Source organism: Gossypium hirsutum, chromosome A03, assembly GCF_007990345.1.
Source record: "Gossypium hirsutum isolate 1008001.06 chromosome A03, Gossypium_hirsutum_v2.1, whole genome shotgun sequence".
NCBI classification, from domain to species: domain Eukaryota; kingdom Viridiplantae; phylum Streptophyta; class Magnoliopsida; order Malvales; family Malvaceae; genus Gossypium; species Gossypium hirsutum.
In genome coordinates this window covers 542257-686435 of record NC_053426.1, presented here as the reverse complement: position 1 = coordinate 686435, position 144179 = coordinate 542257, and the positions used below count along the sequence as shown (strand labels likewise).

At 31.9% G+C, this 144179-nt stretch overlaps 12 protein-coding genes, 1 long non-coding RNA gene and 1 other non-coding gene across 20 annotated transcripts; 8 read left to right on the top strand and 6 right to left on the bottom strand.

Annotated features, from left to right (window-relative positions):
• Positions 1-6976: 6976 nt before the first annotated feature.
• LOC107950117 (acetylornithine deacetylase) lies at positions 6977-11055 on the top strand. Its single transcript, XM_016884878.2, has 10 exons — positions 6977-7361; positions 8289-8533; positions 8633-8741; positions 8831-8969; positions 9421-9478; positions 9560-9577; positions 9690-9812; positions 9901-10054; positions 10140-10173; positions 10818-11055. Exons 1-10 carry the CDS (start codon positions 7035-7037, stop codon positions 10919-10921), a joined length of 1311 nt encoding a protein of 436 aa, XP_016740367.2. The 5' UTR covers positions 6977-7034; the 3' UTR covers positions 10922-11055.
• A 1466-nt stretch (positions 11056-12521) lies between these two features.
• On the top strand, positions 12522-15056 carry LOC107950122 (mitochondrial carnitine/acylcarnitine carrier-like protein). Of its 2 annotated transcripts, XM_041104614.1 has the most exons (4): positions 12569-12961; positions 13040-13126; positions 13205-13431; positions 14422-15056. In XM_041104614.1, the coding sequence occupies exons 2-4, from the start codon at positions 13040-13042 to the stop codon at positions 14924-14926; spliced, it is 819 nt and encodes a 272-aa protein (XP_040960548.1). In that variant the 5' UTR covers positions 12569-12961; the 3' UTR covers positions 14927-15056. The 2 variants fall into 2 exon arrangements, with proteins under 2 accessions (XP_016740382.1, XP_040960548.1); XM_016884893.2 differs by having other exon boundaries at positions 12522-12961; positions 13040-13431.
• Positions 15057-23565: 8509 nt separating this feature from the next.
• Positions 23566-24488, top strand: LOC107950128 (abscisic acid receptor PYR1). The gene has a single exon (XM_016884905.2). It carries the CDS (start codon positions 23632-23634, stop codon positions 24247-24249), a length of 618 nt encoding a protein of 205 aa, XP_016740394.1. The 5' UTR covers positions 23566-23631; the 3' UTR covers positions 24250-24488.
• Positions 24489-37194: 12706 nt separating this feature from the next.
• On the bottom strand, positions 37195-39399 carry LOC107950135 (protein HAIKU1). 3 transcript variants are annotated; one of them, XM_016884917.2, is made up of 2 exons: positions 39194-39399; positions 37195-38972 (listed from the first exon to the last, which is right to left on the bottom strand). In XM_016884917.2, exon 2 carries the CDS (start codon positions 38657-38659, stop codon positions 37637-37639), a length of 1023 nt encoding a protein of 340 aa, XP_016740406.1. In that variant the 5' UTR covers positions 38660-38972; positions 39194-39399; the 3' UTR covers positions 37195-37636. The 3 variants fall into 3 exon arrangements, with proteins under 3 accessions (XP_016740406.1, XP_040960542.1, XP_016740413.1); XM_041104608.1 differs by having other exon boundaries at positions 37195-38995; positions 39194-39398; XM_016884924.2 differs by having other exon boundaries at positions 37195-38733; positions 39194-39398.
• A 14416-nt stretch (positions 39400-53815) lies between these two features.
• Positions 53816-56119, top strand: LOC107950147 (uncharacterized). Its single transcript, XR_001697956.2, has 5 exons — positions 53816-54187; positions 54297-54343; positions 54451-54653; positions 55114-55190; positions 55604-56119. It is a non-coding gene; the product is annotated as an uncharacterized lncRNA (long non-coding RNA).
• Positions 56120-57324: 1205 nt separating this feature from the next.
• On the bottom strand, positions 57325-57414 carry TRNAM-CAU (transfer RNA methionine (anticodon CAU)). Its single transcript is given in 2 exon segments — positions 57325-57360; positions 57377-57414. It is a non-coding gene; the product is annotated as a tRNA-Met (tRNA).
• Positions 57338-59940, top strand: LOC107950157 (uncharacterized). The gene is made up of 2 exons (XM_016884942.2): positions 57338-57661; positions 58984-59940. The coding sequence occupies exon 2, from the start codon at positions 59158-59160 to the stop codon at positions 59626-59628; it is 471 nt and encodes a 156-aa protein (XP_016740431.2). The 5' UTR covers positions 57338-57661; positions 58984-59157; the 3' UTR covers positions 59629-59940.
• Positions 59941-62024: 2084 nt separating this feature from the next.
• On the top strand, positions 62025-62384 carry LOC107888110 (uncharacterized). The gene has a single exon (XM_016812281.1). The coding sequence runs from the start codon at positions 62025-62027 to the stop codon at positions 62382-62384; it is 360 nt and encodes a 119-aa protein (XP_016667770.1).
• Positions 62385-67034: 4650 nt separating this feature from the next.
• Positions 67035-69142, bottom strand: LOC107950166 (transcription factor MYC2). Its single transcript, XM_016884954.2, has one exon. The coding sequence runs from the start codon at positions 68915-68917 to the stop codon at positions 67268-67270; it is 1650 nt and encodes a 549-aa protein (XP_016740443.1). The 5' UTR covers positions 68918-69142; the 3' UTR covers positions 67035-67267.
• Positions 69143-86949: 17807 nt separating this feature from the next.
• Positions 86950-90565, top strand: LOC107950174 (probable ADP-ribosylation factor GTPase-activating protein AGD8). Its single transcript, XM_016884967.2, has 7 exons — positions 86950-87280; positions 87409-87527; positions 88292-88724; positions 88857-89117; positions 89670-89792; positions 89974-90072; positions 90163-90565. The coding sequence occupies exons 1-7, from the start codon at positions 87206-87208 to the stop codon at positions 90268-90270; spliced, it is 1218 nt and encodes a 405-aa protein (XP_016740456.1). The 5' UTR covers positions 86950-87205; the 3' UTR covers positions 90271-90565.
• Positions 90566-91442: 877 nt separating this feature from the next.
• Positions 91443-94280, bottom strand: LOC107950182 (DNA-directed RNA polymerase I subunit rpa49). Its single transcript, XM_016884977.2, has 4 exons — positions 93679-94280; positions 92766-92912; positions 92234-92548; positions 91443-92165 (listed from the first exon to the last, which is right to left on the bottom strand). Exons 1-4 carry the CDS (start codon positions 94123-94125, stop codon positions 91752-91754), a joined length of 1323 nt encoding a protein of 440 aa, XP_016740466.1. The 5' UTR covers positions 94126-94280; the 3' UTR covers positions 91443-91751.
• A 708-nt stretch (positions 94281-94988) lies between these two features.
• LOC107950189 (ubiquitin carboxyl-terminal hydrolase 20) lies at positions 94989-98946 on the top strand. Of its 3 annotated transcripts, none has more exons than XM_041104588.1 (8): positions 94989-95630; positions 95717-95840; positions 96467-96577; positions 96774-96946; positions 97043-97384; positions 97502-97624; positions 97878-98358; positions 98448-98946. In XM_041104588.1, the coding sequence occupies exons 1-8, from the start codon at positions 95271-95273 to the stop codon at positions 98639-98641; spliced, it is 1908 nt and encodes a 635-aa protein (XP_040960522.1). In that variant the 5' UTR covers positions 94989-95270; the 3' UTR covers positions 98642-98946. The 3 variants fall into 3 exon arrangements, with proteins under 3 accessions (XP_040960522.1, XP_016740487.1, XP_016740478.1); XM_016884998.2 differs by having other exon boundaries at positions 94991-95630; positions 97878-98334; positions 98413-98609; XM_016884989.2 differs by having other exon boundaries at positions 94992-95630; positions 97878-98334.
• A 6936-nt stretch (positions 98947-105882) lies between these two features.
• Positions 105883-107469, bottom strand: LOC107950202 (glycine-rich cell wall structural protein 1.8). 2 transcript variants are annotated; one of them, XM_041104586.1, is made up of 2 exons: positions 106857-107469; positions 105883-106739 (listed from the first exon to the last, which is right to left on the bottom strand). In XM_041104586.1, exons 1-2 carry the CDS (start codon positions 107422-107424, stop codon positions 106084-106086), a joined length of 1224 nt encoding a protein of 407 aa, XP_040960520.1. In that variant the 5' UTR covers positions 107425-107469; the 3' UTR covers positions 105883-106083. The 2 variants fall into 2 exon arrangements, with proteins under 2 accessions (XP_040960520.1, XP_016740500.2); XM_016885011.2 differs by having other exon boundaries at positions 105883-107469.
• Positions 107470-138887: 31418 nt separating this feature from the next.
• LOC107943695 (glycine-rich cell wall structural protein 1.8) lies at positions 138888-140426 on the bottom strand. Its single transcript, XM_016877478.2, has one exon. It carries the CDS (start codon positions 140384-140386, stop codon positions 139085-139087), a length of 1302 nt encoding a protein of 433 aa, XP_016732967.1. The 5' UTR covers positions 140387-140426; the 3' UTR covers positions 138888-139084.
• Positions 140427-144179: the final 3753 nt, after the last annotated feature.

Genomic DNA, 144179 nt, shown 5'->3' with positions numbered 1-144179 from the left:
CACGATCGGGTAGGAATTGAGCCTATGTTGTAATGTATTTAATTTATATAAAAAATTATATTGCAAAGTTTGTTCCAATTAGATTAATGTTGTAATGTAATTAATTTATATTACAATGCTAAGTTTGTTAAGTTTTAGTGTTTTAATATTCAAAATGTCTGAATTAATCTAATTTACGTTATGGTCAAATTTTGTTACAATTTTCAAAGTTCCAATTAATCTAATTAAATATATAGAAAGAAATACTAACTTTTTTAATATCAAAACCCAATAAACCCTAAAGTTGATGGTTAAATGGTGTGGTCCTAGGGGTATACCTATTCGGAGGTCGACGTTCACGTTGTGGGTGATCACGACAACCAACATCCTCTTCAGTCGCAGGTGAGGGTGTCTGATACATGGAAGAAAAATCATGTGGCTCGAATGGCATCGATGAACTTGAGCCGGGAGGAGTGCCATGCTGCAGCGGATACATCCCAAGAGGAGTGGAGTACTGCGGTGGATATGGGCCGAGGCTGGTGCTGTACTGAGGGGGATACAAGCTGAGAGAAGTGTTGTGCTGCGATGGAGACGACCCAAAGATATCAAACCCGTAATGGTATCCACCCCCTGACGAGCCCGGGAAATAGTCGTTGTCTGGAAAATCCAGATGATAAGAAGTATCAGCCAAATGTGAATGCGATTGCTCAGACTCTGCCTCAGGCTGTGCCTCGGGCTCCACCTCTCGCTCGGGCTCGAGATTTGGCTGTGGATCAGGCTCTATATCAGCCACTGGCTCGTATGCCCCAGGTCACTGCACGTGCGGGGGGACTACAGTCGACTGGGCACCAAGTAAATATGGCTTTCCCATACTAAAGTACCATTGCATGTACTCTGGCGATGGTTGCAAATCGGAAGACATATCCATCCGAGGTCTTCGACCCATCCGATTATCCCACACCGCAATATATCTCCGGTGCACAACCCCCCAATGCATTCCATGTTTCCCTCTCTTGTTGATGCCGTGAACCTTCCCCACCTCCTTTGGCGGATCTGGGATATACTGGATGCAACCAAACTACCGTAGTACTCAATCCCCATGGTACCACTCGACTACATTGAAATTGATAATTGGTGCGTTAGTGCACTACAATTGAGAATGAACATAGGCAGAATATGGTATAACGGCCACAATTTCTGGTCTACGATATGCCATCCAAATAAACTGCACGATTAATACCATGGTTAAAATTTCACACGGTTTGAGTAAGATATATAAAGTAATTACATGTCGCGAATATTGGAATAGCTTACCCCTTCTCCGGCATGTTGCTCAATCAACAAACGATATATCGGGACAGTATACGACCTCCCGATACTCGGATAAATACTCCATCTACGAAAACAAATTTCAAATAAATATAGTATTGTTAGAATAGTTTCATTATAAATAAACTATTAATTAATAACAAGTTAAATTTTATCACCTGTTAACTAGTGGATATACGTATGGCTGGTGACTAACAGATGCCAAGAATGGCATCCGATAAAGAGCCCATGACTGCAACAATATAAGGCATCCGCCTATGTCTGCGGCATGAGGCTTTGTCGTCCGACAAAGCTCACGATACAACATAGCCAGAACTGCGGAGCCCCAGCTATACGAGCGAACATTATGCAAATCAGTTAATAGAGGTAAATACATGATATGAACCCTGTTGTTGTTCGCATCGGGCATCAATACACCCCCTATAATATGCATAATGTACGCTCGAGCTGCGCACATCAACTCTTCTTCAGTGGCATTATCTGGTAAATGCTGAAAATTTGCTTTCAACCATGTAAATTTCAAACCCGATAAATTGGACTCATTATCGCCGGGCGAGGCTCCTAGGAGGCTATAACAAAGTGCAGCCGGCTCAGCTATCGCACTTACGCCCATTACCGGACTCCCGTCGATTGGGAGCCCAAGTTGCAGTGCAACATCCTCTAGAGTGACAGTGCACTCCCCACACGGCAAATGAAAAGTGTGGGTCTCCGGGCGCCAACGCTCAACCAATGCGGATATTAAATCGTACCACAAATCAAACGTCCGGATCAATGCTGCTGACCCAAATCCAGCTAGCTCTAAGTACGGTATCAGTCGTGCATCCGGGAAATATCCTAAACCATTCACCCGGCCCCTTAATACGCGGTACGATTCCTGACAATGTTAAATTGCAGAAAAAAGTTATAATAACATAATTTATTTCCGTAAATTACATAAATCTTTTTTAATGGAACCTGTGAGTAACAAATAACAATATATTACCGTTTTATTAACTGTGTCAGCTATGTGAGGATCTTCCTTAATCAATGAAGCCGTTGCCATACCTGTAATTTCAAATAAATTTCTGTTATTAATTTCAATGTTTGATGAATTTTAAATATTTGTCAAAATAACTAAATTTTATATATTACTTTTAATTACAAAAAATACCAAACCGTTTTTCTGACAACATATTTTTTGTCATACTACATTAAAAAAAATTAATATACCCAATTCAAATACAAATATTTTATTATTATTTTAAAATGATAATAAGTAAAATATTTTGGTTTAAATTATGATATATATAATATACCCGGCATGTAGTTTAATATATTTTGGTATTTATTTTATTTTCAGATTTTAAAATTTTAAAATATACTATTTTCGTATTTTATTCTTTTATATTACTTTAGTATATAATGTTTCAAATGTATTATTTTAGTTTTTTATATTAATTTAGAAAAAAAAAACTCTAATTTTGGCCTTTTTATTTTTATTTCGGATTTTATTTTTTAAAATTTATTATTTTCATATTTTATTTTTTTATATTATTTTAGTACATAATGTTTCATGTATTATTTTAGTTTTTTATATTAATTTAGAAAAAAACCCTGATTTTGGCCCTTTTTATTTTTATTTTTGGATTTTATTTTTTAAGATATATTATTTTCGTATTTTGTTTTTTTATATTATTTTAGTACATAATGTTCCATGTATTATTTTTGTTTTTTTATATTAATTTAGTAAAAATCTGTGATTTTGGCCTTTTTTTATTTTGTTTTCGGATTTTTTTAAAAATATACTATTTTCGTATTTTATTTTTTATATTATTTTAGTACATAATGTTTCAAATGTATTATTTTGGTTTTTTTATATTAATTTAGTAAAAATTTCTGATTTTAGCCGTTTGTTTTTTATTTTATTTTCAGATTTTATTTTCCAAAATATACTATTTTCGTATTTTATTTTTTTATTTTTTTATTACATAATGTTTCATATATATTATTTTAGTATATTTATATTAATTTAGTAAAAAACCTCTGATTTTGGCCTTTTTTATTTTATTTTCGGATTTTTAAAATATATTTTTTTAAATATACTATTAAGCTATTTTTATACTATTTTTGTAAAAAAACTCATCACATAAAAAATAAAAAAAATCAAAATATAACATGCCAAAATAAATTAATAAAAAATATATTTAATTAACCTAAAACACACTTACCAAATAAATTAAATAAAATAATAATAAAATATTTTTTGTACATAACATAGATAAGATTTTTTACTTCAATAAAATTAAAAATAAATTATGAATATATATAAAAAATAAAATAAATACAAACATACCTTAATATCTCTTTTTATCCAAAATATACCTTGCAAAAAATTAAATTTAAAAATTAAATCAAAATCAATCAACAATAATAACATTAACAATTAATATAAATCATTTATTCCCTTAAATTAACAATTAATAATTATTTCCTTAAAAAAAATATTACCTTTTTTTTCCTTCTCTTTCTCTTCTTCTTCTTCTCCTTCTCTTTTTTTTTTTCTTCCCTCACCAATGCCACCTCCTCCTCCTCCTTCTTCTTCTTCTTCTCTTCTCTTCTCTTTCTCTTCTCCTTCCCCCTTTCTTCTTCTTCACTCACGCACACAAAGAAATTGGGGACCATTTTAAGGTCTCCAACACATAAAAAAAAAAAGCAATGGCAGTGAGGAGTCCCGTCCGTGGCAATGCGAAGTCCCGTCGGTGCAGAGGAGAGACCGGTGCCGCCTGTGGGGTACCCTCCACTGGTGCCGCCTGTGGGGTACCCTCCACCCCTATATTATTATTTTTTTTTCATCCTATTCTTTTTTTTTACCTGCAAAACTGTCAGTTATGTTTGGATTTGAGGGTGGTGCCGCCTATGCACCACCCTCCATCAGTTGCAATGACCCATTTTCGTGTATAATGTTAAGGACATCCCATTTTAGTTTTTTTTTCATATTATTTTAGTAAAAATCTCATATTTCTCATTTGTTAAAATTAGTTCATAAGCTCACCTTACTCGAAAAAATTAAATTGTTCAAAAAAATAAAAGTATAGGGACTAGTTTTAACAAATGAAAAACATAGAAAAACTACATTAAAAGAAATGAAGGAGGGAGGAAAACAGAGGGAGAAGTAGAAGAGAATGAAAAATAAAGAAAAAAAGAAAGTTAAAAAAACATGAAAGAAATTGAAAAAATATGGGGACCGATTGTATAAATTAACCTAAAATTTTTGTTTGAAATGATGATTTAACTTGCCATCAGCTTACCGTTACACCTTTAACGGAAATTAACGGCTCAATAACTAAAATATTACAATGCGATAACGTAAGTGACTAAAATGTAACATGAGATAAACAAAAGTGACTAATTTAATAGTTTACTCTAATATATTTGTTGGGGTCAAAATAAATTACTCATTTATTTGAATTTTTTATAATAAAAAATAAAAACGTTATTAATATTAAAAGAAATTTTTGTTGGAGTGAACAAGCAAAATAATCAATTGTCCCATAAATTCGACTCTAAATTCTTTAATGTGATTGGTTACATTAATTGAGCCGTTGGAGATCTATTACATACAAAATGGTCCTCCTATGACAGAATAAATCACCTCATTAATATCTCTAGGTACAAATATTAAAACTGAGACTCGAGATGCAGCATTTCCACAATTTTAAATCTATTTTCGAATCGAATTTAAAATTCTAAATCAACTTAACTTAAATTTAACCCGACTCATAATAAAGCTAATAAATTTATCATCCAAGTTAATGAATCATCAAATTAAAACATGATTTTTTTCTTAAATCGAATTATAATTCAGTCCAACTTATAAACAGTTCTAATATCGAGAAATGGTGATGGTGAGTGCATGGGGCTCATATTCCTATGTCCAACAAAGTCAGTAATCATTGCCTTTCTCTTCTTATCTTCAACTGCATGGGAAGCCACTTCTGTCTGGTCTGGTCTGGTCCTCCCTTTTAACAATCCCTGTCATGTTTATTATAGTACGGTCACTATTCTATATATAAACACTATCTCAGTTTACTTAGATTTCTTATACGTTAAATTCAGAATCCGAAATGGTTGAAATTTATAATAATTCGATGAATCAAAACAATTTGAAACGAAATAATTCAAACAATAAATAATTATATCATAAATCTAAGGTTTCGTATTAACTTTCATTTAAGCTTATTAAATAAGTAGGTTGAATTGATATTTCAATTTAGATCAGTTCGGAATTTAATTCATTCGAGTTTTAGGATTAAGTTTTTTGAACGAGTTATTGCATATTTAAATTATTTCAAGTTTGAATCTATTTGAATTTAAATAGGACAAATTCAAATTATTTAATTTTCATTATCAAATTAAGTTGCAATAAGATTCATCGAATAGTTTACTAGTATAGCCATATTTATTAGGCCCATGTCTTTCAACTGGGTAAAAGCATTAATAGGCTCATGAAGGCTTCATTTAGGCCCATTGCTTGCTTGAGTTTAACCCTACTTGCATGTTAATATGATGAATCGAAAATGGTGTTTCTAGGAGAAGGTCGTGACATGTTAATTAGATTAGTTACGGGCATTACTTGTTTCGAACATTATAAAAAGTTGTTGAAATTAGTTTGGATAAGTTGGATTATGAATCGATGGGTATATAGGTACAAAACAATGTAAACAACCAATTAACTCATAAATTAGTGCGAATTCGAGTTAAAAAATAATAATTGAATTTGTATGTATAACTCTATAAACCCTTGAAGTGGAGAATAATACACTCTTAAGCACATTTGAACTCATTTTCTCTTACATGTTTCAATACCAACAATGTCAACTGAGTTAAAAATATAAGATAAATTTGACAAAAGTATCATGGAGGCCCCTGTATTAAAAGTTAAATTGCATTTTGCTCATTTACTCAAAAAAGGTAAATTAGTCATTATACATTAGATCAAAAAGCAAATTGGTCTTTTTTATTAAAATTTTCATCCATTTATACGGCTAAAAGTTGAGTGGCAACATATAACCAGGTAGTTACATTTGGCATGCCACGTGTACCTCATGCTAGTAATTATTAACAGAAGACTAGTTTGCTCTTTGATCTAATATATAGGGATTAATTTGTCAACTTTGAGTAGAGTGGGCAAAATGCAATCTAACTCAGTGATAAATGTATTATGGAGGCTCGTGCACTAGGAGTCAGATTACATTTTGCCCACTATACTTAGAAAATGAGTAATTTAGTTCCTATACGTTAAATCAAAAAGCAAATTGGTCATTTCTATTAAAAATTTTATCAATTTCTATTGCGTACCTCATGCTAACAGAATAACCTGACAATTATGTATGGCATGTCACATGTATCTCATGTTAACATATAGAATCAACTTTTAACGATAAAAATAGATGAAAATTTTAATAGAATGATTAATCTACTATTTGATCTAACGTGTAGTGACTAATTTGCCCATTTTTTTAGCATAGGAGACGAAATGCAAACTAATTCCTAATACAAGTGCCTCAATATACTTTTACCACATAAATTTATACCAAACTATAGAACTAAATTTCAAATTCGAATATAGTAAACGGACCAAAATCAAAATTTAACCTTTTATTCTAGTCCTTTTTATGCCAAACGTGGGACGATTACCTTGCAAAACGCAAAACTCTCCCCTGTTTCGTCCTAAGAATCTTTCTCCAATGGCAACTTCGAACTTGAAGCAAACACTAGGCGATCTAAACAAGGAATCCTTCATCTCACTGCTAACCAAAATTATAGGTGAATCCAAGTTCTTACAAAACAACCCACCAGAACTAATCCCGGAAGAAGACAGGGTAATCAAACATGTACTAGATTGTCTGCTTCCTTACAGCACCACAACCGGTGGTCCTTTGATCGTTAACCATGTCACTTATTTCCCTGGTAGAGGCAATCTCATTGTGGAATATCCTGGGACTCAACCTGGAAAGATCTTGTCTTTTGTTGGTATGCATATGGATGTTGTCACCGCTAACCCAAATGATTGGGTACTCCTCTTTTATCCTTTCAATATTTTTATAGATTTTGATTTTGGGTTTCATTTTTCTTCATCATTCAAAACTTGGGTTTTTGTTTAAATGTTTGAATGTTTGAGTTTTAGGGTCATGTTTAATTTCTGGGTTTGGTTTGTAATGTTATGTAATTGTAATCGTGTTGTTTAAGGATTTGGGTGTGTTTTGATTTTGATTAATTCTATGGATTGTGGCTTGAATTAGCTTTTTGCAGCACTTATTTGTGTATATATGTGCTCGGGATGAAGCTAATCCAGCACTTTATAATATATATATGCTTGGGGTGAAGTTAATTTTGTTTAATTTCTAGTGATTTACAGTTTTCATACAATAGGAGCTATGGATTTTGGCTTGAATTAGCGTTTTGCAGCACTTATATAGGTAAGAGTACCATGGTGGCTTTCGAGTCGGATTACATTTTGCCCCTTCTACTAAAAAAATAGTCAAATTAGTCCTTATACACTTTAGATCAAAAGAGCAAAGGGGTCTTTCTATTAAAAATTTCATCCATTTCTGTTGTTAAAAACTAGTCATGTACGTCAATATAGTCAATATAAGGTACAGATGGCACAGTACATGTTAGTTGTTAGTTATATTGTCAGCGTATAAATGGATGAAATTTCTAACTGGACCAATTTGCTCTTCAGCCTTATGTATAAGGATTAATTTGCCCATTGTTTAAGTAGATGGAGCAAAATGCAATCTGGCTCCTAGTATAGGTGCTTTTATGGTACTTTTACCCACTTATATATTTATGTGTATATATATTGTTTGGATGAAGTTAATTTTGTTTAATTTCTAGTGATTTATAGTTTTCATACAATAGGAACTATGATATTGTGTCTTGGATCATTTTTGCTGAATTTTTCTTAGAATGGAAAGTTGATAATGGGGTTTTTATAGGATTTTGATCCTTTCTCGTTGAGCATTGATGGCGATAAGCTTCGTGGCCGTGGAACTACTGATTGTTTGGGACATGTTGCACTTGTGACTGAACTAATGAAGAGACTTGCTGAGACAAAACCGAAGCTAGAATCGACTGTTGTTGCAGTTTTTATAGCTAATGAAGAGAACTCGGCTATATCTGGAGTTGGTGTTGATGCTTTAGTGAAGGATGGTCTGCTTGATAAACTGAAGGGAGGCCCACTGTGCGTAGTTTTCATATTAGTAGATTGAAACATATTCCGGATGGATAATGCTTATTGTTTCTTGTCATTTTTCATATACTAAATCTTTTGATTTTGCAGTTTCTGGATTGATACGGCTGATAAACAACCTTGCATTGGTACCGGTGGTATGATACCGTGGAAACTTCAAGTGACGGGGAAGCTTTTTCACAGTGGTTTACCACACAAGGTATACAATATAAACAAATAGAAATCCTAACTATTCTTGTTTTTCGATTCTCTATGTACTTGTACTTCAAAGATTTTCTTTATCTATAGGCTATAAATGCATTGGAGCTCGGCATGGAAGCACTTAAAGAAATTCAGCTACGGTTTTATAAAGACTTCCCACCCCATCCGGATGAGCAAGTATATGGATTTGCTACACCATCAACCATGAAACCAACGCAATGGAATTGTAAGTTTTAAACTTTAGATGACCTAGTTATAGTAAAAGTATTATGGAGGCTCTTGTACTACGAGTCAGATTGCATTTTGTGTCTTTTACACAAAAAATGAGCAAATTAGTCCCTCTACATTTAGATCAAAGAGCAAATTGGTCATTTCTGTTAAAAAATTCATCTATTTGTATTTTTAAAAACTGACCTGACTGATACAACAACCAGGTAGTTACACGTACCTCATTCTGACAAACATGGACTAGTTTTTATTAGTAAAAACAATGGAACTTTAAACAAAAAGACCAATTTGCTCTTTGATCTAATATAAAGTGGCTAATGTTCCCATTTTTTGAGTAGAATGGTCAAAATGCAATTAGACTCCTAGTAAAAGGGCCTCTTTGATACTTATACCCCTAGTTATTCTCGAGAGTAGAGGTTGTTCATCAATGAAATTCTTCTTACCTGCAGATCCAGGTGGTGGAATCAATCAAATTCCAGGAGAGTGTACAATATCAGGAGATGTCAGGTTTATCCTATTTCCAGAATGTTTATCAAGTCTCTTGACAAAACATGTATTCTTACTAAGACTCTTTTTCTCGGTTTGTAGGTTAACTCCTTTCTACAAGTAAGTAACCCTCGAATTCGATCACATCTTTTACACCTTTCAAGTTATTTACCGGTGGAAGATTATCATTCCGTTTCCGAACAAATTTGCTAGTCCCGATTTTCTATCTCAGTGTAAAAGATGTAATGAATAAGCTTCAAGAATACGTAGATTACATAAACGAAAATCTAAACAAGCTAGACACACGGGGTCCGGTTTCAAAATATATCCTCCATGACGAAAACCTTAGAGGAAGGTATGCCCTCTTTCTGGTTTTTGTGCTAATCTTTCTCATATATAGTTCTATAGGTTTTTTTGAGTTTTACGGCATATTCTCTTTACAGCCTTACTTTGACTTTCGACGAGGCAATGTCCGGTGTTGCTTGTGATCTCAATTCTCGTGGATTCCATGTATTGTGCAAGGCAACTGAAGAGGCTGTTGGACATGTGAAGCCTTACTCAATTACCGGAAGTTTGCCACTCATTCGGGAGCTACAAGTATGATATATCCATAAACATATTAGTAGTTCCTGGCCTTAAATTAAACCGTCATTAGCTAATCTTTTTTTGCTCATTTTGTCAGGATGAAGGTTTTGATGTTCAAACTGCTGGCTACGGTATGAGAACATATTGTGTATTTCATAACCACATTGTGTATTTTCGGTTTAAGTTACTAAAATCTACGGTAGATAGAGAGAGCATTTACGGTATATTGAGGGTTATAAACTAGTTGGCTGATCGTGTACTATATGCTAGATATCAAATTAGTCCTTTTACCATAAAAGTGAACAAAATTTTGAACATTAGCAGGGACGAAGGCAGGCATTGACCTTGGCCCTCCCCTTAATTTTTTATGAAATTATATGTTAGTATAATGGTACATTTGCACTTTGGCCCCCAATAATTTATGATTCGTCCCTGAACATTAGCAGGGATGAACGCAAGTGTGCTTTCCCCCTCCCCCCAACCCTAATAAAAAATGGTAGATTTTCCATTTAGCCTCCTAAATTTTATGAAATTATATGTTAGTATAATGGTACAAATACACTTTGGCCCTCCAATAATTCATGATTCATCGCTGACCCTCCTAAAGCAATTTTCTAGTTTCGTTCCTGAGCTAGTATATGTTCTTGCATTGTTCCATTTCTGACTTTTTGCCAGATTCAACGAAATAAAACCGTTAGAATCTTGCTTCATACTTGTTTATGGTGTTTTACCATGAGAACATTGTTAATGATGTTTCATGCTCGGGTATATGCAGGTTTAATGGCCACGTACCACGCCAAGAACGAGTACTGCCTTCTTTCCGATATGTGCCAAGGTTATCACGTATTTACCGGCATCATCGCTCAGCTAGAGGATTGAAAGATGACAATAGATTAGATATGAACTTTCATAATAGTTTTCTCATCAATAATAATGACATTTGAACTGTTTTTATGAATATGACTATATCATTCAGGTCCCTACTGCACAAAATTTATTGTTAGTTTGTTAAATGTGGTTTTATTTATTTAGTGCTGTTTGTTGATGCAAATTGTAGGTAGGAAAATGGGTAAATTATGGTTTCGGTCCTTCTATTACGTTCAATATTAAGATTTAGTCTGAGTGTTTTAATTTGATACAATTAAGTTAGTTAATCTTAGCATGTAGCACCATGGATTGTTTCATAAATAATTCATCATGTTCTTTCCGGTTCTGAGTGTTTTTATTAATGGATTTTCGTTAAATTTGAATATGTGGAGTTGTGATTTAAAAATTTAAAGGTCAATTGATACTATATTATTATTAAACATTGTATCGGAGTTTTTAGAGATAAGAGATAAAATTTTTGAAATTAAAATTAAGGGACTAAATTTTAGAAGTTCCAAGAATACAAATGCTGAGAGCATAATAAACCTCATAAGTATTAATTATAAATTATTGTATTGTTTACAAACTTAAACACATATCCTCCTTCACCATTACTTATATATATATATAAAGTCAAATTTTGATTAGGTTGTATCATGCTTAAATTGTGATTTAGATTTTACACCTTGGATAATTTTAGGTTAAATAATTTTGATTTCGGGTTTAGATTATTTTAGGTTCATATCATTTGGGTTTGATGTTAAGATTTTTTTAAGTTTGAATCATTTTAAGTTAGTGTTTCGAGTTAGGATCAATTTAAATTCAGATTAAATGTGTATTTAATTGTTAACTTTATATAATCAAATCAATTCGACTTGATTTTTAAATTCCAATTAGAATTAACAGATATAGTTATCAGAAAGTAGAGAAAGTAGGCAGTAGGAAGTAATGTTTCAGAACCCGAATTGAGATTAGTTTAGATTCAAATTGAACAAGTTTTTAATTATCAAATCAACTTATCCAGCTTTAAATTCCAATTATAATTAACAAATTTATCCAAAAGTAGGCAACATGAAGCAATGTTTTTGAAACTCAATTTGGGATCAATTTAAATTCAAATTGAAACTTTATATAATCAAATTAATTCAATGAATTTTAAAATTTTAATTAGAATTAACAAATATAGTTATTAAAAAGTAAGCAGCAAGAAGCAATGCTTTCGAAATCCAAGTTGGGGTCAGTTTGAATTTAAATTAAACAAGCTTTTAATTGTTAACTTTACATAGTCAAATCAACTTAAATCAATTTTTAAATTTCAATTAAAATTAACAAATATAATTATCACGAAGTAATATTTTCGAAATTGAATCAATAATTTAATTCAACTGATTTTTTAATCCGATTCAATTGATTCGTATCATTTCTAGAATCAATTAATTTTTTATTTTGTTGTAGATATACTAACCGATTTTGTATGCAACCTGTTTGGGTTTTGAAAACACTAGCACGAAAAGACAAATGCGAATCCCATGGGCTTACAAGGCTCATAACATTGCAACGTCAGCCATCATTTCCTCCTATAATATGGGAGAGAACCAACCTCTCTTTTATGTTATCATCACCTATATACGTGTGTCCTACTGTATAGTGGGTACCTAGTCACCATTTACCAACCACTCACTGTGTTACTATCAGCCAAAAACAACCCAAATAGAACAACACTGGGGAAGTTCTTAGCCTCTGCTTGCAATCCTTAACTCTGTCCACATCTCCCAAAAAACAAACAATCCCATCTCAACCACAAAAATCTCCTGTTTCTTTGTGTGAAATCCACTCTCTCTCCTTCAAATTCCCCCTTTAACCCAACCACTCTCTTGTGGCTCTCAATCCTTAATAGCCTAAAAAAAAAAAAAAGGTACTTTGAGTGAATTTTACAGTTCTTTTCTGGGATCTGATTAATGGGTTTTCTTTTTTAATCAGATTTCGGCACTTGGATTGGTACTAAACACTCTACTGGATTTGATTCAGCTTCATTTTATTGCATTGTTCAAGGTAAGAAGGTTTCACAGTTATCTGGTTTTCATTTTGAAGCACTGTAATTGAGTTTCAATTCCCATTTTACTTGTGTAGATGGGTGATGTAGCTAAGGATTTAACATCTGGAACTGTTGGAGGAGCAGCACAATTGATTGTTGGGCATCCATTTGATACTATTAAGGTTAAGCTTCAGAGTCAACCTGTTCCGCTTCCTGGTCAACCACCTAAATATGCTGGTGCTGTGGATGCTGTTAAGCAGACTTTAGCTGCTGAAGGACCAAGGGGTTTGTATAAAGGTATGGGAGCTCCATTGGCTACCGTGGCTGCTTTCAATGCTCTCTTGTTTACAGTGAGAGGACAAATGGAGTCATTTTTGAGATCAGAACCTGGTGTACCGCTCACTGTTAACCAACAAGTCATTGCCGGTGCTGGCGCTGGTGTTGCTGTTTCATTCTTAGCTTGTCCCACTGAGTTGATCAAATGCAGGTTAGGTTTATGACTTTTCATATCTATTTTCGGGTTAATTGCATTAGACGTCTTTAAATTATGATTGAACTCTAAATTGGTTCATAAACTTTGAAAGTTTTGGTTGAGTCCTCTTAGTACTAGAATTGTATCAATTAGCTTTGGAGATTAAATGCTAGGTCAATCCAACCTAGAAAGCGGCAAAGTTAGGAAATTTTTTAGAGCCGAAATTAAATTAATTTTTTTTGTGAGAGATAAAATGTAAAATTTTCATTGTAAGCTTAAAACTTAATAAAATTTAAAAAGACTAAATCACAATTTTATCATTTTATGGGGTTAAAATATAATTTTACGATATATTAATTTATAAAATTTTGAATATTAGTGGAATTAAAGTGCAAATTATTCATTTTAAGGGGGCTACGCCCCTGCCTACTCTTCTAGTGCCCTTGAACATAAAGTATATTTAAAACATTATAAATATTTATATACATATCGCATAAATTATTTATATATAAGGTAATAAAGAAAATAACCTTTCTAAATTGTAATAACACTGTTCAGTTTTTTAAACACATCAAACATACTGTTGGTACAAAAGTGTTTTAAACATGCTCCATGTTAGGGGCAAAGGCCTAAATGGGATAATTCCGCTTTAGACCCCTTCCCAAAATATATAAACTTACAAGTTCATACATGGTAAATTATAGTTTGGCCTCTAAAAAATAATAAAATTTTGATTTAGTCCTAAAAAGATGCTAATCAATACTGTGTTGAAATTGCATTTTAACTATAATAAAAATATATAACTCAATCTCGACTCAAAAAAAAGTTTTGACTTCACTCCTACTCCATATCATATCCAAACTAGAATTCAACACCTAAACTGGATCTAACTAATACAATATTGATATATTGACGACTCAATTAGAAGGTTTTCAACATGCATGAGATAACTATTTACTCATAAAGCCCTCATATTAACTTTGGGGTCTTATATGTTGTAACCAGATTACAAGCCCAGAGTGCATTAGCGATTGATGCTGGCTCAGCTGGTGTAGCAGTGAAATATGGTGGACCAATGGATGTAGCCAAGCATGTGCTTAGGTCCGAAGGTGGTGCAAGGGGTCTCTTCAAAGGCTTGGTTCCCACCTTAGCTCGTGAGGTTCCTGGCAATGCTGCTATGTTCGGTGTCTACGAAGCATTGAAACAATATATGGCCGGAGGGACCGACACTTCGAAATTAGGACGAGGGTCATTGATTGTGGCAGGAGGCTTAGCCGGAGCTTCATTTTGGTCATCGGTTTACCCAACCGATGTTGTCAAGAGTGTGCTCCAAGTAGATGATTATAAAAATCCTAAGTACAAGGGGTCTATGCATGCATTTAGGTCTATATTAGCTTCAGAAGGGGTGAAAGGGCTTTATAAAGGGTTTGGACCTGCCATGGCAAGAAGTATCCCTGCTAATGCAGCTTGTTTCTTGGCATATGAAGTGACAAGGTCTAGTTTGGGCTAATTTAATCAGTAGTTGTTGTTGTTTCTTTGATTTGGTCACCAACATTTTTTGCTTTTGTCAAAAGCCTTTTTCTTATGTTAATGAATTTGATGATGCTTGAAATGGAAAGGTGGTCATAGGTTCTTTGTAAGTTATTTGAGTTCGGCTCAAAAAAACTTTGAATTCGATTTAGTAATTATCAAGTAGATTTTAAGATTGAGCAACTCAAGCTACCAATTGAGATGAATTCAAGTACCATAATACTTGATTCAAACGGCTCACAAATTTAATTGAACTTTTCATTTTAATATATTTTTATATTATGAAATTATCTTTTTACCTTTATTATATAAAAAGAGCTCAAGTATGAATTAATTTAATCGAGATTGAATTTGAACTAGAGTATAAAAATTTATAAAAAAAACTTAATTGAGCTCAAACTCAAATAGCTTAATTATGTCTTGAATTAAGCTCAAACTACCACTATTTAAATTTAATTTTTTACTCGATTATACTCCTAATTGTATACATTTAATTTTTCAAATTAAATGTTTATAATTGAATTGATTTGAATTTTAAACTTTTGATTTTTACTTTTTCACCTAATTTTCCATATATAGATGATTGGATGTATAATTAAGTTAATAAAATCGTCCATTTTTTATTTAACTAATTCAATCAAATCAACACATTGATTAATTTTCAATCTAATTAAACGGATGAATTAATGGAGTCAAATTTAGAAACATTTGAGATTCTCTTGAAGGGCTGGAAAAGGAATGCATGTTAAATCAACTATATAAAAGTATTTGATGTCATTTCAAGCATGGATTTCGTCACAAAGCCATTGGTATAATTGCGGCTTATTCTCATATTTATTTGGGGATTTTGACAAAAGTGGCAGTGGGGATGAATAGAAATTTTGGATACTTTGATTCCCCTTTTTATATATTGTTGGCATAAGATTAAATTTTGCAACTTGATATATACTTTATTCACTCATGTGTGGCTCTTGGAAGCAACTTTTTAAGGTAAATTTAATTAAAGCAATTGATTCAAGGCAATTTAGGTCTTAATTGCTTACAAACTATTTAAGATTGGGTCTTAATTGCTTATGTAACACCTTTAACCCTTATCTATCACTGAAATAGGGTTATGGAGCATTACCAGACATTTTAAAATAAATACGAACAATCATATAATAATAAAACATACACACCATAATTTAACCATAATGTCCCTTTATTGAGCCCTCGAGGCTCAAATCACATGTTAGAAACAAATCGGGACTTAATCGGAAGTTTAGAAAATTTTTCGTTAAATTTCAATATTTTCTGAAGTATAGGGTTCACACGCCCGTGTGGTATAGGGACACGCCTGTGTGACCCTATGACATGCCCGTCCTTCAGGCCGTGTCCTACCCCATGTAACTCTCTGACTTACTCACACGACTAAGTCACAGGCCAGTGTGCTAGGCCATGTTCCTCATACGGCTGAGACACACGTCTGTATCTCTGCCCATGTGGTAATACCTGAGCATTCTATTTTGAAAATTAAAAGTTGTAAGGGATACACGGACAAACCACACGCCCGTGTGCCAGGTCGTGTGGGCTCAAAATGAGCCTTACACATCAAGTATACCAACTCTGCAAACCTTGAGCACCAAGCAATTCAATTACCAATAACCAAACCAAAATATATTCAAATACACCTAAAACATACAAAAACTATCAATCTATTGATCTATCTAATGTATTTTCATAAGTATTTCACATATATTATCCAAACCAATTCAATTTACTTCATTTAAGCCAAATCAAATTTCATACCAAAATATATTAATTTATTACCTTAACATAACACGTAAACTTATATATAAGTAACCAATAACATCTTATAACATATTTTACATTCACTTTTCAAAATGACAACTTAAACATTCCTAGGTACATGACATTACCAAAAAGAAATTTACTTCACCACTTTGAGTTCGGGATCTGCTTTGGATGTTGATTTAACGATCTGACTTTAACCTAACTTGCGCATGAAAAACAAACCGTATGCTAAATATAAACTCAGTGGTATTTCTATAATCCGAATACTTTTAAAAAAAATAACATTATAAATTATACACTTTTAACCATATATATAAACATTAATCAAACAATAATTCAATTCATCCATTTAACCTTCATTTCTCAACAATAGCTAATTCAAGTCGCTTTTCTCACTTTAATTCACATATCATTTAGCATTAACAATACTCTTTTCATGAACCCTTGGTTCATGCATTTCATTTGTACAATTCAATTCAATGTCCAATGTTCAATTTCACATACAATATCATTCAATATTTATCTTATTGCCAATTCATTTATTTACTCCTATTAAGACAACTCGGACTTTGGCGAATATACGGATTCAACCAAAACACACTAGTATGGCACCTAGTACCTCATCGGATAATTCGAAGTAATAGACTGACACCCAATGTCTCATCGGCCTTGCCGAAGTAAATTGGTACCGAGTACCTCATCGAATTTATTCGAAATAATAGTTTGACACCCAGTGTCTCATTGACTCATGGTCGAAGTATCCCAGAACACTTCCAATCTGACTCAGCCCGATACAGTTAATAGGGTTTTCAAATAACTTTTCAATTTCCAATCAATACACATTTCAAATAACAATCAATATTTTCATCAATCACAAATTCATATAATCTCAATTCAATATAAAAATAATAACAAACAACACTAACCTTAATTACCTACCATAAACATTAATTTAAAATACAACGATTTAAAATTAATAATTTCGGATTATAGAAATACAAACTATAATTTTCGAATCACTCCTCGTCGACTTTCTCTTTTCCTTTCTTAGTCGAGGTCTCCGGCACAACATTAGCTACGAAAAGTAAAACAATTTAAAATCATCAATACGCACAACTTCACCTTGAATATTTCAATTTCTACTAAACTTTTGCCTAAATTCCAATTTAATCCTTAATCAAATCTAATTTTATTTTCTTCACAATTTATTCTTTATTTTCATTCAATTTCTACTTAAACTAATTTCACCATAAAACTCTAAATTTTGAAATTTTACAATTTAGTCCCTATTACTTCAAAACTTATAATTTGTTTTACAATTCAATCCATTTTTCACTTCTAACTTGAAATTCTATCAATTTAACCCCTAATTCTTTAATTTATTCAACATGAACAACATCTAAAAATTCACTAACTTCTAAAATTTCCACAGAGATCAAGTAGTATTTAGTTCTAGAATTCTAAAAACATAAAATTCTCAAGAAAAGGGATTAAATTAACTTATCAATTTGAGTTTGAACCCTTGAAACCCTAATTTTTCCCTACCTTTTTCTTTATTTATTTTTCTTCTTTCTTTCCCCAGTTTCGTTTCCAATTTTGTTCTTTCTTTTTCTTTTTCTTTTATGTTTTGTTTTTATTATTATTATTTTAATAAAATAATAATATAATATAATAATAGTTACTTATAAAATAAGCAAATTTATTATTATTTAATATATGTATATTATTTACACACATGGAGTTATATTTTCCATTCACTTGTAACTTATGGTTTAATTCTTATTTTAGTCCCTTCACTTTTCTTTAATTTATAATTAAGCTTTCACACTTTATTCAATTTAATCCTTATACTTAATTAACCTTAATTCAAGCTAATTCTCCTAACTAAAACCTAATTAACCACACAACTACTTTCGTAAATATTTTAAAAATATTTACGAATTCGTTTTACTAAAACGGAAACACAAAAATATACTTTCCGATAACCGTAAATTTTAGGTTGTTATAGCTTATTTTATAATAATTAAAATACAATTTTATTCATGTATTGACTTATATCATTATAATTTTTAAAATGACTAAATTGAAATTCTAATTTTTTTTCATTTACCCAATTTCTCTTTCACTTTCTTCCCCTCTCATCTCTTGTGACCCCTGCTTAGGGTTGAGTAAGAAAAATCAGTCTAAATTAAGATGTTTGAACGGTTTATAGAATATGAGTTTAAAAATTATAATTATTCGAAATTAAACTAAATTTTATTTTTTTATTTATCATATAATTAATTTTAATTTTTATGATATATATATATATAATATTATTTTAGCATCATGTTCCAATCTTCTAAAGTCAGGCCCTTTCTCTACATGTGATATGTTTACATATTAATAGAAATTTATATTTATTCATATTATTCTTTTTTTTAAGACTATATATTGTTTCTGTTTGAAAACAAATATTAGATAGCTAATTAAGTAAGTTACCTTTTAGTTTAGCTTTCTTTTTGAGTAATTTTATTATAAATTTTGGTCATAATTATTTTTTTAATATAATGTCTAGAAATACCCATCACTCCTTCTGATCTATAAATAGGAAGATAATGCACTCCAGCGCACTCGAATCCACGTCCTTCTACATTAAGAACAATACCCATGACAATCGAGATAAAACTCAATTGGAATTCTAACTTATAATTTAAACTTACTTTTTTCGCCCATCACCTATTTGGATATGCTAATTTTAAATTAATTTGGAACTAATTTTGTCCCTTGGTTGCTAATGACATATGTAGGTGTATTTCTCTTTCCCCATCCCTAATAAACAAAAGAAAGAGACCTAACTTCTCTCATGGGAAGTTGAACCAAGTCAAAATATTCACACAAACCACAAGCAAACATATATATATATATACACATTCAAGATTCAATGAATCCAAGTTTCAGATCAATAAATTGAAAATAATTGAAATACCTTGATTCAAAGTTTCATGGTATTAATATAATATATAATTATTTTGATTTGATTTGTTATATGAATTTCAAATTTTATCTAAATCTATTAATAATTATAAGTTTTTAATTTGACTTCGTATAAATATATTCATAATTTTTTTTATTTTTAAAAAATATAACTATTTTTATATAATATTCAATACGACTACATAAGACCTTTAAATAATTTAATAAATAAAGACAATAACATTAAAACCAAAATTAAATAAATCAAAAGATAAATAAATTTTAAAAAATAAATAATAACAATATATTTTTTTGAAATATCAAAACTATACCTATTAATAAAAAAACTGAAAATATAATGTAATAAATATAAATCAGACTAATGCAACATTTTTCTTTAACAAACAATAACAAAAATAAATTTAAATATAATTTTTGGTTCAACATAAGCTTAAAATATTAAGTAAACATCAGTCTTAATGAAAATTATCAGTAGCCACCAGCAACAGTCTAATATCTTCTTCAAGCCAGCATCTCACATATTGCGAAGAATCGTCCAGAATAACCAGCTGCTCAATTATGTCTCCATCTGCCTTAGTTATGCAGTTAACAAGTTTATTGGCATTCCGCTAAATATGTCGAAATTTGACTTCCCAATTTTTGGAACACCAATCTTGAATTTGTCTGACTTCAGCAACACTACTTACTGTAGCCAACTCGTTATGAATAGTTTTAATCAACATTGTGTTGTCACTTTCCAACTCAACACGCCTGAATCCTATAGCCCAAGCCAATTTCAGTCATTCAAGAATCGCTCTGACTTCAATCTGGAAGATATCATTCATCCCTAATATCATCTTGAATCCTACCAACCATAATATTTTAATTGAGAGCATCAATTAGATTCTTTTTCAGATATAATTGGAGTGAAATGAGATCATGCCAAAACATTATTAAAGTTCAAATATAATATTATATTATTTGTGGATGTATACAAACTATGAAGGGAATTGGTTTTCTTAGCTGGATTAGGGTGGAATGATATGTCTGGTGGGAGAATATAAAACCCCTTTTTTAATTTCAATTTTAATCAGTAATTATATTTTTAAAAATAATTATTCGAAATTAAGTTATTTTGAGAATAGTTGAATATTTAATTAATAGATCATAATTTGAATTTATATTTAAGTAATTATTCAATCTGGTCAAATAAATTTAGGGATTCGAATTCAGATAAATTATGTAGATGAATAAACTTTAGTCAACAAGAGTTGATAATTTAATTTTAGAATATAATATAAACTTTATTTTAAAAATAATTTTTAATTATTTTATTACTTTTTTTTGAGAAAGGAACTGCCCCCACCTTATTGAGATTGTGGTCTAGAAAAAGCAAAAATTGTTTATGTCATTAAAGATGTAACTCTCTTTGATAATGTTGATACGTAGAAGCCAACAAAGAAAAATCAACTAAAGACCATGAAAATATTATATATTTATTTAATTTAAAATAGGAAATTAATACGAATAAGCCTGGAACTGGAAATTTGGCTTTTTGGCTTTTGATTAAATTAATCAAATATGGAAAGAAAAAAACATACATTACGAAGGGTTGATATCTGTCCATGTTGATGTCTCTCTGGCTGTTTGCCTTTCCCATTGTATATCTTTGAAGTTCGGGCAACGTGGTTGTCGTGTTCCTCTGTAATCTTCTTTTTAGACTCACTCCATTGAGGATTTGGATATGGTCGATTCATAGTGTTCAAATGCATAAGAATTTAAGTTATGAATATGATATATTTCAGTCTTTGATCATTTGTAAATATCCATGAGGGGGTAAAGTTGAAATTTTTTTAGACGAAACTAAGTTATAAATTTATAATAGAATTTCATTCTTATATTAATTAATATATTTATAATTTTTAAAAGGTTAAATTAAAATATTATTATTTATGGGGTTAAAGTGTGCAATCTTCCAATTGTTAGGAGGGTCATGCCCCTAGCTACCCCTCCCAATAATTATTATTATTGTTTGTAATTTCTGCCAAACTTAATCATATATAATATTATATAAGAACAATTTAATGAATATTAAGTTGTCAAATTTTGACAGGAAATATAACAATGTTAATGATTGGACTGAGATTACACCTTGAACCGCTAACATTACATGATGCACCGCCAAAGGCGGTTGTGAGAAAAAATAAAAACATGTTTGGTAACACCTTACCGCCTTATCTATAGCATCAGCAGCCATATTCGTTGTTCGTGGTACTTGTTGAATCTCCACTTACTAATCCCTTGTCATCTAGTTACGAACGTCCAATGCTAATCTCGACGATCCCACCACTTTGACTCCAAGTATTAGGTCTATTGTTGTTTTATTATCACTCTCAATTAGTAGCCAACGCAACCCCTTCTCTCAAGCCGTTTCCAGCCCATCAACAATTGTTTGAAATTCTACTTCTAAGATCAAGCTAACACCTATGTTGTGGCCATACCCAAATACCTAGTTGCCTTGGTCACATTTTACTATTCCACCCATCGTCACATTTTCATATCGTATGTCAACTTCTCCATCTATATTGAATTTATATCACTCTGAAGAGCTTCCCAACAACTAAGATGCAATCTACTGTAACTTAGAGAACTTAAAGGCGACCCGCATCACTACTTTAGACCAAAACAAACTAGACATGACCACTTCATCTTTACTAAAATTTTGAACAATGAAAATAGCCGGATTCCTCCTTTTCCAAAGTCTCCACAAAGTATTTACAAACACTATTTCCATATACTAAAATAGTGAAAAAGAATTAATTACTATATCTCAATATACTAAAATAGTTAGCTTGGAATTATGATGGGAAATAATTCTTGCGTAAAGAAGTATTATTATGACATATTAAAGTTCATATTTCAATTTTTTTCAAAAACAATGTCCATTTTTTAAAGCCTTCAATCTCACATATTATATTTATATATTGAAAATAATCAATCCCAAACTTTCATAACCCATGTGTAATAAATCATCCATTTCATCTTGATCTATATATATAGGAGAGCCTTTGATTTTTTTTGTTGAATTTCATATTTTAATCTAATCTAATCAATTTTGTCGATTAAATCAAACTGATTTCTACTTGATTTTATTATGAAATTCAATCAAAACTAAACAATTTCATTGTTTTTATAGATATAATACTTACTTTTAATCGTAATTTATTGAATTCTTAAATTAGAAGAAAAAACACACTCAAGTGTGTTAAAACTTAAATATTTTAAATTTGTCATTTGAACTAAAGGATAATCGGCTAAAGCATAGGTAAAATTACTATGTCGGTTTTTTGGAGTTGAATTGTATTTTTTTCTTTTACTAAAAAAATAATTAAATTTATTATTATACGTTAAATTAAATAATAAATTTATAATTTCAATTAAAATCTTTAACTATTTTTACAGTCAAAAATAGACATACGTAAAAAAATAACCAAACATATCACATATATCTTACCATGTATAAAGAATTCAATCAAAATGAATGCCAACTTCTATCCATAATATACAAGAAAACGTGACTTAAAAGCTTAATTGACCAAACAAAATTATTGTTTCAGTCTATTTTTAAGAAAAAAAATAATTAAAAATGATTTTTGTTATATAGAAATATATAAAATGGACCGATTAGAAATATGTTGATCTGTCAAGCAACCAACATCAAATACTCTGAGCCCAAACCCACCTGTCCCGTTCATCTGTTGGCCACCTCATTCATTTTTTCCTTTTTCAAAAATTAAATTAAATTAATAATTTAATTTTAATTTTCCAATTTTACCCTCATCTTTTTTCATAATCCCTTTCCCTTATAAGCCCCCAATAAACCCCCTCTTCTTCCTCTTATCTTCCCTCCTCCTCCTTCCCTTCTGCTTCCCTCCCATGGCTGAACCAGAATCCGAACCCACCACCACCCACCACCTCACAATCCCACCCGGTTTAACCCAAGACGAGTTCCATGAGTTAACCCCGAGTATAACTCAGTACCACACCTACACTTTAGGTCAAGGCAAATGCTCTTCTTTATTGGCTCAACGTATCAACTCACCAAGCGACCTCGTTTGGTCGATCGTCCGCCGTTTCGATAAACCACAAACGTATAAGCACTTCATAAAAAGCTGTGCCGTCAAAGACAATTTCCAAATGGTCGTGGGTTGCACGCGTGACGTCAACGTGATCTCCGGTTTACCGGCAGCCACAAGCACCGAACGTCTCGATATCTTAAACGATAACGAAAAGGTAACCGGGTTTAGCATCATCGGTGGTGAACATAGGTTGACAAATTACCGGTCGGTGACGACGGTACATGGGTTTGAACGTGATGGGAAGATCTGGACCGTTGTTCTGGAATCATATGTGGTTGATGTACCTGAAGGGAATACGGAAGAAGATACACGGTTGTTTGCTGATACGGTTGTGAGACTTAATTTGCAGAAATTGGCTAGCGTCGCTGAAGGGTTGGCGCGTGATGGCGATTGTAATAAATCACAGGTGATGTGAAAATAAATTATATATATATGTGTGTGGGGAAGAAATAAATATTGTCTCTTTTTCTTCTCTCTCTTTTTTTTTTTTAACTTTTATCTTAATTTGTTTTTGTGATTTAGGGTTTAATTACTTCAGTCCCTGTACTTTTCAGACTTTTGGAATTAAGTGCTTCTGCTTTTCTTTTAGTTACAAGAGTTTAATCATTAATGAAGATCCAACAGGCTTATGTTAAGCCTACGAATCATTAATCATATTCAGATTGTATTTTACTTCATTTACTTGTATTTTACTTCATTTATATTTGCTTCATTTACTAAAAATGTAACGTTCCAAAAATTGTTTCAAAAATCGGGTAAGAAGAAATCTAGCTTTAAAACTAAGCTCTATGAGTTTAGATTTTAAAAATTTTTGAAAACTAAATTGATTTGATTTAGTGGTTAAATGTTCTGATTATGTGGTTAGATTTGAAATTTTTTGACAAAGTGAATTGATCTAATTTAGTAGTTAAATGTTCTGGTTAAATGTCCTGATTATGTGTCTGAATTTTTGGGTTCGAATCTTACCTCTGGAAATTTTGTTATTTTTATTAAATCTTTATTTTGAACATGTGGATTATAAGTTAAATTCAGTCAATTGATGACAAGAAATTAGCTTCAATGTAATTGTCTAAATTTGGTTTAAATTTTTAGGTCGGGTTTAATGTGTTAGAAAAAATGAATAAATTAGTCTTTTTACGCTATATAAACACAAACTGAAATTTTTAACTATTATTAAAAATTGGAGTGTGACTAACAGGATTAAATTTTAAAGGTATAAAGAGTAGAGGTCCGAGGGCAAAATTAGACTGTTATATTTTCTTTTAATTACGAGAAAACCCTTATACGAAACTGTGGGTTACTTACTATTCTTATTAAGCTAATAAGAATGTTTGAACCAATGAATTTGTACGTAGATGTTTTTCATTAAGACATAAGGTGTCTTAATGTCATATATGACTCAGCTCCCTCGAATCCGGTATCGTTTTATCGAATATGTTCTTTTGACTCTTTTTTCCCATTAAAAGGGCTCAAAGAATCTAATTTTGTTGATCATATCTTTCAAATAACTATTATATATATATATGCATGTAACATGTAACATATTCTATATATGTTCATAGCTACATATGATATCAACAAGTCATTATGGTTTAAATTTTGATAATATATTTTTTTATTTTTGATTTTGTTTAAATGTGATAATATGATACTTAAAGATCACATCACGTCGATATATTTTAACAAGGTTTTACTGTCAATTATGAAGTAATACATATCCTTGATATGAGTTAATACAAACATAAACCTAGTAATTCAACTGAAATACACAAAATTTATGATCAAAATGGTCGATATCAAGGGTAACAATTGGGAATAAGCAATGATGGGTGAGAGAAAAAAGGCCCCTAGTCCCTCCAATTCTAAAAACAAAAGGTACAAAAGCAATCTGGTAGTCTAGTTGAACCAAAAGAAATGGCTACAAAGGTGGGGGGTGGAGCTAAAAAGCTAGTGATTGGTTCAATAGTGGTCCCCCACTCCTATATATATAGAGATAGGAAGAAGAGACCACTAAAACCACCAGTTGGATCAGGTGTGTGGGTCTTCAGTTTTCTGCATCAAGAATCTATATGAGAAAAAAAATTAGTACAACAACAGTTAGGTTAGGTGAATTATGTTGGAATTTCTTGGGAGACCTTCCAAGTACCAACAAATATATAAATATAGAAAAAAAGGGAGTAGTTTTGGTAAATCCATATAGCCCCCATTTTCTATTTTAAGCAATAAATGTTAAAAAAAGTGTGTTCTTTTTTTTAAATCAGTATTTGATTAATTAGTGTTGAATTTAAACTTTAAAAATAACATTATCATAATCACAATGCTTAAAATATAGAGGCCCTGAACCTCTCCTACATTTTTGTAAAATTTCAATTCAACCTTTTTGAGTTTTTAAAATTTTCATTGCAAACTTATAATTAATTCTAATAAATAGAATAAATTTGCGTTTTGCCTCTAAAAGTTTTTTTTTAATTTGATTTCTTTTATAGAATTTATAATTTTTTATGATAAATTTATTAACATTTTTAGTTTTGTATGGTAAACTAATATAAAGTAGTATCTAAATATTAATTTGGTAAAAAAGTATAATAATTATAATATCTAAGTATAAATTAGCATCTAAATATTAATTAGGTAAAAATAAACTTAAATAATTACAATTGGTCGGGGCCTACTCTATTTTATATAAATATCTTGATCCCCTTTATCAATATTTCTAGCTTCACCCCTATTGAAATGGTTAGTCTTCATAGACCATACAACATACATAAAAAAATGCCTTTATTATACAAAAAAGTCAGTATTCGATCAATTAATGTTGGGTGTAATAGTAAGACAAATTACACTCTTAAGAAGAAAAATTAAGTTCAAACCTTGAAGATGACATTTTTGGGAGGGACAACCATAAACCTCAAAAAATTTAACATTCATAAATAATAAAATAAAAATACTTAATCATACAAAAATAAAATGTAACATTCCAAAACTAGAAAGATTTTCATTAAATTTGAAGCGGAGTAGCATTAAATTATTTCATTTTAAGAGGTAAGCTCTTTCCGCTTACTTTAGTTTCTGTTGAAATTTGAGATCTTACTCATCATTTATTTTATAATTGGAGGAGGGGAATGAATCGAATTGTTTGGGATCGAACTAAATTCTCATACCTATAACATAATACACAAACTATTGGGTCAAGAAATTATTGACTATTCCTCATATTTTTAATCACTCGATTTAACAGGTGTTGGTGTAAAAGGTTTCTTCTTTATATAGACATTGATCCTACAATATTATTGACAACAAATGATATGGATCGACGGATCACAATCATGCACAGTTTATAATTATTACAACAGCTATTATCAGTGCCCCAATTTTTTGATGTCTTATTGGTGGGTTTTTTGATGTCTTATTGGTGGGGTTATCATAGTTTAATTTTTAAGTCGGCTCTTATATTATTGGATTTCAACTCAATAGATCATACATTCATTATGTTTTACTATTATTATTATTATTACATGTTGTTGCTCATGGTTTAGTATGTGTAATAAATAAATAAAAACATGTTAGGTACAATATGGTGGGATTTTCGTCAATAATGTAAATGTTTTAACGATCTACGAGGTTCGGGCACGTTTCGTTTTTGTTTAAAGAATGAAATTTTAGGATGGAAAGGAGAGTCCTAAGTGGTGATTGCCATAAAATCCAATTATATGAGTTCGATTTTACTCAATTTGATAGGATAAAGTCTTTTTTTTTAAACTGAGTTTTGAAATAAGTTTAATTTTTTTCTTAGTTGTACCGAATTTACTTCTTCAATCAGTTTGATTGGGTCAAAATCGAAATTAAGATTCACTCTGAGATAATTATTATATATAACTTCAGTTTAAAAATATATGATAAAAAATTTATATTAATACTTACTTTAGTATAATTATATTTAAAAATCTCATGTTGTAGCTTATTGATTAAGTGTTATCTTCTCTAAGAATAGCTTATATTCGAATTATTATTGTACCAAAAAAGATTATACTTAGAAAATAAATAATAGTATTATTAAAAATATTTTTTTATTTTGATATAAAACATAAAAATTATGACATATTGGGTCGTGTCAAAGATAGGTATATCTCTTATTTTTCCAATCGAGTTTGAGGTAGATAAATTAATATTTGATTTTGAATTGAGTTGATATTAGATTATGTTAGGGAGTACCGGGTCAAGGTCAGGGTTGGCAGAAGAATCGCTTTCCCTCTGTTGCGATCTCTAATTGTAAGTTTTGATATAATACTTAAATTTCAATTAAATTTAGAATCGAATAAGATCATATTTTTAAATTAAACTATGATTTTTGTTTGTGATTTTGAGAAGAATCAGAAATAAATGTAGTTAGTTTTATTTTTCTTCAAAAATACATATGATAATGATATAGAAATAAATTTAAGGTTTTAAGATTTGAAATTTTTAGAAACTATTAAATTAATTTTCAAAATTATATTAATAATAAAAATACAAATTATAAGTAAAAAGAATATCGATATTATATCCTAATACGTAATTCAAGTTTAACTATGTCATATATTTCCAGTAGTGGCACCAATAATTCACCTAATATTGTACGAGAACCAACCAATATTATATATATGCCATATTTTTTCTCCTTACATGTATTATAGTTATTTGTTTAATTTTTTCTTACTTAAATCATAATTTATGTCTTAAGTTGAATGGAACGGTAATTAAAATTCTGATCAACCACTTATTGAATACGGACTCAAACCATATTACTCTATCCCCTACCTTTAATATTGTACAATAGGCATGTTATTTCATGTATTTAGAAAGTAGTTCTATTTTTATCTCTCAATAGATGATTCTTGAAATCTAAGATTAAATTATTTAGCAAAAAATGTTATGGAATTTTGGGTTTAAATCTCATCGTGTCGTATATATTTTTTAGGATTTTATATGAAAAAGAGAAAAATATCCTCAAAATAATATTTATTGATTTGTTAAAATAATAGTCTTTTAGTAATTTAAGAACTGAGTTGGGACTTAATTAAAAAACGACACAAACCCAATCAAACTCTTTATATATAGTAAGTATAGATTTATTATGTATATTATTTTTTTATATACTTCCTTTTATACAAGTGTAAGATCATGATTTTTAATCTTTATTTTTTGATACAATACTTAAAACTACCCGTAACCTCTCTCAACTCTTAAATAAGAAGATAATACGTTTCAGTACAGTCGAACTCACGTTCTCTTAATACTGACAATAATTGAGTCACTTAGTTGGTGATATAAAATTTAATTACACATTTTATAATAAAATAGATGCATATTCTTAATGTAGATATGATTTAGATGCAAAATATCTATATCCATATATAGATTTGGGGATATGTTTGTGGCAAAAATATAGATAGATCAGCGAGTAGTATGCTGCTTAAAAATCTTATCCCCAAACTCCAACATTCTTTAATTAATTGTCTGGTTAGGTCTATGCCCTATAAAGTATTCAACTGAAAATAATTATTATATAATTAAAGCTTGCATTGAATGAAGTTTTTTCTTCATTTAGGTATTTTATTTTCCTTTCTCTGATAAGGTTTAGTGTTTGATGGAGATGAGCATGTCAAAAACGGTGGTTATCAAGTTTCTGGTTGAAATATTGACTTTAATGCTTTACTGATCAAAACGTTTGCTCTATGGAAATGATCTCAAATGTCCCCATTAATGAACTTTGAGAATGACTATTATATGGTAAAATTTAGTTTATGGAGGATTATACGAAGGTTTTGGCTAAGGGTCCTTGGGTTGTGTATGGGAAGTATCTCATGATTTAGTTATGGGCACTGTCGTTCTCCACCTCAAAACTTTATTTGAACGAAGTCGTGGGATGGATTCAGTAGTTTATGGAGTGCAATGTATAAGAATAGCTTACCAAGAGCTATTAGGGAGGTGGGTGATATTGATTATAATAGGGATAATGGAGTTAGGGGGAGATTTGCTAGAATGGGGCTATGTGCAAATTTCCTCAACCTCTCATCTCCAAAATTAGAATTGATGATCACTTATAGAGGGTTGACCACAAATCGTTACCTAATATTTGTTTTCAATGTGGTTGTTATGGACATATGCAAGAATGTTGTCTAATAGTGGAAACTATGGAAAAACAAAGAGATTTATCTTTGAATGAAGTACATTTTATTGCCAGCAATTTATCTCTTCAAAAATACTTGTAGCAAGGGGATTTGCACCAAAACTTGTTGGTTATAATGGTATTATTTCTTAATTTATCTCATATTTTACATAATTTTCCATATCGATTCAATATGTATATTCACGGTATCATTTTTTGTCTTTGAAGTATTATAAATTTAAATAAATTTTGACATGTTAATTATTCATTTTATATGAAGTTTAACACGTACATATAATCTTGATGACACTAGGTATGCCTTAAATTATTTCATATGTTTACATCAAAAAATATTTAATTTATCTTCTTTCATAATAATTTAATTTTACAACATGTTCGGAAAGAACGAGGGAAAGTTAAATAAAGTGAGAGAAAAAAGATTCCTTTTCTTTATTTGAACAAGCGAATTTTATAAAGAGAGAGAAAGGAAAATAATTGAGAATCCCTCGCTTTATTTAGCTTTACTCCACTTTTTAATATCCCAATTAAGGGAAAATGAGAGGAAAGAAAATGCAAATAACTCTACAATATTAAAATAAAGTGAGAGAAAAGAGATTCCTTTTCTTTATTTGGACAAGTGAATTTTAGAAAGAGAGAGAAAGGAAAGGAATTGAGAATCCCTAACTTTTTTAGTTTTACTCCATTGTTTAATATCCCAATTGTGGGAAAATGAGAGGAAAGAAAATGCAAATAACTCTACAATATTAAAATATTATTTTTATCCTTCTAATATTTTAAAATTAACTCTAAATTCTAAATTTTAAATTCTACATTTACCGTATATTAATATAAATATTATGCTCAAGAATTAATTTATTTTCTTAAAGCAAACAAGAGCATATTTGCAAGTGGCCCTTAAAATGGAAAGTTATCTATTTAAACTTTTTAAAAAATTTAAAATTTAAAATTTTAATTTAATAAAAATAAATATAAACTATTAAAAATTACAATTTAATTTTAAAAAGCTAATCATATATATCACCCACCTCCAAGACCGAAGCAGTCTTTAACCTCCAAATTAACATCCCATCATCATAAATCATATGCATTTTCTCTTTTTGAATATTTCCATCTCATTTTGTCTGTATCTCTCATAATTATCATCTTCTTTATTCATAGTTTTCTTTTCCCTTTTTAACAAACTCAACCCATGAGTAAGAATATGTAAGATTATGATTTCTCATCTATAATGCACTCTAATCTATTTTAAAACTTCCATTTTAGTGTTGTACCAAATGACAACAAAAAAAAAATCAAAATTCAATTATTGTAAACTTACCAAATAAGTATAAAAATGTCATTTACCATTAAAAGGTTACCTACTAACTAAGATTTATTTGTTAAATTGATAACTATAAGTAGTATTGAAATTATATTAGAAATTGTTAAATATCAAATATAATTATATTCTAAATATTGATTTTAAAATATTTTTTATTTTTTTTATTTTTTTAATCTTATTGATACACTATTTTATATTATTTTGAATAATTTTGAGTCGAAGTTAATTATGATCATAAATAGAAAGTTTTTAATTCTTTCAAAATTCTTGAGTGCCTAATACTTTTTCTATCTAATCAATCCAACCACTGGTTTAACTTTTATTAGGAAAAATATTTGGTATATTATCTGTGGTATTTTTAGACTTCACAAACAAGATCAAAGGATTGATAAGTGTCTTATACATGTATTTAATGCACATCAAATTTTTTAAGACAACTTGTACAGTGGCAGAGCCAAGGGGGACTGGTAGGGGCCTCGGCTCCCCCTAAAATAGAAAATTTCTCATTTAGGACCTTTATAGTCTATATAATTTAAATTTTAAATTTTAAATTTATCTCCTTGTTCATATTAATATTAGGATTATTATCTTATATATCGAGTGAAGTAAAAATATTCCACATAAAATGAAATTATTAGGTTTTAGAGTATAATAAAACAATAATTAAAAAATACTTGACATTATATTAGTCCACATCATCTGATTAACAAAATTTTAAAGGGACGAAATTTTCAAATTTAGCATAATACAAGGATAAAACCTAAAATTATACCAATTTAATAAATACTGTAAACCATGAATAATGAAGGTCGTATGGATTTAGATAATGATTACTAATGTAGTGAATGGTGCAGACAATTTTTTTTTATTAAAAAGTATTAATCTAAGCCACGTGAAGAAGCACTATAATAATATCCCAAATATGAAAACAAAGTTTAGGGTTATGGAAAAGGACTTTGCTCTTTTTAGATGGCGAAAGGCCAATTTTCATTGATGTTTGCAATGCAAGTGGCCAACTTGTCTATTAAAAAAATCAAAGATTTTGTGTACTTTTTACCTATAATTACAATATTATTTTATTATATAGGTTAAATTCTACTATTAATTTCTATATTTTACGAAAATTGTGAATTTAATCTTTTTATTTTTCAATTTTTAAGATTTTGATCCTTACCAAATAGTAAAATATTAAATTCTATTATTTTTCAAAATTTAATGTGACAAACATATTTAACTATTATTGTTTGGTCAAGACTAAATTTTAAATTTTGAAAAGTATAAAGACTAAAATTGACCGATTCGAAAAGTACAAAGATTGAAATTGATCAAAATAAAGTAGGACTAAATCCATAACTTTTACAAAGTACAAAGATTAGTAGCAGAATTTAACCTTACATATAAAATTATTTGGTATAATGATGGCAAAGGTTTTTTATTTTCACAAATAGCGGCATGTCGAGTATGATACATTATTACCATGTTCGGTTCATTTGACTAGAATGTAAGATTTTGGTGCTTGATTGAAGGAATATAAGATTACTTAAAAGCACATTTTATTAAATTGTCTTTGATATAGAATTTTTTTAAACAAATTTAACACGGGCGAAGCCAGAAAATATTTTTTAGCCCCCTGGCTTCGCCCCTGAAATTTAATCCCTTTATATTTTTTAGCCTCAATTTTCATAAAACTATGATAAATTATGACAATTCTTGTTTTCATTACAATGTATATATTAATAAGTATATATATGATGTTGAAATAATTTTATAAATCATATATATTTTCGTAATTAACATACTAATAAATGAATCATTAGAATAAATATTATAATCTTAATTTTAAAGTATCACATATGTCACTTGGTAAGAAAAAAAGAGAATTTTCATTTTAATTAGACTTAAATTTTATACGAGAAAGAAAAACCAAATTTGTTAAAATAATAAAAACATACGATAAATTTATCCAAAGTTTCAATTTATGCTCATAATCTTAGATAACATGTGGTATTGAAATTACATTCTATATTACAACATTTTGACATTATTTGAAAATGTAAAATTAAGGGTATCCAAAATGTTTCGAATTTAAGCAAAGTAATTTTATTTTGGAATATGAGATTACAAGGTGTAATGTAAAACCAAACACGCCTTAAAATATATGTTTCAAGTGACCAATAATTAGTTTTTAACTTTTTTTTTTATATACAACACTTAAATTACTCATAACCTCTTAATCTTTAAAATAAGGAATGCTATTCGCTTAAAGCCTACATCTTTTATATTATTAGAATAATATGATAAAAGATAAATTAACAACTCGCAATATATATTAAATATTTTACTAAATTTAGTGTTATTGGATTAGTTGATTCGAAATCGATTAGGATATCAATTTAAAAAATTACATTAAATTAATTGAACTGAATTTTTAAATATTTTTTATTTAAAAAATAATAATTTTTCATCAAACCAATTCATCTATTGTTGGTTTGTATAGATTTAAGAGGCTAAAGGCATTGTATAGCATGTTAATGATCTTGAAAGGGTATTTGCTTTGGACCTGAATAAACTTGACATCGTAAACTATATTGTGAAAGTTATTTATGCTGGTGCTCATTGGATTACTGATTTTGTTTAGAATATGCGATAAGTTTTCTATATTAATTTTTAAGAATTTAATTTTTCTATTTTTCATATTTTAAAATTTAAATTCAATTGTTAATATTATTAAATTTATTTTTTGAAATTTAGATTTATTATAACATTATTTTTTTAATTACATTACTACCAAGTGAATTTTCTTTTAATTTCAAAGTGTCATACTAACTAGAGTTTTAATAGTGTTAACAACTGAACTTAAATTTTAAATATCAAAATTGTGATCCCACGCATTTGTCTGTCCCGAGTTATTACTATGTCTATATATGAAATGATATATTCCTTTGTAACTTTACAAATTGCAACATTATTCTTAAGAAATTACATGAAGAAGCCTTTTGCTTTCGGCCTCGTAAATTTTAAGCATCATCTTCAATCTCCCATTTTTAAGGCTAATTGGGCATTTTTCAGTTCAAGTTTACCGGGTTGTTGGCAATCTATGGAGCCTTGTCTCCTAGGCACCAATTAGAACTTTGAAGAAATTATATTCCAACATCAAATTTTTTAATTCCACAAATGAGATTAGGATAAAATTAAGAAATTATTATGTGTTATTAAGTGATATGAATATAATAAATTTCATCTTCAATGTACTAAATAATAACTTATACATTTTTATATAAATAATTAATTGTTTGATACATAAACGATGTAATTTTTTAATTCCATAAGTAGAACCGAAAAAATTAAAACCTTTTTGACTCAATCTAAATTGAGCCAACCTAAACTAATCCAATCTACCAACTTGACAAGTATATATACGTGTCACAAGCCACACAAAGAAGTCCACAACCAAGGCGCACTCTGATGTTTCCTCTTATTCACTGGGAGTCATTCGGCCTGACAGGACTGACCCATTACTGGGAAGAAACTAAAGGCTCATCTACTTCAGTACTAGTTAAATTGTAAACATTGCATTTTACTAGGATAATTATTGTAAATCCTAAATAATAAACATTTATAGAATTTAAATCCCTATGGGAACTAATATCAACTATTGTTATAATTCAATTTATATCATTGGATCTAGGGAGCTTAACTATAAATAAAGTCTTCCCCTTCATTTATAATGATTCCATTTTTAAGTTAAAAAATCACTTAAGGCCACGCGGTGTACGAGATTTTTAAGTTAAAAAATCACCTAAGGCCATGCGGTGTACGAGACTAAAATTCTAACCCCGTGACATACGTACGTACTATAATTACAGTCTCTAAGTCAATTTGGGGTTTGGGTCACTTAAGATTTAAGTCATTTGAGATTGATATCATTTAGATTTGAAATACAGGTTAAACAGACACCAATTTGAATTGAAAAATTAGGTTAAATTCTTATATTAGTTATTTTACTTTGTGGAAGTTATAGATTTAATCCCTATACTCATATTTGATTAATTTTAATCCCTATACTCCTCAAATTGTGCAATTATAGTCCTACATTTTTTCAAATTTTGAAAATTTATTCTTGACTCAAACACTAGCAATTACATCCATTTTGTTAAATTCAATTACTATTCCTATATTATGAAGCATAGACACAGCTCTTCTCCTCTTGTACCGGTGTCATACAAGTGTTCGACACGGACAAGCCGTGAATATACCCGAATACGTACAGGATATGTCGAAATATATCAAAGAAAAAAAGTAACACGCGGTCAAGACACTAGTGTTCGACAATGGATACGGTCGGACACGATCAACTGGCGGCTGGCGAGCAGAAGAAGCAGTCTGCTGATGAAGAAAAAAGAGGAAGAAGACTTGTGGCAGTAGAAAGAAATAATCGTCTCTAGAGTTAATTTTTCTATTACGTTGTTTTTAGTTAATGGGCTATGCTTGCTTTTTATTTAACGCACGCTATATTTTGAGTCTTAGAAACTATTACAAATAACATTCAATTCTTAAAAAAATTAACTTATAATATTTAAATTAATTAAGATTAAATTAGATTAACAAATGGTACTATTATTTTAATATATGGTGGTAAACAAATAAAGTATTTTAACATTAAAATACATAAAAAAAATTATTGCTATGTCTTGCCGTACTCATATCCTTATTTTTTTGAAAATCATCATGTCACCGTGTTGTACTTGTATTGCATGTCCGTGTCCATGCTTCATAGATCTTATACTATGTTTACAATTGTAGAGTTAGCCCATATCTTCCTATTAGATCATTCTCAATCTCTATACTTTTTAAATTTTGAAATATCAACATTAATACAAATGACAATCGTTAATTTATTAACTGAATCTTTAATGGGCAAATATGAAAATAACAAACTAACATGATAATATGTTTGTCGCATTAGATATTGAAAATACCAAAACTTAATAAATTTAATAGTTATTATTTGGACTGAAATTTTAAAATTTGAAAAGCATTACGCTAAAATTGACCAAATTAAACTGCAAGGAGTAATAGAAAATTTTAACCTAAAATTACCAAAAAAAACCTTCACAAAAAAAAATCAATCTAGTAAAGTCACTAAATACAAAAACTAACATTAAATTTTAATGAAAGATGGTCCATTTCCTTCCCCTCAAAGGAAAGCAGGCTAATGTCTCTAATGGATTCAAAGTCAAGCATATCGAAACACTTTCCCCTAAAGCTTTGTTTCTACCCATTCTCTCAACAAACCCTAAGCTTCAATCCAACTTCCAAAGCATATATATATAACATATATACACACATATTTTTAGATGAAAGTCCCTTAGAGATCACTATATTACAGGGACTGTACAAATTTAATCCATCAAATAAGACCAATCTGGAATAAATCTAACATTTACCGTTTAATAGAGTTAATCTTTTAAGATTGTTTATGACTCTGTACATGAAATCTTTTGTTTGGAATTGAATTGCAATTGAGAAATATAATTTTCAAGACATTTTTTATACAATAAATGTTAATTTTATTACAATTTAGACTTATTTGATTCTTTTTAATAGTTTAGGGACTATATTGGTCTATTTAATAATAGAGAGACTAATTTGATCCAGTCCCTAAAATATAGGGACCTCCCGGGTACTTTAACCTATATATATAATATGAAGCAACACAAAATATGACACCATTGGAACCCCTCATATGTACAACTATACCTATGGGCATCATCAAACAAAGTGAAACATTAGGCATCATAACACTTGCAAAAGGAGTCTCATTTTAACACCAAGGACCCTTTTATTTTAATTGACATGGAAAAAACAAATAATGAAGAGTGCTTGAATATTTTATTGCCACAAGCTCATTCAAATGAACAAGAATTCAACTAAAACTAACTAGGATTCGATACACAACAATACAATAACATAAGAACTTTTCAACTAAATTACCTACCTATGAATTTTCCTTTTTTCACCTGAGATCCTAAGAGTACGACCCTCCTTTCATGTTTACAGATCCTGTCAGGATGTTCAAACTCAAAAGTTATCCAATATCTTCACTATATTCCTATGTAAAACTTGTCCCGAGGATACAAAGAGCATTGCAGCAGTTATAAAAGCCGAAGTGCAAACTTGCGAAATCAATATGGACAACACAAAAGACAGAAAGAAAATAAAGAAAACACTTACATGAGCAGTATACATTGTACTTGAAAACGATCGAGCATGAAAAAGGTACCAATTTCCTCAACGAGTATGGAACTAGGATTATTGATCCCTCCATCTTGGACTTGGGAAAGGAAAAAAACCAGAAGGTGACAATGGGAAAAAACCAGGAGATGGTGGAGGTTGAGGCCCTGGACCTAAAACCCCTGGTTGACCCATGGAGGAGAAAGCAAAATTAGGACTAAGTGGAGGAAATTGAACCCCGGGAGAAAGTAAACCGTAAGGGGAGCGAGGGGACAACAAATTCATATAGCCAGTAGGTGACGGCAAAAGGAACTGAGAAGTTGGTGAAGGTAAAAGGCCAGGTCCATTCATTCGTGGTGATGGCAGATTGGACATTGGTGGAATGGGACCATTCATTCGTGGAGGAGGGAGATTAGGTGCCATTGGTACAGGACCATTTACTCCTCTTGGTGAAGGAAGAGCCGGCATTGGTGGATTAGGAAGCAAACCAGAAGACGGTGGTGGAACGTGAGGTTGCCCTGGAACCAGCGGATGTAGTTGAGGTTGAACTTGATTTCCAACTGGACTTGGATCTATAAGAGAAGTTTGAAGATATCGCATATAAGCAGATATAGGAGAGTCAGCTGTGTTTGCCCATGGAGCATCACCAGGAACCATAGGTTGCATCATTGTAGATGGTGGTTGTCCATATTGACCAGGTGGTCCAGGCCTAACTAAGCCAGGGTTATTATATGGACCAGGAGGTGGAACCGGAGCCGGTGCATGAGCAGGAACAGGGGCAGGGACAGGAGCCAGGGGAGGAATATGAGGCCGATTGATTGGTGTCAATGGTGGAGGCCTAATTCTCTGCAACCTCATACTTTGGGGTTTTGGTGGATTCTGTGGAGGCCTTGGCAAAGGATCATTATGTGACGGTGAACCAGTGAGTTGTTGAACAATGTTCCTGAAATCATTCTTGCTAATATTGTAAACTTGAGGCTGAGGCTGTTGCCTAGTCGCATTATTAGCGAAATTAGGTTGATGCAACGGGCTCTTCTTTATATTCTTCCCGATTTTGTTCACGCCAAGATGATCATTAAGCCGATTCTTCGAATTATCCATTTCACCACAAAACTGAACCACAACAAACTAACCCCAAAATTTCCAAACACCCACAAAATCAAACCATTCAAAACCTTCAACAAAATATCCAAAAAAAAAACCCTTAAAATTCAAGCTCAAGCACCAGCTAGAAATCTTTCACAGCAACAACCTAAAACTTCACATATGCTACAAAAGTGTAGTAACTAAAAAAGCATCAAACTTTATGATTCCAAGTTCAAATCTCCACCAAAAATCAACCAAACCCAAAAACCCTAAATATAAATCCTTCAAATTTCCCCCATAGAATGGCTCAAAACCCTAATTCAGTTTCCTGCATCGTAAACATAAAAATACCTAAACTCAAAAAAACAAATCTCAGATATGCTCAGATATGCAGACAACAATAAAGATCAAACATTCGAAAAACAATTAGTCCCAAAAACCAAAACCCATATCTTAAAATTCAATCAATTTCACAATAAGATTAAAACCGCAAGTAAAAATTAAAAATATATATAAATGAGAGAGAGAAAATGGGGAGAAAAAACATACCAGGTTTTGTAATTATGAATTCCCAGTGTAGATCTTCCTTCTTTTTGTAGAATGAGGGAAAAAAGGACTGAATTGAAAGAAAAATCAAAGGAAAAAGATAGCCAGAAAGGAAAGTAAACCCTAGGGCTAGCGAAGGAGCTGCTGGTAGAGACTAACGTGCGCTGTGGGTCGATGAGGAAATGAATATTGAGCTTCATTTTGACCATTTTTTTTCCTTTGATTATTTTTTTTTTCTTCTATTATGCGTTGTGTGGGTCCAATCATTAGTGACGAAAAATTGACGTGGAAGATAATGGAATAATGAGAAAATAAAAATTAGAGCTGGGCCAAAAAATATGTAAAGTTTAAGTTTTGATCACTGAATTTAAAAATATTACAAAATGATCATTAAATTATTTGAAATTTTTTATTTAAGTAATCAGGTTGTTAAATTTGTTGTTGCGTGGCTTTCCTTATTTACACCACTTGCATTAACCGAAATCTCTCATTTACTTTCTGTTCTACAATTTAGTTTTTTTCATAAAATAAATTAAATGTCAATAATTTTTTAAACTAAAATCTAAACATCTTTCTTTTTCGATATTTAACACTAACCATCAGATCAACTTAGATTTAAAGTAAGCTATTCTACTCGCCGATGGGACTGATCCATCGTATTGATACTTGGAGCTTGTAAGCCAAACTTTAAAAAAAAACTTAATAGTCCGTTTACTCAAATAGAAACTTCGAATAGTTCAATGGCCATTTTATAATTTTTTAAAATTTGGTAATCAAAACGTAAGCTTATTAATAGTTTAGTGACTTTGAATGTAACTTACTCAAAAAGAAGTTGAATTTGAGTATTATAACACAACTCGAAACTAGAATCTAGCCGATGCATAATAAATAAAAAGTCAGATAAAACTCACACAAGGAATACAAATATGACGATAGTAAAACTCATACATCATAATTGTAATTTACAAATGGTGAGAATCAAATCTGAACCTTTAGAGCTCATAGCCTCAACCTTTTATCAATAGTACTAAAGTTTTATTAGCAATATCTAATTAATTTTTTATTTTATAGAAATGTTTTTAATAATATTTTTATTAAAGTAAATAAATTTCAAAATAAAATTCTTTTAATATTTTTTTATATCTATTTCACTGTCCATATTGAGAATTTATACCTCTCAACCACAGGTGCGAAGCTAGAAAAATTTTTTAAGAGGGGCCGGATGAAATTTTAATTTTTTATAGTTTATATCTTTATCATTTATAAAAGATTAACTTAAATTTTTATAATTTTAAGAGATCCAAAATAAAATTTTATTTTTACTGATTTAATTTTTTTTAAAAAATTTAAGAATCTAAAATATAATGGAGGTCGAGGCCCATGTCAAATCCTCCTGCTACACCCCTGCTCAACAATTATCATTTTTAAATTTCGAAAAAAATTTAAACTCGAGTTTTTCGCTAATGGAGTAGTACTCCGCTTGGATTACGAAGAGATAGGGACGGAAGAGTCAAATGTTCAAATGTAAACGGAATTATCGGCGAGACCTTTGTACTACGTTTACTTTTTAGTCACGGTTTTTTGAGGGTTTTGTGAGGGCATGGGGCCCGCTAATCCACGTCATTTTGCCATCTACATACTTTGCCACCTCAGCATTTTGACTCTCCCTACTTATCAGCCTCCATGGTTAATGATGATTTCACATGATTATCATATTTTGGTTAAAATATGGCATAAGTCTCTATATGTTTCTTAAATTTGATATTTAGTCTTTCTATTTTTTAAATTTCAAAATTCAAGTTTATCTGTTAACATTGTTAAAATTATTTTGTTAAATTAAGGTTTATTATAATGTCAATTTTTAGTAATATTGCCACCAAGCGAGTTTTTTTTTTAATTTCAAAATGTCGTACCGACAAATTTAACCAAAATAAATCAATAGTATTAACAATTAGACCTGATTTTTGAAATTTAAAAAATAAAAAAGTAAAATTATTAAAAATAAAAGCATATGGACTAAATTGTAAATTTGTAAAAAATATAAAGACCTATAACATAATTTAACATAATATTTTTATTTTATTTTTGTCTCTAAACAGGTAATTAGTGGCTAAAACTATTAGTATTAATGAGCTTTGTGTGTTTGTCATTGATTTCAACCATTACAGTAAATATTTATGAATGATATTATTAAATACTATAAATAGTGTAAGTTTGGTACCTAATATAATAGTGGTAGTCCAATTTCCAATCTTTAAATATGAGGATAATACGTTTCAGCGCACTTAAAAGTTACATTCTTTTGTATGGGCAACAATATCCATGACAATCGAACTAAGATCAATTGATGTAATTTTTCAAATTTTAAATATAAAGTATTTAAAGTATAATGTTAAAAAGAGATAAAAAAAACAATAAAAAAATTTTAAAAAAAATACTCTAAATAGTTCCTTATTGCTTATCATCTTTCATATTTTTTTATTGAAAAATTTTATCATTTGCTTTCTATTATAGATTATCAAACGTGCTTAAAAATTAAATTAATTTAAAATTAATTTTTTTCAATAGAAAGGAATTTTTGTTAATTACGTTTAATAATTTATAAAATTTCATACTTAAATTTTTAATACTTAATTCTTTTAATTTATCAGATAACACTATAGTACTAAAGTTAATCACCCCTACTCGACAGGTGAGAAATAATAATGTTAATTGAAAATAATTTTTTGAAAGAAAATATTTCTTATCTTTTCATTGATGAGTTGGTGTAACGGCCTAATTTTCAGTGGTGTTGAAAATGGTGATTTGAGATCACTAAATCCGACAAATAAGATTGAACAAGATAGTAATTTAATATTTATGAGTCAAGTAAGAATTTAGAAGAATTTGTGAAATGGTGAAATTAGTGAATTAAAAGAATTTATTAGGTCAAACGGGTCAAAAACGAGGTATCGAGACCTCGAATTTGAAAATCAAGCTATAAATATTTTTATAAATATTTATGAAGTTTCATTTAGCTAGTATTAAAGTTTGGTTGAGAAATTTTAACGATTAGGTAGTCAATTAAATAAAAAAGACTAAATTGTAATAAAAATAAATTTTGCTAAAAGGATTAAATAACTCAAGTGTTAAAAGAATGAAGATTTAAATGGAAATTAAGCCTAAAAGTGAATAGGCTGGATGGCAAAGGCAAGAAAATCAGCAGAAAAATAAGGGAAATAAGGGCAAAATTGGAAATTTTACAACTTTAACATATAAAATAAGAATAAAATTGAAGAATCTAGAGATCTCTTCATATTTTATCAGCAAAAACGCCATAGAAGGTCTGGAGAAAGCTGTTTTTTCATATTTTACATCATGCAAGTTTAATTCTTGCTTTTTCTTGATAATTTTTATGTTTTTATGACTTTTACAATTAGGTCCACTTGTAGAATTCATTAGTTTTTGATTTTATGGGTGAAATTGGAAGTTACCCTGGATGGATAAGGGAATTTTATGATGAATTATTATGAAATTTAAGTTCTAATTTCATATTAAGGTGGTTTTATTAAGTGATTTTGATAGGAAATGATATTTAGGACCTAATTGTGAAAAGTTGTGAATTGAAGGTTTCTGTTGAAATTCAGAATATAAAAGGTTTTGAAATAGTTTATAATGATAAAATAAAGTGTTAATTGAGAAAAATTAGTTCAATTGATGGGTGAATTGAGCAGGGACTAAATTGTGAAAACTTTAAATTTTGGGGTAAAAGTGAAATTTCGAAATTTGAACAGCATAAATTGTGAAGTGAAATAGAATTGAAATGGATGCTAATGAAGGAATGATTTTATAATTATAGATCAAGAAAACGAACTGAATCGTGGAAAGGAGAAAATTCAAGAATAGTCCCTGAATTTCTACGACTTTTGCAAATTAGTCCAGGTAAGTTCATATGGCAAAGTTCAATGTTTTGATATGAAAATCTTATGATTGTTAAAGTATTTTATTGTTGATGAATACTATCAATTTGCATTAACTAATAAATAATGTGTAACTAAAAGTACAAATTAGTAGAAACAATGGATTTGAGTGCTTCTATTCTGTGAACCTGATGAATTGACGAAAAATATGTGATAAGTGCGCCCGTTTAAGACCATAGCTGGGCTATGGCATCGGTGCAATGTGATAATGTGACTCCGTATAAGACCATAGCTGGGCTATGGCATCGGTATAATGTGATAATGTGATTCCGTATAAGACCATGTCTGGGATATGGCTTCGGTATGATATGTGAACCGTGTAAGACCATGGCAAGGCTATGGCTTCGGTGTGTGATGCGTAACAATGTGAAAGTCCATAGTTTACTATGGCAATGTGATAATGAAGCACTCAATTCCCTTATTGTTCCCTAATTTGACAATAAAGTAAATGAGAAATGGGCCTAAGGGAGTTAAATTGTGAGTAGCCATATGGAAATTATTCCAATGAGTTATTAATGAAATTGTGATTTGGAGGATGAAATAGTTAAACTAATAGATATATGATTGTGTACAATATTTGATATGATTTGTGTTTTTATGCCTATGAGCTTACTAAGCTTCAATAAGCTTACTTGTGTGTGTTTAATATTTTTATGTAGATTGACTTGAAGTGAAGTGGGTAGGTCGGATCAACACAACAGGGCACACTATTCAGATCAATTCTGGTAATTTTTGTTTTATGTTTAAAGATTTATATGGCATGTATAGAGTTTGAATGAATTGAAGTAAAGATGTTATAAACTAGTTAACAATATTTGTGCTAAAACAGTTTTTGGTAAGTAGCAGTAGTTTGACTTTGAAAATTCACCATAAATTGTGGAAATTGAGTTAAGGGCTGGGAAAAAAATGAGATTAAATCCTAATGAGTCTAGTTTCATATAAAGGAAACGGTGCATGCAATTGGATTTTATGTTATGAGATATTTAAATTGTGGTGAGACAGAGTCTGAATGACTTCGAGTTCCCCTATTATGATTTTAGAAAATCATTAAAAATTGCACAAAAATAATTATGAGTCATACTGTATATGTATGGATTCCTCATTGGGTCTATTTTTAAGAGAAACAAACGGCATGGTTATTTGAATTTTGTACAAAGAGAAATTTAGTTCGTAGTGCACAGGGGTCAAAGTAGTCAAACCCTGAAACAGGGGAGGATTTAACTAATAAACTGTACTAATTGGACCAGCCAAAAATTATATAAAAAAAATTTAAGTAGATATATGAGTATAAATTCGGGGAAAATTTACGGATTTGGATTTTGAGTTTTATAACTCGAGATATGAATTATTTAGCAACTATGACGCAGTTGAACAGCTTGTCTGAAAAGTATGATATAAATTATCTGAATTTGGTTAAGTGCTCAAATAAGTTTAGTAGTGCCTTGTGCTCGACTCCGGCAACGGTCTCGGGTAAGGGGCGTTACATTTATTGGTATCAGAGCTTCGGTTTAGCTGATTCTCGGAATATGTATGATGTGAAAAGTGTCTAGAATTACATGCCATATAAATCTGTGATAGTGTGCTGTGTATGATCCGATCTAATCCTTGTTTTTATTATAGATTATCTTCGATTTGAAAAGATGTCAGATAGACCAGAACAAACTGAGCAAGAAGAAGTTAATAGCAGAGTACAAACCTCTGAACAAGGAACAAGTAGTGAAGCTCCGATTTCATTGATGCAAGAACAAGAACTCAAAAATATGATTTATGGATTCATGAATCAGTGGTATAATGAGAATGTGCGAGAAAGAAATCAGACTACGCAACCTCCTCCCCCTATCTCAACATCTGTAGTACCCCCGGTTGCTCCTCCACCTCCTCCAACAACTGAATCTGGCAAACGTTCTCCATTTGAAAAGCTCAGAAAACATGGGGCTGAAGAATTTCGGAGAAGAACAGATGATGACCCCGTTAAAGCTGAATATTGGTTACAAAGTATAATGAGGGTTTTTAAGCAAATGGCGTGCTCACCAGATGATTACTTAATATGTGCCGTGTCATTATTGAAAGAAGAAGCTTATAACTAGTGGGAAACAATAGAAGCTGTTGTACCGGCTGAGAAGATCACTTGGGAATTTTTTCAAAATGAATTTAAGAAGAAATATGTCGGTAGAAGATATCTTAATAAGAAGAAAAGAGAATTTCTCGACTTGCGACAGGGAAACAAGTCAGTGGCTGAATATTAAAAAGAGAATTTGTTTATCTGAGCAAATATGCTCGAGATATAGTACCCACTGAAGAAGAAATGTGTATCAGATTTGAAGAAGGGCTTAATGATGAGATTAAAATGATGATAGGGGGCATTGAGATACGAGAATTTGTTGTTCTATCAGATCGTGCTCAGAAGCTTGAAGAAGTATATAATAAAAAGATGCAACGAGATAGAAAAAGTAAAGAATCTTTCAAAAGAAGTGCATCTAAGTCATTTTCGGCTTTACCAGTGAAGAAATCTAAAGAGGAATTCAGTCGAGCCACTTCAGTATCGAAAAGATCAGGAAAAAGTAGGCCAAGACAATCTGATTACAAAGCATCTGACAGACCTGCTGTTAGTGTGAGTAGTGTACAAAATACCCAAAGGCCTAAGTGTCAACATTGTGGAAGAAGTCACCCTGGTGAATGTAGAAGTAAGTTAGGGGCTTGTTATAAATGTGGGGCCACTGATCACTTTATTCGTGATTGTCCCCAATTACAAGTAGAAGAAGTGGAACAGAGGGAGAAACAGAAAATTCTTCCTCAAAAAGGAAGACGCTCTGGTCAGAGCAGTGCTACAGGGGCTACTCGTTCGGGTATGAAAGATACTGCTAGCCGATCAGAAGTTAGGGCTCCTGCTCGTACTTATGCCATTCGAGCGAGAGAAGAAGCAACAGCTCCAGATGTAATTGCTGGTACTTTATATCTTTATGATGTTCCTGTGTATGCTTTAATAGACCCTGGGTCTACTCATTCATATATGTGTACTATGTTAGCATCTGAAAAGAATTTATTTGTTGAGCCTACTGATTATGATGTACAAGTTACAAATCCGTTAGGTCAAAGTGTGGTAGTTAATTTAATATGTCATAACTGTCCACTGAAAGTTAAGGGCTGTGATTTCCCCGCTGATTTGATGCTGCTACCCTTTCGTGAATTTGATATTATCTTGGGCATGGACTGGTTAATGAAACATGACGCGGTAGTGAATTGTCGAGAAAAACGAATTAGCTTGAAATGTCAAACAGGAGATATTATTTTGGTTGAGTCTGGAAATTTGGATGACATGGTTAGAGTGATTTCCTTTATGTCTACTCAAAAATTGTTGCGTAAAGGAAATGAGGCTTATTTAGCCTATATTCTTGATACTCGAAGTTCTAAATCAAAGTTAGAGCAACTATCTGTTGTAAATGAATTCATGGATGTATTTCCTGAAGAATTACCAGGTTTACCACCCGATAGAGAAGTTGAGTTCGTGATAGATGTGCTTCCGGGAACAGCTCCCATATTAGTGACACCGTATAGAATGGCTCCAACAGAATTAAGAGAGTTAAAAGTGCAGTTGCAAGAACTGTTAGACAAAGGGTTTATTAGACCGAGTATGTCACCGTGGGGTGCACCTGTCTTATTTGTGAAAAAGAATGATGGTTCATTGAGGCTGTGCATAGATTACAGGCAGCTGAATAAGGTAACGATTAAAAATAAATATCCTTTGCCTCGTATTGATGATTTATTCGATCAGCTTAAGGGTGCTACAGTGTTTTCAAAAATAGATCTCAGATCTGGGTATTATCAGTTAAAGGTAAAGGAATGTGATGTACCGAAAACAGCTTTTAGAACTCGGTATGGTCATTATGAGTTCTTAGTTATGCCATTCGGTTTGACAAATGCTCCTGCTACTTTTATGGATTTAATGAATCGAATTTTCCAGTCTTACCTGGATAGATTTGTGGTTGTGTTTATTGACGATATACTGATCTATTCAAAGACAGAATCCGAGCATGCTCAGCACTTGAGAATTGTACTACAGATATTAAGGGAAAAATAGTTATATGCAAAATTTAGTAAATGTGAATTTGGCTTCATGAAGTGGGATTCTTGGGTCACATTGTGTCAGTTGATGGTATACGGGTAGATCCGAGTAAGGTGTCAGCGGTGATTAATTGGAAAACTCCAAAGAATGTTACGGAAGTGCGAAGTTTCCTTGGATTAGCTGGTTACTATCATCGATTTGTGAAAGATTTTTCTCTGATTGCTTCACTGATAACTAAATTATTACAGAAGAATGTTGAGTTTGTATAGTCTGATGAGTGCCAACGAAGTTTTGATCAATTAAAGAAAATGTTGATAGAGGCTCCGGTGTTAACTCAGCCTGAATCAGGTGTGCCATATGTAGTATATAGTGATGCGTCTCTGAATGGTTTAGGTTGTGTATTGATGCAGTCAGGAAAAGTTGTAGCATATGCTTCTCGACAGTTGAAACCACATGAGAAGAACTACCCTACACATGATCTTGAATTAACTGCCACAGTATTTGCTTTAAAAATTTGGAGACACTACCTATATGGAGAGAAATGTTATGTGTATACAGACCATAAAAGTTTGAAATATTTAATGTCGCAGAAAGAGCTGAATTTGAGACAGAGGCGATGGTTAGAGCTATTGAAAGATTACGATCTTATCATTGATTATCATCCGGGTAAGGCAAATGTAGTGGCAGATGCACTTAGTCGGAAATCATCATTATTTGCTCTTCGGGCGTTAAATGCTCATTTTTCTGTTAATGAAAATGGTTCTATATTAGCTGAATTAAAGACAAAACCAGTATTCTTTCAACGAATTCGGGAATTGCAAGATGAAGATCCGAAGTTGGTGTTGAAACGACAAATGGTTCGGGATAATTTGAACTTAGATTACTCTATTGATAATAGTGGTATGTTATACCATCTAATAGAATTTGTGTCCCGAATAATCTAGAATTGAAGAAGGATATCTTATCAGAGGCTCATAGTAGTATGTACTCGATTCATCTGGGTAGTACAAAGATGTATTGTGATTTGAAAAAAATGTATTGGTGGCCTGGTATGAAACGGGAAATTTGTGAATTTGTGGCAAAATGTTTAATCTGTCAACAGGTAAAAGCTGAACATCAAGTGCCTACAGGTTTGTTACAACCCGTAATGATTCCAGAATGGAAGTGGGAACATGTGACGATGGATTTTGTATCTGGATTGCCAGTGACTCCGAAGAAAAAAGATTCGATTTGGGTGATAGTAGACAGATTCACTAAATCGGCGCATTTTATTCCGGTCAGAACAGATTTTTCACTTGATAAGTTAGCAGAATTATATGTGTCAGAAATTGTGAGATTACATGGGGTGCCGACATCAATTATTTCTGATCGAGATCCGAGGTTTACTTCGAGATTTTGGAATAAACTACAGGAAGCTTTAGGTACTAAGTTAAAATTTAGTACAGCTTTTCACCCTCAGACAGATGGACAATCAGAGCGAGTGATTCAGATTTTGGAAGATATGTTAAGGTGCTGTGTACTCGAGTTCAATGGCAGCTGGGAAAGGTACTTACCTTTAGCTGAATTTGCTTATAATAACAGTTATCAAGCTAGTATCAAAATGGCACCGTTTGAAGCTTTGTATGGAAGGAAGTGCAGAACCCCGTTGTATTGGTCAGAATTAAGTGAATCGAAATTAGTCGGAGTGGATTTAATTCGGGAAACTGAAGAGAAAGTTCAGATTATTCGAGAAAGATTGAAAGCTGCTTCCGATCGTCAAAAGTCGTATGCAAATTTGAAAAGAAGAGATATAGAGTTCAATGTGGGTGATCGTGTGTTCTTGAAAGTTTCTCCGTGGAAGAAAGTTTTACGGTTTGGTAGAAAAGGAAAGCTTAGTCCACGATTTATCGGACCATACGAAATCATTGAGAGGATCGGTCCGGTAGCTTATAGATTGGCCTTGCCTCCAGAACTTGAGAAGATCCATAATGTATTTCATGTATCTATGTTGAGACGATATAGATCAGACCCTTCACATGTGATTCCTCATACTGAGATAGAGCTACAATCAGATATGACTTATTCGGAGGAACCGGTGAAAATATTAGCTCGGGAAGTTAAAGAACTACGGAATAAACGAGTACCGTTAGTAAAAGTGTTATGGCATCGACATGGATTGGAGGAGACAACTTGGGAAACTGAAGAATCTATGAGATCATAATATCCGCATTTATTTTCAGGTACGAAATTTCGAGGACGAAATTTCCTAAGGGGGAGAGTTGTAACGGCCTAATTTTCAGTGGTGTTGGAAATGGTGATTTGAGATCACTAAATCCGACAAATAAGATTGAACAAGATAGTAATTTAATATTTATGAGTCAAGTAAGAATTTAGAAGAATTTGTGAACTGGTGAAATTAGTAAATTAAAAGAATTTATTAGGTCAAACGGGTCAAAAATGAGGTATCGAGACCTCGAATTTGAAAATCAAGCTATAAATATTTTTATAAATATTTATGAAGTTTCATTTAGCTAGTATTAAAGTTTGGTTGAGAAATTTTAATGATTAGGTAGTCAATTAAATAAAAAGGACTAAATTGTAATAAAAATAAATTTTGCTAAAAGGATTAAATAGCTCAAGTGTTAAAAGAAGGAAGATTTAAAGGGAAATTAAGCCTAAAAGTGAATAGGCTGGACGGCAAAGGCAAGAAAATCAGCAGAAAAATAAGGGAAATAAGGGCAAAATTGGAAATTTTACAACTTTAACATATAAAATAAGAATAAAATTGAAGAATCTAGAGATCTCTTCATATTTTATCAGCCAAAACGCCATAGAAGGTCTGGAGAAAGCTTGTTTTTCATATTTTACATCATGTAAGTTTAATTCTTGCTTTTTTTTTTATAATTTTTATGTTTTTATGACTTTTACAATTAGGTCCACTTGTAGAATTCATTAGTTTTTGATTTTATGGGTGAAATTGGAAGTTACCCTGGATGGATAAGGGAATTTTATGATGAATTATTATGAAATTTAAGTTCTAATTTCATATTAAGGTGGTTTTATTAAGTGATTTTGATAGAAAATGATATTTAGGACCTAATTGTAAAAAGTTGTGAATTGAAGGTTTCTGTTGAAATTCAGAATATAAAAGGTTTTTAAATAGTTTATAATGATAAAATAAAGTGTTAATTGAGAAAAATTAGTTCAATTGATGGGTGAATTAAGCAGGGACTAAATTGTGAAAACTTTAAATTTTGGGGTAAAAGTGTAATTTCAAAATTTGAACAGCATAAATTGTGAAGTGAAATAGAATTGAAATGGATGCTAATGAAGGAATGATTTTATAATTATAGATCAAGAAAACGAACTGAATCGTGGAAAGGAGAAAATTCAAGAATAGTCCCTGAATTTCTACGACTTTTGCAAATTAGTCCAGGTAAGTTCACATGGCAAAGTTCAATGTTTTGATATGAAAATCTTATGATTGTTAAAGTATTTTATTGTTGATGAATACTATCAATTTGCATTAACTAATAAATAATGTGTAACTAAAAGTACAAATTAGTAGGAACAATGGATTTGAGTGCTTCTATTCTGTGACCCTAATGAATTGACGAAAAATATGTGATAAGTGCGCCCGTTTAAGACCATAGCTGGGCTATGGCATCGGTGCAATGTGATGATGTGACTCCGTATAAGACCATAGCTGGGCTATGGCATCGGTATAATGTGATAATGTGATTCCGTATAAGACCATGTCTGGGATATGGCTTCGGTATGATATGTGAACCGTGTAAGACCATGACAAGGCTATGGCTTCGGTGTGTGATGCGTAACAATGTGAAAGTCCATAGTTTACTATGGCAATGTGATAATAAAGCACTCAATTCCCTTATTGTTCCCTAACTTGACAATGAAGTAAATGAGAAATGGGCCTAAGGGAGTTAAATTGTGAGTAGCCATATGGAAATTATTCCAATGAGTTATTAATGAAATTGTGATTTGGAGGATGAAATAGTTAAACTAATAGATATATGATTGTGTACAATATTTGATATGATTTGTGTTTTTATGCCTATGAGCTTACTAAGCTTCAATAAGCTTACTTGTGTGTGTTTAATATTTTTATGTAGATTGACTTGAAGTGAAGTGGGTAGATCGGATCAACACAACAGGGCACACTATTCAGATCAATTCTGGTAGTTTTTGTTTTATGTTTAAAGATTTATATGGCATGTATAGAGTTTGAATGAATTGAAGTAAAGATGTTATAAACTAGTTAACAATATTTGTGCTAAAACAGTTTTTGGTAAGTAGCAGTAGTTTGACTTTTAAAATTCACCATAAATTGTGGAAATTGAGTTAAGGGCTGGGAAAAAAATGAGATTAAAGCTTAATGAGTCTAGTTTCATATAGAGGAAACGGTGCATGCAATTGGATTTTATGTTATGAGATATTTAAATTGTGGTGAGACAGAGTCTGAATGACTTCGAGTTCCCCTGTTCTGATTTTATAAAATCATTAAAAATTGCACAAAAATAATTATGAGTCATACTATATATGTATGGATTCCTCATTGGGTCTATTTTTAAGAGAAACAAACGGTATTGTTAGTTGAATTTTGTACAAAGAGAAATTTGGTTCGTAGTGCATAGGGGTCAAAGTAGCCAAACCCTAAAATAGGGGAGGATTTAACTAATAAACTGTACTAATTGGACCAACCAAAAATTATATAAAAAAAATTTAAGTAGATATATGATTATAAATTCGGGTAAAATTTACGGATTTGGATTTCGAGTTTTATAACTCGAGATATGAATTATTTAGCAACTATGACGCAGTTGGACAGCTTGTCTGAAAAGTATGATATAAATTATCTGAATTTGGTTAAGTGCTCAAATAAGTTTAGTAGTGCCTTGTGCTCGACTCCGGCAACGGTCTCAGTAAGGGGCGTTACAGTTGGTAAATGAGTTAAGTGACACAAAACTTAGTAGAATTTTTATATAATATAGATACATCATGATTAAATTCTACTATTAGTTTTTATACTTTAATTTGGTTATTTTTAATCATTATATTTTTTGAATTTTAAAACTTTAGTGATGATTGGATGATAGCTATTAAATTAAGTTTTGTTTTGTTGTTTTTAAAATTTGATGCGATAAACATATTATCGCGTGTGTCGTGCAATGTCAGTTTATTATTTTCATGTATTATTAAAAAAAAGTAAATGGATTGAACTGTTATCATTTTCATCAAAACAATAAATGATCCAATCGGAAAACATTAATTAAATCTATAACTTTACGCATAGTGTAAGGCTAATAGAATATAACCAAACATGGATTTAATTGTTGTTGTTTAAGTGATGACTTGAATTTCAAAATTCAAAAAGTATATTGTTGGGGATCGATTCGTATAAACAATGAACAAGTGAAAGGAGAGAAGAATGAACACAAATATTTTATGTGAAAAACTCTCAAAGAGAGAAAAACTACGGACAAATGACGCTTTGGCTTTTTACTAAAAAGTAAACAAACGAGAGTATAATATGAAGAAAATAACTTAAATGTACAACATGTACATTACCCAAAACTCTGAATACAAAGCTCAAGATAACAAAGAGCAAACTAGTAAAACTCTCATAGAATTCTCTCACAAAATGAGTATTAAATACTCTCTATAATTACCATAAAACTCTCATCGAAACTCACATGCGACTAAATATTGCCGCCTCCAAGAAAACTTGTTGATTGGCATATCAACACAGGGATACAGTGGCCCCTTTAAATTGGCTTAGACTAGAGTTCCAATCATACTAAAATATCTCTGGCATAATTAGAGTCCAATGAAAAGATAGCAGAGTTTAACTGGGAGAAGAATGCGAAGCACACCCCACGTACATAAACTAAAATTGGCCAATTCGAAAAGTACACAAACTAAAATTAACCAAATTAAAGTATAACAACTAAATCCACGATTTACACAAAGTATAGCGACTAATAGCATAATTTGACATATTTTTAAAATTAATAAAATAAATGTGAAAGGCTGAAAGCTAAGGTTTTTCAGAACTAGATTAATGGGTGAACCAGTTAGACCATCGATTTGTTTAGTTCAATTGAATAAATTAATTTAAAATAAAATAAAATAATACAAATAAAAAATCTAGTTCAATTGATTCGATCGATCTGGTCTATCTAATCGAATTATGGGTTAATCGGTCTAACCTCTTATACCAAATTAATACCCTGCCTAATTTTCGGTTGATTTGGTATGATTTTTGAAAACAGTGGTGAAAACAAATAAACAATAACTACAAATCAAGGTTTTTAAAATTGGATTGATGAGTGAACCGATCAGACCATCGATATGGCAGTTCAAATTAAATAAATTATAAAAAGAAAGAAGAAAGAAAACTAAATCCACCAATCCAACCCGTTATTCTGTATTGATACCCTAATTGATTCTCGATGGTCCAATCTGGTTCTGAAAGCATTGGTGGAAACAAATAAAGATTACATAAAAACCTCTCATAATTGAATAGGTGAGCAAACTAGTCAAACCACCACTTTATTCGATTAAATTGAATAAATTATTAAAATGAAAAAAGAAAGTTACTTGAGGCTTCCTTTGGATGCAACTGCATCTCAGTACGTTGGTTTTTTAAGGCTAAAAAAAATTGTAACTGAAATGTTAGCAAACGCAAGGGTGTTTGGAAAGCTTTCTTCAGTGCGTTGAAAATGCATTTCATCTCACTGGAGTCTCAATTCCAGACTGGAGCCTTTTGTTCCAGTAAAAATTTAGCAACTTCAGTTGCTTTTTGTTTTCCTCTTTTACCCATATGTTCTTCAATTGCATTCTTCAGGCTTTTCTGATGTCTGTTACCTTCTTCTCCCCTTTCCCCTTCCCCTTCCCTTCCCCTTCCCTTTCCCCTTCCCCTTGGGTTGCAAATCAGTTTGGTCAAGGACTTCTTCCGGTTCCTCCTTCATCCAGGTAAGGCTCCTTCTCCTTCTTCCGTTCTTCATTCCTTTTTCTTCTTCCGTTCTTCATCTTCTCTTCTCAGCATATTCTATTTTGTTTCCTCTCTTTCTCTCTTTCTCAGGCAAATCTACCATGAATGCTTCCATTAGTACATCAAGAGATCACAAAGTCTTCTCAATTTCCCCCTTGAAATTAATTTTTCAAATTCAATTTTTATGAATTCTTAATTTGTGTAAAGAAGAAATAGGAAAAACTAATCGGAAATGTTTCCACAGTTCGGAGCGATGGCGGAGATGTTGAGCAAGGCGTCGACGATGGTGTTCCGGATTGAACCGATGCTCACCCCTACAATGATCCAAATGATGTCAGCATAGCTCCGCTTTTAGATAGTAAATTCGATTCGGAGAAGTGTGAGGCTCTCAAGCGACTCCTCGCTCTCATCGCTCAAAGCTTCGACGTCTCTAATTACTTCCCTCAGGTAATTTCGTTTTTCATTTTTGATTTCTTTTTATTGAATGAACTCTGAAAAATTTACTTAAAATTTAATATTGAAGTGATCTGGATTTTGTAATTTCATTCAAAGCACCGTTTGACTGCTAATAAGGTTTCTGGAAAGTGTAAATAAATTTAAGTGTCTAAAAGTTTAAATATCATTGTTTAATAGGTGTAGTGAACTTATCACAGGATAATTGAGAAAGAAAATTAAGCTATCGAGTGTTGTAGTTATAATTCATTGGATCTTTATTGATAGTTGTACTCTGATTAGTGAAGAAATGGTTGAATCGGGTCTAAGACTGTGGATAAAATACAGATAGTTGTTCATAATTGCATTCATGATATGAAATCAGGGTTTGGTAATGGATACTTTTAAATCTTATATTTGTTTGTTAATTGAGGTGTATATATGTTTTTCATCTCTCTGGTTGCTTGAATTACAGGTTGTTAAAAACATGGCATCTCAATCTTTGGAAGTAAAGAAACTTGTTTATTTGTATCTACTGCATTATGCTGAAAAGTATGTTTCGCAAACTTCTCTTACAATATTCTTTTTATTTTCCTATGGTTGCTTCCATATGTTAAGAAGCAATATTAGTAAATGAGGGAATTATTAGTATGAACAAAGAACATGCTTGCTTGAAATCTATCTCTAATTGCACCGGATAGAAACGGTATCAAGTTTAACTAGTTATTAGATAAGAGTAGTTATTAGATCATGGTTTTTAAGCACTTTTCAAGTTTAATTAATTACAATTCATTTTGAATAACTGTTCTTTTTCTTAATAAAAGCAGTGCTTGAGATGGTAGAAACTCATTAGTTTAAAATAATAGTGGTTCAAAGGAGAGGTGATGAGTGACCTGGATTGTATTTCTTGTATTTAAGCAGGTAGATTGAACTTATTGTTAATGTTTCTGTGTTTAATTTTGTAGGCGTCCCAACGAAGCATTGTTGTCAATTAATTGTTTCCAGAAGGATTTGGGGGACCCTAATCCCTTGGTGAGAGCATGGGCACTTCGCACCATGGCTGGAATTCGTCTTCATGTTATTGCACCTCTTGTTCTGGTGGCTATGGGCAAGTGTGCTAGAGATCCATCTGTTTATGTTAGAAAATGTGCAGCTGTGCTCTTCCAAAAGTACATGATTTGCGCCTAGAGGAACATACCTCGGCAATTGAAGAGGTTCACTTGATAGATTTTTTTCTTCATGGTTATTTTTGCTTTCGTGTTATCCACCATTTATTATGACCTTACTTTGCTACGACTCGATTTCCATTGTTAAGATCAGTTGAAAACTGCTTCCTTAAAAGGTTTGGTATTTTTGGACAGAAGGTTTTAGACTAGTTTGGCATGCAATATGCAAAGATAATATCTTTTCATCTTTTGTGCCTGCATTTTTCAGGAATTTTTTTGTACCTAAATAAACATTCATAGATTTTTGCTTCTTTACTTGGGCGTCCAATTTTAGATGTCTTTAGTAGCATGACACCTTAGACATCTATCTCTTGTTATAATACATTTCGATAGGGTTGGATTTATGTTTGATGTTATAGCTGGTATGTCAGCTACATTTTGTTTGTAATTCTATTTAGGCTTTAGTCATGTATTAGTGGGAGCAGCTATACATTAGTTAACTGCCATATTTCATTGTAACATAAATGCTTCTCAAGTCAATGAAAAAGATTTGAATTTTGGAAATCAAATTCAGTTTTCTTATTGTTCAAACTTCTTTGCATTCGTTTTTCTTTTTCTCCCTAGTTTTCTGCTAAAAAAACCAACACATGTAATCCGGGCTACTTATGTATATGGCATATTGCTTATTCAAGTAATGAAGTTAATCTTTACATCATCCGGGTTACTTGCTTCTGTTTTCTTCCTCTGCTGTCAAAACCCCAACAGATGTGATTTTTAATTCTTCCCTTTAGCATTGATGACCAGCTCAAGGCTCGACATTGCACGTTCTACATGGTGGCCATAGGCTATTTTAGTTACTAGCCAACGGTTGATTTTAGTTTTAAAGTTATTTGATGCTAGAAATGTTGAGTTACTAATAACAAACATTTGAAATAACATGCATTAAGACCCTTATTCTAGTGTTGCTTTATTATTTTATCTTTCAATAATGTTTTATTTTTCTAAAGGCTCAATAATTACAATAGTTTTTCAATAATGTACTGAGTCCCTACAATTAAATATATGATTAATTTTGAAATATTAAATAAAATAAATTTTTGAATTTTTCTTTAGTTTTAATTCATTTTTAATTATTTATTATTAAAAATAAATATAATTGTAATAATTTTTAATCATTTATTAATTTTGTAATTGTTAAATAATTTTTAAAACTTCTATTATATATCATTTTTAATCAAATGTCCTTAAAAGTCATTTTCTATTTTCACCTCACCGCTACAGCTGCGTTTGAATCCAAACACACACTCCACCGCTGTTTCTAATCTCACTGCTACAGTATCTAATCTCACCGCTACAGTAACTAATCTCACCGCCACCGCTGTTTTTAATCTCACCGGAGCTAAACACACCGCCCATCCAAACTAAGCCTGAGACTTATAGTTGAGTCAATTCACGATCTAGCCAATTCATATAGAGTAGTCTGGTTCAAAAAATAAATAAACATAAATAAAAGAAAGATTTGGGGCGAGAGAGGCTCGAACTCTCGACCTCAGGATTACTCAAACACCAAGCTATGAGACCTACGCGCTAGCCGACTGCGCCACCACCCCCTTTGACGCTCAATTACCTGTAAAATTTTTAAACCCAAATTAGGTTTTCAGAAAAAAAAAAACCATTCCTTTAATTTGTCTTATTATCAAAGGTATTGACTTTGATTCTCGTAAACATCCTAAAATAGCCCCCCTTTTCTTCCCTTGATTTTCTTCATCCTTTTTTCCCTAATCCGACAACCCTCGTTTTCTTAGTTCTTCTCTTTGTTTCAAATCAATTTCCCAATTAATATCTGCATTTCAGTTGGTACTTATCTAAAGCTTTTTCCTTTTTTTTAATCTTATTTATTTCTGTCAATCTTTTAATTCTGCATGTTGTTACAATAATGTCATTTTTTTATATTCTTTTTCTTGTTCTTCTGATGTTTGGATTTAAGGGTTTTTGTTTTATTTAGTTTTTTAGATTCTGGGTCATCCTTGAACACCAAAGATGTTTTTGTTAATGTGAAATTTGGGTTATGCTTGTTTTGATTAGTGGGGTTATTGTTTTAATTTTATGCCTATAGAATATAGATAGGTTTGATTGTGATTTTTTTTTTACTTCAGTTTCCTCTTTCTTGTACAATCAATATTGATTCTTCAATTAATGTTTTTTTTTTCTTACAAAGTGTTCATTTTACTTCCTAATTAATTTGTTACATGATATAGATAATTGTTAGGTGCACTGGTAAGCTACATTGCAGATGGGGTTGAAAAGAATCTAATTAAATGTATTATAGAGTTCATGTATGATGTTGAGGGCCTAGACTCTTTGATAAGCTTCCTTGTTGCTAGCTCGTGTTATAAGTTGAGTCGAGCTGTTTATTGTTCATAGCTTTCAGAACTAAGAACGAATATTGGATTATATTATCCATATCAAGTGCGAATTTGTAGTTGAAACAAGATACAAGCTTTGATCTTATGAGTGAAAAAGGAAAAAGATTCAAGCTTGGTAGTTGTAAGAGGCAGATGGGGTTGAAAGAATCTAATTAAATGTTGAGGGTCTAGATTCTTTGGTGACCTTCCTCGTTGCTATTTGTGTTATGAGTTGAATTGAGTTGTTTATTGTTCATGGATTAGGTTCTGTATTTCTTTGGTAGCAAGTTGTAAGGCAATGATTGTATGTAAGTTACAAAATAAGTTATGATACTAGGGGTACGGTTATAATCCCTTTGATTTAACAACTTAGTTAGCCATATGATCGGTTTTGTTATTCCTCAGTGAAGTTCCCATCTTTCTTATTAAGAAAAAGATAGTTCAATGTTTGTTTCCTTAGGTGAGCTCAAAAGTGATATGAATCATGCTAATGGTTACATGAAGAATCTAATTATGTATCATAGAGTTCATGTATTGTTACTTGCTCATGTTATAAGTCAAATCGAGTTTGTTTATTATTCATAGTTATCAGACCTTGAACAAATTTTGGATTACATTCTGCATTTCGTTAATTATGTAAAGCTTGCAAAATAAGTTATGATACTAGGAGTAATGTTATATAATCCCTTCGATTCGCAGCATATTTTGTGTATGAAGTTACGGCATATTTCGTATCGAAAACCCTCAAATGATGTGTTTTGTTTTTGCATACAGATTTTGTATACGATGGCTAGATTGACATAAGGGTAACTGGTACCTGACTTGATGTTGCATGGAGCTTAAAATCCTCGATGGTAAGTAGTGAGGCGTGTTTTCCAGCATAACCGAAGTTATAACCAGATCGTTTCCTTGTTCGACTGATTTTACTTGATGTAAGATTTGTTCAAAATGGAAGACGAGCTAAATATGAATCCTAGTGGAGCACAAGGTACTTTAGTAACAAACTCAAGCAACAAAAGTTATAATGACATTATGACTCGCCGTCTAAAGAATCGAGAGCGGCAGCGTAGATATAGGGCTAGAAAACGACTTGAAGCCGACATGCAGAAATCGCATGTCCTATACCAACCAACTATACCAAATGCGGAGTTGCAATTAAATGGGATCCTTAACAATGTGACGAAACATGTTCATTGTAAACGGGACTGGAAAAAAGATGCTAGGAGGGCTCATATATACAAGGCTCAAGAAGGTTCAATCTCTACTGTTGAAACCCAAGCATCATGCTTGCTCTCTGTGGATCCCGTAGGAAGAGAGTGTTCTTCGGAGGATTCACCTAACCTTCAGAACTACGAAACTAGGAAACCTAAGCTCGGCCGAAGAGATTGGAAAGCTGATGCAAGAAAGAAGAAGAGTTGAGTTGGTTGCACTGAGTTGGATAGCAAATGTGTGGTAAGCCGGTTTTGTTACTGCATTTAGGAACGTTTGTGAACTTTTGCAAGTTCTATTTTTGTTTTCGGGTTTTAGATGCATTGCATAGTATATATATGTATATCGATGATGCAGAACTATTCTGTGCAAAGTTTAATTTGGGTTAGAATGCTTTAGGAAAGATTGTTGCAGACTACAATGGCGACTCGAGTTTTATAATGGTGTTGAAATATTTGTAATATGTGACAATTAACATTTTGATCATTGCTATCTCATCCTATATGATTGATCATTGTGAAAGTGCATCTGTAAATGGTAAATTTCTCATTTAGGTCCTTGTACTATATTGTGAAGTGCACTATACTTTTAAAAGGTAGCAAAGAAACCTCTATATTGCAAAAATGAGCAAAATGCTTTTTTTTTGTTTATTTTTACCCCAAACGTGGTTTTCTTTGCCATTAGATTGATGATTTGGATTTCTAAAATGCCGATGTGGATTAAATGAGGTGGAAATTGAAGATGAATTGAATTAAAATGAGCAAAAATCCCAATAAAAATTCATAAAAAAATTGATTCAAATGATATTTTAATTTGGTTCTATCAGTTCGTATCGATCCATATAGATCAATTAATTTGATAGCTCTTTTTGGATTGATACTCCGATTAATTTAGTGGTACTATTCGAACAATCATGGGCAGCAAGCATGAGTCTATTACTCTCAAAACTCTCTAAAATTGGTAAAGTTTTATTTAATCTAATGGTAAAATTGTATTTCAACCCTCTTAGAATTTAAAATTCAATTATGACCTCTCAAAAAAATGAAAAAAAATTATAATTTAATCCCTTGAAATTTGTATTTTTTTTGTTAGTACACTGAAAAAATTACATTTTTAACTCTCTTAAAATTCATAATTCAAATTCAGCCCCTGAAAAATTTTCAGCTTCACCCCTGACCCCACAACTATGATACTTAGAAACGAGGAAACATCAAATTTGTTTAAATATAGCTAAAACTTTAAGGTGGCAATGATCTAACCCATATATTCGCAAGATCAATTGTTTAGTGGCCTAATTGACTAGATCATCAAGTTTTGGTTTAATAACAAATATATAAATAATTAAAATTTTATAAAAAAATATTTAAATTTTTATAAACCGGTTGAATTGTCATTTTTTGTTCTGATTTTCAGTTTTTATTGATTTTAAGCAATTAGCTTAGAAATCGATTCAATCCTTTCGTCTAAACTAGTATACCAATCAATTCTCGATCCAATTGATTTGACAAATCGAGTCAGTCCAATTCCAATAATACTACTCCAAGTAGGGGTGAGCATTCAATCGAGTTGAGTCAAATCGAGTAAAAAATTTTCAAGTTAGCCAAGTTGACAAATCCTATTTTAGCAACAGAACTCAATTTGAATTTTTTTCGAATCGAATCGAATCGAGTCAAAAAATTTCAAGTCAAATCGAGTCGAGTTAACGAATTCTATTATTTATACTTAATATTGCGTTTAGATGGACTAATTATTTAACTACTAGATGAAGTAAAAGATTATTTAACTACATGAACAATATAACGATTTTGCCTTTTAATTTAATGGATAAACATTTATCAAAATGACGTAGTTTTACCTTTTAACTTAATTATTTTGAATTTTAACTTTAAAAAAAGTAAACATTTATTAAAACGACGTAGTTTTGTCTTTTCTTATTCGGATTTTCAGATAACTCGAATTGTGTAATTCATATTCGAGTTAAACTGAAAAACTTAATTTTTTATTCAAGTTGATCCGAATAACTTGATTAACTCAAATAATTCAAACTATTTAATTCAAAGTTTGAATTTTTATCGATTTTTTTGAATTGAATCGGATTTTGCTTACCCCTAACTGCAGCTTTCATTAATTCTCAATCAACTCATCAATATCATATATGAGTGTTATTGAGGATCGACCAATTCCTTTGAAAGAAGTGTTCGAAATGTTGTTTGTTGGGCAACCGATCAGATCCCCTAACAACTGGAAATATTGTCCCCAAATCAAGATTTTATCCCCAACCTCAACAGAGATCCGTGTATGATTTACGAAAGATGCCTCAATTGGTGGTACTTGCAAAAATCGATAGATATGCTAGTCATCAGTATCAATTAGTTGTACCTAAAACCCATGAAAACCAAATTTAGAATTTGGCTAACCTGTCTTTGAGGGTCCAAATTAAAACACCCAAAGTTGTTTCAATACACAACGAAAGAACGTGTCTGCTAATTTCAATTAGTTATGTCCTTTTGCTTCTTCTTTTTTCAATATTAAAACCCTAAAACATAATCAATTTTTCAATTCCCAACCCCTTTTTTTATTACCTTGTACTTCAAGAAACAAAAGCCATGAGTCTCAATTGCTTGAATTGCCGTATGCTTAAAAGAACAATTGATTCAAACAATAGTAGGGATCATTGTAGCAAGGCAAAACATAGAAGGAAAATTGGTTTTAATGATAGAGCTAGGTCGGAAATAAGCCCGGTGGCTTATGAAAAACTCACAAGCGATGATGATTTGGTAATGCCGACAATCGGTCCAAAGAAGAGTCACCATTGTCGAGCAAATACAATCGATATGACGTATGGAGCAGTGACGTTCGAGGCTGATGGTAAGCCTAGGTTGGTGAGGAGCTCTGGGATGAGGAGGGATTGGAGCTTTGAGAATTTGAGAGATGAAAAGAAGAGAAATGAGATGAGAGTACATTGATGCATGGGGCTTATCTTTATCAATACGCTATTTTCATTATAAATTGTGGGCTAAAAAAATAGGGTTAATTTCACAAAATGTCTTCAAATTATGGACGGGATTTTATGTTGGTATCCAAATTTCAAAACGTTCTAGTTGAGTCCTCTAGTATCAGTATCATATCAATTATGCCCTTCCGCCAGTTTAACAATCACTTTAGGCGTTTAATGCTAGTTCAGATGACATATCTGAAGTGGAAACCCATTTTAACATATAGAGCATTTAGAATGTGAAAAAGAAAAGTGTTGAGGGGGACTGGCTCCTTCGAGAGAAATATTTTAAGTGTTATTCGCCAAGCAGACAACTAAGCTACCAACAATGGTAATATATTGTCCCCGTATAAGGGTTTTGTCTCTCTTCTCCACTAAGATCCCTAAAGGGTTCATGAAGGGAGAGCGCTTCAGTTGGTGAAGATACGGAAATATGACCTACAAGGCTCAAAGAATTGGTGTCATTATTGTGCATAGCAATAATTATGTAAGTCACCTATGTGCGAGGAGACTTGAACCACCAACCTAAGGCACTTAAGCTACATACTTGAATTATGGTACCACTTGAGCAAAAATCCCTATATGAGGACAATACCTTACTACTGTTAGAGTCTCGGCCAGCTGTTGGGCGAACGATACTTTAAATACTTCTCTCAAAGGAGTCAGCCCCCACTTTATATTTGAGTTAATATTTAACGTTCAACCTAACAGTTAGGTTAGCAAAAGGACTTGATTAATATGATACTAATATTTTGGAGACTAAATTAGAACAATTTGAAATTTGGGAGCAATTTAGAATTTGATCCAAAATTTGGGGATATCTAGTAGAATTAACCCAAAAAATTTTATTGTGGGTAAAATTATAACTAATATTGTTAAATTGAATTAAAATGAATATTTTCTATGTTTAGAACAATTGTATGTGATTGTAAAGAGAAATGTATACATATATATATAGTCCTTTTATGTCTTCTTATTTTCCCTCTTAACCTAATAAAACGATAAAAATAGTTTTTTTCTGTCCATTTTTTTCATTTATTCATCTTTTACACTTATCAAACACAATGTTAAAATTGCTTATTGGGATACCAAATTAAATTTGTTATTAGGGTAAATTATTTAGATAGTCACTCTAAAATTATCATAATTCTATTTTGATCACTCTAAATTGTTTTTTTTTGTCAATTTTTGCACTGTCGTTAAGAATTTTTTCTGTTTTAGTCACCCTTCCATTAAAAACCAAATGGAATGTTGACTCCGTTGCCACGTGTTTAATTTTTTTTTCAAAATTTAATTTAAATACATGTGTATATATATATGTGGCAGCACAATCAACATTTGATTTGATTTTTAACATTGGAGTGACTAAAATAGGACCGGTTCTTAACAACAATGCTAAAATTGACAAAAAAAAAAGAATATTAGAGTGTCCAAAATAAGAATGCAAAAATTTTAAAGTGACTATGTTCTTTACCTTTATTATTATTAAATGGATGGATGAATTTATTTTTCATGGGATATTTAATTTGGTTTAATTTCACAATTTTCATGCTCCAAATTATGTACCAACAGGATTAAATTGTTTATGCTTTATAAAACTAATATATATATAGAGATAGATAGATATGTTAGAAGTAAGATAATTTAATAAATAATATAAATATGATAAGAAATTTGATTAATGAATATGAAATAATTCATAATTTTTTAAGAAAATGTTGTTAAATTTTTATATGATTGAATAAATCAAGCCAAAGGTTTAATCGATTGGATCCCAATTTATGGTCCAACCATTTTGAAAAATTAAAAGAAGAATTAATAAGAAGCCGATAGCCTGATGGTTAAGGTGTTCACCACCTTAGGTGTGGTTTAGGTTCCAGTCACACTAGTCGCATGTATTGTTTAGATTTTATCTTATTATTAGAATCCGCCAAAAATAAAACGCTAATAATTATGAAAAATTCTTTAAAAATTTCCATGCCATGCTTAGGCCTAGACCCGAACTTGCACCGTCTAAATAATGTATTTTTACTATTTAAAAAATAATAAAATATGTTTTCATATTAATATTTATATATTTTTATAATTAAATTTAAATACAAATAATTTTAAAACGATTTTACTTAAATTCATAGTTAGATTGGTTCAAGAATAATAATAAAAATCTTTACCCAAGCTCTAACTGTGTAAATAGGTCTATTTTGCAAATTTTAACCTATTTTTTGGTTCTCATTTATTAATGTATTGATTCTCTAATTTTCAAATTCATGAACCAACTAATTTAATTGATTGAATCACCAATCCAATTCGATTTTTACAACTTAAAAAAGAAAAAAAAAATTCTCATGTCAAATTTGGAAAAGAAAAAAGTGATGTAAACAATTTTCTCCTTCATAATTTCCTTGTTTATCTTCAATGATTATTATGGCATAATAGAAAATGTAGAATTTCCACCTCTACTTTATGTCTCCATTCATTTAACACCTTATCTGTCATATGATCTAAATTGAGCATCTATATGGAAATTACCTATGGTTCCATTCATTTAATCTTCTATCTCTTAGATTGGATTTTTTTTTGGAATTTGCAGAAATGAAGTTAGAAATTTGTTTCTGGAAATTAAGAAAAAAATAAAAATATTTGGAAAGCCAAATCTAAAACTTTTTATGTTAAAATCGCTCAAATTTAATTATTAATTTTTATGAAAGGGCCAGACATGCAATTTTTTTATATAATTAAAAGGACTAAAAAGGATTAAATTGAATAGTTTAACATCTAATAGATGCTATAATTTTTCCTTGTAGGTTAAATATACATTTTGGTACCTGAATTTGACTTCATAATTCAAATAAGCTATTTATCATAAGCACTAATTTGGACAAAAAAGCCAAGTTCATAAATCAAATTGAATCAAGAAGTCAAGTTTAGGTATCTAATTGAACCAAAATAAACTTTTGGTGTCAAATTAAACCTTAAAACCAAAATCAAGTACCTAATTGAAATAAAAAAATTTAAATATCAATTTCAACCTCGAACCCAAGTACCAAAATGCATATTTAGGAATTACGTGTTGAAGCAAAGCTTGAAATAAACTTGTTTGTTTGTTATTTTAGTAAGAGGTTTTTTGGTTATCAATTTTTAAGTTTTTAATCCATTCTTTAATTTTTCCGTTCAATCTATATAAAAATTTATTATCAAATTACCATGTTCGGTTCAACTAATGTTTTTTGAATCAGACTAGATTAATAAATGGGAATATCAGTCGGGAGAAAACCATTAAAACAGTTAAATAGGGAAAATTTTATAATGTGATAATATAATATATTATAATATAATATAATATAATATAATTCTGAACAATTGAAAATAAACACTTGTCAATTGAGTTTTGGTTCAGTTGGTATCGGCATTATTGTTAGTGCAAGAGAACGTGGGTTTGAGTACACTGAAGTGCATTATCTTTTTAGATAGTTTTAAGCATTGTATAAAAAAATTAAAAATCGTGCTACTACACTCAAATGAAAGGAAGTAAATAAAAAAAAAATGACACCCCACTTAGCACAATACCAAAAATTCCCCCTCGTATCATAGAGACAACTACATATGTTTTTGGTTTTAAATAAAATCTAATTTATATTTAAAAAGATGTTTTTTTTTTGGCATTTTTATTAGTGTTTCACCATTTATGTTTAGGATTATTGGTTGTCCCTTTTAACAATGTCGTTTTCAATATTAAAATTTGCATTTTTTACTTAATAGTGCAATGTGCCTTATTAGTGTACCAAACACTTGTTGGTATTTATATATATATATATTTTTAAAATATGATTGTTTCTTCATCATTTCATATTAAAAGTTGAAATTGTAATTGTTCAAAATTTTGGATGGTTTATTCAAATTCAAGTCTAAACCAATTCTATTTGATTATAAGAAAGTAATGATTATAACCCATCCAATCTGAACTTAAAAATGATTAAAATAAAAAATAATCTAAACTCAAAATGATCTACACAACAAACATCTAAACTCAGAATGACCCAACTTGAAAACTAGAATAACAAATCGGATAAACTGAACTTGAAATTGTGTAAATAGAAACAAAGCAAGCATTAAATTGAGTAAACTCAAAATGATTTAAATTCAAAAGGGTTTAACATATTATTTACTACTTAAGTTTGGCTTCAATGTTCAATTTGATAGCTAAGTTTCTTTTTTCCAATTTGGCAGTTACGTTTTGCTTCAATGTCAACTTTGCTAGCTGATTTTTTTTTATTTGATACCCGAATTTCTTGGGGTTTCAATTAAGTACCAAATTCAAATACCAAATAATATATTAATCCAACCCTAAAAAAATTAATAAATTTAAAACCTAAATTAACCCGAACAAAAAATAATCCAAACTAAAATTAATTTTATCCAAACTCTTCATGTTATATAAAATTGGAAACATTCATACATGTGGGTATCAGGCTTGTAAAAATGGTCTACATCCTTCTTTAGCAAAGAAAAATTATTGCATGGTCAAAAACAGTGAACCCAAAATGGCCCAAACCAAAAATGGTACCCAAAACATCACACTACCATCGACAGCAAATGCATATGAAATGGTGACAAAACAAAATTGAAGTAAAATTTTCATGTTCAATGCTCACACAATCTCAAACACTAAGAATTAATGTCTGAAAGTGAACAACATGGTACCAAAACCCAGATCTTCATCTAGGTTCTAATCTATGTAACAACATATATATATACTGTATACATGGATGACATACACTACAACATTGAACACCAAAAATAAGGCCTATTTGAGCTTATTACACTACTAAGAGAAGAGACTAGTGGGATGATCGTCTATCTTGGATCTCCAACTTTGGATGTTAGAGCGATCCTAAGTTGTTCTTGGTTGTAAAATCGGTTCCCCATCTTCACATTAACCTGTTGTATCATCAAGTCGTTAACGACGGAAACGCTTGCGTGGTGTACGTCGAGGTCTAACTCTTGTAAGGCAGCCATTAACCGTGATGCTGGATGATTCTTTTTATTGGATTGGATTCGAATCATGGCGTCTAATCGGATAGTCTTAACGTCGATATCCAATTCTAGTAATTTGTGGGACGTGGTGAGGCCTCCTCGCTGACTTTCTTTCTTGGTTTCTTCTAATTGTTTATGCAACTCTTCTTTCATTGAATCCACCTTCTGTAGCTTTATCTTTAGCTCGTTAATATACGAAATAGCATCCCCCAGAAGCGATGCTTTATCCATCTTCGATACGTTTGGTACCACTGCACGTAAGGCGTAAAACCTTTGGTTAAGCTTTTCTCTTCTTTGACGCTCTGCTTCTACGTGATTCAGAGGCTCTTCTCTTCCGTTAGCCGGTTTTCTCCCCCGTTTTCGTGGTCTCTTTTCGGGTTCCGCGGAAATAGTAACTCTTGCACTATCTGCTTCTTTAATAACCGAAACTTCGAGATCGGAATGATCTGAATCTCCACCACCACCCGATTTCATCACATCGGAAGTAAAAGAAAGCATCCCCTCTTCATTACTCGGCGATCTCTTCTTCCGAGAAATCAAATTACCGTTCCCGATTCCTTTACTTTCGCCGAAATTCAATATTTCCCCGGATTCCGGTTTCAACAAATGGGAAAATGTATTTCCGTAATTGTAGAAATTCAAGCCGCCATGAGTGGAACTCGGATTCTCAGTTAAACTACTAGAACTAGGATTTTGATTATTAATGTTATTTGGATCACTAATCCAAAACGATGATGGGTCGTCAGTGTTGTTGCTCATAGACCAAGTTTCAGCTTCAATTCCATTAAACAGCGCTCGAACCTTATTCACTAGATCGGAGCTTTGGATAATGAATTCCGATGACCCTAATTCCACGACACCATTCGTCAACGGTATACAAACTATCGTTTGTATACCGAAAACCCGTCCTTGTTTCGCTCTTTCACACGTAGAATTGGCTAAGCGGTCCGATCCGGCGACCCATACTGGACATGAATTGAAAAAAGCTTGTCCCGGAAGTCCGTTGCCGTTAACGAAAGATTGGGTCATGGAAACTAAAAAGAACCATTCGGTGTCGGTGACTTCTTCATCGACGGCGTCGTCAGTGGTGGCGGTTGAACCGGAAATCAAAGAGTTGAGTTCTCTGAGAACCTTTTTACGATGCTGTTGCTCGGCGATTGTAGATAAAGAAGCTTTTGACTTTGCTTTCTCTTTATCTTCTTCCCCTTTGTAATACCCGTCTCCCCAGCCGAGCACGGCGGCGCCGGCGTAATCGTATGAGGATTGCCAAAAAATAGCGTAAGTCCAACAATTACGAACACCTTCGAGAAGAGCTTGGAGACGTTGTTGGAGAGAGTCTTGGTTGAGAGGAACGGACGGCTGAGATTGCTGCGGCGGAGGAGGAGGTGGTGGTGGCGGCCATAAAGCAGATATGTCCGAGTTCATAAAAGATTCCATAACCGACGTGTTATCGTCCGACCAAAGATTCATCGCCTGCACTATCACTATATAAGATTTTTGTTAAAAAAAATTGTGGGCTTGAAGATGAAGAAGAAGAACAGGAAATACAAAAAGTGGGAAATGGAAATTATTTGGGTTCCATGTGAGGGATTTATTTGATTTGATTTTCTTTTCAGTGATCAGTGGTGATAGATGAAATAGAAATAAAAAAGTGACTATTAAAGAAGAAAGTGAAAAATAAGGGTCAAATTTCGATTATAGTCCCTCAATCTTTTTTTAAAACAATTTTAAACTTTCTACCAACATTAACATCTATTACTGGTTGAACATGATTGATTTGATTTTCGCGTAATCTTAATTAATTATATGATCAAATAAAAATAACAATAAATCAGCTTCATCAGTTAAATGATAGCAACTGAAGTAAAGAGTTACCATCTCAAATTTTACTATAATAGCGGACTAAAATCAAAATTAAACAATAAATACGGTTTTCTAAAGATTATGTCATCATTTTATCAATTTAAACATACTAATATCGTTATAATAATAGATAGACTAAATTATATTAAGAGTGTGTTTCTTTCTACGAAATATAAAAATTATTTTTGATAATAAAATTATCAGAATATTTCTAGATATGTTAAATTATTTTATTATCTAATTAACAAAATATAATATTACTTCTCATAGAATTTGCTTATAGTATCTTCTTGTACTAATAAATAAATGCATTTCTCTATTAAATTATTTTATTTCTATTTTTTTAATAAATAAACTGAAATCCAACAAATGCAATAAATAGTTAGGGAAAAAGAAAGAAGAAAACTAAACAAATATAATATAATAGATTAAATATTAGTTTCACTCAACTACTAGCAATAGAGTTGAAAATCTACTTGAAATATTACCAAACAAGGATTTAATTCATTAATTATTATTTCATTTCATTTTAAGTAAAATAAATTAAAATTACTAAAAATAAAAATAAAATTATTTAGCCTTCCTTTTGGGTCTTTTTGTTTAGCGAATTTGGAAGATTAAGAATTTATTTATATTCTAAGACATAAATTGTGATCTTTATGGGGATCAATGCATTAGCCATTTTTCTGGTTCTCATGAAACCTTAGATGGAACGTGGATGTATTTATTCACTGATGGTGCAGTGACAAGAGATAATGGGAATGCTTCAATTAGTGGTGTGTTGTGGGATCAGTATGAGAATTGGATCTTGGGGTTTAATCATTACTTGGGGAAATATACAAATTTTTAGGCTGAATTATGGGGTATTTTAGATAGTTTTGTTCTACTTGACAAAGGTATCAGAATGGCCATAATTCAGAAAGATAATTTGGAAGTGGTAAAAGAAAGTAATCTAGTTGCTGACTGTTTAGTTAAATTAAGTTTAGCCTGGAGGTTAAGCTTACAGGTTTTTGATGTCCACCTAATGAAATTTTGGGGTTCCTTCAACAAGACAAAATTAGCGATACTTTCGCTCAATTTAATTTGATGTAATTTTATCTTTTATTTATCACCAAAAAGATTGTAAAATATCCCGAACATGAGATTTCATTCTTTATTCTAAAATCATGACACTAATAAAAATATATATTAATTTTTGCTCCAAAATTTTCAACAAAATACAAAAGAAGTGACAATTAAAAACGATATATATTCTTTTATATTTTTTTTGTTAAAAATATTCCATCCAATACTATATAAATCAATCATTCATAAATCAATTTTTCAAAAACAATAGGCCAAGATTTTTTTTTAAATTTTGACAAATTGACAATTTCCCTTATTTTTGCAGCTCAAATATTTGGACATCTTATCTTTTACTTAAAATGAAAACATTTTGGTACATTTTAAATTGAAAATTAAAAAAATGATTAAATCAAATTTTAAATAAAGTAGTGATCCCACTTCTTAATTTAAAAAAATTAATAAATAAATTTAATTATTAAAAAAATATATTTTACAACTTATCCACAAATTATGTTTTTAATGAATTACAAAAACATGATAAAATTTTAATACCAAATATAACTATTTAACTCCAACTCAAATCATACTTAAAATGATGAATAACCTCACCGTTACGCGCTCACATCAGTTCTACCCACAGATTTTATTTTTAATTATAAATAAAATATTAGCACGTTTGCTTTATTCTTTCTTAGTGGAATTTGATTTTATTATTTTATTAAATCGTTTTTTTTTATCATTGGACACGTTTTGTAAAACCACTTTTTTCATGTGAAAAATACCATCATCAATCTTATCTAATCAATATTTACATGGACTTTTATTATTATATTTATTATTATTTTCTTTGCCTTTTTGATTAATTATTAAAGCTTAGCTAAACTTTATAGTATTGTTTCACAAGCCCCATCTTAAAAATATTGTTTCCAATTACATCCTTCAAGTCCCAATTTGCATTATTGTAAAAAATCTAAACTCCATCAAATATAAACAATAGTGAGTGAATGGGTTAAACTTTGTTTAGCATTAATTCTTATAAGTGCTTTTGGACTAAAATGTATTTTTGAGCAAAAACTAAAATTTTTTGTTTCTACTTTTGGCTAAAAAAATACTTTCGTAGAACTTTTCTTTTATCTGAAAAGCACTTTTGAAAAGCTTAAAATCATCTTGTTTAACAATATTTTTTCTCAAAGGTAATTCTTAGAAGCAATGCTAAACTGGCATTTAGTATCCTTAATTTATTGTGTTCAAGTCAGACCAAGCTCGGATTAGATTTAAGGGCAAGAATAGAGGAGATGGCAAGGGCTCAAGCCTTGCTAAATTTTGTTAAATTTTATTTTAGCCCTCGTGTTAATTATCTAAAAATATGATAATATATATTTAGCTTCGTATAGATTTTTTTTTTCATATAAATTGACATCTTTTTATAGAATTTGTAATTCTGCATGATAAATTTGGTAACATTGTTACTTTAAATCTCACTAATTTTATGGGTATAATATCTCAATTATATTTTAATTAATTAAATAGATATATTTATATTACAATAATGTTAATATATGTCATTATATGTTAATAACTTAAATTATTAGCTAATTGAGTCTTAGTTCGATTAGCATAAGTATTGTTATTAATATAGGATGATGTGGGTTCGAGTGCATTGAAACGTATTATCCTTCTATTTATGAGTTGGAGAAAGACTATGGTAATTCCAGGCATTGTGACAAAAAGAGCCGGATATGATCAAATTCCATAATGAAATTATTAAAAAAAATTTAATTATTATAAACCTAATATAATATTTGAATTTAATTTTTAATGAATATAACCCTTTCTTAACATTTTTTCTTATATTTTAAATTTATATATATATCTTCTTTGACTATCCTATTTTTTACTTTGCCCGGTCCCATATATGGTATCAACACCATACACAATTACTTAAGCCTTATCCGAAAAAGAGGCCACAAATTTTATTTATTTTCGTTTATATTTATAAATGACTAAGTTAAACTCATTTAGACCTATCTATATTATTTTTAATTACTTAAATACCCTTTCAAAAAAATCTTGAAATACATATCTACCTTTTAATTAATATATAGTAAATTATATTTTTTATGTTTTATTAAACTTAAACATCAACATATTAACATATTGTTAATATTTATATTATAATATTATATATAATTTTACTTATAATTTTTTAAAATAGAATAAATTGTAATAACATGTAAACAAAGGGACAATATCGTAAAATCAATTTACAGTTTCTAGTTATTGGTAATTAAAAGTCAAAGCCAATCATTCACTCTTTGACACTAAAAATTGGAATATATGTAAACATATTTTTCATGCATTATTAGTGTACAACTCCTTCACCTTACAGTTGAATAATAAAATAATAAAAGAATTATAAAAAAAATATTAATAATTTTATTTAAATATTAATTAATTATAATATTATAAATAAATAATAATAACTCTCGAATTTAGAGTTTAAAATTTAAGATTGTTTTTGAAAAAAAGAATCTGAAAATCACTACCTTAAATTAAATTGCATCCGACATAACAATGTTATGGATATCGCTAGAATAATCCATGTCAAAGTTCAAATTATAATACTTTAAACTCCCCTAAAAATAATAAAATTTTAATTTAATTTTTTAAAATTATAAAAATATAAAATTATATTTTTATTATCTTAAAAATTATAATTTATTTTTTATAAAAAAAATAACTTCACCCGTGTGTGTATGTATATATAAATTGACAAAAGCATTTCACCCGTGTGTGTATGTATATATAAATTAACAAAAGCATTGCAAGTTGCAAAGGTCTAATCACCTTTTTCACACGCCTAGAATTTAAAGTGTCCCAAAATTATATGATAATATCAAATCATACAAATTAAATTAAGGTTTTTTTTTTTGAATTTGGACAAAGTTAGATAACTATCGAGTGCTTGCTTGTGTCTAAAATTTTATTTAAAATAAGACAATGGGGTAAATTGTAATAATAATAATGATGGAGCCAAAAAATGCCAAGTTGTCAAATTCATCATTTTCTATCATCTATTTGTGCCACAAATATTTCATCTGTAATTATTAATAAATTTATGTTTTAATCACTTAATTTTTAAAAAATTATAAAATAGTTATTGAATTATTTAAAATTTTTTATTTAAATCACTAAATTATTAAAATTACTATTGTATGGTATTCTTTGTTTTCACTACCAATACCAATTGAAAACTCCCATTCTCCTTTTTCTTTTATAGACATTTTTTTTTCATGAAATAAATTTAAATGTCACAAACCTACGAACCAAAATCCAAATTGTTTTCTTCTTTAGTCTTTGATACTTACCGTCAAATCAATTTTGATCTCAGCTATATTCTTCTACTCATCGACGAGTATTAATCCATCTACCAATCGATAATTTGTCACTTGGAGCTCATTAGTGACTCAAATTTCATAATAATTGAGTCTTTATTGACTTTATATAAAGTATAAAATAATAAAAACACCCTCATCATAATATAATTTTGTATATAAAAAGATATTTTTAATAATTTTTTAAATGATTTAATGTTCAATTAACTCGTGAGACTAACTCAACTAAAAGCATTAATTAATTGAGCATTAAGATCACTATAAAATCATGTTTTAATCTTTCAAAAATTTATTATTGAATTCCACCCTCCTAAATTTTGTTTTGATTCGCCCCTCATCTTTGCCCTTAATTCAAAACTCATTGGTTTAATTTTATTTTTTTTAAATGTTCTTTTCGATCCCCATCTCTTGATTTATAAAATGTTCACATAAATCAAAATGCTTTTCTTAATTATAAAAAAAAATTGAAGATAGATTATGTGATGATTGATTAATTTGGAAGATGGTGTTTGATTAAACAAGTGCAATGATTATTATACTCTTAGTAATTAAAAAAGGACATAATAAAAAAACAATTATTATATAGTTAATTCTTGATTGAGACAACTTGTGGGTTGATTCAACCAAAGTATATAAGGTGACATAACATAAAACAAAACATGGGTTGCTTCTCCATTAATTTTCCAGTTTTCCAATAGAATAAAATAAAATCCACAGTGAAGATTCATATGTATTAGAAAAGTTTCATAGATACGATGATAAAAATATAAACCTTCCTTTTTAATTAATTTTCAATCAAATCAACCAACTAATCAAATGTACTTGATTAAAGTTGTCATAGGTAACTTTTTTAAGGGGGGGGTTGTATTATAGTGCAGAATGTGTTTTTTTTTACATATTTTAAAATGAGTAAAAATATATATATATTAGAATAGTGGATAGAATAATAATTTATAAGCTATAATTAATGTTGTTGAAATCAAACTAATTGGATTAAAAAGATATTGAATTGGATTAAAAAATCGATTGAATTGAGAAATTAAGTTTAGATTAAGAAAAGGATTAAGTTATAAAGTTTAATTATTAGTTTCTTATATTAGGAACCAAATTGAATAAAATATAAAATTTTTATGAAATTTTAGTAAGAATAGAAAATATGAGGTCCCTAATGAGTAATTGTGAAATTGGATTTCAATCCGAAACTTAGATCGAAAGTTATGTTTGTTTAGGGTTTAGGGACTAAATTAAATAAATTGTAAAATATGATTGATATTGTGATTGATTTCGATTTGAATGAAATTTGATAATATCTATATGCTTTATAATTTTATTTAGCTAACGTTGACACCGAATTATCGAGAGGGAAAGGAAAACCTAATGTCGTCAACGAATAGCTCAAAAATTCGGTTTGTATTTCTATGATTCGGAACCAATTTAATTACTACACATTCTTATTATTTTGCATTATATAACATTGAGTTGAGTTGTTATTTGATTTTTAATTGAATTGCTTCGATTGAGATTGATTATCGAGACAATGACTAAATTGAATAGAATAAAAAAATTTGTATGATCTTATTGATATATGATAACTGGTATGAAATTGAGTTGAAACATACTGGATTATATGATGAATTGATGAATTAATGGTTAATTGGATATGATCAATTATGATTTGAACTATATATAATGAATCAGAAATTTGGTTACCCTATTAATTGTTCTAGTCGAATCAGATATAGTTAGCATGCCATAGGGTTAGGAATTTAGGATATTGATTGAAAACCATCATTGCTAGGCAACTTGAGGCGGTAGATTATACATGTAAAGTCATTGTTCCTGGGCAACCCCGGGTGACAGAATAACCAGAATGTGGAAACCATCGTTGTCGGGTAACCCAGGGTTGTAGTATGTACATGTATAAGATCATTGTCGCTGCGCAACTCGGGGTGGTGGATCTGCGTATCCGTTCTAAGTCTGTGTCTGGTTAATAAGGTTATAAACATATGAATCGATTAAATGGTATGTGAAATGGTAAATAAAATTGGAATGCTTTATGTGACAAAATACAAAAAGAGTCGAAAACGAGCCTTGGGGGTCGAATGATATTGAAAGAGCCAATAGGCTCAAAATTAGTCGAAAAGAATGTACGAAATTGAATATGTGTATACAAAATATTAATGTTATGCTATTATTTAATGGGTTATTAAGAAAGGAATGGTACCTTAATTGTTGAATTGCATGAACGTTATGCTTTGATACTTATGTGATGAATTGAAGTATAAAATGAATATAAGTAAGTTATGTAATAATGGTAGTTTTGACATGAATTGGTATAGGAATTGGTGTGTAAGATTGGTTATATGTATGACTATACGTAATGAAATAATTTTGCTTGAATGGCATGATTAGGTTTTGAATGTAATATGTGCATATGCATAAACTTGTGTTATTTGTCTTGAATCATGGAAATGCCATTGAGCGTATGTGCTCAGCATACGGTTTGCTTTTCTCCGTGTGCAAGTATTGTAAATTTTCGACAATTCGAGCAGTAAATCGAGCATCCTAGAAGCAATCTTCGATTCAGCAAAACTTGTATAATTACGTTTTTGTTTTTAAGAGTGGCATGTACCTAATTAGGGTTGATTTTGGTATAATAATATGTTTTGGTGAACTTTTGAACTAGAATGTTGATATATATAGAATTGGACATATGAATGTAACAGATAATTGAGCTTAATGTGTGGTTGAAATGTATAATGTTGTTATGTTCATAGCTTAAATGATTAAGCATATAGTTTAAAGGTTTGGTTATTTTGAACTAAGCAATGTGGCATTGGTATACCATTGATCAAGGTGTTTTGTTCATGTTTGATTCATAATGATTGCATGTTTTGGCTGAAAATATGGTATGAAAGTGTATATTAGTTGATTGGAAATTACAGGTTGAAGTTTCATTTAGAAATTCGTAGAAACAATCTGTCACATCGACTGCGAATGATGGTTATCGCGAGGAGACCAAGTTGCCATGCCACGATGTGATATCAAGTTTTGATTATTGTAGCGAGGCCTACTCAGTATGTTGTGTCACAACGAGGAACCACCTGACATCACGACGTCAACTCGATATTTTGAAATTTTACAATTTGGTCCTATTTCGGCCTCAAGTTAGCTTTAGAGCTTTCATAAGCTTTATAAGACCTGGAAACGGTTGTATATTGTATGTATGTTTTGGTTGAAATTAATCTTTTAATAGTATAAATCGAATGTAGTTGCTTCGACAACAAATGTGACACCTTATAACTCAGACCAGATGATTGGATCGAGTATTGAGGTGTTACAAAAAATGTGTGTTTTTTAAGTAATTATAATTATTTATTTAATTTTAAGATTTTTAAAAAAAATTTAAATATTCACATCAATATGAGGTCATGTGATACACGACATGTCACTGTATAAATTTTTTTGTCAGTCACATTTGTACTTAACAATAGAAATGAATGGTAGCTTCCCATTTTTTGTTTTACGTTTTTGTCAGTCGTGTCTATATTTCAATTATTATCAATGAGATATCTCTGTTTCCCTTTTTCCATTTTGGCAGCTCTAATCGACATGGCGTTACCTTTTTCTAGTATTTTATTTTGCCATGTTTAAAAATACAATAATTAATGTGAAATTCATAAAAAAATATTTTATAAAACTAGATTTTATTGGATCCACGATATGAGTGAAGGAAAATATTTTATATTAAAATACATATATATTTATATATTTATAACATTATTTCAACAAATGATTATAGGTGAAGTGATAAGAGATTTCTATTTAAATTTATTAATTTTGTGTTGGATGCTTTAAATAATGTGTGAAGTTTTTCAATAATATTTTCTTCATCTGCTCCTCCTATCAAATGCTAAATTGTCATAGTTGACTTTTGGGATCAAATTTTAATGTTAAAAGTTTATCATGATAGAATAAGTAGTTAATATGTTATTAAAAGTTTTAGACTTATATACTAAAAAAACATTACCTATAATGGTTTATTTAAATATATATATATATTTGCTTATGTGTCTATCCAAATCAGCAATTAATTTTCATGTAATTTATTAATTTAAATTCCATCTCATAAAAAATGTCAAATAATTAAAGGTAAATGTTTTAATTAATATAGATTAAAGAAAGGGGCTTATTTGGATTTAAAAAAATACTATAAGGACTTATTTAAATATGTCATTATAGTTTAAAAGCTTTTTTTTAATATATAATTATTTTTATAAGTTAAAAGAATAAGAGATGTCTAGAAATCAAGCTTATGATCTAAAATAAACCACGAGTTTAGTTTGACAATATAAGTGGATGCCTCCTATGCTTTACAATGAATATTTATATTTAATGTATTATCGATACATAAATTAAAAAGTTATTAGTGAATTATGTGGCGCTATATGTAAATAATTTAATTAATCATTAACATATTATTTATTTATATTTATTTTTAAGATTTTTAATAAGACACCAACATATGATTTACTGTTGACGTTTGATCAAGTATTATTATCATGTGTGCTCATTTTTATATCCGTAAATATAAAATACAAAAAAAAAATGCATACTTGAGGACATAATATACCAAAATGAGGGATCCCAATTGATATTTGAGACAACTTGCTTATAAAATTTGTGAAATGTCACTATATATACAAGTAATGTGATAATGCACCCATGCTGATGAGTTATGAACATGATATATATTGAACACTGCCCCAATGGTCCAATATCACTTTGAAGAATGTGGAAGATAAACTAAAATTAAAATCCTACCACAAAATTCCCTATCTTAATTTGAGTTAAATTATTTGTGGAGTAAGGAAATGTATAATAAATGGTCCATCTTCAAATGGGGTAGACAATGATTGTGAAATTGGAGGTATTGTATGCTAGACAATTTTCAAGCTTTTGTTTGAATTTAAAAAAAAAAAAAAATACAAGGCCATAGAGGGCATGTAAATTGGTTTGATAGTCCAAATAGAATTCATGGTTTGAACTTTGAATCTATTTGATAGGGTTTGTTTTCAAAATAGACAAATAACTATTTGTCGTTGTATCAATAGTTCAGTTAACTATTCGATAAACGATTTTAATATTATTTTTGTTATTTGTCTTTTGCTTTCAGAAGAATACCGATTAGACCGTTGTATTTGCGTGTAAATTTACAATTTAATTTAGAAAGATAAAATTAAAATTTTATCATTTTTAAGGTAAAATTTAAGATCAAAATGTAATTGTATTATTATATTAACTTATAAATTTACAATTGCTAAAGAAGCCAAATTAAAATTTATCATTTTTAGGAAAAGCCAACAAAGGCATTGGCCCCGTTGTTTAAATGAGCAAATTACTCTATAGCCCTTTTAAAAAATTAAAAGGTTCAATTTAGTTCCTTTAGCCTTTGATTAAATGAAAAAAAATTGAAATTTAAGCCCTTTTGAATAATTAATAATTTAAAATAAGCTTTTTTTAATACTAAATTTTTAGATTTGGTTCCCGAATTTTATAATCTTATTCCACCCAAAACAAAAATTTTGGCGTCGTCCCTAAACGTCAATGCCCTTACTTGCCTTTTACCCTTTAAGTATAATCACTGAAATAATTAATTAGATTTGGCACTTCAAATTTTTATCATCTAATTATCACTAAAAGATGAACTCTCATGATTGGCTCGGTGGTCACGAGTTGTTTATTCATAGAATCCACCTAGATTTGAATTTTTAAGGGAATAAGTGATAGGATTTTATTTGACAACTCCCTTTAAATATAATGTGTGTATGATATGAGTATATCTTTACCGAGTCAAAAGAAAAAAAAATCACCAAATGATAAAGCTCATCATTTACTATATAGTCCACATGCATGGTTGTACTATACATTGACAATTAGGTAAAGTTTACTTAACCCTAAAGCCAATTATAGGAGGGAAAAGAAGTTGTGAAATACCAACACTAGCTGTATATAGTAGTAGTTCATTGTATGAAGAGTTTGACAGATCAAAATCATCTTTTTTAAGTTAATGGAAGTTGGGGAAAAGACCTTTCTTTTCTTCATCTTTACTTTAGATAGCCCATTTGATGTTACCATGTCACAATTTAGTATAAAAGTAAAATTTTTATGTGGCAAAAGAAAATACCATAGGTAGAAAAGGGTAAAAATTAAAGAGATAAGGGGTAAAAAAAAATAGTCAATAGCCAAATTGTGTGGGAGTTAGTGCTGACAACGAATAGTATAGCACGTGAATATTTGTTTAAAATATGTGCATATCAAACACCCAAGCCTACCAACCATACAAACCATGGTTCATAATTTACTCTCTTTTCTTTTTTATCATATTTGTTGCTGACAACATGGACCAATTTTTTTATTGTGATTGTTCTCCGAAAGATAAAATACTATTTTTTCATGAGCAAAAATCGATTTTGGCCATAAGATTAAAAGATAAATAGTTGGAATTGTCATTTAATTTATTAAAAAGTTAGATCTTTTAATTAAATGAATTGAGTTGATTTAGGGTTGAATTAGTAGGATTAAAAATAAAGTTTTAAGTTTTATAAATTATTTTGATTTAAGATATTTTAGATTTAGGTTATTCAGATTTGAGATTTAAGATTTTGGGATCAAGTTATTTTGTCAATTTAAATTTGGATTACTTTGAGTTATTTATTTAAATCATTTTAAGTTTGGGTTTAAATATATTTAAATTTAAAGTTAGGTAAATTTAGATTAATTATTTTTATGATTAAATCAGACCAGATCAAGTTTGGATTCATGATGCACCATCACAATATCAAACACAATATATATGAGAAAATTATTTCATTTAAATTTTTATAATCCCTATAAGCAAAGTTAATTATAGTGGAATTGTGTAAATTAGTTTGGAAATAAACTATTGTAATTAAAAGATAAAAATGAGGTATAATAAAATAATAATATATATAATAATCAGAAAAGGACAAATGACTGATCTGTCAATGATAAATGCTCCTACTCATCAATGATTTGTTTATAGTCGGATAAAATTGGAGATTTATTTTTTATTTTTGATTTAAAAATTTTAGTCTAAATATTAAAATTATTAAGTATTTTTTGTCTAATTTTGTCAATTGATGTATTGATAAAGTTATCTTCGTACGACATATTATATAATTGGCAAAAATTAAATAGTTAAATTAATAAATTTTAACAGAATCTATTAATGGCAATAAATAATTGAATTAAGATTTTTAAATTTAAAAGAAAAAATATAAGGACTAAATCTTAAATTTTATCAAATTACATGAACTAATTACATATTTCACCAATCCCTTTTTCTCATCCTTCTGGAGAAGGGTCAACATCTTTGCATCATCTCTTTCATCAAAACTTTAAGATAAGGGGTGGATAACATTTTTCCTTTTTCTACCCAACACCTCTCAACTCTATTGAATTTTATATTTAATGCTATGATATTTATAAATTTAGGGATAAATTATATTAGTATTCATCTAATTATGATTTTTTTTTATTTTTAGTCAATCAATTATAAAAAATTACAAAATGATTATCTAACTATTAATTAATTACGTATTTTTATTTTTATGTTAGATATTTGGTGATCAAAGAAGACAGAACAAAATAATTGAGTAATTATTTTGTAATTTATTATAGTTAAATCTTTCATTTTTGGCCAAAACTAAAGTATCCTCCGTAAGTTACAATGAACAATCATGCCACACCTCATGATTTAATGTCAATATATTCGATTATTCATTGTTAATAAATAAATTTGTTGACTGATAATGTATCACATACAAGAACCCCCATGTACATATATTTGCATTCTGTAAACTTGTCGTTTGCTGCTCGTGTATGTCACAACCTTACAGTTGTTTGCTGCCCCACCCTTCTAATATGGAGCTATATGTACATATGTGTTTATGAGGTCACACAAGGTTTAGAAAACGAAATATTTGTCATTTGTTCCTTGCCTTTTCGAAAAGGTATCAATTTCGTCACCAACAAAAGGAAAACAAAATTCCATATTTTAAGGTCACCACTAGTGTTTTTAACATTAAATGTTGTTGATCATGCCATTGGCACAATGAAAAACACAGTGAAGGTTCTTGTACTCAAAAGTGGAATTGTAATTTGCTATCTTCACTGAAAAAAAAGAAGATAAATTAGTTATTTTGTTGTAAATTGGTCATTTTATTAAAAATTTTATTCATTTCTACTGTTAAAAATTGGTCCCTATATATCAACATAAAATATACGTTACATGTTATGTGTAACTATTTGATTATTTTGTCAGTCACACTAGTTTTGAACAGTGAAAATAGATAAAATTTTTAAAATTTACCTATTTTTTGAGTAGAAGGTGCAAAATGTAACTTGACTTTTAGTATAAATGTTTTCATAATACTTTTACCGAAAAATATTTATTCAAGATTTGGTTGCTATGTGTGTAATCCCTTTCTTCCTTTTCTTCAATAATGTAATTAGTAAAGGACTAAAAGCAAATTGGGTTGAAGATGATCAACGGCCTCCAAGATAGAAGATAAATTATAAAGGTGTCAGTTTTTGGGATGTTTTTCGATGATTAAGTTATATATAATTACTAAATATTAAATAAGCATTTACAATACGGATGGATTTAAATAAAATTTGAAGACTATATTTCAAATTAAATTGAATTTAAACAACTGTATATAATATTATATTATGCAGGGGCGAAATCAAAAAATTATTTTACAAGAGTCGGAATTGAATTGTATATTTTGAAAGGATTAAATAAATATTTTATCATTTTTAAAGGTGAAAATATTATAAAAAGAGTTAAGAGACCTCTACTAATCTCCTCCCTCGAATACTATACATAAAACAAATCTGAATTTAACTTAATCCAATTATCAACACCTCAATGTGAAACTCTAGAATTTTAAAAGTGTTATTATCCTTCATAATTAATCATGATAGTAATGTGAAATTAAAGCCCAACTATTTTCTCTTGTTATTCCCAAATGAGATTGTAATGATTTTTTTGACTTTTATATATCCAAATTCATTGTATCCCTTAATTAATGGCTCTAGGAGGCTCTCTTGTTTGATGATTCAAATCTCCCACATTCACACTTTTTACCCACAATTAATTATAGATTAATGCATTAGAATTTAATAACCTTTTTATTGTTCAATATTGTTTTTGTTTTATTTAAGATATTATTTGAATTTAGTAAGATAGATTGGAGAGAGAAAAAAAATTAAAGAAACAAAAAGAAAGACTTTGAAGAAGGTGAGTTGAGTCACATAGAGAGTTTTAAGTTTTTGTAAACAAATGTGAGTTTGGAAGGTCTCCAATTCTATTTTATTTTTTTTAATATTTTTATCAATCCATAAATAAGAGAATAATATGTTTTAGTATACTTGAATTCACGTCATCCTGCATTGGTAACAATACCCATGTCAAAACACTTGGTTTGAGATCATTTTCAATTTTTCGATTTCTCCTACTCAACCTTACTAACGACCAATTTATTGGTCCTATTGAGTTTAGGTAGAACACTTGGTTTTGAATTGATTTTCAATTTCTCAATTTTTTCTACTCAACCCTATGAATGACCAATTTGTTGATCCTATTGATTTTAGACAGAACACTTAATTTGAATTGATTTTCAATTTCTCAATTTTTCTTACTCAACCTTATAAATAACCAGCTTGTTTATCCTATTGATTTTAGGTAGCTACGGATCATCCCAAATGATTGTTGGGTCTACAATTGGCAGAGCCTAGTGCTTGAAGGCTTGAATTATATTTGGGTTATAGCCTCTTGGATTATAGGTTTGGTTATACTTTGGTATGACAAATACCCATAAGGATAATTAAAATAGGGAGACCAAGCTTTGCATAGTCATCTATTTTGGTCCAATTGTTTGCCAAAAGCCCACTTCAGTCCTTGTCTTGTATTGCTCTATTAATGCCTTTAGGTCTTCATATTATAATAGTTTCAGATTGGGGCCCTGGCAAACATTGTATGGACTCGAGAGTGAAGCTTGTTTGAAAAAATCTTTTATTATTGGTCAAGTTTTACTATTAGTCCTCGTGCTATGCATAAGTTCACGATTTAATTCTTATACTCTAATTTAATTAATTTTAGTTTATGTACTTTTTGAAGTTTGAGATTTTAGTTTTGACTTGAACAGTATTTGTTGAATTCATTAATGTTGCATTTGGGAACATGAATTTAAGAAATTGGGTTTGAATTTTATCTACTATATGAATTGTAAGAATGAAATGCATATATTATGAATAAATTAGTTGTATTTTTATATAGTATATACATGAGACGTATAAGAAGTATTAATTTGTCAAATTTATAAATTCCTTATGAATTTCAAATTCATTACTAGATAGGAATCGAATAAACTCATGGATTTGAGAAATAATCATGAATATTACATTTACGTGTGTATTATCACTCAATTTACACTATTTTCGGAATCCAAATTCAAAACTTGAAATCTAACTCAAATGGCAGACATCAAATCCATTTCATGACCCACAAAAATGTCATATCATTTTAATCAAAGTTTGAAAAGTATAGGGACTAAAAATGATCAAGTTGGAGAACAAAAATTAAATCCTTATGATACCATCTGAATTAGGATTGAAATTTCAAAGTTCATAAAGTACGGGGATTAAAATTGATAAAATTAGACCTTTATCATTTACTTTTTTCAATAATTTATTAATAAGGTTAATTACACCAAATGTTCCTAAATTATGATCTAAATTTTAAATTAGTCCTTAAACTTTAAAACATTATAATTGAGTTCTCAAAATATGAATAACATACCAATTACATCCTCCTATCAACATGTGTCTACTTAAACATTAAATGCTAGTTAATATTAATTTGAACTTCTAGCTTAAAATTGTAAAGACAATATAAAGTATTTCACATATCCCTTTTTTGTTTTTTGTTTTTTTTTTCAAATACGATATCCGACGTGACGTATATCTTTAAAATTAATGTAGATTTCTTCGTTATTTTATTTAGCCATAAGTAAACATGAAATTTGCTTAGAATATTTTGTGAATCTAAGCTCTTGATAATCCTATTGGAGGAGGACACTCGAGGCATCCAATGATAAATATATTTTCTCTAACATATCCTCACCAATATCTTCTATTCACGTAATTTAAATTGAGAACAAATAAGGTTGGATTATATTCACTTACATTTCATTGTATTATAATACATACATGAATTGCATAAATAATATAAGGATGATTCATTTCATGATATCATATACTATATTAGATTATGACACATTCTTAATATAGGCGAAAATAATTATTTAATAAATTTATTAAAATTTAAGATTAATGGCATCAATGGCCATTATAAAATAAGATTTGTCCTATTTTTGGTCACTGTAAATAAGGTAATTGTGCGAATTAATCATTATTGTTAAAATTTTTATTTTTTTACTGGATTGTTGATGTGACACACAAGCCCGTTGAATGACTGATATGAGACATTTTTATTGACTTTTGACTAAAGTTTAAGGGGAAAATGTTTTGGACTAATTATAGGGAGGTCCCTAAGCTTTAGTCAAAAGTCGACAGAAAAATGCCACGCGTCATTCACTTAATGTGCTAATGTGGCACATCAACAATCCGTTAAAAGAAAACAAAAATTTTAACGGTAATTACTAATTCGCATAATTATCTTATTTAGAGTGACTAAATTGGGAAAAAAAATTGGAGTGACCAAAATAGGACATACCCTATTTTAAAGTGATCATGGAGATAATTTGCCCTAAAAATTATCATGAGAACCAAATTAGCTTTTGCTCAAATAATAAAATTGAGAGAGTAAAATATAAGGTTTCTTAGATATAAATCCATATGTTTTTTTTAGATTTATTAAAATATAAAAAGACATAAATATCCTCAAAATAATATTTATTGATTTATAAAATGAAACGTAATTTTTATTGAAATAATAAAATTGAGAGAGTAAACTTTAAGGTTTTCGATTCAAATTCATATGTTTTTTTTCTCGATTTATCAAAATATAGAAAGGTATAAATACCCTCAAAATAATATTTATTGATTTATAAAACGAATATGTTTTTGTTAAATTCACAAATGAATTGATACACGATTAATAGATAACACTAAATCAAAAGTATTATATATAGTATATTATAGATCGCGCATTTATTTATTTTTTTAAAATATTTTTCATATTTATTTTATAATCTATATTCGAAGTAGGTGATTATCCTTTGTAATGGCAGGTTTCAAAAGTAGGAAAATATGTTTTATGATATAAAGTTGTTATTTAGCATTGTATTCTCCTATGGTTGGTTTAATTAGTGGATGAATATTCGTTGAGCCATCAACAATAATTGAGGTGACTTAGTTAGTTACACCTTCTAATATCTAAGCCCATTGAAAAAATAGGTTAAATTACACTCATATCATTAAATTATCAGTAAGTTTATGTTTTAGTTATTTAATTTCAAAAAATTACAATATGGTCATTGAATTATTTGAAAGTTTTTATTTAAGTCATTGAACTATTCAAAAATTTTCATTTAAGTCACCAGGCTGTTAAGTTTTTTTTTTTAAGACTAGCTAGCGATCTCTAAATAATGATTTGATAATCAGTAACCCATCAACTAGTAGAATAACATATTTTAGATCCAAGTTGATTTGATGGTCAGTTTCTGAGATCAAAGAAAAAATTTGTTTGGATTTTAGTTCGCAGATTCGTGATATTTAAAATTATTTCATAAAAGAAATTGAGCTGTAAAAATAGAAGGGGATGAAAGCTTTTAATTCGAGTAAGTGGTGTGAAAGGATTAGGCCATACAATAACGATTTTAACATTCTAATGATTTAAGTGAAAACTTTCAAATAATTAAATGATAAATTTGTAACTTTTTTGAAGTTGAGTGACCAAAATGTAAATATATTAATAGTTTAGTGACATTGGATATAGTTTACCCAAAAAACTCCTGCCCAACCACCGCCACCCACGGAGGAAAGGCGGAAGCTCCGCCATTTCAAGGTCATTTTCGTCCTTCCAAAAACCCTTAATTAATTAAAAAAAGGCCACAATCGTCATTACATAATCAAACCAAATCATTCCTCCCAAAAAAGGGCAAAAAAAAAAAAAACCCAAACCCAAATCCAATTGCAATTGCAATTGATTTTGCTTTTTACACTTTTTTTTAATATATCTTTCAAATTCTAAAGCCAGAGGAGCTGTTCGATATTCGATCCCACCCCTCTTCAGTGCAAAAATCCTTCCTTTATATACATATAAATAATATTTTCGTTTTAAATTTCAAAAAGAAAAAAATTGAAAGAAAAGAAAGAACCATCGATGGCGTCGTCGTCCGATAATCTGACCGACAAGAATACCGTTTTCAGAAAGCTGAAAGCAAAATTAGAAAACAAGGTGTTTTTTAATTTTTTTTTTAAATTTTATGATTGTTCTATTGATTTATCGGTAGATCTGGTTCAGATCTGGAATTTCCGTTAGTTGATATTCGATTTGTTTAATTTTTTTATATATTTTTTTGTTAGATGTGTTTCGATTGTAATGCGAAGAATCCAACATGGGCGTCAGTGACTTACGGGATCTTTCTTTGCATCGATTGCTCAGCCGTTCATCGGAGTCTCGGTGTACACATCAGCTTTGTCAGGTTTCATTATTTTTAATATCGTTTTGGATTTAGTTTTCGTGTTTTTTTTTTCGTTAATTAGTGACGCGTTTTAATTATTCGTGCAAAGGCTTTTTGTCTTGCTTTAGAACAACCGTTTTATAAGGGAATTTATGGATACAGCTGAGATGTCTAGTGTGGAAATTTGTAAATCGTAATCCGGTTTTGGGTCTCTTGAAATTCAATTGAAGGAATGAATGAAAGGAGGAAATTTGGTTTTTGGTATTCTATTTACGTGCTTCTGAATTATGTATTTTCATGTTCAGAGATGTTTCCACACTTCTTGTTTCTAGTCTTGGAGAGATTCCTGAACTGAAATGGTTTTTGGGGCTATTGTTTATGTATGATAGTATGCGGTTAAATTGACTTTTTTATTTATAATGCAAATGGGATAAGCTGTTCCTGTATCGGCTTTTGTTCTTCCTTTGATATAGTTTTAAAATTTACTTAGAAAGGCTCCTTTTTATTTTTCTCGAGTTTTTGATAGAATAATTCCATTCTGTAGAGTGATTAATCTGGTATTAGCCGAACCTGTTTGAGTCTTTTGTGGGTAAACAATGCAATATGCATATCACCTCCCTATATTGTACTTCTTTTTGTTTGTTTTGTCGGTGTGTTTAGCCAAATTTGAAGGAACAAAACCACACCACCTTCTTAGGCGTTGAGATTGTCCTTATTGGCCTAAAAAGCTAAGTTGTTTTGTTAGATGTGTTTTCCTCTTTGAAAAACATGTATATTTTATGCAGGTCTACAAATTTAGATTCTTGGTCTACTGAACAATTGAAAATGATGATCTATGGAGGTAACAACCGTGCACAGGTTTTCTTTAAGCAGCATGGATGGTCTGATGGGGGAAAAATTGAGGCCAAATATACTTCAAGAGCAGCTGATTTATATAGGCAAATATTATCAAAAGAAGTTGCTAAGAGTATGGCAGAGGAGACAGGTTTGCCTTCATCACCTGTTGCTTCCCAGTCACCCCAAGCACCCAATGGACCTCTTAATAGCAAGACTGATGAAACTCCTAAAGAAAGTTCTTTAGTTGGGCAAGAAAAAGTAGAACTTCCCACTTCACCGAAAGCTTCTCATAAAGTTGTTACCAGCACTGTTAAGAAGCCTCTAGGTGCAAAAAGAACTGGAAAAACTGGAGGACTTGGTGCCAGAAAGCTTACTTCAAAGGTATTCCTTCCAGACCTTCTTGAGCAATACAATTACTGCAGAATGATCATAAGGATATCTTGATTAGAATATTTACATGTTTTTGGAGTTATTTTAAATGCCCTTCTTAATAACCTAGTTTTTTTACTGCAGCCAAGTGAAAATCTGTATGATCAAAAGCCTGAAGAACGAGTTGTTACTGTTGCTTCCCCTACTAATAACACTGCACCTGTTAGCTCAACTTTTCCATCTCGTTTTGAGTATGTAGACAATGATCAATCTTCTGAGTCGAGTTCTGGTGGCCCGCAAATTCTTAGCCATGTTGCTCCACCAAAGTCGTCAAGCTTCTTTGCAGAATTTGGCATGGACAGTGGTTTTCAGAAGAAATCAAGCTCAAATACCTCAAAAGTGCAAGTAAGTTATATGACCAAGAACTTAAATATACATTTTTTGTTGATAATTGGGGATAGGGGTAAGAATTCCGGGGAGTTGGCACTTGGTCAAGAGGTTGTTGGCAAAGAATTAAATATTGTGTGTATAAATGGCTGATTAGTTTAATGGAATTGTCTCCTTTTGGTTTTAGAACATCTTACTCTTCTCTATGATTCCGATATCACTCAAGGTCAATTGTAATACCTGTACTGCTAGAAACTTTCAACTTCTTAATGAGGATGTCTGGTTATGCTTTTAGCTAGCGGTACTTTTTTCCTTGAAAATCAAATTTCAGGACATAGCCTTCAATCTACTTGAATGTGTCACTTTGCCTTCCAAATCATAGAATTTGAAAAGGAAATGTTCCCATATTGGAGATATTCATGTAGTGTAATGTGTGAGAATTTGATGGATGAGAAGTGTTTTAACTTTTATAATATCCCCCCTGGGAGGGGTCAATCTTAGTCATTATTTCTGCTTGTATCTTATTTTGCCATTCAGGTTTGTTTCTTATTGCTTCGTTTTTGCTATCAGATTCAGGAAACTGATGAAGCTAGGAGAAAGTTCTCAAATGCAAAATCTATTTCATCAGCCCAATATTTTGGTGATAATACCAGAGCAGACAATGATGCTCAAGTTACTTTGCAGAAATTCTCAGTACGTGCTGTGTAGCTATTTCTTTCTTGACAGATATAATTTAACTGTATCCTTATCTACCACCAACTTTTACTACCATTTTTTCACAGCCTCTTTTTCTTTCATATGTGCGCATAACCGGAAGTAATTTATCCATGAAATGTGGTTTTCTGAGACCTGATAGTCACCTGGTCTTTTACAGGGTTCAACAGCCATCTCCAGTGCTGATCTATTTGGTCATTCTGCCGATGGTTCTATTGATGTCGCTGCTAGCGATCTAATCAATCGACTCTCTTTCCAGGTATGCTTTTTAAATTGCATCTTTTATGCAGTCCCCATATTTCTTTATCGAGTATCAGTTCATTTGTATATTTATCATTATTGGTTTCAGGCCCAACAAGATATCTCAAACCTCAAGAACATAGCTGGTGAGACAGGAAAGAAACTTAGCTCATTGGCATCGACACTAATGTCGGATCTCCAGGACAGAATCCTTTAATGCAAGTGTTCTGACCTTTAAAAAAAACATGTTTTGTTATTTTACCAGCCTATATATGTTTTTGTACTGAATGTAAAGCTATTTTTATCATAAAATTCTTTTCAAATAATATCTTAAAAAAAAAAACCTTAAATGTCATGGCAGGCTGGTTTTCTTTTCTTTGTTACCACTATTACCAAATGTGGTATTTTTATTGGACCCTTTCGTATAGAATTCGTATGTGTATCAACTGTAAACCAAAGCAAAGTTGTCATGTTGTGCGTGTATTAGGAAAAGGTATGTTGGAGTTGAACTACATTGCCTTTTGCCTGTTTTTAACTTTTCTCATATTGCTTTCTCTTTTTTTTTTCTTTTTCTTTTTACCTGTTTTACGTTCATTATTAGTATGATATGATATTATTGTTTAGTTAGTGAATAAATTGGGGATTGCCCTTTTTATTTATTTATATTTTAGGGTTTATATATGGAGGATTAATTAACGGGTTGAACTTGAAACAGTAAATGTACTATGAACGCCCTTGTAATAACAAGAAGATTGTCTTTGTAGTTAGAATAAAAAGTTATTTTTTTTGTTAAAATTGTTATTTAATTTTGTTGTTAAAAATGTTTTTTTGTATTTCATCAATTATGTTTTTAATGGATGAAATTTTTAATAGAAAAAGATTAATTTACTCTTTAATTTAATTAATAAAAATTAATTTTGTTGTTTCTTAAACAATTATAATTTTTTGACCACTGTAAGATCTGTCAAATAAGGTATCAAATGTCAATTATGGCCACCTTTTTAAGAACGTGGAAGAAACTATAATGAGAATTGAAAGGGCATATTTTTCCATTGTGTTGTTTTCATTAATTTTTATCATTTTAACGTAAATAATTCTAATTTAATTAATAATCCAATATTAATCAATTAATTTTACCTGATTTTAATTAAGCTTTTAACTTATGTGTTGCAACAAAAACATGAAAGCAATGGCGCTTAAGCATGTTGGTATCAAAAACAAAACAAAAAAAAAAAGCAGTTTGAATTTGTAATAACTTTAATCTGAAAAATACAAACCCCAAAAAATCCAAAAATAACCCAAACCCGAAACTCGAATTCATCCGGCTATCATACTCAAACCTCAACCCTAAATCATTTTGTTGACATTCTTCTTTAATATAACAAAATAGAGACCAAATTATTCTATTGGCTACTAAATTCTCATACAACACTCTGTTTCCAATAAAAAAACATGAAAAATATAAAAACCACTCAAAACAAAATGCTAATTCATGGCTTTTGATATAGCTTTGATACAACATCAAAACAAAAAAAATGTTGCAGACCCTTTTATCAGTTATCAATCAACTTGAATAAATAATGACCACAAACATTGATAAATCAAAATTCGGCATAGTTAATACTAGCACCGCAAAGACGAAAAACCCACCTCCATGGACCGACATCGCTGAAATATCATCTGTGACAGCCGATCCATCTACTGTCTTCGTTTTCGTCTTATATTCTGAGAAGGAAAGTTTAGAGGGACGGGAAGGGTTGCGTATAATATGCTGTTCTGATGCACGAGTTTACACCCCAGGTTCAGAAAATGTTGTCTTAAATCTACTTTACTGATCCTTAGATCCTGTGCTATATCTGATGGATCGGTTCGGAATCCATCAACATGTAAAGCGAGCACCAAGACATAACTGATGAAGAGATTGATTTTTTCACTTGCTAGTATTTTAGACCCTGGATCAGTAAACAGGTTAAGGAACCTATGATGTATAATGCTTGGGATAATATGTTTCTTTCCGGATTTAACATGTCCCATCGAGAATTGATCCCTGAACTTCATGAGATGAGTAATATACGAAAGTATGCACAAGAGTTTCCATTTTTGTGTCTCGTCCTGCAGTTAAAGGCAACGTAAGAATATATCAATGAAAAGTTTCGGTAAGTCTTTTCTCGTAGCATTACCTCAATTGCATCCAATTTTCGGATTCTGTTGCAAACAAAGTGCGGATAAGCATTGGTTTCTACTTTTTCGCCACCCTGCCAAAGCTTATAAATATCTCCAAGAAAATCCCAGTCGCCTTTGAGAATAATCTTGTCAAGCGGGTAAGCTTCTAGGGGCGTAGTAGCAGAAACATCGTGTGGAGGGATGTTACGAGCAATAAGGGAACTGGTGTTTGCCAATGCCTCCTTGTCAAAGGCAACTTCCTCGATCTTCTTGTCTAAAGATTTTTGTGATTCAGAATCAACTTCCTTCTTCAAATTGATGGCGTCCTTCCTCTGCATTATACAAGATGTTAGAACCTTGTAATAGTACTAAAAGTATCACTTGGTTGTACTCGTATTTACATAAAAAAAAAAATTAGGTATTTCTATGTATAACTATGAATGTAACCAATTGCATTACCACTTAAGCCGATATCTCAAAAAGCCAATCAAATATATATGTGAATCTATAATTACACTTCAAGAACCAAGAAATACGAAAAGGCCAAACCTTCTTTCTCTCTCTCTTTGTTCCGTAAAGTGCAGTAAGCTCTCCCAGCTTGTCCATTCTATTGGCAGTAAGTTCACTCTTTGTGGAATTCGAAGCTTCTTCATTAGCAGTCTCGGCAGTTCTAACTCTCGGTTCCAATCTAAATATCTACAATTAAATCACGCAAAGCCAATTACATTAACTAAAAACCATAATAAACATCTTGTTCGATAGCAACATGATTTCCCTTACCACAAACATCTTCATTATATAACTTAAGGGCCAGTAGTTACACAAATAAGAGAATACACATATACACATACATCTCCATTATATAACTTAGGGCCAGTAGTTACACAAATAAGAGGATACATACACATACACATACACATACACATACACATACACATACACATACACATACACATACACATACACACACATACACATACCTCTCCATTATATAACTTAAGGCCAGTAGTTACACATACACATACACATACACATACACATACACATACACATACACATACACATACACATACACATACACATACACATACACATACACATACACATACAGATACACATACAGATACACATACACATACACATACACATACACATACACATACACATACACATACACATACACATACACATACACATACACATACACATACACATACACATACACATACACATACACATACACATACACATACACATACACATACACATACACATACACATACACATACACATACACATACACATACACATACACATACACTATATAACTTAAGGAACAGTAGTTACACAAATAAGAGAATACACATACACATAGACATACATCTCCATTATATAACTTACAGCTAGTAGTTATACAAATGAGAAAATACACATACATACATATACATAGAAAAAATGTTACCTTATTAGTAGCAATAGGGATAATTTTGAGAGTCCCAGCCTCTTTATCAAGAACCCCAAGTGAGTACCTACAAACTTGTGCAGCAGCAGCCTCACCTGTAAAACTTGACCCAACAAAATCCACATTTGACCCACCAGGGCTAACCACAACTTGAAGCCTATTACCCTTTCTTTGAGCCATGTTTCTATAAACCTTGACCTTCGGGACCTTGGGTGAGTTGTTCTGGTTATTGGGTTCTTCTTCATCTTGTCTTTGTTGAGTTTGAGGGTTGTAACCAGATGGGAAATAAGCAACTAAAGGTGGAATCTTGTTTGGTTGGTCTTGAAAAAGTTGGATTTTTACTTGCAAATTCTCATGTTTTGCCCCACCAGGATTTTGATTATCATCTCTGCTCCTCTTTTTGGATTTTTGTGTTCTTGATTTTGAAGCAGATGGCTGTTTATCCATGGTGATCGCCTAATAGGGAAAAATAACCCCTTCCTTTGAAAGAAGAGAGAAGAGTCCGGCTATGGAAGTGTGGAGAGAAAATAATGGAAAAGGAGAGAGTATCAATCAAAGATAAAAATTGGGTATTTTGATCTTAGGGTTTATTAATTAGGGGTTGGATAATATTTTTGGGTTTGGAACAAGGAAAATATAGGCTTCAAGCCCAAACTTCATTTCACCTAACTCAGTTTTATGGGTCTTAAATTGTCCGACACCAACTATTCAAAAATTTTAAAAAAATTACTATTTAATATGTTATCTTTAAAATTTTGATTGATATGCCTACCATTTTTTGTTGGGTTTATCAGTTTAGGATATTTGGGCTTGAATTTGGGTTTATCGATATAAGCTAAAAAAATTATTTGGGTGTTATTTTGGTTAAACTCGATTTTGATATTTTTTAATCAGTACAATTGGTTTTGATTTTTGGTTCAATAATATTGTCTAAATTGATACAATCATTAAGCTTTTTTAAATTGGACCGATGTTTGAATCAGTCAAATTATTATTTTTGTTAATTTATTTAAATAAATCATTAAAAAAATTAATAAAACTAAAAAATATTAAAAATCGATTCAACTAGTTCAATCGTTAATTCAACAGGTTTATACTAATTCTCAACTCATCCGATCTAAAATATTTATCCGAATCAATACCCCAATCCACACCTAATCAAATTTAAATAATATTGAAACGATTTTATAATAAAATATAAAAAAGAAATCTCACATTTTATAATAATTTTCTTTAACCGACAAAGCTGAAAAGGGAAACAAAAAAATAACCCTAAAAAAAGAGAGGGTTTGACCAAAACTCAAAAGTCAAAACGATCTGTTCAGTTCTCTCTTTTTATTTACCTTCTACAGTAAGCAGTCTATTTTTTATACAGTCAATGGAGAAGAAAACCAAAGAAATGGCGGCTTAAAAAATTTCCCTCCCCCTTTCAAAATTGTTCTCCAAGAAAACCCCACTATTCTTCTTAATTATTCCAGCAAGATTGGGGATTCCAAAGTTCGTTTCTTTTGGAGATACATAATTCTTAATCTCCCCGAAACTCCTTTTTTTTTCTGTCGAAACTCATTGCAAGCTTTTATCACCGTCTTTCTATGGAAACCCAAACGTATACTGATAAACCAAATGATCCTTCTCCCTCTCAAATCGATCAGGTTCCGTCTCTAGTGCCCGATTCTTTATCTGGGTCATCATCTTTTTCTCCAATGGTGGCTGTTAATGATTCCCTTGATCTTGCCACCATGTTAGAAAGCTTCCTCGAAGATGAAACGGCGGTGAACCCTGAAGGTCTGAACGTGCTTCCGTTAACGTATCAACAACCCCCTTCGTCTTCTTCTGATGAATACGAATTGTCTCAGATCCTAGCTTTACTCCCTTATGATTCTAAGCAACCCCATGATCCTTGGGTTCCTTCTAATGAAGGTTTTAGAATTGCAAATGAACCAACTGGAGTGGTATGTTTATATTATTCATGTGCGTATGTATATGTTGGTTGAATGGTGATTGAATAATTGAACATTTTGGATATTGGATTTTGTAGGGTGCAGGGCTGGAAAATTTGGGTAACACATGTTTTATCAATGCCGTGTTACAATGTTTTACTCATACTGTTCCTTTTGTTTTGGGTCTTCGGTCTTTAAATCATCATGAGAAGCCTTGTCAACGTAAGAACTCTTTCCTTTAAACTTTTGTATATGTATGTGTATATTAGGAGTGAATCCAAAAAATTACTTTAGGGGCCAGAAATGAATAATAACTTTTTGGGGGGGGTCAAAGTATAATTTTACCATTATACTAACTTAAGATTTGACAAAACTTGAAGGGCCTCCGTAGCAAATTTACCATTTTTTGGGGGCCAAGGCCAGTGCCTGCCCCCCTGTCTTCGCCTTTGGTGTATATGTATATATATGTATGTGTATGTGTATGTGTATGTGTATGTCTATGTGTACAAGTACGTATATTGCAATGCAACATAAGTCTAATTATGTCATGGACATGAAGGATATGAGGGATAGATGATTCTTTTCGTAAATGTGTTATTGTTGGTGGTATGATTTGCAGCCAAGTGAATCCTATATGTATGTGTATGTATATATGTACGTATATTGCAATGCAACATAATTCTAACCATGTCATGGACATGAAGGATATGAGGGATAGATGATTCTTTTCCTAAATGTGCTATTGTTGATGGTATGATTTGCAGCCATGTGAATCCTATATGTATATGTGTATGTGTATGTGTATCCTTTCGGGGTTTCTAACTATTTAGTTTTGTTGGATTTGTCAGGGAATATTAATAGCTTTTGTTTACTTTGTGCTGTTCATGATCACATTGAGCTTTCATTGAATTCATCTGGAGGAGTTGTTTCACCATCTAAAATTTTTGACAATTTGAGCTGTATCCTTTTCTTTTTTTTTGTTTTTATTTTGTCATTTGCTTGTTAATTTCTGGTTGAATAGTTAATTATTGTTCCAAAATTGAATTTTGTAGTTAGGCTTAACTTTTGTAATTTGATGAAATTGCCATATTTGTTATCAATGTGCTATCGAAAAGAGTTCTTTCTTAATTGTAATTCTTGACACATGAAATCCAGATATCTCACCTAGTTTTGAGAGATATCAACAAGAGGATGCTCACGAGTTCCTTCAGTGCTTGTTAAATAGGCTGGAAGAATGTTGCTTGGACTTAAAGCTAAAGGATGATTGTTCGTCTTCTCCGGCTATTTGTTTAGTTAAGAAGGTTTTTGGTGGTCGACTTGTTAGCAAAGTAAGGAACAATGCCAAATTGATCTCGATTAGCCATTTCTAAGTAAGTGAGAAATGTAGTCTTTTATTGATTATACCTTTACTTTGATGGTTTCAGCTATGCTGTTGCAATTGTGGTCACATTTCTTACAGTTACGAGCCCTTGATTGATTTGAGTTTGGAGATCGAAGATGTTGACACCCTTCCGAGTGCTTTAGAGTCTTTCACCAAGGTGGAAAAGATAGATGATCTGGTTGCAAAGTTCAGGTGTGAGAATTGTGAAGACAAGGTGTCGGTTGAAAAACAACTTATGCTAGACCAGGCTCCTTCGGTTGCAGCATTCCACTTGAAGAGATTTAAGACTAAAGCAACCTACGTCAAGAAGATCGACAAGCACATTGTTTTCCCGTTAGAGTTGGATTTGCAGCCTTACACTAATGTCAATCAGACAAGTAATAATGTGAGTAGCACCATTTGCTTTGGGGTCGGCTTTATATGGTCTATTTTGATTAATTATACCACTTTTTTAGTGTTCAAAACTGCTAAACTCATATTGTTTGTGCTCGTTTTGTAATAGGAGGAACTGAAGTATCAGTTATATGCAGTTGTGAAGCACTCTGGATACAACCCTACTTCTGGACATTACGTTTGTTACATTCGGTCCTCTCCAGATACGTGGCATAATTTGAATGATTCAATCGTAAGAACTCAAACAAATTTGTTCCAACTAGTCTCGATATATGTTTCTTGATTAGAATTTTCGTGCTTATTAAGGTAAAGGGGGGTTCAATCACCCCAATGTTTTAAAACTTTGCTTGTGCTGCAAGCATATTGAATGTAATATTAACTGAAATTATAAACTTTGAAGGATCTTATTTATGTGGTTATGTAGTGATGTTTTGATGAAACTTGAATGAATGGTGTATAATGGCGCCACGTTTTATCTTTTGCAGGTTACTAGTGTTGAGGAAGGAGAAGTGCTTTCTCAAGAAGCCTACATTTTGTTCTATGTTAGGGAGGGTATACCTTGGTTATCAACTGCAATAGAAGTACAAAAGCCTTGTACGGATCTTGGTACTCCTGATCCTTCACCAAAATCTGTTCTTGATAATATTGTATGCGTCTCCGATCTCCAACCGGTAAATAATAGCGATACCAATGGCTATGAATCTAAAGTTGTTGCTGATGAAACTTCAATTCAGTTCTCTTGTGAAACACAATTGATGCTTGAGCTTGATGAACCATGTGTTGTTACCAAGGGGATTTCCGGACCCCGTAGTGAATCCAAGCCAAAGTCTATTGATTTGAGCGATGATAGTCCGATGAGTATATCTACTGCATCCAATCTCGGGGAAAACAACAGCAATCAGAGTACTTTCCCTCGAATGCCATTCAGATCTCAATTACCAGGTAAGTGTCAAAGGGACTCTTCAGGTAAAAGAATGGGATTCATATTAAGTTTTTGTTACGTAATACGCTTTTTCCTAGGATAACACGAGCGATGAGATGGTTTACTCTTTCAGTACACACTCAACGTTTCCGTTCGAAAGAGAAGAAGTGTGCCATTAATCGAAGAAGAGCAGTCAATAGGCCTAGGGTGCTTCATAGAAGAAGTGAAGCAATGAGACATGTTAAAAGAATGTTGAGTCAACGAGGTATGAAATCCATGGCTCTGTTGGCTTTACAACCTGTTGGTAAAATGAAGAGAAGAAGATGATCATCTACTCAGAAAAGGGTCACCCTTTGTCAGTATGCATGGCCATAATCAATCTCAAAGGTAAAAACATGGAGTATATGAAGTCCATTATATCTTTTATGCTCATTTTGGTTGTATGATATGGCATAAAGGGTTCCATTTTTTTAGAAGACAATGATGGCTAAAGGGGTTGATCTTTTTTTTTTTTAGTAAGGGAAAAATGTAAAGTTTGGGATTTTGTTTTGAGGAAGTAAATATTTCAAGACTTTTATATGGTATAAATTCTTTTTAGTAAGAAGTTAAAAATTAAAATAATATTTTGGTTACTTATTTTATTTTTTATTTGATTTTATTTTATGTGAATTTTGCTTTGCTTTGCTTTTAGGTCCTCTTTTTCATTCAAATTGGCTACTTAACTATATATTTTTTGTTGAAAATCTGTTAACATATATAAACAAGCTATTGAATTAAAAGAACTCTTAAGCTAATGATCTTTGTTCAATTAAGCTATTATTTTAACTAATTAAACTCAAATATTATTTTCATTCATGAAAATAATTGAGTTTAACTCAAAAGGCTAAACTACATCCAAGGTTGTTTTGTGGTCATTTAATTTAAAAAGTTACAAATTAGTCATTTAACTATGTGAAAGTTATTGTTCAAGTCATTGGGTTGTTAAGTTGCTAACGAATGTTTGATTGTCATTAACTCACTATTGTTTGATTGTCATTAACTCACTATTATTAAGTTTTGCATTTTGGTCACTTAAAAAAAGTTACAAATTGCTCATTGAGTTATTCAAAAGTTTTAAGGTATCCGAGGCCTCTTTTACAGTTGTAATCTAGTAATCTTTCAACCTTTTGGCCTTTTCCTTGGCAAAGAAATATACTAAAGCAGAGTTTTTTTTCCCTTCCTCTTTCAACTTTATGATTTTTTTTCTTGAAATGTCCTGATATTCTGATGATTTATATGCAAAGTCATAATAGAGAGGTTTTCGAGTCTCCCTTCATTGCCTTCAAATGACCGCCTAATTTCGATATGTTTCTTTTCTTAGTGAGACTTTCTCCTTAATTTTTTGGATTGAGTCTTTGTTGCTTTGAATTATCCGACTAATTCCTGATTGAATTTGGTTCGTTTGAGTCTCCTATTTTTGATATTATGATTCTCTTTTATTTGATTTTATTTTGCCCCTCTACTTCTATTGGTCTTGTTTAGGGTATGTTGAAATAAGAGACTTTCTTTCTTTCTTGTTATTTGTTTTATTTGTATTTTTGTTTGCTTTAGTTGTGGTTGTGGTGATATTTAGTTGCTGGTTGGGGGTAAATGTGTGTGAATAGCTTGATTGTAAATTTTTCTTGAGTTATGGTTTTGGCCGAAGGGAAAAGGGTGAGTGGGTTAATAATGAAGGGTTGTTGAGTTGGTTAGATTAGAGATGACGCATGAGGTTTAGAGTGGCTTTGCTTGGATTTTAGACTTAAATTATTGTTGATATTATTTGAATTATTGGGTTACGGAATAATGGTGTAAAGATTGAGCGACTAAAACCTAAACTTGTAAACTTACTAATAGTTTAATGATAAATTTGTAATTTTTTAAAATTGAGTGATCAAATTATAAATTACTAATAATTAGGTGATCAGATTGTAAATTTACATATCCCTACATATTATGTCTATTAGCAACTTAACAGACCAATAAGCAATATGTTCAATGATTAATTTATAACTTTTTAAAATTAAATAGAGTATAAATAGTTTGCGGTAATTCAAATGTGAAAAATATATTTTTAGAAAATTCAAATATTCAGTTTAGAAGCAATGTTTTTGTGATACTAAATTTTCTATGTTCATTTATGGTAAAGAATACTTTTTTTTTTATTTGATTTAGTTTCATGGATAATTTTTTAGTATATTAATAGATAAGTTTTTTAAATTTTATAAGTGAATTATCATGTATAATTTATTTACTTTTTCTTAAATAAAATAAATAAAAATTTTAAAATTAGACCGATAGTTGAACTCGTTAGATTACTATTTTAGATATGATTAATTTTTTAATTTAATTAAATAAATTATTTAAAAAATCATAAAAATTAAAAAATAAAATAAAAAATCGATTCAACCACTAATTTTACCGACATTTAATCTCGATTTAATTGTTTCATACCTGTTTGTAGATTAATTAACTCAACTTTTTATTTTGCATCAGAACTAATTCCGGATCCAATTAATCCATCTTTGAGCAAATAAATAATTCTCAAAGTTTAGTTGGGGAGAATTCGATGTTTACATTCAGCAGAATAGTTTCCATTTTTGGTGTTCTTTTTTCAATTAAAACTCCTCCGAACGATGAAATCTAGAGACTGGATTCCATAGCCTAAACACATATTTCTCTGTTGGTTAAAGTACTTGATAGGTCCTTGTATTATAGGGGCCAGATCAAATTAGTCCCTCTATTATTAATTTAATCTCTATATTATTAAAACAATCAAATAAGTCTAAATAGTAACAAAGTTAACACTTTCTATATAAAAAAATGTGTTAAGAATTATTCTTTTAAATGACAATTCAATTCCAAACAAAATATTTTATTTACATAACAATAAAAACATTAGGGTAAACTACCCAGTTAGCCACTCTAAATAGAAGTCGTTCTTATTTTGGTCATCTCAATTTTTTTGTTAATTTGGTCACCTAAAATTTTTTATCAAATTAATCACTCCACCATTAAATGATAACAGAATGCTGACTGTGCATTTCCACGTTAGGCACTCTAAATAGGGTTGTTCCTATTTTGATCACCCCAAAACAATATGTGAAAATGCATTGCCGTTACCATTTAATGGTGGAGTAACCAATTTGATCAATTTTTTTGGAGTGATCAAATTAACAAAAAAAATAAAAAAATTGAGGTAACCGAAATAAAAACGAACGCTATTTAGAGTGATTAATGGGGTAGTTTACCCAAATTTTAAAAATATTAGCTCTGATAAATAATAAATGTTAATTCTACTCTAATTTAGTCTTATTTGATTTTTTTAATAGTACAAAGATTAAATTGATCCATTTAATAATAAAAAGATCAAATTCGTTAGAGGGACTTTCCCATGTACATTCGCCTTTCTCTATTGCTCCAAAATATCATATTGGAATTTCCGTTGTAAAAACCCAACCTAGTGATCCTCAAATATACTATGCTGAAAGTCCTTGTCTTTGGTTCCATCAATGTTTTTTTTTAAAAATATCTTTTCATTACAAAAAATTAATGCCCAAAAATCACTATAAAAGGAAAACAAGGGCATGTCCAAAAATCCGTTTCCATCTCCATCATTTTTTGCAAAAAATAAAAATAAAAATGGTTCTTCCTATCAAATTTAGTGGGAGACGTAAGTATTATCCATTTTTGCCAAGATTTAGTGGTAAAGGAAAAAAGAAAGAATCATTGGCAGTTGATCTTAGTTCACCGGGCTCTGTAAATGTACCTAAAAATGTTGTGATTGTCATGAATGGTCTTAAGGAATTCACAACCGAGCTGCTGGAGTGGGTGCTCGAGAATGTTAGTGCCTCGGGTCATATTGTCACGCTCGTCGGTTTCATGCCGTGGTTAAATATCCCTCGTAAGTTAGCAATTCTAGTTCATTTTGATTTTCAAATCATTCAATTTCGTGTTCTGATCATTTTGGGTTTGTTGCAGTGTTTTCAAAGACATGGCAAGATGTATGGATGTTGGAGTTTGAGCATTTGTCTTTAATAAAAGAGAAAAATGAGTGGAAAAATGATGCCAAATATATAAAGTTGCAAGCAGTGATGGACCTTTGTAAAAGACATGGGGTATTGGATTTCATCTCTTTTGATTTTTAGGTTAAAATATGTGGTTAGTTTATGTAATTTGGTTAAATTTGAGATTTAGTCTCAGTTAAGGGTGAAGTTAAAATTTTTTCTAGGAGGTTGAAATTAAGTTATTCATTTTTATGAGAACTAAACTATAATTTTATCATTGTATTTATTTATATCTTTATGATTTTCAAAATGATTAAATTGAAATTCTAATATTTTTGGGAGGGATAAACTATAATTTTATTATATATTAATTTGAGATTTTAATCATTTTTGGGTGCCTAAAGAAGCAATTTCTCATTTTAAAATGGCCAAGGACTTGGCAACCCTCCTCCCTTCACCCCTGGTCCCTATATTTAAAAACTTAAAATTGAAGTCCTACTTTTTTTTATTTGAGAATCTTAGTCAAGCCAATAAAGTTGCAAATATATATATATTTACCAAAACTTGTCAACTTGGAATTTTGATTAAGTTATTATCATATGAAGTGGTATATGATTGATAGGAAACAAACATGATAAGTTGACAAATTTTGACAAAAAATACCAATAACGATAATGATTGGACTAGGAATCTTAAATTGGAAAAGTAGAAGGATTAAATTTTTAATTTTAAAGTACATGGACTAGATCTCAAATTCTATACAAGTATAAAGACTAACAAAATATTTTAACCTTGGTTTATAAGATTTACAAATAATAAATGCATTCAATATTTTATTTGATAGGTTACATTACAAAAGGAAATTGTAATGGGTTATCCATTGCCATCGCTTGTTGTCGAAAGAATCATTAACCTTCGAGCATCTTGGGTTGTTTTTGATTGGTGAGTTCAAATACGCATACAATGTTTGATTTATTTTCTTTTTGATTATGTTATTTTTTGGGGTGGTGGATTAGATTTAGAGATAATTTTCGAGATAAATGATTTGAACTTGAAAAATTAAGGTTTCGATAAAATAAACATGAGTTAAAAGGTGTTAGAAGGTATCAGAGCTTGTACTTTGAAATATTTTTCAATACTTATGTTTAAAAAAAGTAGGTGAAAAACAAAGAGTTTAAAGAGTAAGAAAGAGGGTTATATTTGGTCATTGGGCTATCAGGGGGTTATTCTGTGACAAGCAGCGCATAAACTGTTTATCAGTCAACTATCTAGCCTTGTTGACGTGTCGGTCTGCTTAGTGATCATCTTGTTGGCAATGCAATTTTTAATTGTCCATGCCCCTTTTTTGATAAGATATTAGATCCTAAGTAGCTTACTTTAAATTTAGACTATTGTTTTTGTTTATATGCTGGTATAATAAGTAGAGATGAAATCGAGAATTTTTTGATAAAAGCAAAGACAATTAAAAAAAAATTGAGTGATTAAAACTAAAATTTTAACTAACAATGATTTTTTCATTTAACAAAGAGATTAATTCCAACTATTGATATTTGGAAGAGACTAAAGTTTTTGATTTTGGAAATGCAGCGACCGAAATTTGAGAAAGAAGAGGGCATACTTTGCTAAAAAAATACCTTGCAACATGGTAATGATGAGCGAGGAAGGCGATATGGACATGATCAAAGGTCGTCCGATGATCGATAGCGGAGAGCACACTCCGAATGAATCCCCAGCCTGGTTGGCTACTCCGGTGGTTATATTTTCGGAACCTTTGAAGCAAATTCTGGAAGACCAAGAATTCGAAAAAGACGACGACGATTAACTCCTTTTCTTTCAATCATCGATGATTGCGGACCGTAGAAAAAAACCACTAAAATTAGATCTCAGATAGTATGACTCCGAGTAGGATGTAAACATGCCAACTAGAGTTGTACGTAACCTCCCCCCCCAAAAAAAAATAGTTTACTTATTTCAACAATTTGTTTTGTAATAGATAAGTAAACCAGTAATAAGGCTCATTGTTCCGTTGACAATGTTGTGAGTTTGAGTTATTTTGTATTCATGTTATTGTGTAATTATGGACTCTTGGATTTTTAACATATGTTTACATACAATATATATCACCTTATAATTTTCAAAAAATTTTGGAGATTTGATTAAAATTTTTAAAAATTTTAAGGGCGTAATGAAATTTTTCAAAAACTAGAGTTTAGTTAAGATTTTCAAAAACTTTGGAGGATCTAATTAAAATTTTAAAAACTTTGAAAAGGCTCAATTAGAATTTCTGAAAGTTTTGAGGGGTCTAATTGCATTTTTCAAAAAAAATTGAAGGGTATAACGAATTTTTTTTGGGCAAAGCCCTCTTCAGTTTGAATGATGTTCCCCAGCATAATTTGATCTATTTTATATTAACGTTAATCAATTCAAGTAGTTAACACCATTAATTACTTCTGTTACATAATTTTTTTTCTTAAATGTGATGAGTTAAAAGTATGTTTAAATTTATCCTTAATATTTTAATTGAAATAATTACTGATATTAATTATTTAGATTAACCAATAATATTATAAAAATAAAAGACTAAATTATGATAAATTAAAGTACATGGACTAGATATCAAATTTGAGTAAGACCAAATTTGCCTAAACACTATACCAAAATATTTAATGCCTATACCAACTCAACAATCCGTCATGAAGAATTTAATGAATAATGTTGAACATTTGAGTTTCAATATTTTTAATTTGGATTATTCAAGTTTGCGAATCTAATGTTTTTGCTGAAGTAATATCATTTAATATTTGGATCATTTATGCTTTGAATATTTTCAGTTTGGTGTTGAGGATATTCATGATATTGACTTTTATGATAAAATTAAATTAGATCATATTCTAATTTAAATAAATTAAATGAATTTTAATTTTAAATCAAAATTGATGGATCAAATCGGATTGAATCTCATTATTTACATTTATAATAAATATTTTGTAATAATGTTTCTAGCCATCGCTTTTGCCTATCCTTACAACTGCCTTTATCTTTCAAAATCCAAAATTTCCTAAAATTGTAGCAACAACATTATATAAAAAATATTTTTTCATATAAATTCCATCAATATATAGCTCCTTATTGCAATAAATTGTTCATATTTCCAATAACCAGATAAGATACACATAATACATTTTGGGTTTTGGTTTCATTCACTTTCTTTTCCTCTCCTAAGATATTTTGGTAAAAATTCCCTCACGAAGACACAAATTAGTGTTTTCTTTGATTATTACTAATGTAAATGTTGATGTTATTACTGTGTTTGATGAACAGGAAGTGAGCAAATTACAGATAGAGTGAAGGCTGAAAAATTAGGTTGTAAAGTGAATTTGCAAAACATGCCTGATTGTTTGGTTTCATATTGCAATGAAAAATGTAAGCTATTACTAGGACTCCTACGTTGTCGTTGGGACATGTGAAAGGGGCTTTCGCCGTGCATGTATTGTTCTCTGTTATAAATAAATTTAGATTGATAAAATGCTTATGAACAAAGTGTTACATGTAAATCATTAGGAAACGATGGATTCATTCGAATATCATATGATACAACTTTTAAGACCATCCATTTCGATTCCAAAGTTTCTTGCCATATCTTTCAAGGTTTTGGTTTTTGTAACCAAATTACACTTATTTCTTTTAGTACTAGTAGTGACAATATTAATGCTCTTGGTGAATTGCAATGGTGATAGAGTACTTTTAAGGATAATAGCCACCACCCTCACCACTTCCGGCTCCACCACCTTTTCCATATCCTTCTGCATGTGCACCTCCTGCACCATATACACCGGCACCTCCACCACCAGAACCACCTCCACCACCACCACCATGACCGCCTGCACCACCAAAACCTCCTCCAGCTCCTTCTCCATTGCCATATCCACCTGCATGTGCCCCTCCACCACCATATCCTCCTGCACTTGCTCCTCCACCACCACTTCCACCACCACCTCCATGTCCACCGGCTCCTCCATACCCGCCAGCACCACCAGCTCCGCCTCCTTCACCACCTCCACCACCATATCCTGAAGCTCCACCACCATATCCACCAGCACTAGCTCCGCCGCCACCACTACCACCACCACCTCCATGTCCACCGGCTCCTCCATACCCACCGGCACCACCAGCTCCGCCTCCTTCGCCACCTCCACCACCATATCCAGAAGCTCTACCACCATATCCACCTGCATTAGCTCCGCCGCCACCACTACCACCACCACCTCCATGTCCACCGGCTCCTCCATACCCACCGGCACCACCAACTCCGCCTCCTTCGCCACCTCCACCGCCATATCCAGAAGCTCCACCACCATATCCACCTGCACTAGCTCCACCGCCACCACTACCACCACCACCTCCATGTCCACTTGCACCACCAGCTCCACCTCCTTCACCACCCCCACCGCCATATCCAGAAGCTCCACCACCATATCCACCTGCACTAGCTCCACCGCCACCACTACCACCACCACCTCCATGTCCACCGGCTCCTCCATACCCGCCGGCACCACCAGCTCCACCTCCTTCGCCACTTCCACCGCCATATCCAGAAGCTCCACCACCATATCCACCGGCACTAGCTCCGCCACCACCACTACCACCACCACCTCCAATTCCACCCGCTCCTCCATACCCGCCAGCACCACCAGCTCCGCCTCCTTCACCACCTCCACCACCATATCCAGAAGCTCCACCACCATATCCACCTGCACTAGCTTCACCACCACCATTGCCACCTCCTCCACCACCTCCATAACCAGCAGGACCGCCATCACCACCTTCTCCTTTACCACCACCACCTCCGTATCCAGCAGCTCCGGCTTCTCCTAGATTTGCATGTGCACCGCCACCTCCTGAACCTCCTCCACCTCCTCCTCCAAGGTAGCCATTACCATATACCCCAACATTGGCACCACCATGACCAATGCCCGAAAGGTGAGGAGTTACTTCATCAAGAGTGAGGAGATTTCTAGCTGCAGAACAAATACCTACACCTAATAGCACAAAGAAAACAACACCAAATATCTTCTTGATCCCCATGGGAACGTTTTAGTCCACCTTGGCTTACCATTCAAGTGAAGGTGGGTATATATAGGGATTGGCTTGGAGCCTAAAAGAGAAATACGCGTATGCTACATTGAGAGAGGTAGGACCTAGTTAGCACATGCAAAAGGTAATTTGTGGGGTGCCCAACAAAGATTGTCAAGTCGGCAGTAAGACAAAAGTTTAAACTCACACCAGTAGACCCACTAGTGTGCATATGCTGGCACCCAAATCTATTTATTTATTTAAATTGAAACTTACTCCCTCGTTTTGTTTAAGTAATAATGCCTTCAAATTAGCATACTCTACTTTATCCTTCTAGTTTGATGGATATCCGAGTCAGACCAATGGTAAAGTTAGCAACTCAACAATTTGTTTACCATGATAATCTAGATCAACTTGACAATAGTATTGTTTATCTCACTTGGATTCTCTCGTTGGTATTGTTTCTTGCAAAGCATGTAAGAATAATTAACATTATTGCTTAAATCATTGAAAATGAAACAATAGATTCACTTGCGTGATAATTGGGGTTTAAATGGAACTTTTACAAGCATGAGAAAGCTAACTTTTGTTTCCAAAACATATATGTAATATAAATATCTATGGATTAAGATGTGACCATTTTAGTTTTATATTTAATATTTTAATTAAGTTGGTATCACTTATCAATAACGTTACCAAAAGTTCTTTATTTTTAGAAAATAAAGTATTATTTGAGGATAATTTATCTTTTTATATACAATCTAGAAAAATATTTTCTCATAATGGGATTCAAACCTAAAACATTATAAATTTTTATTCTCAACTTTACCACCTCAACCAAAGCTATATTTAATTGTTATATATAGTTTAACCCGAGAAAGGATTATATAAAACATGGATATTACTCATTTCTAATAGTTTAATATCACATCAGTAATTTTATTCTGAATTTTAAGATTTTCATTTAGATTTGATTTTTTTCAGAATGAAAATGCTGAAATTCGAAGATAAAAATACAGATATGATATTAAGCTATTAAAAAGAAGATACGATGATTTGACGTCCCTATTTCATACCATCCTTTGCCATATTCTAATTTTACTCTGAAATAATAATAAATGATCCATGAATTTACTAAAACAAACTCAAATCAATTATATAATTTTGAAATAAAAAAAACTCCAAAATTTTCCAACATGTAATTAATATCTTTTGAATGATGCCTTTAGTTTCTAGAATGTAATGGAATAGGGGGCAAGCTGACTATGAGCACATTCCATAATTCGGCCAATCCTGTTTTTGAGTCTAATTTAGAAAAGCACCACTTCAGGGAAGCCAACCAATTATTTCAACAGTTGAAACTAAATTTGGTAAAAAAATAACATAAACTTTTTCATACAATCTATAATTTGATATATGAATTTTAATTTAGTACAATTATATATATCAAATTTTAATTTGATACAATCATGTACAAAATACTTTGATTTTGATTCAATTGTATATATTTAAAGAAATAAACACATAAATTTATTTATATATTAGATAATATAATTATTTATGTATACAATATGTAAATGTAAAATGATTGTATATTAATAACTGTATTAATAATTTATGAAAATTAAATTAAATAAAAAATTCATATATAAAATTATAAAAAATCAAAATTTATAAATAACATTGCATATCTAATAAAATTTTATGTATTATTTTAAAATTTATAAAAAAAATTTATGTATTCCATAATCCATGTGAAATTTGGTGCTCTCCAACCAAGCACTGAACAAAGAGGAATGCCACTTTAATTCTTAGGTATAGCCTTGTGGATACCTGATGGTATTATCCACCATATTTTAAGCAAATCTTAGTTAGGATCCTAACTTAATAGCAAATATATATATATGTACATCAAAGACTACCCAATTTCATAACCATTTTTAAATTTCTTCCTCCTTAAACCTTAAATCTTAAAGTAAACAATTTAAAGATGATCTTATTCCATTCTTCATATCATCTTTGCCCTATTATATCAAAAATTGATGGCATTCTCCGAGGATTGTCTTAAGCAAAATTGGTATTTGGCCATTATTATCTATTTCTTTCCCACCTTCAAGTATGAAACATTTGATTCATTTCAAAGATGGTAGAAGATTTGTTATCTCCAATAAAATATAAACAATAACAATAGCGCATGCATGAGAGTAGTGGGAAATCACATGCAATAAAGCACCTCCAAATCCAATAATATTCTCATCCCTCCATTAGTGGGTCCACTCCATCTCACTTTGTTTGCCTATCTATCCCTTTTCTTTTTCTTTCTACACCACTTTCTTTGAGGTGTATCATTTGGGGTTTTCATTATTTAGTTTCATTATTCTTGGTCATTTAAATTACTTGGTCGAATAATTTCATATTTAGATAGTTATAATTTTAGGTTCATTTTTAGGTCAATTAAACAATTTCGTTGTGATTTTTGTGGTTGAAATAGGAAGAATTAGATTCATATTTCAGGTTAATGAATTTGAGTTTTATGATCCTGTCAATATTGAAAAGCCTTGTTTACATGATAATAAGAGTGTGTTTGGTTTAAGGAATGTAATATCGCTGAGGATGATGTGAGATTCCAATTTAAGATTTTTATGTTTGGATTTCAAACATTAACTTGAGTTGGTTATCTCACATTCCCAACAATGTCATATTTTGAAATATGGGGTAATTCCAAACTCAATGGTGGCAACTAAACACGAGGCTTGCGCTCGTTGCGAGACTTAACCCAACACCTTACGGTATGAGCTGACGATAGCCATGCACCACCTGTGTCCGTGTTTCCGAAGGCACCCCTCCCTTTCAAGAGGATTCGCGCCTTGTCAAGCCCTGGTAAGGTTCTTTACTTTGCATCGAATTAAACTACATGCTCCATGGCTTGTGCGGGCCCCCGTCAATTCTTTTGTGTTTCATTCTTGTGAACGTACTCCCCAGGTGAGATACTTAACGCGTTAGCTACAATACACAGGTCGATACGCATAGCGCCTAGTATCTATCGTTTACGGCTAGGACTACAGGGGTATCTAATCACATTCGCTCCCCTAGCTTTCATTTCTCAGTGTCAGTGTTGGCCCATCTCTATGCATTTCACTGCTTCACTGGAAATTCCCTCTGCCCTACTGTACTCCAACTTGGTTTCTCTCATCCCATTGATTAAAAGAAAACTCTTGTATTTCTTTGCTCCTCAATTCTAATTTATTTATTTGAGAAAGGATATATGAAATATTTCACTAGAAAAATGCTACTCAATTTTGGAAAGATGTGCAAGTCCTTCTATAGAATCATATGCACTAGAAGCAACATTGAGAGCCAAATTCTTTTCCTTCTTGAATCTATCTTTTGGGCTTTCTTTAAAGTTTAGCTTGAATGTCTGTAATGAGCCAACCAATTTATCTATTTTCATAATGTTGAAGTTTTTTTTGCTTCTTCTATAATAGTAACCATCAACCTTTTGTATCAATTTCACCAAAGACTATTATTTACTAAGAGCAAAAGCTTTGTTAGTGATTTCAAAAGGTCTTGAATATAAATGGGATATGGTTTTAAACCAGTTTGTGAGCATTGTAGTTTTGTCTGTCTCATTCTAAAAGTATCTTCATGAGTTCTTTCGAGAATGTCTCATCCTTCTTTGGCAGAAACACATTTAGTATTTCACTTGAATTCTTTACCTTTTTATACCATTAAATATAATATTAAGAGCTTTGGAATTGTAATTAGCAAACCTTTCTTCCTAGGCAGTCCAAGTTGTTTCTAGTTTTACTTCTCGAGTTCCGTCACTTTTCCTAGTGTAGGGCGACTCCCATCCAATCAAAGTAATCTTTCATATCCTTTTATTCATTGACTTGATGAATGATTTCATTCGGGGTTTCCAACAAGCACAGTTTGATCCATCAACTGGTGGTGGTCATACGGTTGAACCTTCCTCTTTCATGCAGTCCACGACTATGAACTAGACACTAGTGCCACTGAAGTATGTTAGGTGGTGAGTTTTGATACCAATTGAAAATAAAATACTAAATCTAGTAGGAAGGTGTGACAAGTGAAACGGAACACTTTTTATCACATAATTTGATACATATAAGGATAGAAGGAGAAAACATAACACGAAGAGTTGTTAATGCAGTTCAGATACACTTTACCCAGAAGAAAATTCTACTACTAAATCTAATAGTATATGTAATGATTTAATTCCAATTTATTCTAACCCTAGAATAATTGCATCCTCACTCAAATACACTTAATATAAATTTTCTCACTCGTCATAGAAAATAAATCACATAAAAGTGAAAATATAAATCACTCGAATATTCCTCTCAACATGAACTGATATTGGAATTAGGTACTTAAAGGAATATATATATCTCATTAAGTAAGATGCCTAGATGCCTATAAATAGGCTATAAGGTTTGATAAAGATGATCTCCATATATGCAAGGGATAAATGAAATAATTCTTCAATTGATAATTTTAACTGTTGATCTTCACCCTTTTATCTTCACTACAACATGAGCCAATCATTATTTTCAGTTTATCTCTTTGATATATGCATCATATTTTCAGTCAAAAAAGTCTTGGCCAATAAGGACAATTCTTATTGAAATGTATTGCCTTGCATAGCTGAAAATCTTCTTGATTTATACTAATTCAAACAACAATGATTATTGTCGAAACCATTTTCAAATTGAGCTTTGGAAAATGGGAATCGATTTTAAAAATGAAAACGGGAGTCGCCACCAATCTTTTTAGGTGTGATTGGATCACCTTTAAAACATTTTGTTTTAAAATCATTAGTTTTGGTCCACGAAGTAAAAGAACGGGTTTGGGAGTCGGTTACGTACGAGGAAGTATTAGCACCCTCGTAACGCCCAAAAATTGGTACCTAATTGATTATCAAATGTCTTTAATGTCGAAAAAAAAATTTAAGATGTAGTCCTCTTTAAAATATTTTAACTTTGAAAATTGGGATTCACTAGCGTCAAAGTATTAACATTAAGTTATCCCTTTTTTTTGAAATTCCTATCTCGAAGCAGCAAAACGCTATATCCAATAAGTTAGGACATATTGCTTTGAAATTCCAAGATACTGGCTTGCATTTAGAAAACCTTTAAAAAACTTATGAGGGTGCTTAATTATTCGAATTCAACGAGAAAAGTGGCAACCCAATAAGTTAGGGCAGTACTTTCTCGAAATTTCCAAACACCAAGCATCGCCTTATTTGTAAAAAAAAAATCTTATCTCGAGGTAATAAGATGTCATATCCAGTGAGTTAGGACACAACACCTCAAATATCAGAGAGTAAGTATTTTATTTAACACTTGTATTATGATTTAAAAGAATACGCCGTTATTTAGGTTAAACGTGAGAAAAAAATAAAAATCGAAACCCAGTAAGTTAGGGCACGATTGTCTCGGATTACCAAATACGAAATATTTACTTTAGTGAAAGAATCACTATCGGGTTGGACAAAACCTAAATTTGTAATGAAACGAGATAATAAAGAATGCATAACAAATAAAAATTGATAACCATAACAGGATAAACATAAACAGAAATATGAATACTAACGATAAATACGAAGGTAAGATAAATGAGTCGAATAAATAATAAGAAAGGGAAATAATGAATAAGCTAAATGTTTGAAATTATTAAAAAAAACTATAAATAGAATAGATGATGAAATAATAATAAAAGTAATGATATGTAAATAAAATAAATATGCTAAAAATATACAGTTATCAAATTAGTTAATATAAAATAATAACGTATAAGTAAATACAAAAATAAAGGAAAATATAATAACAATAATAGAAAAATACAACAATAATAATAGTAAAAGATATAATAACATAATAATATAATAGTAATAGTAACAATATGACGATAATAGTAAAAATAATATATTAAATAATAGTAATAAAAGTAGTGCTAATAATAATAATAATAATAATAATCTATTAAGTTATAATGAAAATAATGATAATAATGATATATTAGATAATAATAGTAAAATAATAAGTAACAATAATAAATTATAATAATAGTGATGAGAATAACAAGTGATAATAATAACAGTAACAATAGTAGTAATAATATATTAGTAATACATAATAGAGGTAGTAAAAAAAATATAGTAGTTATAGTAATAATAATATAAACAATAGCATATATACGTATGAAAAATAATGATAGTAAAATATAATAATAGTAATAATAATAATGGAATGAAGGTAATAATAATATTAAAATAAAGTAAACAAAAATAATACTATATATCAATATATATATACATATAATGCAAATACACACTACCATATAATAATAATAATAATAATATAGAAATACAAAGAGCAAATAACAATATTAAATTTAAAAAACAATACTATATATAAAAGTATATACATACATATATGTACATAATAATAATAATAATAATAATAATAATAATAATAATATTAAAATGCAGAAAGTAAAAATGATATAATAGTAATATTAAAATGACGTAATAAAAATAATACTTATATATAGAAATGTACATACATACATATATAATAAACATACATTAATTAATAGTAAAAACAATAGAAGTGCTAATAATACTAGTATTAGAATGAAATAAGAGATAAATGCAAACATAATAATATAAATAAGGTAAACAGAAACAATAAAAAAATAATAGGAAGGACATAATCGAATCTGAGAGCAATATTTTGGGGCAAATCCGTAATAAATAAAAGAAGAGGGGATTAATTCGCACACGCAAATAACCAGGAAGGACTAAAACGGATAATAGCCCTTTGACCCAAAACGCGCAGCTTTGATTCTATCCCTTATTTCTTACTACGATTGGAGTGAATATAATGAAACCCTTTGAACCTTTTTGATTGCTATTGATGTACTGATTTTTTTTGTTCTTGAATCTAAAAAAAAGAAAAATCCCCTCTTGAATCTAAAAAAAAAATCTCTTCTCTCCAAAATACAATCCCCCCTTACATTAAGATTGTGGCTTTTTATAAGCTTTTACCACTTGTTCTTCTTTTTCTTTTTTTTTTTAATTTATTTGCCTTTTCCATTGTAGGCAAGTGGAGCAAAATGGGGGTGGGTGGCTAATTATGGTGGTGGAGTAGGTGGGATTAGGTTTTTTTTTTGATTTTTTTTTTGGATTGGGTTAGTGTTTTGGGCAAAGTTTTGGGCTAAGGGTTTTGGGTTTGTATTGGGTTTTAATTGGGTAGTTGAGTTATGTTTATTTGGGTTTGGTTTTATTGGGCCCCGGGCAAAATTTGGGCCATACAGCTGCCCCTCTTTGCTTGTTGTTGTGTAACAAGAACAAAGCAAAGACTATAAAAGGACCAATTTTGCCCGGGCTCGCCGAGTCTTGAGTTCTTGATCTGCTTCTTCGATCTGTTCCCCATAAACACAGGGATGCCAAATCTGCTGTCTTTAACTTGTTCCTTATAAACACAGGGATGCCATGCTGAAATCTTCGATCTACTTCACTGTAAGCACAAGAATGTCAGATCTATTTCTTCGATTTGTTCCCTGACAATACAGAGATGCCAAATCATCTTAGATTTGCTTTAACGTAAGCACGTGAAAGCCAAATCAACTATGATTCGATTTGCTCCTTGTAAGCATAAGGATGCCAAACCATCTTGGATCCGCTTCAGCATAAACATCCGAAGGTGAGATCTGCTATGTGTCTGCATTCCATCAAAGTGAAGATGCCAAACTTCGATTCGTTCTCTGACGATACAAAGACGACAAATCATCTTAGATTTGCTTTCTCATAATCACGTGAAAGCCAAATCAACTATGTCTTCGATTTGTTCCTTGTAAACACAAGGATACCAAACCATCTTGGATCTGCTTCAGTGAAATCGTCTGAAGGCGAGATCTGCTATGTGTCTGCTTTCCATCAAAGTGAATATTCGATTCGTTCTCTGACAATACAGAGACGACAAATCATCTTAGATTTGCTTCATCGTAATCACATGAAAGCCAAACCAGCTATGTCTTCGATTTGTTCCTTGTAAACACAAGGATGCCAAACCATCTTGGATCTGCTTCAGCGAAATCATCTGAAGGTGAGATCTGCTATGTGTCTGCTCTCCATCAAAGTGAAGATGCCAAACTTCGATTCGTTCTCTGACGATACAGAGACGACAGATCATCTTAGATTTGCTTCATCGTAATCACATGAAAGCCAAATCAGCTATGTCTTCGATTTGCTCCTTGTAAACACAAGGATGCCAAACCATCTTGGATCTGCTTCAGCGAAATCATCTGAAGGTGAGATCTGCTATGTGTCTGCTCTCCATCAAAGTGAAGATGCCAAACTTCGATTCGTTCTCTGACGATACAGAGACGACAAATCATCTTAGATTTGCTTCATCGTAATCACGTGAAAGCCAAATCAGCTATGTCTTCGATTTGCTCCTTGTAAACACAAAGATGCCAAACCATCTTGGATCCGCTTCAGCATAAACATCTGAAGGCGAGATCTGCTATGTGTGGCCTATTACCCTACTGCTTAAGGGATTAAGACGCGTCATCCTGTAGAATGATTATGCCTGATAATTAGGATGCCATGATCGAAATGAGTCGGATGTTCCTAATTAAACATGTTATGATGCAAAATTTTACGAATATGACCCCAATCCTAGACGTCACCACTCATTCCTTCATTTATCTTTTCAAAGCATTATTCTTGCTCAACCTGTAGGCCTGTACCCTTCCTCCAATGCTACGATCCACTGAGGATGTCTGTAAAACAATCTTTTCTTAAAATTGAATCATTGATTTTGTTCATTTTCCTTTTAGACTGGATGAAAGAAATTTCTTGAGTTCCTTCATCCTTTACTTATGTGAATTTCTCGAACAATTGTCCTGTTTTAGTTTCTTATATTGTCTAGAAATTTCAGAGTAATACGCAAAACTTCATTTGTAAACATATTTAGTTCATCTATCATTATTTCAATGCAACATGGAAGATGAATAAATCTTTAAGAATAATTGGATTTGAATGAATTAAGAAGAAAGAATACAAAGGAAATTAATCCGAAGGCCTATCTTTAGGAAGGAATAGAATCTAAAGATGGAAAACAAGATAGAAGTTAGATCCTCCAGATATCACCGCTTGAGTGCCTATACACCAGCTCCATGAAGTCTTTCTTGAGTTCCAAATGTGTTTAAAAAATCCCCAGTACTCTGTTGATGCCCCAGTTTGTAGCATTCTTTGCATTTTGTAACAAGATCACTGTGTACTCTTCAAAATTTGGGCTGTCCTTACAGGTTTTCGACTCAAAAACCTTTTGGTCACAAGGTACCTTTTGCGGGTTTTCACCTTGGCCTCTCCGTTTTTGATTTTTTTTTCCAAGCGCCCTTTGCGAGTTTTCACCTTAGATTCTCTTTTTCTTTAGACAAAGTATTTTTTAACTGAGTCCGAGTTCACTGGATTAGGTAAACTTTTCCCATCCATTTCTGCTAAGATCAATGCACCACCGGAGAAAGCTTTCTTCACGACATACGGCCCTTCCCAATTCGGCATCCATTTTCCTCTGAAATCCTTTTGAATAGGAAGGATCTTTTTCAGTACAAGGTCTCCCTCATGAAATTCTCTTGGTCGAATTTTCTTGTCATAAGCTCGCATCATTCGCTTCTGATACATCTGACCATGTCGAATGGCTTTTAGCCTCTTTTCTTCAATCAAGTTCAACTGGTCATACCGGGATTGAACCCACTCAACTTCATCTAACTTTACTTTTGTCAAGATTCGAAGAGAAGGTATTTCTACTTCAATAGGTAATACTGCTTCCATCCCATAGACTAACGAGAATGGAGTTGCCCCAGTAGAGGTTCTAACAGATGTTCGGTAGGCTAAGAGTGCAAATGGCAACTTCTCATGCCAATCTCTATATGTCTCAGTCATCTTCCCCACTATTTTCTTAATATTCTTGTTGGCGGCCTCCACTGCCCCATTCATTTTTGGACGATAAGGGGAAGAATTGTGATGCTTGATCTTGAACTGGTCGCAAACCTCTGCTATCGTTTTGTTATTTAGGTTCAATGCATTGTCAGATATAATCTTCTCAGGCATTCCATACTGACAAATGATCTCCTTCTTCAAGAATCGACTCACAGCTGACTTAGTAACATTCGCATAAGAAGCAGCCTCTACCCATTTTGTGAAGTAGTCAATTACTACAAAGATAAACCAATGTCCATTCGAAGCTCTCGGTGATATTGGTCCAATAACATCCATGCCCCACATGGAAAAGGGCCATGGAGAAGTCATAACATGCAAAGGTGAAGGTGGTACATGAATTTTATCCCCATAAATCTGGCACTTATGGCATTTCTTGGTGTAACTGATGCAATCCCCTTCCATAGTGGCCCAATAATAGCCAAACCTCATAATTTGCCTTGCCATTATGAACCCATTTGCATGCGTCCCGCATACACCTTCGTGAACTTCTTCTAGAATTAACTTAGCTTCCACAGCATCGACACATCTCAAAAGTACTTGGTCTTTTCGTCTTTTGTATAGGATATCTCCGTCTAAAACATAATCGCAAGCTAACCTCCTCAAGGTTCGTTTGTCATTTTCACTGGCCTGTTCAGGGTATTTACGATCTCTCACGTATTGCAATATATCTTGATACCAGGGGTTATTGTCATTTCCCTCCCTCTCAATGTTACAACAATGAGCTGGAGCCTCGTAAACACTCATTTGAATGAGCTTCATTTTTTCTTCTTTATTTTCCTTGATCATTGAGGCCAAGGTTGCTAAAGCATCTGTCATCTGATTTTTGTCTCGTGGGAGATAATTAAAGGTGATGCTATCAAATTCCTCAAGTAACCCCAAAACTACCTTTCGATAACTAATCAATTTAGGGTCCCTTGTCTCCCATTCACCTCTAAGCTGATAAACAACCAACGCCGAATCCCCATATACTTTTAGAGTTTTTATACCTCGCTCTATAGCTGCTTGAAGTCCCATGATGCATGCTTCATATTCAGCCATATTGTTTGTGCAATCAAAGTCCAACTTGCACATAAAAGGATAATGATCGCCATTCGGAGATACCAAGACTGCCCCAATTCCATTTCTGACTGCATTAGAAGCCCCATCAAAATTGAGCCTCGAAGAAGAATTTTCAGTCATTGCTATACACATCAACTCTTCATTTGGAAAATCGAAGTTTAGTGGCTCATAATCCTCTAGAGCCCTATTAGCCAAGAAGTCCGCTACCGCACTTCCTTTTATAGCCTTCTGACTTATGTAGATTATATCAAATTCTGAAAGCAAGATTTGCCATCTCGCCATTCTTCCATTCAGAGCCGTTGACTCCATCATGTATTTCAACGGATCAAGTTTTGAGATGAGCCAAGTGGTATGGTATAGCATGTACTGTCTTAATCTCCGAGTTGTCCAAATCAGCGCACAACACAACTTTTCGATTGGTGAATATATCATCTCATAGTCAGTGAACTTCTTACTGAGATAATAAATTGCCTTCTCCTTTTTCCCTGACTCATCATGCTGGCCAAGCACACATCCCATAGAATTACTGAACACTGATAAGTACAGTATTAATGGTTTATCTGGGCTGGGCGGAGACAATACTGGAGTATTCAACAAATACTGCTTGACCTTTTCAAAAGCACTCTGGCATTCCCCATCCCAAATACCTTGATTGTGCTTTCTGAAGAGGCGAAAGATAGGATCACATTTCTCGGTTAGTTGTGAAATGAACCGAGCAATGCAATTCAACCTTCCTAGGAATCCTCGAACTTCTTTCTGAGTACGTGGTGGGGGTAATTCTCGTATGGCTTTGACCTTGTCTGAGTCGACTTCAATTCCTTTTTCACTGACTACGAAGCCTAACAACTTTCCGGATCTGGCTCCAAAGGTACACTTTGCTGGATTGAGCTTCAGCTGAAATTTTCTCAACCTTACAAACAATCTTCTCAAGACCTCAATTTGCTCTTTTTTCGTACGCGACTTGGCAATCATATCATCAACGTATACCTCAATATCCTTATGCATCATGTCGTGGAACAAGTTCACCATGGCCCTTTGGTACGTTGCCCCTGCGTTTTTTAGTCCAAATGGCATTACTTTGTAGCAAAAGGTGCCCCACAAGGTTATAAAGGTAGTTTTATTCATGTCCTCTGGATGCATCTTTATCTGGTTGTATCTTGAGAAACCATCTATAAAGGAGAACAATGAATATCCCACTGTGTTATCTACTAAAGTGTCAATGTGGGGTAAAGGAAAATTATCTTTTGGGCTTGCTTTGTTCAAGTCTCTGTAATCAACAAACATTCGTACTTTCCCATCCTTCTTGGGGACAGGCACAATGTTAGCTACCCATTCAGAGTACTTCACTTCTTGCAAGAATCCTGCATCAAACTGCTTCTTGACTTCATCCTTTATCTTCAAAACGATATCTGGCCTCATTCTTCGCAACTTCTGTTGGACTAGCTTACAATCTTGTCTTATCGGAAGACGATGTACCACAATGTCAGTACTCAATCCAGGCATATCCTGATATGACCAAGCGAAGATATCCTTGAACTCTCGAAGCAACTCAATCAGACCATGCCTTGTGTCCACGCCAATTAGGGTTCCGATTTTCAACTCATTCCCTTCCTCTAGGGTTATATTCTCTATTGCCTCTTTCTCATGTGGCATGATTTGTTTCTCCTCCTGCTTGACCATTCTTAACAGATCGAGAGATACTTCACAATCCTGAACATCTTCAAAAGCCTGAGGTTCCTCTAAACACATGTCTTGCTCGCCAGAGAAATTAAGAGCTGTAGTATCAGCGCTCATATCATTGATATATAGGGACCTGTGGAGGTATGAAAGAATATACAAAGAATGAATGAATCGAAGAATGATTTTTTATGTGCTATGAATAAAAGAATAAGAATTGCTAGAATTTGGAGGAATATTGGTTGATAAAAATAGAACGATACTCGTTTAAATTGATAAAATGTTATGTTTTATTTAAATAATTATAGATGAACATAAGCCTATTTCACGAATATAATCTTATTACTCCTAGGCTCTAGAGTAACAGACATGTTTTGAGAATTACTCTGAAAAATTCCTAAAGACTACAGGAAGGTCTTCCGCAGTCCAATTATTCAGAGAGCTCCCCGGTTCGTAAGGGCGAATGCCCTCGAGGCTTCCTTGCTCCGATCCTTCATTGTGCACAGCATTAACTTGATGACTTTCCTTTCTCAGCAATCCTCCTGATTTGAAGGATTTGGATATAGGTGGGAATGTCATCGGTCCCCACTCCACTTCTCTTCCATTCAAACGCGCCTTTCTTCTTGCTTGGCACTTCTCTATTTCCTGCCTCAACATAAGGGGTCTTGCTGGTAACTGCCGCTATGATGTCCTCTTCCGCATTGATGGTTATTAAGCGACCATCTGTCACTAACTTTAATTTTTGGTGCAATGAAGAGGGCACCGCTCCTGCCGAGTGTATCCATGGTCTCTCCAATAAACAATTGTAGGAGGGCTTGATATCCATTACTAAAAAATCAACTTCATACGTATTCGGCCCAATCTCCAGAGGGATGTCAATTCGTCCCATTACTTTTCTTTCAGTTCCATCAAAGGCTCTTACCACATTATGACACGTTTTCATACGCGAACTGTCAATGGGCAATCTGTTCAGGGTAGATAGTGGCAGGACGTTCAAAGCGGACCCATTATCCACGAGTACACTTGGAAGTGTGTATCCTTTGCACCGAGTAGTGATGTGTAGGGCTTTGGTTGACCCTCTGCCCCCAGGTGGAATTTCATCATCATTAAAATAAATGAAATTGTCAGCACTAATGTTGTTTACTAACCGGTCTAGCTTGTTAATGGATATGTCATGGGTAACATATGTTTCGTTAAGCACCTTTAACAATGCATCTCGATGCACCTCAGAATTCAAGAGTAGGGCTAACACGGATATACGCGTCGGCTGCTTACGCAACTGCTCGACCACGCTATACTTGCTATGTTTCAGGAATTTTAGAAACTCCTTAGTCTCTTCCTCTTTTACCGGCTCATTGATGAGTACTTCAGTCTCCTTCTCCCTTTCAGTCTCGACATCTTTTGTCTTTGCAGGCTCTACTATGATATTCCCCCCGTCATAACGTTTTCCACTTCGTGTATGAGAACCTTCATTTTGCGTGCCCCTGGATGCGCTAGCTATACTCTCCCCCTCAGGTATTGTTATATTGCAGTCATAGCTCCATGGCACCCTCCTATCATCCTTATAAGGGAAATGATTGGGTTTACGGATGACTATTTTGGGCCTAGTTTGCGACCCCTCCTTATTATTCCCTGGAAAGGAAATAATAATTCTCAGTTGGCTGGTTTTTTGTCGTTCATTCTCCAGCACACATATTTGTCTTTCATAAGAACTACCTTCAGAAACCTGCAACTCTTTGTTAACTATAAGGTCTTGTACCATGACCTTGAATTTTTCATAATTTTGGATCATATGACCCACTTCCCCATGGAACTCACAATGGTTCTCTATTCCTTCTCTTCCTTTTCTAGAGGTCAGTATACCTCTCTTCACCATCTCCTCCCATATTATCTTCATAGGTGTCTTCACCTCAGCAATGTCTCCCTTGATTTTTCCTTTCTTTATTTCATCAATGGCATTCACTCATTGATTACCATGATCTGGTAACGGATTTTCGGCATTAGGGGTACTGTCAAATTTCACAACCCCCATCTTGATAAGCCTCTCCACTGCCTTCTTGAATCCTGTGCAGTTTTCGATCGAATGCCCTGGTATTCCCGCATGATATTCGCATTTAGCATTTGCATCATACCATCTAGGGTACGGTGGCTGTAGTGGTTTCAAGTGAAATGGAGCAATGGCATGTGCATCATACAAGCTTTGATAAAGCTCACGATACGTCACAGGGATAGGCGTAAATTGCATTCTTTCTGAATTCTGTCTTATGCCCGATTCATGTCTTTGGGTATTTTGTTGTTCGACTATAGCTGCTTTGGGTTGACCAACTGTGATTGCCCTCGAGTTGAGACTATACACCTCATTGTTCTTCCTTCTTGGAGCCGATCTTTTAGCCACTTCCCCTTCGATTTTACCGCCTCTCACGGCATTCTCAATCATCTCACCCGTCATAACTATATCCGCGAAACTTTTTGTGGTACTTCCAATCATATGTGTGATGAATGGCACCTTCAAAGTATTAATAAATAACATGGTGGTTTCCTTTTCCAGCAATGGTGGTTGTACTTGCATTGCCACCTCCCTCCATCGTTGTGCATATTGCTTAAAACTTTCATTAGGTTTTTTCTCCATGTTTTGAAGTGTGATCCTATCTGGCGTCATATCAGTCACATGGTTATACTGTTGCATGAAAGCCTGTGCAAGATCTCTCCATGAACCGATTCTTGCACGGCTCAACTGATTGTACCACCTAGCCGCCGCTCCCACTAAGCTGTCTTGAAAACAATGGATCAATAGTTGATCGTTGTTCACATAACCAGTCATTCTTCTACAAAACATTGTTATGTGTGCCTCTGGGCAAGTAGTCCCATTGTACTTTTCAAACTCTGGCATCTTAAATTTATGAGGAAGCACCAAATCTGGAACCAAACTTAAGTCTTTGGCATCAATCCCATGATGATTACCAGCACCTTCTAAAACCCTAAACTTCTCCTCTAACCACCTGCAACGATCTTCTAACTGTTTTGAGGATTCGGTGGCCATTCTTTCCTTCTCCATTAAATCCAGATCAAGAGTAATAGGGTTGATCGAGCTATCACCTAAATTATTTCCCAACCCAGATGGGAAATTTATGGGGATTCTAGCATCCACTGGCCCATATTGAGGCCTTACTGTGACAGATGGCCTTCTAGGAGGTGCTTCGGTTTGCAAGGGCACATGAGGCGGAGTAAAACCCGGAGGAGGACCTTCATTATCCTCTTCAGTGATCGCCATGGGAGCTTTTCCTTTATCAGTGGCTCTTAGCAGCTGAGCCATTTCAACCATCATGTTTCTCTGAGCCTCTAGCATCTGCTCCTTCATTTCATTCTGTATTTTGGCCAACTGCTCTTGCATTTAATCTTGCATATCTTTTTGTAATTGCTCAAACCTTTGATCCATGTTCTTAGTTTTAGTACGAGTGCCGTAAGGATGTGTGATTTTCAGATTTTCTTTTCTACCTCTCTCTTTTCTACCTCTCTGGAAAGTAAACTTTAACTAATCAGGGTCTTTCTATAACTTTGAATGTAAATGATGTGATGAAATGTTATGAGATGCAAATGCATGAATGCAAAAATAATATCGATTCTGGTTCAACTTCATTTAGAAAATTTTATTTAGAAAAAGAATATCTTTACATATAAGAGGATTACAAATACGATTTCGCCCTAAGGCCCAAAGCTTTAACTCTATCTAATAAAAGGGCTAACTTTCGTCCTACATCTGACGATGATGAATACATCAGACTCAATACGTCAGCTCGAATTGCCAAGTCTTGCACATACTCTGCAACCTCTCGAATCTGAGCTATGACTTCACTAGTGACATGATCCCTTTTTTTGACCTGTTCTTTAGCCTGATATAGCTCTCCCCTCAGATAATCCTCTTGCACATTGAGCTGCTCAACCCGGAGTTCACCGTCATGCAATGCCACCTCCAAATCTTCAACCTTGCTTCTTAGCTCCTTTAACTCGACCGTAGAATTATGGTTTTGGTGCCAACGCAGGGATTTTCCAAGTTCCATTACCTTGGTCCTCAATCCTTTATTCTCTTCCTCTAATGCCAAATTTTGCCCTCGCATTTCTTGAAATTTCCTCTCCCAGTACTCGGCTCTATCCTTTTCTTCTTGAACCTCCTTCTGCCACTGATTCGAAGATCCTTCTACTCTCGCCCTCTTCAAGGTTACTTGTGCCCTTTTGTAATGCTCCCTTAGATCATCTCGATCTTCCTCAATCTTCTTTTTTTCTTTCCTCTCTTTCTCGACTTCCATCTTTTGAACATCAACGTCCAAACTCAAGTACATCTTTTCTTCTTCGAGCTTTGCTATCCTCCTCTCGAACTCCAAGCTTTGTCTCTCGAACTCTTGTTTCATAATTTCTAACTTTGAGGGCCTTACTTGCAAATATTCCTCCATTGGTTGAGCTCCTTCCATACTTGGCTTAGGGATATTATCATTAACTCTTCTACCTCTCCATTCTATGTATTCCGGTGTCGTAGCGGGGCTAATAGCTTTTTCTCTCAATCGACAAGTCTTCTTCCAAGCACTAGAAACTTCACTAACCCTCCTCTTGTAATCGGCTCCTCTATATACAAACTCACTTTGAGCCAACCCCTGAGTCGCTAGTATGAACTGTCTCAATCCATGTTGCCTCAGTACGAGCAAAGGGGCATAGCCAATGGCACCCAAAATCCCCAATAAGGGTACCCAATCAAAACTACCGCATCGGTAAAGAACCTCACCAGGCATCATCCACGGAGCCCTCCACTCGACATCTTTCGACTGAAGGTTCTGAAGTAACGCTATCCAATTCTCTTCTGGAATATCAACTCTCCTGGTTGAAGCTACTATATCTTTCAACGGTGAATAATCCTCAAAGTAAACCCGACAAACCACCCTATCTATCAACCGAAAATGACTGTAGAACCAAGCCAAAAGTAATTGAGCACACCCTATAAACCTGCCAGCACCAGCCCTCCTACATGCACCTAAAGACCTAAGTGTTTCCGCCAAAATTGCAGGGACAGAAGTGACCTTTTTACTGAGTCGATGAAAAAGATCTGTGGTTGCCTCATCCACATATCCCAAAGCCTTAGGGAAGATCATCAATCTATATAAACTTAGGGCAAAAACATCTATCTTCTTTGTCTCATCGGGGTGTGACAGAATCAAATCTTTCAAAGCATTCCACGAAATGCACTTGCACTCACCTTTTTCTTTAATTCGTGCCGTGGCCCACTGCTCGCTCATCCTCGTAATAATCATCAATTTCTTCCAAAAGGTAGGGACACAAGGAGCTCGGGAATAGATCCTATCATTCTGAAACCGGGGACAACGAAGTAAAGCAGTGTACTCTTCCACAGTAGGTACCATGTCTACTTCCCCAAAAGTGAAGCAACTATACGCCGGGTTCCAAAACTGAGCAAGGGCTCTGAATAAGTGCTCGTCTATCTGAACATCAAGCAAGTAAGGTAAGTCTCCATAGTTACCGTAGAATAATTGCTTAGTCTCTTTGCCCCACTGATCCCAAATTTCCTTAAGCTCTTGGAGATTATTCTGTGTGACACTTATACGAGTATAATCTGGTAGCTCCGACACATATCCTATAGCTATACTGTCTCCCTTTTCTAGTTGAGTTTGCTCGGACCATCTGTGGACGTTAACGTTGCCTTCCACTTTATCAAGAAGTCTGTTCTCCATAATAAAATTTCCTAACTTAGAAACTGACCATGAACCGATATCTTTGTAAATGCAAAATGACATGCAAGCAAAAGAAAAGAGATAGTCAGTATCACATGATATCAATAAATTTCAACGATAACTTATAAGGGTGATGTCTAAGTTGGGCTTATACGGTCCTTCGACATGGGGTTGGTTCTAAAGTTTGAGGTACCCGAACCAGCAGATTCCTCGATCCTCACCCATTATAGGCTCATTTGAATCGAGTTCAGTTCAGGGGAATACATTTCCCTATGGCTACACGGAGATGAAAATCTCACGAAACCATAGGTATGGATGTATCCCGAAAGTGATCCACTATCCTGCACGGAGGCGAAAACCTCACGAAGGCGTAGCTTCTCACTCCCACTTAAGGGTGTGACCACAACGGTCATGCAAAATACAATGCGATCAAAATATAGCATGTAATAATACAAACACATGTAATGCAAAGAGGATTAAATTTTAAAATTTTTAATTTCCGACATTAAGACAAAAGATAATCAATTACATGGCCTGACTCTCTTATTACAGTCCCCAGTGGAGTCGCCAACTGTCGAAACCATTTTCAAATTGAGCTTTGGAAAATGGGAATCGATTTTAAAAATGAAAACGGGAGTCGCCACCAATCTTTTTAGGTGTGATTGGATCACCTTTAAAACATTTTGTTTTAAAATCATTAGTTTTGGTCAACGAAGTAAAAGAATGGGTTCGGGAGTCGGTTACGTACGAGGAAGTATTAGCACCCTCGTAACGCCCAAAAATTGGTACCTAATTGATTATCAAATGTCTTTAATGTCGAAAAAAAATTTAATATGTAGTCCTCTTTAAAATATTTTAACTTTGAAAATTGGGATTCACTAGCGTCAAAGTATTAACATTAAGTTATCCCTTTTTTTTTTTAAATTCCTATCTCGAAGCAGCAACACGCTATATCCAATAAGTTAAGACATATTGCTTTGAAATTCCAAGATACTGGCTTGCATTTAGAAAACCTTTAAAAAACTTAGGAGGGTGCTTAATTATTCGAATTCAACGAGAAAAGTGGCAACCCAATAAGTTAGGGCAGTACTTTCTCGAAATTTCCAAACACCAAGCATCGCCTTATTTGTAAAAAAAAAAATCTTATCTCGAGGTAATAAGATGTCATATCCAGTGAGTTAGGACACAACACCTCAAATATCAGAGCGTAAGTATTTTATTTAACACTAGTATTATGATTTAAAAGAATACGCCGTTATTTAGGTTAAACGTGAGAAAAAAATAAAAATCGAAACCCAGTAAGTTAGGGCACGATTGTCTCGGATTACCAAATACGAAATATTTACTTTAGTGAAAGAATCACTATCGGGTTGGATAAAACCTAAATTTGTAATGAAACGAGATAATAAAGAATGCATAACAAATAAAAATTGATAACCATAACAGGATAAACATAAACAGAAATATGAATACTAACGATAAATACGAAGGTAAGATAAATGAGTCGAATAAATAATAAGAAATGAAAATAATGAATAAGCTAAATGTTTGAAATTATTAAAACAAACTATAAATAGAATAGATGATGAAATAATAATAAAAGTAATGATATGTAAATAAAATAAATATGCTAAAAAATATACAGTTATCAAATTAGTTAATATAAAATAATAACGTATAAGTAAATACAAAAATAAAGGAAAATATAATAACAATAATAGAAAAATACAACAATAATAATAGTAAAAGATATAATAACATAATAATATAATAGTAATAGTAACAATATGACGATAATAGTAAAAATAATATATTAAATAATAGTAATAAAAATAGTGCTAATAATAATAATAATAATAATAATAATCTATTAAGTTATAATGAAAATAATGATAATAATGATATATTAGATAATAATAGTAAAATAATAAGAACAATAATAAATTATAATAATAGTGATGAGAATAACAAGTGATAATAATAACAGTAACAATAGTAGTAATAATATATTAGTAATACATAATAGAGGTAGTAAAAAAAATATAGTAGTTATAGTAATAATAATATAAACAATAGCATATATACGTATGAAAAATAATGATAGTAAAATATAATAATAGTAATAATAATAATGGAATGAAGGTAATAATAATATTAAAATAAAGTAAACAAAAATAATACTATATATCAATATATATACATATAATGCAAATACACACTACCATATTATAATAATAATAATAATAATAATAATAATAATAATAATAATAATAATAATAATAATATAGAAATACAAAGAGCAAATAAAAATATTAAATTTAAAAAACAATACTATATATAAAAGTATATACATACATATATGTACATAATAATAATAATAATAATAATAATAATAATAATAATAATAATAATAATAATAATAATAATATTAAAATGCAGAAAGTAAAAATGATATAATAGTAATATTAAAATGACGTAATAAAAATAATACTTATATATAGAAATGTACATACATACATATATAATAAACATACATTAATTAATAGTAAAAACAATAGAAGTGCTAATAATACTAGTATTAGAATGAAATAAGAGATAAATGCAAACATAATAATATAAATAAGGTAAACAGAAACAATAAAAAAATAATAGGAAGGACATAATCGAATCTGAGAGCAATATTTTGGGGCAAATCCGTAATAAATAAAAAAAGAGGGGATTAATTCGCACACGCAAATAACCGGGAAGGACTAAAACGGATAATAGCCCTTTGACCCAAAACGCGCAGCTTTGATTCTATCCCTTATTTCTTATTACGATTGGAGTGAATATAATGAAACCCTTTGAACCTTTTTGATTGCTATTGATATACTGATTTTTTTTGTTCTTGAATCTAAAAAAAAGAAAAATCCCCTCTTGAATCTCAAAAAAAAATCTCTTCTCTCCAAAATACAATCCCCCCTTACATTAAGATTGTGGCTTTTTATAAGCTTTTACCACTTGTTCTTCTTTTTCTTTCTTTTTTTTTAATTTATTTGCCTTTTCCATTGTAGGCAAGTGGAGCAAAATGGGGGTGGGTGACTAATTATGGTGGTGGAGTAGGTGGGATTAGGTTTTTTTTTTTGATTTTTTTTTTGGATTGGGTTAGTGTTTTGGGCTAAGTTTTGGGCTAAGGGTTTTGGGTTTATATTGGGTTTTAATTGGGTAGTTAAGTTATGTTTATTTGGGTTTGGTTTTATTGGACCCCAAACAAAATTTGGGCCATATAATTATCTTCTAATAAAATCAGATTGGTTTATGTAATCTTGCTCAAAGCTGCCAACAATTACACGCAACAATGCCCAGATTGCCTTCAAGGTGTGAAGAAAGATGTGCCAACATCTAAAACTCCACTACAAGACACACTGTAGGCTGTGCATTAACATGATATGATAACATCAACATGACTCCCATATAGGAATGTATCAAAATTTATATAAAATAAATCATAAATGAAAATTTAAGTTCATAATGATTTTTTAAAACAATAGAATTTCAAACTCACACATCTACATACATCTTTATTTAAATTACCATATAAGGATGACTTGTAAATTGATCTCACATTTTAAAGATAAATGATCAACAACTTTGACCAATAGACCAAATGCTGGACTTCAAGTTCATAATGATTTAAATATAAAAATAACACAAATATTATAAAAAAAAAAAGAAAAAAATGATTGTTATGTTCAAATCGTATAAGTGCATGAGGAGTGAAATTGTTTGGAATTGAAAATTTTATGATAATTCTCTATTATTATTATTATTATTATTATTATTATTATTATTTTGCAATTTTAGCCGATAAAATTGTAATAAGGATGAAAAATGGTGATTATTACATTTTGGTCTAATGTTCAAATAAATACTTATATTTAAATTACGTGTCTAAAAAGAAAAAAGATAAATTTCAAAATTATATACGAAGTGCAGTTTTATACATGAACTTTGGTTTTGTGTAATTTTGTAAATGAAAATTTGATTTGATTCAGTTCTCACAAATTATTAATGCAATTATTGATATAACATCATTTTATATTTATATATTACATACACAAATAATTATATTTATCCAATATAAAAATAATTTGATGTAATTATTTCTATAAATGTGTATAATTGACTTAAAATAAAAGTTTCATATATACATTTAAACCACAATAAAAAATTCATATGTATAATTGCACTATAAAAAAATTCATATATCAAATTACGTATTAAATCAAATTTAATGTATAACTTTAAAATTTATCCCTAAAAATAATCTTCTTAAATTCTAAATTAAATCGCTCAATCAAGATATTACAAATATCAACATTTGCAAGAAATGCTAACATTCAACAAAATACAAACTTTCCCCCAACGCATACGACCCTAACTCAAGATCAAAAAACCAAACTCAAACAGGTAACAGCAAACAATAATCCACAAAAACCCCAAAAAACCCCGTTTGTTAAACAATCCTCAAAGTAGAACAAAAACCTACACAAAGCACCCCATAAAACCACATATCAGCTTGCAAAACACACATGTAGGAACACAATCACACCAAAAAATCACCACTATGCCTTAAACTGTTGCGCGGAAGCATGTAAAAGAGTAAAATTATTGTACTAAAAAATCACACTAAGTTCAATTCCTAGGAAAGAGAGGTGGATCACGAGGATCACTTAAGTACCAGGTCTTTCCTAGTCAGAATATCCCTCTATCGTAATTTAATAGCACAATAAATCACTACAATCACACTCACAAAATATGCAAAAATAAATAATAAAGAACACTAGAATTTTAACGAGGTTCGGCAAATTTTGCCTACGTCCTCGGGCATTACCAAATATATTTCACTCCAAAAATACAAGTGAAATTTACAAATAGGGAGAGAGAATAATGCTTTAAGTAGAGAATAACAATATGGGATGAAGAAAGTGAGAAATTGTTAGGCCTATTTATAGTTGAGGTTAAGGGATCAACTTGCAAAGTCCCTATACAATTAGGGACCAAAATTGCAATTATCCCATGCCAAATTTCAAACTAAATTTCGGTGCCATAAATGCTTCTATTTTTGGTGCCAAAATTCTGACACCCATTATTTTTGACTTTTCAAATAATGGGTTGCTGCCAATAATCTCCACCTTGAAGATTTGATTAGAATAATCTTATCTTCACACAATTCTTTCTGCCTTTGACAACAATACTTGATAGTGCCTTCTTCAACTGTTAAACTTGCAGGATATTGATCAAGTTCAAACAATGTTCGAACTTGGTTGCTGTTACCACCTTGGTCATCATATCTGCGGGATTATCTGCAGTCTTGATCTTCTGAAGACAAATTTTCCCCTCATCAATAATTTCCCGCACAAAATGGAATCGTACGTCGATATGCTTTGTACGTGCATGATAGACTTGATTCTTTGCTAAATGAATAGCACTTTGACTATCACAATACACGTTAATATGCTCCTGAACCAATCCCAAGGTTTTAACCATACCTTGTAGCCAAATAGCTTCCTTTACAGCTTCTGTTACAGCCATGTATTCGGCTTCCGTGGTTGACAATGCCACTGTAGACTGTAGTGTAGACTTCCAACTTATTGGTCCTCCAACAAGTGTAAACACATAACCGGTGATTGATCTTCGCTTGTCCAAATCACCTACATAGTCAGAATCAACGTACCCAATAACACATTTACCAAGTGTATTATACTGTTTGAACAGTAATCTAACATCCACGGTCTTCTGAATATACCGTAGAATCCATTTCACAGCTTGCCAATGTCTTTTTCCAGGATTATGTATATACCTGCTCACTATACTAACTGCCTGTGAAATGTCGGGTCTTGTACACACCATTGCATACATCAAGCTACCCGCTGCATTAGAATACGGAACTTGCAACATGTATTCTCGTTCTGTATTCATCGAAGGAGATAGTTGTGCAGAAAGCTTGAAATGAGAAGCCAACGAGGTACTTACAGGTTTTGTCTACTCGTTCATGCCAAACTGCTGTAGTACCTTCTTCAAATACTGCTTCTGAGACAAGCTAACTCTATCATGAGCTCTATCTATCCATATTTCCATGCCAAGAATCTTTTTAACTTCACTTAGATCTTTTATCTCAAACTCGAGATTGAGTTGAGTCATCAATCTTTCAATCTCAACTTTGCTCTTAGATGCTATTAGCATATCATCAACATATAAGAGCAAGTATATGAAAGTTCCTTCTTGTAGCTTTTGAAAATACATGCAATGATCAAATTTACTTCTTGTGTGCCTTTGCCCTTTCATGAACTGATCAAATCGCTTGTACCACTGCCTCGGAGATTGCTTTAATCCATAAAGCGACTTTGTCAGTTTGTAAACCCAATTTTCTTTTCCAGCAACCTTGAATCCATCTGGCTGAGTCATATAGATTTCCTCTTCCAAATCACCGTGTAAAAACGCGGTCTTTACATCAAGCTGAACTAGTTCAAGATCATATTACACAACCAAGGCTAGTAAAATCCAAATAGACGAATGATTCACAACTGGAGAAAACACTTCATTATAGTCTATTCCTTTTTTCTGAGCGTAACCCTTTGCTACCAATCTAGCCTTGTATCGAATTTTATTTTTACCAGGAAATCCTTCCTTCTTTACATATACCCATTTGCATCCAATTGCCTTCTTCCCCTTGGGCAATGTCACCAACTCCCAGGTCCTATTTTTATGAAGAGATTGCATTTCTTCATTCATGGCTTGCTTCCACTTTACACCATCAGGGTTACTTATTGCTTCTGTATAAGTAGAAGGAACATCATCATCTGCAATTGGAAGTGCATAGGCCACTATATCATCAAAGCAAGTAGGCTTACGAATCTCTCTTTTTGGCCTCCTATATGCAATTGAATCTTGTTGCTGTAGAGTTTCTTCGGTCGGAACTTCTTCATCATTTGTCCCTCTAATATTAGCTAGATCATCGTTAACCTTTTCAAGCTCCACCTGCTACAAAATACTACTGGTTTTGTCATCCTTTTGTGAATCCTTGTACTTTAACATGGTTGATTCATCAAAAGTCACATCTCTACTGAAAACAATCTTCCTTGTATCAGGACACCAGAGACGGTATCCTTTTACTCCATCAGTTATACCCAAGAATAATGCTTTCTTTGCTATTGGGTCTAACTTAGATTCTTTTACATGATAATATGCAGTGGAACCAAATACATGTAAAGAATCATAATCAGTAGCAGATTTACTAGTCCACATCTCTATAGGAGTTTTTCCATTTATTGCAGCTGATTACAAACGGTTAATTAGATGGCATGCATATGTGACTGCCTCAGCCCAAAATTCCTTGCCCAATCCAGCATTGGACAACATACACCGAACTTTCTCCAGTATAGTCCGATTTATGTGTTCTGCCACCCCATTCTGCTGTGGTGTATCCCGAACAGTGAAGTGTCGCACAATGCCCTCATCTTGACATACTTGTAGAAATAGATCATTTTTGTACTCAGTACCATTATCTGATCGAAGTCGTTTGACCTTTCGACCAGTCTGAGTCTCCACCATCTTCTTCCATTTTAGAAATGCATCCAAAACTTCATTTTTTCTTTTCATTAGATACACCCATACTTTTCTTGAATAATCATCAACAAAAGTAACAAAATAGTGTATACCTCCCAAAGAAGCCACTTTGGTAGGTCCCCACACATCACTGTGAATGTAGTCCAGAATTTCTTTCGTATTGTGAATTGCTAGACCAAATTTTATCCTCGTCTGCTTGCCCAGAACACAATGTTCACAGAATTCCAATTTGCAAGAATTTGCACATTTCAACAAGCCTTGCTTCGCCAAAGTCTGCAAAGCTTTTTCACCAGCATGTCCCAATCGCATATGCCATAATCTGGTAGCCTCTGAATCTACATCTTTCTTAGAAATTGTTGATGTTGATCCAAGAACTGTACTTTCATTTAAAAAGTACAAGTTATTTCTTCTGGTGCCTTTCATCACCGTCAATTCTCGGACTACTACCTTTAATAATCCATTTCTCAAAGTGATTGTGAGCCCTTTAGATTCTAGGCTCCTAATGAGATGAGATTTTTCTTCAGGCTAGGTACATAGCAAACATCTGTCAAGACTTAGATTGAGCTGTCGTGATTCTTCAATTGGACTGTACCCACTTCCATTGTCTTACAAGCACTATCATTGCCTATAAGAACAACTCCACCTTCTAGCTCTTTAAGACTAGAAAACCAGTCCTTATTAGGACACATATGGTAAGTACATCCTGAATCCAAAATCTACTCATCTGTTTGACATGCCATTTCTATGCCAACAAAGCTAAAGTCTGATTTCTCATCATGCTCCGCTACACATGCATTAGAAATAGCCTTGCCCTTTTGTAGCTTAGGACAATTCTTTTTCCAATGCCCTTTTTCACGACAAAAGGCACATTCATCTTTGGCGGGTCTCCCTTTGGACTTTCCCCTTCTACCAGATTTGCTGCTGTGCGAACGACCTCTTACTGTTAAGACTTCTGCATTAATATCTCTGTGATCTTTTTTATCTTTATTTCGAGTCTCAGATCTATACAACGCATTATAGACTGCATCAAATGTGATCGTGTCATTCCCATGAAGCAATATTGTGGTAAGATGATCATATTCATCAGGAAGGGAATTCAACAACAATAATGTTTTGTCTTTATCTTCAAATTTCTCATCCAAATTTAGCAAGTCTACTAAAATTTTATTGAATGAGTTCACATGGTCATTCATCGCCATACCGGGAGCATACATGAATCGAAAAAGTTTCTTTTTCATATAAAGCCTATTTTCAAGACTTTCCGTTAGAAACTTTTCTTCCAGTGTATCCCATAACTTCTTCACTGATGTCTGCCTCATGACAGAGTACTTCTGCTCTTTGGCCAAACATAGGCGGATTGTACCACACGCCTGTCTATTGATCTTGGCCCACTTCTTATCATCCATCTTGTCAGGTTTTTCTTCAAGGGCTATATCCAGCTCTTGCTGACATAAGACATCCAGGATCTCACATTGCCACATACCAAAATTATTGGTACCATCAAATTTCTCTTCTTCAAATTTTGCATTGGTCACAGGAGTTCTTGCTGATGATGATGCCTCTGCCATTTTTCTCCTCAATCCCAACTACGGTATACGTGAACAGTGCCGTATACGTGAGTAGTGCAGTAAACGGTCGTATTCCCCAAGTACGAATCTAACTCTGATACTAATTGTTGCGTGGAAGCATGTAAAAGAGAAATTATTGTACTAAAAAGTTACACTAAGTTCAATTCCCAGGAAAGAGAGGTGGATCACGAGGATCACTTAAGTACCAAGTCTTTCCTAGCCAGAATATCCCTCTATCGTAATTTAATAGCACAATAAATCACTAAAATCACACTCACAAAATATGAAAAAATAAATTATAAAGAACACCAGAATTTTAAAGAGGTTTGGCAAATTTTGCCTACGTCCTCGGGCACTACCAAATATATTTCACTCCAAAAATACAAGTGAAATTTACAACTAGGAAGAGAGAATAATGCTTTAAGTAGAAAATAACAAATATGGGATGAAGAAAATGAGAAATGGTTAGGCCTATTTATAGTTGAGGTTAAGGGATCAACTTGCAAAGTCCCTATACAATTAGGGACCAAAATTGTAATTATCCCATGCCAAATTTCAAACTAAATTTCGGTGCCATAAATGCTCTTATTTTCGGTGCCAAAATTCTAACACCCATTGTTTTTGACTTTTCAACCAATGGGTTGCTGCCAATATAAACATACCCGGCCTTTTCAAACCTGCAACCACTAGCACAAATGCTATCTTATTACTGTGCTTATCCGCTTTCGAGAAGGAAACATTGCCAACTCTAGACAACCTGATTTCAATTTCCTTAAAGAAAGTATACATCAACCACCGTCTCAAACCTTTGTTCTCAACCCAACTAAACACCTCAATGGAACCAACTTCAATAATTAACGAGCTTTTACCTTGCCACCCCATCGCTAAAAACACATCCAAAGCCATGCTAATTGCACCCACCTCAGTTTCAAAGGAGTCTTTCGGTACAAAAGGACCAGAAAATAATACCCTTGCCACCCCATCTGAATCTCTTAACACCCCTCCACACCCGACTTCATCCTTAGTTTCCACACCACAAACATTAAATTTTACCCAACCAACACTCGGAGGACACCAAAACCTGCCACTTAACCTAGATTTCCTAATATCACTCCAGCTTCTATATGGACAAAACCACCAAATTCTCTCAACCACTCTTAATTCTTCATGCACGAATTTAATCCACATCAACGCCCGCAACTTTGAATGAAAAACCAAACTGGACACTGTAGGCCACTTTCTATCGAACACCAACTCGTTCCTTGCTAGCCACACCGACCAACAAGCCGCTGACACTGAAATCCACAATAAACTTTTGACCACACCTGTAAAAGAGACGTTATTACATAATGAGAAGAATTAAACATCTTCTCATTCAACACCTTACGGTCACTAAACCACGAATTACCAATTTTCATCCCATACACAATTTTCCTCTTCACTTTAAACAATCAATATTAATATTCTTAATATATGATAAAGGTGAGAAAGTACTTTCAAGACTAATAGTGACCACCCTCACCACCTCTGTCTTCGTTACCACTTCCATATCCTCCCTCATGTGCATCTCCAGCACCATATGCACCACCACCAGAGCCATCACCACCTTCACTATCACCACTTACGCCACCACCAACACCTCCTCTAGCACCTTCTCCACTGCCTCCACCACTCCTGCCACCACCGCCGCCATTTCCGTGTCCACCAGCTCCTTCATATCCAGAAGGTCCACCACCATATACACCTGTACTCGCTTCTCCACCACCATTGCTACCACCACCTCCATGTCCACTAGCTCCTCGATAGCTGCCACCACTACCAGCTCCACCTTCTTTGGTTGATGAGAGAAGAAAAAAAAAAGAATTATCAAAGCTCTAAACAAATGAAGAAAAGAATTCTAAGTTTCTAGTGCTCTAACCTTTTTTTTTTAAAATTAGGTGAGAGGAGACTACGCAATTCAGGGTTAGACATGCTATTGATATAGCGATGAATGTGATATTTGCAGATCATCTACTAAATGAAATTATTGGTATAAAACCCGAACCTTAATACTTACAAATTAAAATGCTAATAAATACTCAACCATCTAAACTAACGAATACTTTGATTATGAATCATGTTCAGAGGCTTTGGAGGTTTTGGAAAGTGTTTTTTTTTTTTACATTGTCGCATTTCATGGTAATATAAGAGATGTTTGTTTCATCCATACGTATTACACTTATTTACATTGGGGAGGTATTGTTTAAAAATATTGGGAGAGATGCTTACGGGATGGCAGATTCGTTCGCAAAGTTAGGATGCTTTCGATCTCAAATATATATATTTATTTTTGCATATTGGTGATTGATGAATGTTGTTGAAGGCTTTATATGGTTATGGCGAAGCATCGTTGAGTTCGATTGAGATGATTGCTTTATTGTTGTTTCAGCAAAGAAGATTCACCGAATCATTTGGAGTGGTTCTAAGACTATCATGCAGCAGTATTTTGTACCTATTTGAATGTAGTTGCTACTGTTTTAGGTGTGCTCTAATTGTATAATGGGTTTTGCTTAATTTCGATGGTTGTATGCTTTCGTCCGAGTGTACTTCTAGTCATGATTTGACAATCACGTAAAACTACTCTTTTGGGTTTATTAAATTATTAATAACAATTTCTTTGGCTTAAATAGGAATAGATTGAATCATATGCTTTTTTTTTTTGTTCATGAATCATATGCTATTTTTGAAATGAATGAAAACCCATGTTTCCATCATGTAATTAATATCCTTTGAATGATCACTTAATCTCTAGAACGAGATGGAATAGGGGGCAAGCTGACATTAACCACATTCCATAAATAGGCCAATCCTGTTTTTGTGTCCTAAGAACCCATTTAATTATCTCAACAATGAACCTAAATTTAGTGACTAAAAAAATTAGCCAAGTGAGTACATTTACAATTACGAACTTTTAATTTGCATGTATGGTGCTCTACAACCAAGCACCGAACAATGAGAGAATACTACTTTAATTCTTAGGTATAGAAGTACCATAATTATTCATATATATCCTTTACATTATCCAACATAAAAGTAGATGAATTAAATTATGTTAAAAATTAAAGTATATAAATTAAATATTAAATTTGAGCATAGTATAAGGATTAAAATTGAAATTTGACTACTATTTTGTCATGTAAAATTTAGAAAAATAAACCCAAATAAAATAGAAAGCTACATATCAGTCTCTAAAATTCTTAATACATTCAAATACTAATTTATTGTAAAAATAACACAATCTAGGTTGTTTAATATATTTGTTCTTTTTAATACAATATTTAGAACTATCCATAGCCCCTCATCAATCCTTAAATAGGAGAATAATACGTTTCAGCGCACTAGAACTCACGTCTTCCCGCGCTGACAACAATGTTGATGCCAATCAAGCTAACACTAAAACTGAATTACTTACTCATTTTTTGACAATTGTTTACTTAATCAAATAATATATTATTATTACTTAAAAAAACAATGTAATATTATTGTATATTTGTTCATTTCAACCAATTAAACAACGTACGTTTCCTCAAAAAGATTTTGCCATACAATTCCATCCATATATAGCTTCAGCTTGTAATGCCTTTCTCAATAGATGTATACCGTTTCATCATGGGTTAGAATAATTGTAATATGCAAAACATTACGACCATGCACATAACCTTCGAATTGAAGACAAGACAACAATCCATTTATATTGGGTTAATATAAATAAATTTAGATAGGCAAAATGCATATGAACAATGTAGGAGAAGATGTAAATCATTAGAAAACGATAGATTCATTTCAATATTATCATATGATATAACTTTTAACATCATCTATTTGGATTCTATAAGTTTCATACAATATTTTTAAATATTTTGGATTACGTAATCAAATTACTCTTATTTTGTTTAGTACCAGTTGTAACAACATTAATACTCTTAATATATGATAAAGGTGACAAGGTACTTTCAAGGCTAATAGTGACCACCTTCATCACCTCCAGCTCTGCCACCATTTCCATATCCTCCCTCATTTGCACCTCCAACACCACCACTTGCACCACCACTAACACCTCCTCCAGCTCCTCCTCCACTGCCATATCCACCTGCATGTGCCCCTCCACCACCATATGCTCCTGTATCGCCTCCACCACTCCCGCCACCACCACCACCTCCATGTCCACGAGCTCTTCCATATCCAACTCCACCTCCTTCACCACCTCCACTTCTATATCCAGAAGCTCCACCACCATATCCACCTGCACTAGCTCCTCCACCACCATTGCCACCACCACCTCCGTGTCCATTAGCTTCTTCATAGCTGCCACCATTACCAGTTCCACCTCCGTTGCCACCTCCATTGCCATACCCAGAAGCGCCACTTACACTAGCTCCGCCTCCACCACTACCGCCACTAGTACCACCTCCATTGCCATACCTAGAAGCACCACCTGCACTAGTTCTGCCTCCACCACTGCCACCACCAGCACCACCTCCATGTTCACCAGCTCCTCCATAACCACCACCAGCTCCACCTCCTTCGCCACCTCTATTGCCATACCCAGAAGCACCACCTGCACTAGCTCTTCCTCCACCACTGCCACCACCAGCACCACCTCCATGTCCACCAGCTCCTCCATAACCACTACCAGTTCCACCTCCTTCGCCACCTCCATTGCCATACCCAGAAGTACCACCTGCACTGGCTCCGCCTCCACCACTGCCACCACCAGCACCACCTCCTTGTCCACCGGCTCCTCCATAACCACCACCAGCTCCACCTCCTTCACCACTTCCACCACCATATCCAGAAGCTCCACCACCATGTCCACCTGCACTACCTCCCCCACCACCACTGCCACCACCACCTCCATGTCCACCGGCTTCTCCATACCCGCCACCACTACCAACACCACCTCCACTACCATATCCAGAAGCACCACCTACACTAGCTCCACCACCACCATTGCCACCTCCTCCTCCACCTCCATATCCAGCAACACCGCCACCTCCACCTTCTCCTTTACCACCGCCACCTCCATATCCAGTAGCTCCTGCTTCTACATTTGCATAGGCGCCTCCACCTCCACTTCCGCCTCCTGAACCTCCTCCACCTCCTCCTTTGTAGCTAACACCAACAATGCCACCTCCATGAACAATGCCTAAAAGGTGACGAGAAGCCACTTCATCAAGAGTGAGGAGAGATCTAGTTGCAGAACAGATACCTATACCTAATAACACAAAGAAAATTGCTCCAAATATCTTCTTGATACCCATGAGAACGTTTCAGTTCACCTTGATTTAGAATGCAAGTGAAGGTAGGTATTTATAGGGATTGGCTTGGAGCCTAGAAGGGAAATACGCGTATGATACATTGAAAGGGTGAAAGCTTGCTAGCACATGCAAAAGGTATAACTTCTGGATGCCCCCAAAAGTTATCAAGTCGGCAGTAAGAAGTTTACACTCACACCAATAAACCCACTAGTGTGCTTATGCTGGCACCTAAATTTATTTATTTAAAAAAATTAAGCTTCATTCCACAATTTGTTTCAAGTAATAATGCCTACAAATTAACATCCTCTTCTTTATCCTTCTAGTTTGATGGATATCTGAGTCGGACCAATGGCTTGTAATGTAAAGCATATTGATATTGGCTGATACATATAAAATTATTAGTAACTCATCAACTTTATTAACATAATATGTGTCTAATCAACTTGTTTATCCCATTATCTGCTTGGGTTCTCAATTAGTATTGTTTCTTTGCACAGCATGTTAGTGTTATTAATATTATTGCTTCAATCATTTAAAATGAAACAATAGAATAAATAGCTTGATAATTGAGATTTAAATACATATAATATATTTGTTGCTTAAAATTTTAAAAATTGTAGAATTTGATATCATTTTCTTATTGTTGGTTAACTGGTTGATGAGAGAAGAAGAAAAGAATTATCTATACTCCAAATAAATGTAGAAAAAAATTCTAAGTTTCTAGCCTCTAACCTAATATTTCTTTTGTTTTTTTTTTTAAAAATTAGGTGAAATGCTATTGGTCTCATAAAAGGATGTAAATGGGCAGATTATCCACAAAATAAAACTATTAATATAAGATTACAACTTTAATACTTAAAAAATATTAATAAATACTCAACTAATTCAACAACGAATAATCAATTATATAGTATCACCAAATATTCTTTATAATAAATTGAATCTTATGCTATTTGTGAAATGAACGAAAACCCATGTTTCCACCATGTAATTAATATCCTTTGAATGATCACTTAATCTCTTGAACGAGAAGGAATAGGGAGCTAGCCGACAATGACGACATTCCATAGACCAATCCTTTTTTTTTTTTGCAACATTCACACTGCTCTGTTAATAGTAATAAAGCAGAGTAGTATCCAAATAAAATTACATCAAAAATTAAAGCATTGTTCCAGCAGCATTAAATTACTCAACAAAGTAAAAATCACCACCAAACTTTAAGCTATTGAGTCCGATTTACCCCAGACAAAGCCAATGAGAACGCCAGGTCGTTTCCATTCCTTGTACACATCAAGCTAACAAATTATAAATACTCCCTATTATAATTGATTTTTGGTCAATAACCAAATATTTCCCATCTTACAATTTTTGGATGTGCGGTATATGTTCCAACTGCTCCACCACAACGCACAGGTCATAATAAGAGATTGGGAATGTATATTTATATGAGTCTTTTTATAATATTCTTGAGCAATTAATTTGAGATTTAATTGTGACATGAGTTGTCCGTTTTCCCAACATTAGGGGGAGAGAAACAATAACTTGTAATGAGTTAAGGAGAGAATAATTGAACCAGAAGTTCAATAAGGATAACTCATTACAAGTTAACTGTTAGATGTATTTACAACCTTAATGATAATAACCAAGTGTTATATACCATATAATATTTAAATTTGAATCAAAGTCCCAGTAGGACAATCAGTTAGAATAAATAATAGATTGATCGGTTCTAAAGATGAAAATTATTCTAGATGGTCATATAGTAGAGGCGGGTGCTCCAGAAGAGACTCAAGACATAACTAACAAGTAAAACTTCAGAAGTGATTTAGGTACTTGAAACTGCATTTTAAAATAATAAAAATAAAAGATCTCGATAAGTTATGTCAATTCGAAAAAATGTGGAACCGAGTAATAAAAGTGGTCGACAATGATTTTGCATGCAATATTATTATTGAAATAATGAAATAAAAGGAGAATATTGAATAAATCTATTGAGAAATATAAATATGGAATAAATTGATTAAAATAGAAAGACACAACTCAAGTACAATTAAATTCGAGGAGTTTTTGGACCAGTAGTCCAAATATCTAAAGGTATAAAGCCAATGAGGGTGCAAATGAAGTAGTTTTGCAAAAGCGGAATAATAATATAAAGTTTATTGCTAAGTATTGTTATTGATTATGAAAAAAATATAATATTCTTTTGGGGTGGATGCAATAACCTTTAGATATATTAGTAAATTGACAATTCATAAAAGGTTTAGCTTGCGTCTAATGGTTGTTGTTACAACCTTTATAAATCACTATATGTAAAGTTTATATTAAAATCATTGAAGGATTTAGAATGCTAGAAGCATATTGAAATTCTTGGGAAATTATTCATTTATATGAATTAAAATAATTTGAATATATGTGGTAAATTTGAGTAGTTGAAGGAGGATTATAAAATGATCCAAAATACCTATTTATGTTTTTATATAAGAATCATGATTAAAGTTTGTTATGATTATTGTTGAATTTTCTGAAAAGATCAAAATATATTGCCCCAAATTTCCCTCACTCATGACTTTTAAAAGAATGGTAATATAAATGCTTAGTAAATACATTTAAATAGTCATTTGAAAAACTAGTATTCAAGATTGAATATGTAGAATATGATAAAATATGTGATGTTTTCATGAGGGGACTAAATATGCGTTGTACTCTTTTTCCCTTAACCGAAGTTTTGTCCTATTGGGTTTTCCTGGTAAGATTTTTAATGAGGCAGCATATTATGCATATTATAGATTATGTACTCTTTTTCCTTCATTAGGCTTTTATCCCACAGGGTTTTTCCTAATAAGGTTCTAATGAGACACATTATCTACCAATGGACATCTAAGGGGGAGTGTTGTGAATATCTTATTAAGTAGATGTCCATAAGATAAAGTTTTGGTATACTTTAAATTCTAATAGTTACTAGAATTAGATCTCTACTTCTTTCCTACTTCTTATGCCTATAAATAGAGACTTTGATGAATCATTGTAACCACCCTTTTTAATCAATAAAGTACATTCTATATTGCTTTCATATTTTTTTATTCTTTATTCTCCCTATCTCTCTTTATTTTATAACACGTTATCAGTACGGTCTTGCTCAAAGTGATAGTTCCTTTTATCGACAATCAAATTTATCCTCCATGATTTTCAATTTCTTTGACGGCAAGATGTAAAGTTTTTACAGGAAGTTTCTTTTATTTAATGTTTCATATTTGATTATTATTTTTCATTCTTCTTTCATTATATGTTATCATTGTTTTGATTAACTTATTTTACTTCTTGTTCTTAAGGATAGTGAAAGATTTGATATCGTTATCTATATGAAATCAAGAATATTTTTAAACTATCTCATACCTTCTAGTGATGACGATGATGTTAAAGATCTTCAGGTATATTTTACTATGTTTTATTTATTTATTATTATAATTGGAGACAAATCATGACAACATGTACAGATAGATTTTGATTTGAAATCCCACGCATGTTTGCAATGGTAATTATGAAATAAAGAATCTATTGGGATGTTTATAAGTCTGTCTTACTAGATTTGTTGCATTCCCCGAAGTGAATGTAAACATAAAGAAAATAGAAGATATACTAATGGACCACTAAAAGTGGGAACATAGTAATAAATAAGAGAACAATGTGAGTTCTTAAGATAATTCTTTAAAGTGTAAAGATAACTTATGTTATCAATATGTGATATGAAATATTATTGGCCATATATGTGGCGTATACCCAAATATTTTGTTTCTGT

Bases quoted from the DNA above. Each gene is read 5' to 3' on its own strand.
- LOC107950117 (XM_016884878.2), top strand. From the start codon at position 7,035: ATGGCAACTTCGAACTTGAAGCAAACACTAGGCGATCTAAACAAGGAA. The intron at 8,742-8,830 runs GTATACAATATA...CTTTATCTATAG, and splicing joins ACAGTGGTTTACCACACAAG to GCTATAAATGCATTGGAGCT. The intron at 10,055-10,139 runs GTATGATATATC...TCATTTTGTCAG, and splicing joins CACTCATTCGGGAGCTACAA to GATGAAGGTTTTGATGTTCA.
- LOC107950122 (XM_016884893.2), top strand. From the start codon at position 13,040: ATGGGTGATGTAGCTAAGGATTTAACATCTGGAACTGTTGGAGGAGCA. The intron at 13,432-14,421 runs GTTAGGTTTATG...TGTTGTAACCAG, and splicing joins ACTGAGTTGATCAAATGCAG to ATTACAAGCCCAGAGTGCAT.
- LOC107950128 (XM_016884905.2), top strand. From the start codon at position 23,632: ATGGCTGAACCAGAATCCGAACCCACCACCACCCACCACCTCACAATC.
- LOC107950135 (XM_016884917.2), bottom strand. From the start codon at position 38,659: ATGGATAATTCGAAGAATCGGCTTAATGATCATCTTGGCGTGAACAAA.
- LOC107950157 (XM_016884942.2), top strand. From the start codon at position 59,158: ATGGAAGACGAGCTAAATATGAATCCTAGTGGAGCACAAGGTACTTTA.
- LOC107888110 (XM_016812281.1), top strand. From the start codon at position 62,025: ATGAGTCTCAATTGCTTGAATTGCCGTATGCTTAAAAGAACAATTGAT.
- LOC107950166 (XM_016884954.2), bottom strand. From the start codon at position 68,917: ATGAATCTTTGGTCGGACGATAACACGTCGGTTATGGAATCTTTTATG.
- LOC107950174 (XM_016884967.2), top strand. From the start codon at position 87,206: ATGGCGTCGTCGTCCGATAATCTGACCGACAAGAATACCGTTTTCAGA. The intron at 87,528-88,291 runs GTTTCATTATTT...TATTTTATGCAG, and splicing joins GTACACATCAGCTTTGTCAG to GTCTACAAATTTAGATTCTT. The intron at 89,118-89,669 runs GTAAGTTATATG...TTTTGCTATCAG, and splicing joins CAAATACCTCAAAAGTGCAA to ATTCAGGAAACTGATGAAGC.
- LOC107950182 (XM_016884977.2), bottom strand. From the start codon at position 94,125: ATGGATAAACAGCCATCTGCTTCAAAATCAAGAACACAAAAATCCAAA. The intron at 92,913-93,678 runs GTAACATTTTTT...ATTTAATTGTAG, and splicing joins TCCCTATTGCTACTAATAAG to ATATTTAGATTGGAACCGAG. The intron at 92,549-92,765 runs GTTTGGCCTTTT...TGTATAATGCAG, and splicing joins CAAAGAGAGAGAGAAAGAAG to AGGAAGGACGCCATCAATTT.
- LOC107950189 (XM_041104588.1), top strand. From the start codon at position 95,271: ATGGAAACCCAAACGTATACTGATAAACCAAATGATCCTTCTCCCTCT. The intron at 96,578-96,773 runs GTATCCTTTTCT...CATGAAATCCAG, and splicing joins AATTTTTGACAATTTGAGCT to ATATCTCACCTAGTTTTGAG. The intron at 98,359-98,447 runs GTAAAAGAATGG...TTACTCTTTCAG, and splicing joins GTGTCAAAGGGACTCTTCAG to TACACACTCAACGTTTCCGT.
- LOC107950202 (XM_016885011.2), bottom strand. From the start codon at position 107,424: ATGGGGATCAAGAAGATATTTGGTGTTGTTTTCTTTGTGCTATTAGGT.
- LOC107943695 (XM_016877478.2), bottom strand. From the start codon at position 140,386: ATGGGTATCAAGAAGATATTTGGAGCAATTTTCTTTGTGTTATTAGGT.